Here is a 144,179-nt window from a genome sequence, read left to right on the forward strand (position 1 = left end):
AAATACAAAGAAAGTACGTCGGCCCTCGGCCTTACAAGTGTTCAAAACAAATAGAAAATTAAAACCTGGAAATTAACTTAAAAGTTACCTCTTGACTGCATCCGTAGTTGTCGAACATTGTGGCAAATACCTGATTAGCGATTACAATAACTGGTTAACTTGGTTGAAATTGAACTGAACTACTGAACAAATAGATTACGCGTCTATATTGAAACTTTGTACGCGACAAACATTGTGACAAGTCGTGCGATATATGAATTCGAACGACGCGCACCCACAACCTTAAACATCAACAGCGTGCGCGTTAAACATAACAATTATTTATAATAAACTGAATATTCGGCGAAAAGCACAATACATTCAGGGTATGGAAACGCGAATAAGAAACGATAATTGGAAAGAAAAAGACGAGGAACTTACGTTTCAAAACACTATAGCAATGCTACTTCTCGCAATCAATGATATTATGTAGACGCATTTGAATATTGATAATTTGCATTAGAAGTTTCAATGGCTCATCCCGAATCGTCTTCTTAATTAACTTGGGTGGCACGGGAGTACAGTGGGGACTAAAGAAGGGATTGCTGTCTATCTATTTATTATTCCTCTTTCTCCTGTGCCGCTCGTAATGTAAATACGTGGCCTGGTTTCGAAAAAAATGTATGACACTGATAACTTGCAATGGCAAAGTTTTTCGATCATCCTGTTATTTAGCTCGTTTCGTACTTTGCAAGGGTTGAAAACTAAAACCTTTAAATGTGATTCCTTCATTCATGGACCTGGGAAACATGAAGGTTCAATAAGTTAGACACAGTTTCCGGTACGCAAATACACCTGTCCAAAGGGGGTGTGAGATCGCAATCATTTTTTTTGGAATTCATCTCCTGCTTTGCTAAATATCCTTATCCTGTTGAAACTGAAATCTTACGCAAATGTATGAAATGTATGAAAGGTATGAAACTGAAAAGGTATGAAACTGAAATGTTAAGCTGGGAATACAATTGACCTTCAGTAGATACACCTTAAGAAGTTACCAATGTAACCGGTAATGCAGAAAGAAATGAATGGCTCACAATGATTGGACAACTAAGTGGCGTAAAAAAATGCTTTTTAACGAGAATGAACTCTATCAAATAGTAACTGGATATCACTAAGAGGTTGGCAGCGACGTCTTGGACACTTGTCGAGGATTGTAACTACGATGCAATACAATTAGAAGTATCGCGTTAGACTACAAGACTTAAGGGACCTGGGATCGAGAGGTGCGGGTTCCAGTCCTACTGCAGAGATTATTGAAGCTACTCTTTCAACTTAGGAGAATATAACTTAAACTTTGAGCTCTACCAAGTAAGGGATAGTTACGTCTGAGCTACAATTGTATACTTCAAACAAATTTTGTCCAACATCATGTGGTATATGAAGAATGTTTAACCATCCGTCAATATTGCGTTAGATTGGAATCCTAGTTCTGTTCAATATCAAAATATTCATTTAACACTTTGCTTCACGGGCAAATGTTTGATGGTTATTAAGCAAATGTCGAGGTGTGGATGCACGTGCACGTGGATGGTTTGGAGAGTAGGAGAGAAGCGTAAAGGTTGCTAAAGGGGCAGAGGCTTTCCCTTGGGCGGCTATTGCTCTGCTATCTTGACGGACAGTAATACCGATAAGGAAGACTCGGATGAGCGACAAACTGCGCGTAGTTTTTGAGTTGTAGGACTTGCGGCTAAACTTAATTTAAAGTTGCAGTTTATTACAACTCGTACATCATATAACTTACGTGTAGTTATGCGTATAGTTAACAGCTATCTATGTAGATATCTCGAGAGGGCATTAGATATGAGATGGTAAGTCGGAAGGACGCGCGAAGCGCCGACTAAACTACGACCGGTCACGCAACCAACAAGCGCAAATGAAAAAACTACGTTGGTCAAATTAACCTCTTGTAAATAGTGCCGTGCTAGCCCACTACTTTTTTTTTCCGTCTTAACATTTTTTAATTAAAACAACCGGAAGTTAATGCTTCTTCCGACTATCAAAACTGAAACTAGTCATATGAGAAACGTGTTGCTATACAACCGGAAATTAATCAAACTGCAACGCTAAGCAATTTACACATTCAAGAATACGAGATATGGTACAAAACTTCCTGAGAAGCACTCAAGTGTGTTTGAGTTTTAGCTCAGTCTTTAAACGATAAAGCTGTGCACAGAATTTCTGTTCAACCGTTTTTTTTGGTGGAACTGAGCGAAGGAAGTGAATGAGAACTTAAAAAATTTAGCTAACAACACTTGAGTGAATTGAGTAAACCAATCTCAAGAATAAAAGTGCAATATCCCAAAGCCATGAATCTGACATAGAGATCAAGACCGTAATGTCTTCAAAGGAAACTGAGATAAAACCAGTGCGTGCTATGTTATAAAAGAAGTTCCATCGAAATCCAAAATGTTGTCGTATCCGTATCTCTCGATGACTGCTAAGTTGCTTGGGCGGTTTGATCAATGTAAGAGTTTCTAGGGTTAAGAATTTGTGTAAGGCTGTATGCTCTTTAATGTTATTCTTTTTCTGAGGTTCAGTTATCTTGAGGAGGTCTGGGAATGTCTCGTATACACTTTTGCAATAGACAATATCGGAGAAGAAGCGCTCGGAAGAAGTTCAGTAACAGATTCCTATTTGATCGGAATGTTGAGCATTTTTCGACCAACCCCTCCCCCCTCCTCCACCTCAAGCTTTTAAACGTCTGTAACTCTTTCCAATTGAATTTTGTCTTCTGAAGCATGCACTTTTCTCACGTTACTGAGAAAGTAACCATTAACAGCATAGCAGTCAGCAATTTAGAAATAAATTAGTTTTTTTTCTGTTATAGTCACTAGCTTAAGACGGTTGATCCCATAGTTATTAGCTTAGCATATCAAAGTGTGCGTAACATTTTGATTATTTTCTGAGCAGCTATGATTGAAGGTACCGTTTTTTGGCCGAATCGTCAATATATCTCATTTTTAATAGTGGTCTTGCAATTGTTCATAAAGTGTTCAAAACAGAAAATGAAAACCTGCAGATTAACTTAAAAATTACCTCTTGACTGCCTCCAGAATTGTAGTGCATTGTCGCAAATACCCAATGAGCAATTACAATAGCTGGTTAGCGTGGTTGGAACTGAACTAAACGAATGAACTAATAGATTACGCACCTTTAATGAAATAGTTTACATGACAAACATCGCGATAACTAATGCGATATTTAACAAATGGTAAACACCACAGCGTACACTATTGAGTTATGGATGTACGCGGGAGGTTGCTAAGCACGAAAGAAGCGTAAGAGTCGCTCTCGGCTATCGCCTCGAGCGACTCTAGCTTCTTGAGTGCTTAGCAAACCTCCCAAGTGCATCCATAACTCAATAATGTACGCTGTGGTGTTTACCATTTGTTTTATAACATAACAATAATACATTGTAGCTAAAGAATTCCCTTTTATTTAACAAATCTTACGCGACCAGAAAAAAACAAGCTCGCGCGGAAAAATAGTCTTTGCATTTGCTCACGTCAGTAGCGTACACCCATGGGAAAATGGGGGATGCTAAATTGACCAATCAGAGCGCGCGCTTTACTTTGGTTATGTTATAAATAAATTTGAACGAGGCACGGGCAATCTTAAACATCAACAGCGTGCGCGTTAAACATAACAATTCATTATAAGAAGCTGAATGTTCAGCGAAGCACACAATGCATCCAGAGTATAGAAACGCGAATAAGAAACGATCATTGGAAAGAAAACGGTCAGGAACTTACATAATTAAATTGAAGAGTTGTGCGTTGGCTAAGCTATGTAAAACGTTCAATGCTGAGATTTTTAAAGCCCAGCTTAACCAAAGTAGCAACATGGAGATCGCAAATGTCTCGATTTAGATCTAGGTTACCACAATGAAGACCATGTATAAGTGTTGCGATAAGAACACATAACACCATCCCCACCTCCTATCCCTCCCCAACTATTTATCCAGGACTCTATGTGACTTATCTACTTGTGTTTGTTGAGAATTTCTGTTGCATTCTGCGCTGTTGGATGAAGCTTTTAGCAACAAGAGCCAAGTAAAAACTTATTTCACAGCACCTTGGGAATGCTACCTCTCGCAGTTAACAGTGTGGACACGAGTGTGAATATTGAAAATTCTCATTACAAGTCTCAATGGCTCATTCCACATTGTTTTCTTTATATATTAGAGCGGTACAGGAGCAAAGTGGGGACTAAAGGAGGGATTATTACTGTCTATCTATCTATCATTCTTCGTGCTTCTGTGTCGCTCGTAATGTAAAGATTACGGGGCCTGGTTTAGAAGTAGCTTGCGATGGTAAATCTGACTCCTTCAATCATGGATCTGAGAAACGTGAAGGTGCAATGAAGATGGGAGATCCAATTCATTTCCTTTAGCAATCTATTTCCTACTTTGGTAAATATTTCTATCTTGTTGAGAACGAAAGTAATCACCCTTCACTAGATACAGCCTCAAGCAGCAGAAAGATATAAAAGGCACACAGTGATTGGACAACTAAGTGGTGTAAAAAAAATGCTCTTAAACGAAAATGAATCCATATGAAATAGTAAAGTGATATCACTGAAAAGGAACCGGTATCAGCGCAAAGCCCTTAAGATTAACTGGGGATTCCTTTCTAACTTCCAAATGCTTCGCTTTTAAACCGCATTTGTTACAAGAGCGTAGCCAGGGGGGGTCTTGGGGTGCCCGTGACCCCCCCCCCCCCTTGTTAGGCCTTCTTTAGAGCAAACAACCTACAACATTTAGGTGGCGAAAACGCCATCACAATATCTTGGTCGAAAAAGCCATAGTTGAAAAGCCCACTTTTTAAAATTTTTTTTGTGAAGTATTTTCGTCAACGGCTCTTGTATTTAGTTAATATGGGCCTTCATACCGCGATAATACCACTGAGCCCGCTGATACACGCGGGAGAGCAGCGGTGTAAATGGTGAGTAGCCTCTGTGATCCCCCCTTTGGAAAATCCTGGCTACGCCCCTGTGTTATACTACTCGGTTGTTGAAGTTTCAAACTCTGATTGCATCAGGCAATCACAAATCTTTTCCTAATTACAAATGGAAGATCTTCTTAAGTTTCGTAACAGATGTAATTCATATACAACAACTTTTGATAATGATTTAGCTTGGCATTCGCTTATCTTGCATTGTTTCTGAGTGAAACTACAAGATTATTGTTAGCGTAGAAATAAATAATGGTAATTGAAATGAGTGGGGTGCAATTTGATATGATTTTAGAACAAAATTGAACGACGCGAAGTTCAATCACCACTTTATTACTTCTATTTTGAAATCGCAAAATTCAGTCGCTCAATGCATTTTTTGTTAGTCTGGACCAATAATATCTCATTGATCCAGCATATTGAGCAGGTCTGCAGAAATTTACAAAGGTTGTCTCTCATTTTCCTGATAATATTAAGTTCTTTAAGCAAGCCTTGAGTGTTAGAATTTCAGTAAAGCTGTCTCACTGGCGAGGAAAACATACCATTTGGAGCATAAAATGATGCGATTTGTGAATAAATCGCACTGTTGAGAGTCAGTCAGATCGCAAGAAACACAAGTGATTTCGAAATTGTGTTATCATGATATACAAAAAAATCCAAGTAGCTATGAGCTACTGAACTCAGGAGATCAATAGTGGAGAGATATAAGACCTCGAAGCCACTGAAGGGACTTCGTAATGAATGTTTGGTTATGGCAAGTCATATTTTATCTATATGGTCTACTACCGTAAAGCCCGTCTGGCGTCATCCAAAGTCGCATTCAGTCAGGAAGAAATTTATCAGCATTCGACTATAAGTAGTAATTCTAAAAACCCGGTTATGTAATCGCGAATCTCGAACCAAAGGAACGGAAAGAAGGACAGCAGCCATCAATTTTCCTTCGTTTGTACAAGAACAAATTTACAAGAACATCTACATCTACAAGAACAAATTTAGCCGCCTCCATTCAAGAATATTCAAAGCCTTAAGGCTTTCTAGTACTTATATTAGTATGCAGCTGGACGAGTTGATATTTTTTCGGCAGTGGAAAACTTAATTTAGCAGTAGAATTTTCGTCCTTTTAGTTTACCGACGAGGTATGTTGCAAGAACACCTCTTTTTCCTTTTTTCTTATTTCTTAGTTTTCTTTTCTTTTTTTTTTTATAATCACTAGCTAAAGACGGTTGTTCCTATGATTATCGGGTTAGCATATCAAAGTGTGCTAATATATTGATTAAGGCTTTCAATATACCTAAAAAATTAAGCTTTTGTTTATTTTGGTCAGCCACTATGTATATGAATCAGCACAACCTACTTCGTGTAAATCTGATTGGTTTCTAGTGTGATCTATTGTTGTTGAGCCTACCAGCGGTTTGCATTTGTACTTGAGTGGTTCCTTTTGCACTAGTGATACATGAAAATGACACCGAGCTGTTTTCAGCCAATCATGAGTGTAATTTTTCATGTATATCAGTATTGCGATAAATTAACCAAAACCAAACAAGTAATTGAAAAGGAGTTGTTTTCTGCGAAATAAAGACCTAATACACATGTATTGTTACTAAGTTTAAACATCAATGTTCATCTGAACCATTATAAAGAGAATTTAGAGGACTGCTAGCTTACAGGAAGTCAAGAAATGTTAAGTTCTGAATAATTCTAGGTATTACTTAGAAAACATAATAATAATAATCACAATAATAATGAGCATTAAACTACTTATAGGCCCCTATTAGCAATGAAATATAAGTATTGTAGAAAATCATTCGCGAAAACCAAAACATCACATCATTCCACATTTTGTGTTATCCAAAAACTTGTTTCAATACTGGCAAGTAAAATATTTTTAAATAGAACATCATAAGCATTAAATTCCAAAAATGATCCTTACAACGCGATAAGATATCCTTTGTTTTTACGAAATTGTATAAAAGCCAATCCTTGAACGATATTGTACAATCGAGATTCCCATACTTACTTTCGCCGTTTTGAAATATGCCTCCGTGAATTCTCAACAGTGCATTGAAGGAGAATGCAACTACAATACAATTTATTTCACTTTATGGCGCTTCCAGGAGGCTTCAAACAGTTTCAAACTCTTTCAAACTCTCTCAGAGAGTAAGTTGTGCATCCTTTAAATGTGATTCCCTTAACTGAATGTGATTCCTTCATTCATGGACCTGGGAAACATGAAGGTTCAATGACTTAGACACAGTTTCCAGTACGCAAATACACCTGTCCAAAGGAGGCGTGAGATCGCAATAAGTTTTTTTTGGAATTTATCTACTGCTTTACTAAATATTCTCATCCTGTTGAAATTGAAATGTTACGCAAAGGTGCCTACAGCTGGGAAAATAATTACCCTTCAGTAGATACATCTTTAGAAGTTACCAATGTAACCGAAAATGCAGGAAGATATGTCCACAATGATTGGACAACTAAGTGGCGTAAAAAAATGCTCTTTAACGAAAATGAAACTCTATCGAATAGTAACTTGATATCACTAAGAGGTTGGCAGAGACGTCTTGGACACTTATCGAGGATTGTAACTACGATGCAATACAATTAGAAGTATCGCGTTAGACTACAAGACGTAAAGGACCTGGGATCGAGAGGTGCGGGTTCCAGTCCTACTGCAGAGATTATTGAAGTTATTCTTTCAACTTAGGAGAATATAACTTAAACTTTGAGCTCTACCAAGTAAGGGATAGTTACGTCTGAGCTACAATTGTATACTTCAAACAAATTTTGTCTATCATGATGCGGTACATGGAGAATGTATAACCATCCGTCAACATTGCGTTAGATTGGAATCCTAGTTCTGTTCAATATCAAAATATTCATTTAACACTTTGCTGCACGGGCAAATGTTTGATGGTTATTAAGCAAATGTCGAAGTGTGGATGCACGTGCACGTGGATGGTTTGGAGAGTGGGAGAGAGGCGTAAGAGTTGCTAAAAAGGTAGAGGTTTTCCCTTGCGCGGCTATCGCTCCGCTTTCTTGACGGACATTAATACCGATAAGGAAGACTCGGATAAGCGACAAACTGCGCGTAGTTTTTGGGTTGCAGGACTTGCGGCTGAACTGAATTTAAAGTTGCAGTTTATTACAACTCGCACATCATATAACTTACGTGCAGTTATGCGTATAGTTAACAGCTATCTATGTAGATACCTCGCGCGTGCATTAGATATGAGACGGTAAATGGGAAAGACGCGCGTAGCGCCGACTAGACTACGATCGGTCACGTAACCAACAAGCGCAAATGGAATAACTACGTTGGTCAAATTAACCTCTTGTAAATAATTGTGCAGAAAGAATATGCATAATGCCTAGTGATCGGGCGACTTAGTCGTATAAAAAATGCGTTCTAACTAAAATAAATCTTTTCAAATAGTTGAATTGAAATTACTGAGGAGTCAACAATATCTGCGAGGAGTCGTAAGCGGTACTGGGGATTCTTTTCTAAGTTCCGAGTGTGCTGCTTATAGGCTGCATTTATCATGCCTCCAAGACGTTAAGTTTTAAACGCAGATTGCTAAAGGTTCCGGACACCAAAAATGGGAAGCAGGCTTTTTTTTTTTAACTGCTTCATAACAGATAACAAAGAGTGCAGTTTGCATTTGCGATCAAATCACAGGTACATCTACAACAACAAACTCAGCAGCCTTCAGCTGGGAATATTCAAGAACTGAAAGTCCTTGAAAATTTTGTGATTGGTCGTGTTTTTGTTTCTTTTTCTTTTTCTTTTTGTTCTGTAAGTTATAGATATCTACAGCTGAGATTTAAGGCACGGGCTCTTTTATACGCAAATATATACAATGAGCGATTCTATGTAAGTGCTCTATCAGAGTTGTTTCACTATAGACTTTAGTACCTAGTTGATTAGAAAATACTGGCTGATCAGATTGAGGGAACTGATATAACAGGTGGTGTGCCTTTCAGTTTAGGTGAAACGTTGCCCTGTTAGCAAATATACTTAGTGGAAAGTAGCGAGGAAAATAGTAAACAAATAGCAAGTAAATGTCAATTAGATCGATTTCATAAACCTCAATATTTTATGACTTTGTTATTACTGATCTGCACCTGAAATCATTTATCACAGGTGGTTAAAAAAGACCTATCACCAAACATATTTGATACAGAAATTACAAAGAGCACTCTCTGGTTCCCTCGATAAAAATTCAACGAGATTGGCTATAAAAAGGAACAGGGTCACTGAACTTATCGAAATCATAATGAACAAGTAGATTTCCACGTTTCCGTGCGACTGTACAGTGATATATCACAGATGACGCCGATAAAAATTTAAGAGGCCTTTTTCATCGAGAGGTGCTTTTCCTTACAGAAATTCTCCGGTTACATTTCTGAACGACAGCTCACAATGCAATATATGTACGACCAGTTGCCTCAGGCCAATTCCGTGTTTAAAAGGCGTTTTTCCTTAGAAAGATAACCGAGATTGTACGTGTTGTACATTTCTCGGGAAAGGATGCCTTTTGGGTAGATTCGTTTAAATCAGCTTCGGCGTTTTTCACCACGTGAATTTGTTTACAATTATATGCTCTTTTATGTTGTTCTTTGTTTGAGGTACATTAACTATGGAAAAAGTTCTAGTAAAAGTCTGAGAAGAAAATTTAAGATTCTTCTAACTCTCAAGCTGATTACGACTTTATGCGTTGTGCGCTTTTCTAAAACACTCTTACAGTGGGAAAGGCTAGCTCAGATCTAATGGAAAAAGTACGTTCCTTTGAGATATTGGCTCTTTGCAAAATGATTTTCTTCCTAAAATTTTCATAAATGTTCAATTAAGATCTAACAAAACAAAAACACGTTTGACAATATGGTCAGTGGTGAGCGAGCAAGATGGACGCATGGTTTACAGCTCCGTCCTAGCTTCAACTTTTTCAACATTTTCTTCGTGTATTGTATACTATTTTCTTCAGTAATTGTCAAATTTTCAATCATCAACATGCCGACTGACTCTTATTCATTGTTAAAGAAGAACAATCCAGAGCCTAAAGCTCAAATTGAAGATCTCGCTGAAGAGATCAAGAATCTCAAATCGCAGTTAGCTAACAAAGATGGTGACGAGTCAACATCAGCAGCAGCACAGGCTGAGAGAGACCAACGATCTCCCACAACTGAGCAAACAGATTTTCAGCCAGTCCAAACTAGAGCAGAAGCAGAGCTCAGGCGGTTAAGTGCTCGTCTTTCCCGAGTGAGTGCAAAAGTTGATGAGGTAGGGAAGGCGATTGATACCATCAAGGAGTACAGCTTCCAGTACAACATCAAGATTGTAAGAGTACCTGAACTCAACTGACCTCCTGCGTTGCCGAAAGCAGCGAGTGGAACTTGGTCAAAATTGTTTTTCAGAGTGGCGTGATGTACCGGTGGAGGTCCCCCAAAGTACAAAGGAGACTCTCGATCTCTGTCCTATTCTTATTAATGACAAGCAAATTGATATCGTTTCGTATGCTAAGATCCTTGGTGTAAATGTTTCGAGCGACTTAAAATGGAACCATCATATTTCCGAAGCTGTTAAGAAGGCTAGGAAACGCTTCTTCTGTCTCTCTCAGTTAAAGCGCTGAGGTCTAGGTTCTGAGGAATTAGTGCAGTTCTGTCGTAGCTGCATTTGCCCTATTACTGAATATGCCTGCCCAGTCTGTCATGATAGTCTACCCGTGTATCTTTCTCGTGAGTTAGAGGCAGTGCAAAGGAGGACGATGCGTATTATTTTTCCATGTTTTCCTTATGACGAAGCGCTGGTTAAGGCAGGACTTGTAACTCTGTCAGGCAGAAGACAAGCCCTGACGGACAAACTTTTTAAGAACATTTTGGAAAACAAAGACAGTAAGCTTCAGAATTTACTCCCCCCACAAAATACCAAGTGTTATAACCTCAAGAAGTCACGCATGTTGAACCCGTTTTTCAAGACTGAGATTTCGTAAAAGTTTCATCGTTTAAGATGCAAGATTTCTGATTCTATACTTTAATAGTTTGTAGATATAGTTTTAATCCCCTTAATTATGTAGGGATTTATACATATTTTTTTACCATGTAAATATGACGTAATTCAGCTTTTGGGTTGTAAAGTTATATAGACAAACTATCTATCTATCGAAATAGAGAGTGTGTTGTCTCGGAAAGATAAAGAAGAAAGTGGAAGTGGTTCAGCCCGTAGTTATGACCAAAATTTCCGATGATGTCCGCCTTTTCGTGGGCCGTGAAATTAAAGATAGAGAATGGAACTGCAGTCAGTGCTTACGGAAGAATGTTTCAGAGAATTTAAAGAAAGAGAACCCGTAACTCAGAGAATGTGGCACATGCAGCTACAATTACAGTTATTCTGACCAAAGAGCCTATGCGTATCAAGACCATAAAGTTGAGTGAAGCAATTGACCTCAAACAGTTCAGCAATGCGACGAAACTATTCAGAGTCACCGCTCTCATCCTAAAGTTTATCAGAAGTTTAAAGGCAGCGAGAAACCGGAGAAGAGAACCGCATAACAAAAAACCAACCCTGACGGTAGAAGAGATAAGTGAAGTAAAGAGCTTATGGATTCGCGAAATACATGAGGCTATGAAGCATGAAAAGAATTTTGAGAATCTAAAGCAACTACTCGGTTTGTTCAGCCAAGATGGTAACATTCTGAGGTGCAAAGGCAGTCTGGGGAACGCTCCACTGGACATTGCAGCGCGTTACCCTATTCTGTTAACAAGACGAAATCACGTGAGAAGACTGATCGTGTAACCCTGTCACAGATAGCTGAATCAGGGAGGAGTAAGAACTGTAACTCTCGTACAACTGAGAAGTGAAATCTGGGTTCCCAAGGGCAGACAACTTGTGAAGAAAACGCCTCATCAGTGTGTTACTGCATGAAACCAGGTTTGCCTTACAGGGCCCCCAAAGGAACTGATCTACCCGAAACAAGGGTCACCGATATTCCTGCGTTCACGCACGTGGGAGTTGATTTCGCCGACCTGTTATTTACGAAGACTACCAGAGGCATAGCCAGAACTTACATCTGCCTGTTTACATGTGCTACGTCCAGAGTGATGCACCTGGAACCTCTCCCAGACTTATCCTCAGAAGCGTTCATTGGAGGCCTTTAACGATTTGCTGGAAGACGAGGAATACCAGCCTCCATAACATCTGTCAACGCCAAAACGTTCAAGGGAGCTTACAAAGACCTTACCCAGCTATTCAGAGACATGAAAGCCCAAGATTTTACCACCACCAAAAACATCACTTGGAACTTCATACTAGTGAAAGCGCCACGGTGGGGAGGATATTATGAGTGTATGATCTAGCTAGTCAAGAGAAGCTTTTGCACGGTGCTTGGAAAGGCGCAGCTGTCTTACAAAGAACTTCTTACAGTCTTAATTGAAGTAGAGGGAGTGCTCAACTCACGACCCCTTATGTACATATACCCCGAAGTCACGGAAGAGTCATTAGCGCCATCGCACTTGGTGATTGGGAGACGCCTGAACACTCTTCCTAATAGGACAGAGCTTAGCGACCATGAAGATTGCGCCTCCAAACTACAACGAAAGGCGCGACACCTCAGCAAACTCATAGGACATTTTCGGAAACGATGGACCAAAGAATACTTTATCAGGCTGAGGGAGTTTTACCTTTGCGGTATCCTGTTATTAATCGTTTGAGTGATCCTGCTGCTCATATCCGACAAAGGAAAGTGGCGTGTCGGTTGTTATTTCTGATCCTAAAGTGAACTTGCACACGAAAAAATCGGCCGCTTGACTTGCTTACGAAATTTACGAAATTACAAAGCGCGCGCATAAGCTCAATATCTAAAGTTTCAGCATTTCAAAATTTGTGCAACCCTGGAGCAATAGATCTGTTTGGAAGCGGAAACGGAAATCTCTTAAGAACGGCATGTTTAATTGAGTGAAAAATAAAACTATAACATGATAAGATGATAAAAAATTGCGATTCAAGAAAAAATCACAACTCTTAGCTCCCTACAACTTACACACGCGAAAATCGTCCGCATGACTTGGCGACGAAATTTTTTAGAAATTACGAATTTTCAAAGGACGCACACAAGCTCAGTGACTGTTTCTGTAACATTCCCCACCCCCCACACTGGGAGGTAGTCTTGGTGGGTTTCTTAAGAAGTAATTGACAATTATTTCCAAGCTGAACCAGTTTGTTATTAGTCTCAAAAAAGTCTAGGCACCACACACAACTTTAGCTACACGGGTGTGGCCATCTCGTCCAGGATGCATTTCAACAATCCTTCCTTATAGCAAACGTCCTCTTGGAGTATTAGGCTGAATCAAAAGAACTGCATCCTCAACCTGTAGGTCTCGGCATTCTGAGGTCCAGTTTGGTCGGCTTTTAAGTAAGGGCTCGAACGAACTCCATGAGCCATCTCCTCCACACTCGCGAAATAATGCTGATGCAAATTAGTAGTTTCAACGGACTCAGCAACTCTTCCCCCATTTGTTCGTGCAAGAAATTAGATGTCAATGGAACATCGTCTCGTGGATAAGTAGACGGACGGGAAGCTAAAAAGGACTCCAGACCAGAGAACACAGTGATCAGCTTCTCATCGTTTACATCTCGTTTCCCTTCAAAGGCGTAAGTGGCTTTCGAAGCAGCTTTTCGCAACGAAAACACAGCTTTCTTTCTTTCTCGATCTTCCAGTGGTCATCCACTCCTCTGTTGTAAAACTCCTTGCAATCCCATACCCCGTGATCGAATCTGTAACAGATAGAACATGGACGCTTCGTACTACGCGCCACTTTCCCCATTGCAACAGCATGCAAATTTCGCATCGTGTTCTGTTCGTGGTATCTAGATACTCTCAGTAGTCCAACGTGCTCGACAGTGTGACTCAATCCCGTTTACCAGTTGCGCTTCTTATATTCTGAATCTGTGTTCGTCTTTCAACCATTCTATGAAAGCTATGACTGATCTTTGTCTGGCGCGTTCATTTAACAAGCGACTGAAGTTCTTTAGTTGATGCTTGGGCAGCTTTTTAACCCGCAAGCTGTGAAGAGTTCCATCTCCTAACTCGCTGTCTTTTTTTCAGCCTGTAACTTTATCACTGCGATTCCAACAGGGTCAGCGAACTTCTGTAGCGGGTGGACATCGTTGCTTCTTGTTAACGGCGCCTGTTCTAGTTGATCCAAGTATGCTCACAGACGCCGGCGCGTACCACCATACTTCGTTTTTAACATTTGTTTTCTCTTCTCGTATTCGGGTGCAGTGACTTCACAATGCATCCGGAGTATGGAAACGCGAATAAGAAACGATCATTGGAAAGAAAATGGTGAAGAACTTACATTATTAAATTGACGAGAGTACGTTGGCTAAGCTTAGTAAAATGTTCAATACTGAGATTTTTAAGCCCAACTTAATTTTATCAAAGTAGTAACATGGAGATCGCAAATGTCTCGATTTAGATCTAGGTTACTACAATGAATACCATGTATAACTGTTGCGATAAGAACACACAACGCCATCCCTACTCCCTCTCCCTCCCCAACTATTTATCCAGGACTTATCTGCTTGTGTTTGCTGAGAATTTCTGTTGCATACGACACTGATGGATGAGGCTTTTAGTAGCAACAGCCGAGTAAAAAGTTATTTCACAGCACCTTGGGAATGTTACCTCTCGCAATTAACAGTGTGCACACACGTTTGAATATTGACAATTTTCATTAGAGGTCTCAATGGCTTATTCCACATTGTCTTCTTAATATATGAGGGCAGCACAGGAGCAAAGTGGGGACTAAAAGAGTGATTACTGTCTATCTATCTATCTATCATTCCTCGTGCTCCTGTGCCGCTCGTAATGTAAAGATTACGGAGTCTGGTTTCGAAAAAACTTGCAATGCAAAATTTTTTGGTTGCCCTCTTATCTAGCACGTTTCGTGCCTTGTAAGGGCTAATAACTAAATTTTCAAATCTGACTCCTTCAACCATGGTTCCGGGAAACGTGAAGGCACAATGAAGGCGCGAGATCCCTTTCACTTTCTATAGAAATTTATTTCCTGCTTTGCTAAATATTTCTATCTTGTTGAGAACCAAATGTTACGCACATGTAACTCGCACCTACAGCTGGGAAAATAATCACTCTTCATCAAATACAGCTTTAGAAGTTACCACTGTAATCTAAGCAGCATAACGATACAAATGACCGACAGTGATTGAAAAACAAAGTAATGTAAACAATTTTGGCATAATTTCTTGATTTTTAATGTATTTTTGCATGGTGTTTTTTTTTTTAACAGTTTTTTTTCTATCTAAAATACCAAGCCCTAAAAGGGTTCAAAACAAACTGAAATTAAACTCTGGAAATTAACTTAAAAGTTACTTCTTGAATGCCTCCGTAACACTGTGGCAAATACATGATTAATAGTTACAATAACTGGTTAACTTGGTTGAAACTGAACTGAACGCCTGGAAAAAAAAGATTACGCGTCTTTAATGAAACGTTGAACGCGACAAACATCGCGATACGTAGTGCGATATATATTTCACCTTTCTGGGACAAAATTGCGGGCTGTTTCCACAATTAGGGAAGTTCCTTTTTTCAAAACCCTGATTGGTTGGGTAAAGTGTTTGTTTAAGACTTTTTGTTCTCTTTCTGCATCTTTTTCATTATTATTTTTAACAACAATAACATGAAACTTGATTAATTGGGAAACCGTCTAATGAAGTTATGCATGGTAAACCTTATGGCTTTATCTTGTTTGCACTTGGAACATTTTACGGTTCACTCAGCTGGTACAGAGGTTGGCAGAGACGTTCAAGAGCCGTAACTAATCGTGGGTTGCAACTAAAGGGCCAATACACTGAGATTATACAGTATAACGTATCACGTTCGACTAACGGAAAGAATAAAAACTGCCATATATCATGATATCTAATGTGCACTAATCGTACATGTAAGCGGGAGGGGATGGCGCTGCCCCTCCCTTTATTGAATGTGAAGGTTTGCTCGCGCTGAGTTTTTGAGTAATTGCCTGACAGCTCTTTATTGATAATAATTGTAAACAGTTGGTTTATTTATAATTATGCAATATAAAAGGGGAAAATCAACAAATATTTACACGATATGTTGTGGCCTTATCATTACTATAGCCGGTGTCTGGCGCGTTGGACATGCGATCGAGAGGTTGGGGTTCGAACCCTAACAGAGATCATTGTAGTTTCTCGAACACAACTCTTCTTTACTCTCCGAGTACTGGAAATCGTACACAGTTTGGACAGGTGTTTTGTCTTTTGAAACTTAGCGTGGGAAATGCTGAATTGAGATATTAAATTCAGCCAGCAACACCTGAGTGAGTTCAGCTAACCAGTATAAACACTAGAAGTGCAATATCTGAGGCGAGAAACTAATAAAGCGATTAAGATCATCATGGTTTCAAAATAATTCGATGAGACAAGCGTGTGCTCATAAAAAGATAAAAAGCCTCCATCTAACTCGAAAAGGTGGTCGTATCTTATCTCCTCTCTAAAGAAAACTCTGAATGAAGGATACTTAGTACTTGGTTAGGATATTCATATATTGCTGAACAGTTTATTGAAATAGAATAGGGATTCAATGAAATAATAAAGAAAAATCAGGAAAATATGAAGGCTGTATACCATTAGAGGAGGTCCTTCGTCTAAAATCTTTTTACTTTGGCCACATTAGATTCGCACGATTAGCAGAAAGGTGGCGGAGGCTTGACGTTGTAAACAGGGTATTCACTGCGCAATGCATCTTATTCTAATGGCTGATAAAAAGGAAACAAATACATTCTAGAATACAACAACTCTAAAAAGTCTCCGATGGCATGGTGGTTCTCGTAACAGATAAAAAAGGGTGATGACTTTACTTTACTTCTAAGTTGAAATGTGGTGCTTGTAAACTGCATTTGTCATGCTACTAGAGCGTTGAGTTTTCAAACTGAGCTTGCAATCGGTACACTAGACCACACAAAGAGAGCCAGGTTTTTTTGGCACTCCTTACTGCACTGCTTACTGCTTACTGCACTGCTGTTGTCACTGCTTACTGAACCTGCATACAGGCAGGTGTAATCATGGCGGTATGTCACGAAATATTGGCCTCCGTGTTTTTGCTATGGCTGGCTGACTGTGGATGAATACTCGTCTTGCAACACACCTAGCTTATTGGTAACTAAACCCATCAATCATTTAGTGCAAGCTGAGTTCTGGAAGGGAAAATGGTTTTAATAATTTTGAAGAACTTAGCTCTCTTCACTGCTAATGTATGAGATACGTTGTGATTGAAACCTGCATTTTGGTTGACGATGTGGATGAATGCTCGTCTGGCAACACACTTAACTTATCGGTGACTGAACCTACAATCTTTTTGTGCAAGCCGGACTCTGGAAAGGAAAGCGGCTTTAATAATTTAGATAAACTCAGCTCTGGTCACTGCTGGTGCTTGAGAAACGTTGTGATTGAAATTTGCATCTTGGTAGATGATATGGTAATGTGCCCTGCATCGTTTAAACCTAGGTTGTTTAAACCTGCTAATTCATTGTTCCATCATTTTGCCATCTTAAACAATAGCAAGTGCAAGCGTAAACTCTCTAATAGCCGAATTTCATATTACGCTAATACGTTGGCGACCAAACAGCTTTTACTTCTTTCGGGCGATGTTGAAACCAACCCCGGATGGCAAGGGAGATTATCTGCAGGACCTCGCAAGGTCTGTTCACCAGGGATTAAACCTGAGTGTAGCACACATTAATATCTGCAGCCTTAGGAATAAGGTCGACGAGATAAAAATACTGCTGCACACGGCTGCCGTTTTGACATTCTTGCGATTACTGAAACTCACTTGGATCAGAAAATTTCCAATCGACAACTCGAGATTGGTAACTACAAGATTATCCGAAGGGACAGAGACGCTAACACCATCGGCGGTGGATGTTTATTGTACATCGCCAATCATAAAAGCTCAACAAGGCTAAGCTCCTTGGAATCGAAGGACACTGAGGCTATGTGGCTTAAGATTCTGGTAAACTCGTCCGTTTTCATCGTAGAAACTGTTTATAGACCACCTACAGATTCTCTATTCTTTGATAGATTTCAGGTCATACTCGAGAAACTCTAGATTAAACGCCGCAATGTAGATATTTAACACTCTTCTTAAAGCAAAAAATCCAAAAATCAAGAACTGTGGGCTCAGTATCGCTCATTAAGAAATAGGGTTACGCGCGATGTTAGGGTTGCTAAATGCAAGTTCTACATCGATCTTTTTGACGAAGTAAAAGACTGCAAGTCATACTGGAAGTTGGTCTAAAAAGCTGCTTACAGTTCTGTGCCGCGCAGCCTATACTTGGAATTAGGTTATCAGACGGGGAAATCGAAACATCTGATTACAAGATAGCGAAGATCCTTAATGAGCACTTCTTTACTGTTGGTGAAAAGTTGGCAAACGACCTTCCTGTTTGTAGTCAGGAGAGTAGTAATATTTACTTTTACCGTGTTACTCTCTGCATAGCGAATATTTCCATATCGTATGATAATGTTGCTAATAACATTAAAAAGATGAAAACAAACAAGCCAGCGGACCGGATAATGTTTCCCCAAAACTGCTTAAACGCGCAGGAAAGGAGCTGATCCCACCATTATTATCTCTTTATAACCAAAGTGTTGCACGAAATTCAGTCCCTGCCTTGTGGAAAAACGATAACGTCTCTGCCCTCTTCAAGAAAGACGACCCAGGAAAGCTGATTTAACAGGCTGTTGCCACCACAATAACTGCTCATATTTCTGAGGATAATCTCAGCCACTCTCACCAGTGAGCCTACAAAAAAGGCCACTCAACGGAATTGTTTTTGGTAAAAATGTTCGAGGACTGGAGACGTGCACTGGATAAAAATCTAGTGGTTGGCATCGTCTTCGTTGACTTCCGCAAGGCCTTCGATTCCATCTCTCATCACGTCCTCTTGAAAAAGTTGCAAGCAGTTGGTGTTGCTGGCGATCGATGGTGCTGGATCAAAGATTACTTAGCTGGTCGCTCTCAAGCCACAGTCGTAAATGGTTTTCACTCCGAAATCCTACCTGTGAAGTTTGGCGTGCCACAGGGATCCGTTTTGGGTCCCACCCTGTATTTGTTATTTTGCAACGACTTGCCTGATATAGTTGGGGATTGCGATGGTGATATTCACATGTATGCCGATGACACTACGAATTATGCGACTGCGTCTTCTACTGAGTAGCTTCTTTTGGCGAAAAAACAAACTTATTAGATATGCATTTAAATTCTCGAAGCTTATTGAGCAATTTCGATAAATTTAATTCATTGCTGAGAATCTTAATATGCCGTTCTCTGTGGTTGCTTTGTCAGAAACTTGACTAACTGATTGCACTGCAGAGTTCGTAAAAATTACAGGATACAATTTTGTCTCCAACCATCGTAAATCGAAAACAGGCGGCGGAGTTGGAATTTATTTTACCAAACGGCCTTGAATACAAGCTTCTCGATGCGAAGAATGCAAATTCTCAGATCCAGATGTAATCGAATCACTTCTCTGGGAAATTATCGTTCCTTACGCAAGAAAAAAAGAAAAAACATTGTCGGTCGCGTGTACAGACCAGCAAATCAAAACACTGCCATATTTATTGACAAATTCAACAATATTCTCTCACTAATTTCTGAAGGCATTAAACATAGACCGTCTCCAATACAATCATCATGTTCCAACACAGGAATTTAGTGACAACTTATTTCACACGCCTTTCTTCCTCTCATCTCCAATCCAAAATGGTAGAGTGGTCCAAAATATCTTTGTGACGGACTGAGAGGTAAATACGGTATAGAAGACGAAGTTAAGGGTCAGATAAGGCACGTATACTTCTGTTGAAAACTTGTATATCGTGAGAAATCTCATTTAAAGTTTCGTTTAAAAGGACATGTAACTCACCTCACAAGTCCTTGAACACTGGTTAAGCATTGTGGCGCTCATTCCACAGGTAACAAACAGCAATACCAACAATAACAACAACACCCTAATGACACGTGCAAAATTACTGTAAAGTCTTAATTTACCGACATGATGTGCCGTTTAGAATAATGCATTGTTCACTCGAGTCTGGAAGGTCTCTGCTTGTGTTGATTCTCGTGGATGAAGTTCTACAGAAACTAATTTTGGAAAGTTGTTCTGGCCGACATCTATAGAGCTTTGCAGACTATGTTATGATAAGGGTTGATTGCGGGCTCATTTGATGTAAAGGTAATAAACACCGAATTACCGAAAAACCTTTCCTAACTGCAGCGATCAGTTTTCTGTTGAATTCGCAGACGTACTGTTTAAATACATATGTTATGTCGGAGAATACAAAAAGGCCAAATGTTTTGAGAACCTTGCAAAACATTTATAGTATCACCTGATTAAAATCACACTTACTTTACTGAAGCCATCTGCACTCTCCTATTGGTAAGGATGATAACTCAACCTCCCTAATTTTCTTAAGCCGGGAATCTGGTCGTCTCCGATGAAATTGAAAATTGAGGAAAGGTATGAATAACGCCCAGTGATCAGACAACTTAATCGCATTACAAAAAGTGGGTTTTAACGAGAGTTAATCTTTGAAAAAAGGTGAATTGGAATTATTGACAAGTCAACGATATCTGCGGGAAGTCCCTAGCAGTACTAGGGATTCTTTTCTAAGTTCTGAATGTGCTGTTTATAGGCTGCATTTTTCATTTTAGTGAGACGTTAAGTCTTGAACTCAGATTGCACAAGGTTAATGACACCAACTGAATAGGAAGCCAGCTTTCTTTAACACAACTTCATTACAGATATTAAAGAGCGCTGTTTGCATTTTGCCATCAAATTACAGGTACATCTACAACAACAAACTCAGCAGCCTTCATCCAGGAATATTCAATAACTTAAAGTCCCTGGAAATTTTGTGAGTGGTTGTGTTTTTTGTTTTTTGCTTATTGATTTTTTGTTCTGTAAATTATAGAAATCAACAACTGAAATTTAAGTCACGGGCTCCTTTCTACGGAAATACATTGAGTGATTTCTTTGGGCGCTCTATCAGAGTTGTTTCACCATAGACATTTACTGATATAATTACATAACATAACATAACATAACATGACATAAGATAACTTAGTATAATTTCAGAGCTGAGCAAAGAGTTTCCAGCAATCTGATTGGTCAAGCGGTTCCTTATATGACGCTATTATTAAAAACGTTCTTAAACCTTTCAGTGTGGATTCTAGGGACAGAGACTGACGCATTTCTAAGATTGTACCTCATGTTCTTTTCCATGGGTAAAAACTGGAAACACGGGCATTCGGGGTCATTCGATCTTTTTTTGTAGAGTGCCTTTTCCTCCTTCTCTAGCAAATCCCTGATATCTACATTCTTGGACATAAACTTCCTTTTCAAACACCGGTCCAAAAAATTCTGTATTAGAGAAAGGTCGGAGTCTGAGGCACCATAAACCGGCAGGGCATAAGAAAAATTTGGTAAAACTATAGCATTAAAAAGGTGATCTACTTCCTCCTGGGACATTCCTTCCTTACGTAAAGATCCTAACATGAATAATGACTTGTTCGCCTTAATTACCTTCGCGCGCACGTGACTACTATATTTAGAATTTTGTTGGAAAGTAATAACTAATATGGATAACTCTGCACACTGCGGTATATCCCTAACTGGCGCGATGTCCTAATTGAAACCATTCTTACGGAAAATAATCTCCTTGCATTTAGTTGGATTGCATGTTAGTTGGACGATAGTTGTAGAGTCGTCAGCATATTTAAACAAGGCTGGGCGACCTTCTAGATTGAACTCCAAATCATTAATAAACACGTTAAAAAGATATGGCCCACTGACACTACCTTGTATCGTACCCATATAAACCTCACGCCACTGCCCCTTAAAACCGCTAAAAACTACTTGCTGCTGGCGTTTCTCCAGAAAACTTAAATACCAGGCCACAATAAGGGGATTCAATGGCAACTGCCCAAGCTTAGATGACAGAGTTCGTGATTGACACAGTCAAACGCTTTGCTAAAATCCATTGCAAACACTCGGACGGCTTTGCAGTCTTGCTCGTCTAAATAGCTGTAGATGATATGCTGCATGCTCAAGAGCGCATCTGTGCAACTCACCCCTCTCTTATAAGCAAGCTGTGTTGAACTCAGATGCTTTTCGACCATGTCTCGTGCATGGGTGTTATACACAGATTTCTCGAACGCATGTGCAATTACAGGCGTGATCTTAATTCCTCTGAAATCCTGCTTGCCCTTAGGGATGTCAACCTTAGGGAGGGGGGTCACGTGGGCCCTTTTCCACGAGGAGGGCCACTTGCCAGTTTTCAAGGAAACATTCCAGATCTTATGAATGACACTTGCGAAGATCTCAGCGTGATCCCTCAAAATCCAAAAGGGAATGAGATCTGGTCCCATAGCAGTTTTCTTCAGATGTTGTAGGCAATTCCACACGTGTCTTTCTGATATCTGAGGGGCTTCTAAGCTCTTCTCCACAATAGCTGGTACAGGTTTCGTATATGCGTCATCAGTGCACAAATCGGCGAAGTAGCCGTTTAGCTCCTCCAGTGATTTAGTGTCCAATGAGGTCGACGAGATAAAATAATAAGGTCGACGAGATAAAAATATTGCTGCACACGGCTGCCGTTTTGACATTCTTGCCATTACTGAAACTCACTTGGATCGGAAAATTTCCAATCGACAACTCGAGATTGATAAGTACAAAATTATCCGAAGGGACAGAGACGCTAACACCATCGGCGGTGGATGTTTATTCTACATCGCCAATCATATATGCTCAACAAGGCTAAGCTCCTTGGAATCGAAGGACACTGAGGCTATATGGCTTAAAATTCTGGTAAACTCGTCCGTTTTCATCGCAGGAACTGTTTATAGACCACCTACAGATTCTCTATTCTTTGATAGATTTCAGGTCATACTCGAGAAACTCTGGATTAAACGCCGCAATGTAGATATTTAACACTCTTCTTAAAGCAAAACAATCCAAAAATCGAGAACTGTGGGCTAAGTATCGATCATTAAGAAATAGGGTTACGCGCGATGCTAGAGTTGCTAAATGCAAGTTCTACATCGATCTTTTTGACGTACTAAAAGATTGCAAGTCATACTGGAAGTTGGTATAAGAAGCTGCTTACAGCTCTGTGCCGCGCAGTCTATACTTGGAATGAGGTCATCAGATGAGGAAATCGAAACATCTGATTACAAGATAGCGAAGATCCTTAATGAGCACTTCTCTACTGTTGGTGAAAAGTTGGCAAACGACCTTCCTATTTGTCGTCAGGAGAGTAGTAATATTTACTTTTACCGTGTTACTCTCTGCATAAAGAATATTTCCATATCGTATGATAGAAAAGTAAAAATAAACGCCATTCTAGACGACGCATTGAACGAAACTTTCCTAAATGAAGGGTTGCTGGGGTACTAGGACTGCAAGAGCCTTTCGAAAAAGTTCAAGTTCATGTTCTCAACGACACCGTCGAAACGTTTCAGTCCATGCCATTAAAAATTGAAATCGAAAGTGTAGATGGCAGGTTGTCAAAGGAAATCGGGGAAAAAACATATCCTCAGAAAGTCACAGGTAGTTACAGAGCTGTGAACTGGAACAAACATCAGGAGAAATGGCCTCACCTGGCCCAGTGCAGATTTTCCAAGCCGGCAAATTACGGACTTGTCGATCTTTTGATTGGCATTGATAACGCTGAACTCCATTATTTACATTTTGATCTCCGAGGAAAACCTGGTGGACCTATCGCCCGCCTCAGACCACTTGGGTGGAGTTGTATAGGTGCGTCTGACGAAAGCGAAGCCGCGAGGAAATGATCCCACGTTATTCCTTCCTTGTTCACTAGAGAGCCAATTTGGAGCGAGAGAAAAGAGTCCTGTTGTGATGTTGACAACAGCTTAAAGAGATTCTGGGAAATTGAAAAGTCTGGCACAGACCGCGATGACCGACTCGTACTCACCGAAGAAGAAAGACTAGCTTTAAGCAAAGTGAAAGATTCCCTAAAGTACAAAAATGGAAGGTATTGTGTAGCCGTTCCTTGGAAAGAAAACAATCCGGATCTCCCTGACACTAAAACTATGGCACTGTCTCGACTACGAAACACCGAAAGAAATTTGAAGAAGAACAGCCGTGTCGCCGAAGAATATCAAGCAAACATCCAGGCCTATGTTGGCAAAGGATAATTACGAAAGGTTCCCTCAAACGAGCAGCTGCCAGCTAACGTAGGTATTTGCCGCATTTTCCGGTCGTGAGAATGGATAAATCGACAACAAAAGTAAGAATCGTATTTGACTGTGCCGCTAAATGTAATGGTGCTTCCTTAAATGACATGATTCATCCTGGGCCGAAATTACTGCAAGATCTTTTCAAAGTCCTCGTCCGTTTCCCTCGAAACCCCGTTGGCATCGCCTGCGACATCAAAGAAATGTACCTTTAGATAGAGATTGAGGAGCGGGACCGACCTCACTTCCGACTACTATGGAGAGATCTTGACCCTAACCGAGAGCCAGATGTATTCGAGTTTAACCGTGCGGTTTTTGGGAAGAATTCAGCCCCTATGGAGTCGCAGTTCGTCGCGCAGGAAAACGCTCGAAGAAACCAAGACCGTTATCCCCTTGCCGCTGAGACCGTCCTTAAGTCAACTTATATGAACGATTCTATTGACAGTGTTGAAAACGATGATGAAGGAGTGGAGCTATACCGTCAATGAAAGGCATTATGGGGAGTCGCTGGCATGCAAGCCAGGAAATGGATCTCTCATTCACTGAAAGTTATTGAGGCGATTCCATCACAAGAACGCGCCACAGAGATCGTGATTAACAATGGTCCAGACCCGAGAACGAAGACTGGGAATTTCCTGGAAAAGTACTGAAGACGTGTTTACCGTTACCGCTTCTCCAGTTTCCCCGGAATTGCGGACAACAAAACGAAACGTCCTGCGTAAAGTAGCAACGATTTTTGACCAACTGGGATTCGTATGCCCGTATGTTATTAGAGACCTTAAGATTGAGGTTTGGCCATCTAACCGCAAACGGCAAACCGCGGTTTGCCATTAGCGATTTCGCGTTAGCCGTCTGCCCATATTTGGGACTTAAGATTCGCGGGTGGTATGGCTCCTGCCCGAAGGTGATATGTGGATCATTGTGTTTGTTAGATTTTATCGATTACTGAATGAGAGAGCAGAACACTAAATCTTTGATCCTCTTTAAATTGAGCAAGACTACATAGATCTGCTAGACATTATGCAGCTGGACGAGAGTAGTTCTGAAGGTTCGTTGTCGAGCAATAAAGATCTCGATTTCTTATTTCTTGAAGCCGCTTTGTATGCTTGGCCATCTGAACAAAGCCACGGCTAAGGAAAGAAAATAAGCATTCATGTATTCACATATCATCGGAAATTGGCTTTTGTTTACCCTCAAGATAATAAGACCGGCAAAACAGTTTTGCTGCAAAAAACCTTGCGGTAAATCACTTACCTCTAGAGCGTGGTCCTGCCGTACAAACGTGAACCTGAAACTGCAAACCTGACGGCAAGGCATTGGTCACGTGACTTTTTGACGTTAGCGGTTCGCGGGAAATGCCTAAAAACCTCTATCTCAAGGTTCTACTTCAGGAATTGTGGATGCGAGGCTACGACTGGGACGACGAAGTTCAAGATGAAGTAGCCCAAACAACTCTGGACTTGGTTCGAGCAATTGAAAAGTCTGCACGAGGTGACGATTCCTCGGTGTCTGCGAAGTCCAGAGCCTGTTAAGTCGAAGCACATTGGGACTTTTGTCGATGCCTCTTAACAAGCTTATGGTGCAGCAGTTTATATCCCCTGTGGATACGATAACGATACTGTAACCAGTCGCCTGATAGCAGCAAAGAGCAAAGTGGCACCACTGAAACCGATGACAGTACCCAGACTGGAACTCGTGGGTGTGATTTTAGGCCTACCCTTAACACAGTCGCTGCTGACAGCCTTAGAAGTACTAATGCAAAGCGTGACGTTTTACTCTGACAGTACAGATGTTCTATGGTGGATTCGAGGACGCGGCAAGGACTTCCGACCGTTCGTAGTCAACCGAATTGGTGAAATACAGATGTTCACTGAGCCGTCACAGTGGCAGCATGTCTCTACAAAAGAGAATCCAGCCGATTTATGTACAAGAGGGGTCACGCCCTCAGAATTAGCCAAATGTTCCTTGTGGTGGAATGGTCCTGACTGGCTGACAGATGATTTCAGTAGGTAGTCAAAGATGAAAGTCCCGGACAGACCTAATGAAATGCCAGAGATGAGAAACTCGAAAAGGAAAGAAGACACGAATGCCTATGCAACCCTTATGACGTGTAATCTTCAGAAAGGAACCGCACCGAAACAGAGCAACACGTTAAGAGAGTGGAGACTAGATCTGAAACGGTTTTCCAGTTGGACACGTTTGGTTCGAGTACACGCGAGAGTGAGAAGAGTACTACAAAACATGCGCAACAGAGACAATTGGAATGAAAGTATGAAACTGTTGTCCGAAGAATTAAAGGATGCTGAAGGAGAAATGGTGCGCTTGGCGTGCACAACGGAACGCTTTTTGTGAGGAGTACACAGCTTTGAGCTCAGGGAAGCCGATACCAAAGAAAAGCCAGTTGATATAGCTTAACCCGTGCATCGACGACGATGAAGTTATCCGCAGTGATGGCCGATTAAAGTTCGTAAGTTTTCTTCCATATGATACCAGATTTCCAATCATTCTACCTCGTGGACACTGGGTGACGAAACTTATTGTGAAGCACTATCATGAGAGAGGAAATCATCCTGCTGGAGTAAACTTCACTCTTTTCCAGTTGAGTGAGAGATTTTGGATTATCGCCGCACGCGAGGAGATTCGCGAGTGGGATCATGAATGTAACGAGTGTATGAGATGACGAAACAGGCCAGCTTGTCAGATTATGGCCCTACTCCCGCAAATGAGGCTCCGTTTCAGCTTCAGACCCTTCGCCAAAACAGCCGTAGGTTTTGCAGGTCCTTTCTATACTGTTCAAGGACGCGGAAAACCACGACAGAAAAGGTGGTTGTGCCTTTTCACTTGCTTGGAAACACGAGCAGTGCATTTAGAGATGGCCTGGGGACTAGATACCGACACGTTCTTAAATACCTTCGCCCGTTTTACTAGTCGTCGTGGAGTTGATAAAGACGTGACAAGCGACAGAGGCACAAATTTGGTGGGCGCAGAGGGCGAGTTAAAGAAACTAGTCCGCCAGTTAGACCGAAAACATCTTCAGAACAAGACAGTCGAACTTGCAGTGACTGGAGATTCAATCCACCGGCTGCCCCACATTTTGGAGGAGCCCATGAAATAATGGTGAAAGCTACTAACAAATCCACGTACGCCGTTGTTGGAGAACGGGACGTGAACGACGAGGAGTTAATCACAGTGTTCGCAGGGGTGGAGTCACTTCTTAATTCCCGTCTGTTGACTTATCAGAGTTCAGATCCCCGAGACGATGTCCCATTGACACCTAACCATTTCTTGCACGGCCAAATAGGAGGACAGTTCGCTCTTGAGGCCGTTGAATCCACTACTTTGCATCCGCGTCAACGATAGCGAAAGGTTCAAGACATTATTTCACGAGTGTGGAGGAGATGGCTCAAGGAAGTTATTCCAGCCCTTAACAGTCGACCAGAGTGGACTTCAGAGTGCCGAGACCTAAAAGTTGAGGATGTGGTTCTTGTAATTCAGCCCGATACCCCAAGAGGACGTTGGCCATTAGAACGGATTGTTGAAGTTTATCCTGGACGAAATGGCCACACCCGTGTAGTTAAAGTTGCGTGCGGTGTCAAGACTGTCATGAGACCGATTAACAAACTGGTTCCACTTGGAATTAACTGTTAATTGCTTAGTTGGAAACGCACTAGGACTACCTCCCAGTGTGGGGAGGGGGAATGTTAAGAAGACGTTAATGAACTTGTGCGCGTGCGACTCGCGTGCGCGTGCTTTGGGACTACGTAGGCTGATAATATCGTAAGAAAATCAAGCGGACCTTTTAATTTTGACGTGTGCGATTATTTAGAGGGAGTTGAAAAGTTTTTAGTTTATCGAGTAGCAGTTTTGTTTAATGGTCATTGTCGTTTACCGTGAGTCTGACAGTTTACCGTGTTGGAATTAAAGGGTTTGTTTGGATTTCCCGTTTCGCTTCCGAACAGTGGTATCTGTTCTAAACCGGTTAAGAAAAATCAAGCCGGAATCCAGTGCGAACAATGTAATATGTGGATCCATGTAAATACGATCGAAGTGTTGTGAAATATCGGCTACTATTTTCAGCATCCTGGCAAACCGCCCACGTACGTGGATTTGCTCATAGTGCAATCTTCCGAACATGTCAATCTCATTCTTCCACAGTTCAGTGGGCTCATTTAACTCACCGAATTGCTTTGAACCGCTAAACAAATCGGGTTTACCAGAATTCCCCCCCCTCCCCCCGCCAAACCAACTCTATAGGAGCAAAGAGAAATCAACTAGGCGAGGGAATTCAACATACCTCGTTGTCAACTGCCGAAGCGTAAAGAACAAAATAACGGACATCGCTGTTGAGATAAACGATCAGCAAACTGATATTATCCTCGACTATGAATCCTGGTCGAAACCTGACATTAACAGCAGTGAAACCTTTCCTGAGAATCATAAGACCTACAGAAAACGCAGGGATAACAATAAGCGAGATGGTGGAGTTTTCCAGGCCGTAAAGAATCATCCCATAGTGACTAGTCAGTTCGTTAAAGAATCGACTGGGCTCAAGGTAACACACATAACACCCTGGAAATTTTGTCATCGAACAATAACGACATCATTAGCGGAGTCAAAGTTATTGATGGCATAACTGATCATGATATTGTGCCATCTACTGTAAAAATATCATGTCCACGAAACGAAATGTGAAACGCAAAGTTTACATCGATACTGAAAAAGGCTGACTGATCGTATAAAAGGTAAATTTGTAATATCAACTAAGTTGAAATTATAAATTGGCCACCGTAAAGAGTTAAAATCTGAGGTTTTGCTCTGACGAAGGGCTCACGCTCGAAACGTTAGCTTTTTAACTCATTACGGTGGCCAATTTACAATTTCAACTTAGTTGATTTTACCAAATGACCTTGTTACCCCCACCGACGCAGCACCACAGTTTCTTTAGAAACTTACTCCTTTTGATAGTATAAAACACGAGCAACAAGTTTTAACTGCAACTCAGGAATTTAATTCAAGCGACGTATCAGTTTGAAAGAAATGTTCGCCATATAATGGACACTTGTAGACCTCAAAAATATGACCAGCTCGAGGCATAATCTGCTTTGGCTTAACCGATCACTTAGAAGGTAGACAAGAGCTAAAAAACAGCTTTATCACAAAGCAAAGAAGTTAGGAAATCCCGCACACTGGAATGAATTCCATGCTGCCAGAAAACGCGTACAAAAGAATTTGAAGTCTGCAAGGAAAGCACATCTCATATCTAGATCTAGATTTCCTCGGAGATGCGATTAAGGAAAACCCAAAATACTTTTGGTCATACATTAATAAAGCAATTCAAGAATGACGATCGCGGCGTAGCTGACTTCGAAGTCGATGGAAGAATTATATGCGATTGAAATCTGAAATCGGAACGTTTTAGCGATCAGTTCTCTAGTGTGTTTACGAATGAAGATCCCACTAATATTCCTGCCGTCGGTACAAATCCGAAACCAAGCATTAGTGCAATCATTGTTACGAGCCAACGTGTTATTAAGCAGCTATGACCTTTGAAGCCAAACAAAGCTAGTGGCCCTGGTGAGATACCTCCGTGGTTCTTCCAGGCATATGCAGCGGAGATCGTTCCTATTGCAGCAGATATTTACGAAGCCTCCATCGCTACCGGGTGTGTACCATCTAAATGGAAACATGCTAATTTTTGTGTTGTGTACAAGAATGGGGGAAAGTCAGATCCCGCGAATTATAGACCCATCTCACTAACCTGCATCTCATCAAACGTCCTTGAACATATCATCTACATCCACGTGATGAAACACCCAGAACAACACGCAATTCTCATGGACATGCAGCACGGCTTGAGAGCAAAGCGATCTACAGTCAGACAACTGATTCTGACAATCCATGATTTGGCCGAGACTTCCGAAAAACAGTTCTGTCCATGCTACAGTTTTGGACTTTAGTAAAGCCTTTGATAAGGCTCCCCACAAACGCCTCATCACCAAGCTACAGTACTATGGCACTCGTGGACCCCTGTTTAGTAGGGTTGAGACATTCTTAACAAACCGCTCCCAGACAGTGGTGTTTGATGACAAGAGCTTCCACCCTACCCAAGTAACATCTGGGGCACCCGCTTTGAATAACGCCGGATTTGAAATGGTCCAAGCTGCCTCTTCTATTCCTGGTAAAGCAAGTAAGGTCTTGGGAATGATGAAAAGGAAACTCTAGAACAGTCCTAAGGAAGTTAAAGAAATTGCCTACACGACCACAGGGCGCCCAAAGCTGGAATACGCTTGTGAGGCTCGGGACCATCATCTACAAAGGACATATCTTCTCTTCAGAGGGTTCGAGGAAGGCTGCACGATTTTGTAACAACAACTATCAGCCTACATCCAGTGTTACTGAAATGCTTCAACAGCTAGGGTGGACCACCTTAGATTTGAAAACAACAATTTCTCGACTAATTTTTCGATATAAGATGAGTCGAGGGAAAATTGATATTGACACTAATGTTTGCCTGCGCCTTCTCGCCAAACTTAGGACATGTGCGAGCCACAATTTTAGATACATTCAAGAGAAAGCTACCAGAACATTTATTTTATTCTTTTTTCCCCTGAACAATAAGAAGTTGGAACACCCTTCAACATTTTAAAACTGATCTTTTAAATTATTAAGATAATAACAATAATTAGACCATATATTCTTCACTTTACTTTCATATAGACAGTGTATGTAGTTGTAGACATTTTTTTTACCTGTAAATAGTTGGTGCGATATCTATACGATTTTACCGACTGAACATAAATGTAGATGTAGAAAGTCAAGCTTAAAACACAGAGAAAAATTAAAAGTTTGGATCATTCACTGCGACTGCAACGTTGCTCCACTTTCCTGAAAAACGTTCTGCCGTACTCGTTTTTTATCTACAGACAATAAAAAACTTGATAATTCAGTGCTTATGAGTAGGAGCTTTTCAGGGTTTTTAATGTAACCCTGCAAAAGTATGTCATACTGTGATTATGCACCCATCAACTTGCAGCTTGGACATCCTCCTACCGGGCAACCCACGGGCATTTGATCTTCGCCCATGCCCAAGGCTTTGTTGCCATGTTGTAGCAGCTGCCTGGTTCATAGAAACAGTTTCATCAATTGTAGTCGTTACAAGGTGGAGAGACATCGAATTGCATTAATAATAAGCAGTTCCTTGGAGATAATTTAATCTTAGAGTTAACGTACCGAGTGTCTTGCTCATAATATGCTATAATTGCAATGCTACTGAACATTCCTATGTGAAAATTTTAATCAAGCTCTAACCCGGGCTGATAATACCTTTGCACATATATAGTATCAGACACCGATGTCCTTTGATTGAATCCTGTATCATATAGTTAACAATTATTCCACGAGCGCGCGTTGGATATGAGATGATAGGTAGCCAACGAGGCGCGTAGCGCCGAGTTGGCTATAATCATCACATATCCAACAAGCGCGAGTGGAATAATTGTTTTATTAAAAACGCCCCCAAGAAATTATTATTTTGTAAGGAGAAACCGGATTTTTTAGCTCCCTTTTGATCTCAAGTCTGACGCGTTCGCTTACCATATTTGTAGATTATGGTATATTGGCTCATATACGATAATGGCTAAGCCTTTAAAAAGTCTTGAATTGCATTATCCAATGATCCAGTTTTTAATAATTGCAGTTATACAATGTGGTTATGACTAATGATTAAAATAACGCATCCTATCGGATTAGCGATCTCCTCTAAACATGATTGAAATGATTTGCTCTGATATGTACCATACTTCGATTCGATTCAATTTCAATACTGTTGCAAGAATTTATGTAAAACCCCTGTTATATAAGTAATAGCTTGTGGTCTTACCGTTTAGGCCCTTATTACATTTAAAGTGCTACTCCGTCGTTGAGTTTTGAGCTCTGATTGAACTGACTGCATAAAGAAAGCCGGGTTTTTTCACACTGCTCCCTAATAGAAAATAGAGTGACTGATTTGCAATCTTCTTTGTGCGGGTTACTTTGGAGTCCTCTTTCATTGTAGGTCTCTACTTATATGATCACTTAGTTGATTGGGAACTACTGATTGAGCAGCATTGTCACTGTTATTACTAACCTGTCATCGACATCATTTATCGCAGGTGGTTAGATGGTAATCAGTTAAAAGAGCTACCACCGAACATTTTTGATGACCTGACTCGGCTGGAAAACTCTGACGTCTTTGATAAAATGTAGTTGCAAACAAGATAGGTTAAGTCAAGAGCAAGACCAAATCTAAATCCTCCCTTGATTGCAGAATTTAATTCATGTAAAATATTCACTCAAGTTTGTTATATAAAAAAGTATTTTTGATTATTATTTAGCTGGGATTTGGCTGAACTTATGTAACAAATCTTTTATTCACCAAGCTTGTACGGTCAACGTGGGTGGATACTACATTTTTATGGGCCTCTACTTCGTCTCGATCCTTAAAAACGCAAAAAAATAAACAAATAAATAAAGAAGTCCGCCAATATCCATCCATCTTGACCTCACAGTCTGTCAATAACGCATATCTATTGTTACTTGTTCTTCAGTCACTTTTCACTTGTCCAACCGTGGGAAAAAGGACTGAAATTAATTTTTCTTAAGGAAGGATTTCTGGGATCAATTTCAAATGATAGCGTTTTTCACCTTCTTTTGTAGCATGTTTTTTCTAAATTCACTGGAAAAGTAACCAGTGACAATAGACTTATCAGCATTTAAGAAAAAAAACCAATGACTGGGGCAACGCAAAGGTCTCGCCATGTCTTGTTTTGATAAATGGGAAAATATTTAATGAAGATTTTGATCTTTTCACAAAGTAGGTGGTTGAGAATTTGATTTAGCTGTAGACCATACATTCTGTCAGTTTACTGGCATCATAAAAGATCCGGACTACTGCAAGAAAACGGAGAAAACGTATCTCCTTCCTTTTTCTAAGGGGGGAGGGAGGGTTAGCGTGATAAACACATTTGATCCCCATAATGATCGAGTTGGTAGATCAGATCAGACTTTAAAGCCAATAGGTCTCCATATTTCGTTTAAAAACTGACAGATGATAATTTTGCATTCAAGCCTGTTAATAAAAAGCAGAAAAATCCTAGAAAGGAGTATTGGAATAGTGAGTACTAGCAAGGAAATCGATCGTACCTCTGCACCCGGCCGCGGGTAATGAATGGATAGACGTATGGGTTTTAGAGTCGATCACAAGTAAGAATAAAGTGGTCCAGTCAGGGAGGAAGAGAATATGAATTGGTCCAGCCCGAATATCTCAATGTTTGCTTTAAACTCAAATTTAGAGCTGTCGCGGACAACCAACTCCAAGTGTTGCCAAAGGGAATATTTAACAACCTGACCAGCTTAACTAGACTGTAAGTATATATCATCTGATTGATTGATTGATTGATGAACGAGATTGAACCCCTTTTCCAGTTATATGCGAGTTTATTGATAACAAAAGGTAAAGTAGTGATTAGACTCGCACAATTGCTATCTCAACGTGGAACCCGTGACTGTCATAGCAGTACATTGCCAAATCAACCATCGTGCAGCTCAGGCATGTTTTGAAGAGGATCCATTACGGGCTCATGTGATGAGAAGGAAAGAAATTCTGAGTCACCAGAAACTTTCCAGAACTTCAATCATCAACCCTGAGTTTTATTGCTCAGACGTAGTGCCTAAATACCTTTTAAATGCTATGACGGAGAATGCAAACAGGCCGTTATGTGTTGAAAACCTTGCATAAGATTTTTAATCCCCGAATATCATGTAACTATTGTTACATTATCTTAGCTGGAGAAATGAGCTCTTTCGGTTTGGTTGAAAATTCCTATTCTTTTATTTCAACGCTAATTTTGTTCAATCTGAGGCAAAGAATCTGCTTAAGATACGATCAACGATGTAATAGAAAGTTTCGAAGAGATGGGAATGACGCTTGGACGGGTCTGGACAATCTGTTCGCATAACGAACTGAATGGCTTTTAACGAAAATAACTGTTTCAGAAATTACTAAAACCAGAAGGCTACGCTGTTACACTCTCATTTCCTTTCTTAACCTTGGAAGTTGGCACCACACCTGTGCTCTATGCGAGATAGCGGCACAGGTGACTGTGTGATAAATAACTGAAGCACTGAATGCTTAAATTAGAGATGACCGGACTATCTAAATTATAAATTATAGAAATCAACAGCTAAAATTTCATACGGAAATACTTTGACTGATTCTCTGTAGGTGCTCCATCAGAGTTGTTTCACCAGAGACATTTACTGATGTAATTACGTAGTGGATTAGAAAATACTGAGTGAGCAGGTTGAAGGAAACGATATAGCAAGTGGTGTGCTTTTCAACTTAGGTAAAATGTTGCCGTCAAGGCAAACTTACTTGATGGAAAGCAGCGGAAAAAGTTAATAAACAAATCTCGAGTAAATGTCGATATGGTCGATTTGATAAATTTCAATAAACTTCAATATTCTATGACTTTGTTATTACTGATCTGCAACTGAAATTATTTATCACAGGTGGTTAAAAAAGAACTACCACCGAACATATTTGATGCAGAGATTACAAAGAGCACTCTCTGGTTCTTTCGATGAAAAATCAACGAGATTGGCTATAAAAAGGAACAGGGTCACTGAACTTATGGAAATTATAATTAACAAGTAGATTTCCACATTGTCGTGCGGCTGTACAGCCGGATAGATCACATATGACGCCAGTCAAAATGTGTCTAGAAAAAAAGACACAAAACGAACTTTGCTTCCAGGACTCAACATCTTCTTTATTTCATCCTCGCGTGTCTCACGAAATTTTTGAAGATGAAAAAACCAAAAAAACAACAAACTAATCGGAAGATTACGAGCGTTTCGATCGATCCTGAGTCGCCCAATCCAATTTAAGCCCGCATTCCGCGTAAACAGCTGAGGATTCTAAGTGAGTGTGCTGATCAATTTATGTAGAGATTCGATCGCATGGAAAACCCTCAAAAGAATCGTGTATCTCTCTACCTCGCCTTTTCACTGAAGTTGACCGAAATATACCGTTCTCCGGCAACAAAACCGTCTTGTAGCCTCGATATTTGGGCCTGCAGAATTTTCCTTCTTTTCGAAATCATGGTCACGAGTCTTACAAAAGTTAAGAGGCCTTTTTCATAGAGAGGTGCTTTGCCTTACTGAAATTCTCTGGGTTAGTTGTCTGAACGACAGCTCACAATGCAATATATGTACGACCATTTACCTCAGGCCAATTCCGGCGGTTTGAAAGGCGTTTTCCCTTAGAAAGATAACCGAGATTGTAAGTGTTGAAAGGATTGTACGTGTCCTTGAAAGGATTGTCTTGAATCAGTTCAGCGCCTATCTCACAAAGAACTATCACCTCACCACACACCAAAGCGGCAACAAAAATGCTGATTCTACAGAGACCTTAAACATCCTGCTTACGGATAACATACCCGAAGCAATGGATAAAAAGCTGATAACAGCACTAGTACTATTAGATCTATCCAAAGCCTTTGACAGTATAGACCATGCAAGACTGCTCCACAAACTTTTCACCATAGGAGCCTCACCGCACTCTACTGTGAAATGGTTGAAGAGCTATTTAACTGTTCGCAGGCAATACGTGAGAATTGGCTCAGCCTACTCCGACACTCTACCTATAACTCACGGAGTCCCTCAAGGCGCAATCCTATCACCATTGTTGTTCTGCATTTATCTCAATGATTTACCCTCGGCACCGACTTTCTGCAATTTGGAATCGTGGATGACTCAAAAATATTCATGTCATTTCTGCTCGTTGAGCTTGATGCTGCCATTGAGAAGCTCGAACAAGACCCTCACAGTGTAGCCCAATGGTGTTGTGAGAACTATCTACTTATCAACCCCGATAAAACCAAAGGCCTTTTCCTTAGCACTAGACAGATTTTAAGGAGGTTACCGGAAGATCCTAGTGTGGTATTCTTGGGTAAAACACTGAAGCCAGTAGACTCTGCTAAGGACTTGGGAATCTTCCTTGAACCCCCATCTGACCTACGATCACCACATTTCACGTGTAGCGTCATCTTGTTTCGGAAAGCTTTGTCAAATTAATAGAGTCAAAAGGAGCTTCGACAAAACAACATTAGAGTTGTTAATAACGTCGCTAGTTTTTAGTACGATGCTTTATTGCTCATATGTATGGTCAAATACCACACTCCAGAATATAAACAGATTACAATCTATTCAAAATTTTGCCAGTAAGATCGTAACAAACTCTAGGAAGTTCGACCATGTAACACCTTTGCTTCGTGAGCTAAATTGGCTTCCTGTTAAAGAACAATTATTTTATAGAGACTCCGTTCGGACCTTTAAATGTCAAAACGGTCTTGCACCTCCTTACTTAACGAGTAAGTTTACCAAGCGATCAAATATACATACTCGTAACATTCGTACGCGGAACTCTTTGCAGATTCCGCTATACAGAACGGCTACTGGCCAGCGCACTTTTTCCTATAGAGGGGCCAACATCTGGAATAACTTGCATAAAGAACTTAGGCAAAATGCCTCATTGGCATCTTTCAAGCGCGCTCTGCAAGACACACTATTGGGGCAGACATTTCCTTTATAAGCTCTAGAACTTGGTGGAATACTATCATAAATTCTGACCATGAGTTTTATCGTTATTTATGTTTTTATAAATTGCAAAAAGTTTGTAAATAGTTCCTGAAAAACCTCACGAGGATGTTACTATTAAAGATGATGAAGGATGCATCTTGGGTAGATTCGTTTAAAGCAGCTTCGGCGATTTTCACCACGTGAATTTGTTTACAATTGTATGCTCTTTTGTGTTGTTCTTTGTTTGAGGGACATTAACTTTGGAAAACGTTCTAGTAAAAGTGTGAGAAGAAAATTTAAGATTCTTCTAACTCTCAAGTTGATTACGACTTAATACCTAGTGCACTTTTCTAAAACACTGTTACAGTAGGAAAGGCTAGCTCAGATCTAATGGAAAAAGTACGTTCCTTTGAGATATTGGCTCTTTGCAAAATGATTTTCTTCCTGAAAATTTCATAAATGTTCAATTAAGATCTGGCAAAACAAACAACACGTTTGACAATATGGTCAGCGGTGAGCGACCAAGATGGACGCATGGTTTGCAGCTCCGTCCTAGCTTCAACTTTTTCAACATTTTCTTCGTGTATTGTATACTATTTTCTCCAATAATTGTCAAATTTTCAATCATCAAAATGCCGACTGACTCTAATTCATCGTTAAAGAAGAATAATCCGGAGCCTAAAGCTCAAATTGAAGATCTCGTTGAAGAGATCAGGAATCTCAAATCGCAGTTAGCTAACAAAGATGGCGACGAGTCAAAATGAGCAGGAGCACAGGCTGAGAGAGACCAACGATCTCCCACAACTGAGCAAACTGATTTTCAGCCAGTCCAAACTAGAGCAGAAGTAGAGCTCAGGCGGTTAAGTGTTCGTCTTGCCCGAGTGAGTGCAAAAGTTGATGAGGTAGGGAAGGCGATTGATACCATCAAGGAGTACAGCTTCCAGTACAACATCAAGATTGTAAGAGTACTTGAACTCAACTGACTTCCTGCGTTGCCGAAAGCAGCGAGTGGAACTTGGTCAAAATTGTTTTTCAGAGTGGCGTGATGTACCGGTGGAGGTCCCCCAAAGTACAAAGGAGACTCTCGATCTCGGTCCTATTCTTATTAATGACAAGCAAATTGATATTGTTTCGTATGCTAAGATCCTTGGTGTAAATGTTTCGAGCGACTTAAAATGGAACCATCATATTTCCGAAGCTGTTAAGAAGGCTAGGAAACGCTTGTTCTGTCCCTCTCAGTTAAAGCGCTGAGGTCTAGGTTCTGAGGAATTAGTGCAGTTCTGTCGTAGCTGCATTTGCCCTATTACTGAATATGCCTGCCCAGTCTGTCATGATAGTCTACCCGTGTATCTTTCTCGTGAGTTAGAGGCAGTGCAAAGGAGGACGATGCGTATTATTTTTCCATGTTTTCCTGATGACGAAGCGCTGGTTAAGGCAGGACTTGTAACTCTGTCAGGCAGAAGACAAGCCCTGACGGACAAACTTTTTAAGAACATTTTGGAAAACAAAGACAGTAAGCTCAAGAATTTACTCCCCCCACACAATACCAAGTGTTATAACCTCAAGAGGTCACGCATGTTGAACCCGGTTTTCAAGACTGAGATTTCGTAAAAGTTTCATCGTTTAAGATGCAAGACTTCTGATTCTATACTTTAATAGTTTGTAGATATAGTTTTAATCCCCTTAATTATGTAGGGATTTGTACATATTTTTTTACCATGTAAATATGACGTAATTCAGCTTTTGGGTTGTAAAGTTATATAGATAAACTATCTATCTATCGAAATAGAGAGTGTGTTGTCTCGGAAAGATAAAGAAGAAAGTGGAAGTGGTTCAGCCCGTAGTTATGACCAAAATTTCCGATGATGTCCGCCTTTTCGTGGGCCGTGAAATTAAAAATAGCGAATGGAACTGCAGTCAGTGGCGAAGAGCTTACGGAAGAATATTTCAGAGAATTTAAAGAAAGAGAACGTGTAACTCAGAGAATGTGGCACATGCAGCTACAATTACAGTTATTCTGACCAAAGAGCCTATGCGTATCAAGACCATAAAGTTGAGTGAAGCAATTGACTTCAAACAGTTCAGCAATGCGACGAAACTATTCAGAGTCACCGCTCTCATCCTAAAGTTTATCAGAAGTTTAAAGCCAGCGAGAAACCGGAGAAGAGAACCGCATAACAAAAAACCAACCCTGACGGTAGAAGAGATAAGTGAAGTAAAGAGCTTATGGATTCGCGAAATACATGAGCCTATGAAGCATGAAAAGAATTTTGAGAATCTAAAGCAACTACTCGGTTTGTTCAGCCAAGATGGTAACATTCTGAGGTGCAAAGGCAGTCTGGGGAACGCTCCACTGGACATCGCAGCGCGTTACCCTATTCTTTTAACAAGACGAAATCACGTGAGAAGACTGATCGTGTAACCCTGTCACAGAAAGCTGAATCAGGGAGGAGTAAGAACTGTAACTCTCGTACAACTGAGAAGTGAAATCTGGGCTCCCAAGGGCAGAAAACTTGTGAAGAAAACGCCTCATCAGTGTGTTATCTGCAAGAAACCAGGTTTTCCTTACAGGGCCCCCAAAGGAACTGATCTATCCGAAACAAGGGTCACCGATATCCCTTCGTTCACGTACGTGGGAGTTGATTTCGCCGACCTGTTATTTACGAAGACTACCAGAGGCACAGCCAGAACTTACATCTGCCTGTTTACATGTGCTACGTCCAGAGTGATGCACCTGGAACCTCTCCCAGACTTATCCTCAGAAGCGTTCATTGGAGGCCCTTAACGATTTGCTGGAAGACGAGGAATACCAGCCTGCATAACATCTGTCAACGCCAAAACGTTCAAGGGAGCCAACAAAGACCTTACCCAGCTATTCAGAGACATGAAAGCCCAAGATTTTACCACCACCAACTTCATACTAGTGAAAGCGCCACGGTGGGGAGGATATTATGAGTGTATGATCTAGCTAGTCAAGAGAAGCTTTTGCACGGTGCTTGGAAAGGCGCAGCTGTCTTACAAGTATTACAGTCTTAATTGAAGTAGAGGGAGTGCTCAACTCACGACCCCTTACGTACATCTACCCCGAAGTCACGGAAGAGTCATTAACGCCATCGCACTTGGTGATTGGGAGTCGCCTGAACACTCTTCCTGATAGGACAGAGCTTAGCGACCATGAAGATTGCGCCTCCAAACTACAACGAAAGGCGCGGCACCTCAGCAAACTCATAGGACATTTTCGGAAACGATGGACCAAAGAATACTTTATCAGGCTGAGGAAGTTTACCTTTACGGTATCCTGTTATTAATAGTTTAAGTGATCCTGCTGCTCATATTCGACAAAGGAAAGTGGCGTGTCGGTTGTTATTTCTGATCCTAAAGTGAACTTGCACACGAGAAAATCGGCCGCTTGACTTGCTTACGAAATTTACGAAATTACAAAGCGCGCGCATAAGCTCAATATCTAAAGTTTCAGCATTTCAAAATTTGTGCAACCCTGGAGCAATAGATCTGTTTGGGAGCGGAAACGGAAATCTCTTAAGAACGGCATGTTTAATTGAGTGAAAAATAAAACTATAACATGATAACATGATAAAAAATTGCGATTCAAGAAAAAATCACAACTCTTAGCTCCCTACAACTTACACACGCGAAAATCGTCCGCATGACTTGGCGACGAAATTTTTTAGAAATTACGAATTTTCAAAGGACGCACACAAGCTCAGTGACTGTTTCTGTAACATTTCCCACCCCCCACACTGGGAGGTAGTCATGGTGGGTTTCTTAAGAAGTAATTGACAATTATTTCCAAGCAGAACCAGTTTGTTATTAGTCTCAAAAAAGTCTAGGCACCACACGCAACTTTAGCTACACGGGTGTGGCCATCTCGTCCAGGATGCATTTCAGCAATCCTTCCTTATGGCAAACGTCCTCTTGGAGTATTGGGCTGAATCAAAAGAACTGCATCCTCAACTTGTAGGTCTCGGCATTCTGAGGTCCAGTTTGGTCGGCTTTTAAGTAAGGGCTCGAACGAACTCCATGAGCCATCTCCTCCACACTCGCGAAATAATGCTGATGCAAATTAGTAGTTTCAACGGACTCAGCAACTCTTCCCCCATTTGTTCGTGCAAGAAATTAGATGTCAATGGAACATCGTCTCGTGGATAAGTAGACGGACGGGAAGCTAAAAAGGACTCCAGACCAGAGAACACAGTGATCAGCTTCTCATCGTTTACATCTCGTTTCCCTTCAACGGCGTAAGTGGCTTTCGAAGCAGCTTTTACCAATACTTTATGGCTTGTCCCAGTATCCCAGCAACCTCTTCGTTTAGGAAAGTTTCGCTCGATGTGTCGTCTATAATGGCGTTTACTTGTATTTTTTCTACCATTGACCTTCATCCACACAGGGACAGTTCGTGAAGAATAAGATTCAGTCAGTGTTTTTACATTACAGCTGGTCAGGATCACAGCGGCCGCTCCCTCACATGGAAAATCTGGGCGTTTGCAATCGTCAACATAAGGCAACTTTGTCATCGGTCCGGTCTCTGACAAAAACTTCACCTCCGTGAAGAAGGTTGTGGTGATTTTTAGAGCAACCATGTATTCCACCCTTGCAGGCCTTTGGCAGTCTTTCCCCCTTATGATCAGAGGCTACGCAACGAAAACACAGCTTTCTTTCTTTCTCGATCTTCCAGTGGTCATCCACTCCTCTGTTGTAAAACTCCTTGCAATCACATACCCCGTGATCGAATCTGTAACAGATAGAACATGGACGCTTCGTACTACGCGCCACTTTCCCCATTGCAACAGCATGCAAATTTCGCATCGTGTTCTGTTCGTGGTATCTAGATACTCTCGGTAGTCCAACGTACTCGACAGTTTGACTCAATCCCGTTTACCAGTTGCGCTTCTTATATTCTGAATCTGTGTTCGTCTTTCAACCATTCTATGAAAGCTATGACTGATCTTTGTCTGGCGCGTTCATTTAACCAGCGACTGAAGTTTTTTAGTTGATGATCGGGCAGCTTTTTAACCCGCAAGCTGTGAAGAGTTCCATCTCCTAACTCGCCGTCCTTTTTTCAGCCTGTAACTTTATCACTGCGATTCCAACAGGGTCAGCGAACTTCTCTAGGGCGTGGACAGCGTTGCTTCTTGTTAACGGCGCCTGTTCTAGTAGATCCAAGTATGCTCAAAGACGCCGGCGCGTACCACCATACTTCGTTTTTAACATTTGTTTTCTCTCCTCGTATTCGGGTGCAGTGACTTCACAATGCATCCGGAGTATGGAAAAGCGAATAAGAAACGATCATTGGAAAGAAAATGTGCAGGCGTCTTATGAAGGCGAGTTAACGTTTAGAGGTGTGCGATCGTTTATTTGACTGGGGATGTTTAATTTGGCGTCGGAATCGACGGTAGGGGAGGAGAACGGGAAGGGGCTGTTAAAAGCAAAACACCCCCTGATCAGTCACGCGTCACTGCATTTCCGGAAATGAGCAGGTACCCGATCAAAATAAGTTTTAAGTTAAAATTTAAAAACCGTCTTCTCAACGGGAAAAGGGGAGGGGAACGGGAAGAGGCCGTTAAAAGCAAAACACCCCCTGATCAGTTACGCGTCACTGCATTTGCGGAAATGAGCAGGTACCCGATCAAAATAAGTTTTAAGTTAAAATTTAAAAACCGTCTTCTGAACGGGAAAAGGGGAGGGGAACGGGAAGAGGCCGTTAAAAGCAAAACACCCCCTGATCAGTTACGCGTCACTGCATTTGCGGAAATGAGCAGGTACCCAATCAAAATTAGTTTTAAATTAAATTTTAAAAACCGTCTTCTGACAAAGACAAACACACGTAGAGCCGATGAATAGAACAGGAAGGAACTGGTTTCTATCGAGCTCTACATGACCTTCCTCGTGGTCACAAGTATGAGCTGATGTTTGCTACACTCTGTTTCCAAACGACAATCCTTAAGTGTTCTTCTCTAGCTTAATTGTCTTAGAGATCTCAGCCCTACATGAAAAGTAGTAAAATATACGTCTAGTTTTAATAAGAAATTATTTTTAAAGGTATAAGTAACTTAAGAACGTTCTCGCTAATCCCTAAGAACACAGCTATCAAAACTCATTTCGTTTCACAGTTAAAGACGCACAATTTACATCCAAATTCAATCCTTTTAAAGAACTTTCTTTCCTGTAAATATTAGAAATAGCAAGAGCATATTATGAAAGTCGCAGCACTATTGCTAAAGAGTCATTCAAAGTCAATTCACATTTGCACGCACTGTCAAAATCTTTCTAGTCCAGTCTGCACGAGAAGAGGCTTTTTGTGACTTTGAAGTAGTCATTTAAGGAAATGTCATACTTTGAATACGACCTTGAGGTTGTGGGTACAAGATGGCATTAGTCTTGAACATCTTCTTAGATCTTAGCGATAATGTAAATCTTAGTCAATGAAATGCAATAGATGTTACGCTATTTAATTAATTGTCCTATGTGCATATCAGTGATATCAAACATCACTGATATGGCTGAAACTCTTGCAGCATGCCCCTTCCGGATTAGCCATCTACTCTAAAGCTATGCATATGATTAAAACTATTTGCTCTCTGATATGTACCCTGTGTCGATTCTATTGAATCTAAATTTCTGTTTCAAGAAATTATTATTGACAACTCCTGTTATGTTACCACAAGTAATAGCTGTTGGTCCTGTCTACCTGATTCAAAATTTTTTACTGAGCTTTAATATTACTAGGCCATATTTAAAGAAATCCGTTCAGCTATAAGAATAAGTTAAAACAATACACTTGATCATGAAAACTATTAGTGTTTGCTCTGAATTGCCTGGTATGAGTTGTGCCAAAGGAGTGTCCGCAATGCTTCACGGTAAGAAATTAATCTTAATAAAATACTGGGTGAGCACATCATAGGCAAAGATATGGCATGTGAAGTAGTTTTAATCAGCGAGACGTTACCCTGTTAACTAGAGCAAAATATCCGTCCTGCAAATCAGAAAGGAAAAAAGATAGGAATATTTATATATAACTATGTTTAAAAATGAATTGGCACTCGCTTAGATTAAATCATTTTCGAGCTAAACCGCGCTATTTTTTCTTTGCGTAGTAATAAAGATAAACATTAATGGGCCGGTAAGCTCTTATAACCCACCCGTTAATTTTCGCACGCTTTTGCTGGTTAATTTCCATCAGGTGCGCAATATATATAATCAATTGAAGTAAATTCAATTTGGACTTGAAAATAATGAAAAAACTGAAGATATGACCAGAGCAGGTTGGCAACGATTAAAGAAATATCATGAAAGAAGCCTTACAGAAAATCACGCAGCCACAGGAATCGAACCCTTGCCTTACGGATACTAATTAGGTGCAACGACTTATTGAGCGACAAAGCTCGAAGCTTAGTGTTTGGAACGAGACAAATTTTAGTGGGCTCTTCACCTGATCACAACCAATTGAAAATAGACTGTACTTGTTTGTGTAGGTACTTATTCTTCAATGGTTTTTTTTTCCCTGTGCAATGAATTGCAATGTATTTTTTTATGAGGGAGTTGATGGGCTCAATCACAAAGGGTGGCAATTTTAGAGTCAGTAATTAAGATTTCACGTAGTCTTAATTATTTTCTGAGCAGCTATATGTAACAAGGACGATGCAATGAAATAGATCTAAAATAGAGTTTATGTAAAAATGTTTCCCTTTAATTTGTATGCATTGAACATGAATGCTCTTACGTCTACTCTAAATGACCTTGCATGAGCTTTGCACAACTCAGTTAGAAACACGAACGAGAGATCAACATCATCAACGTGCTATACGGCAAGAAAGTGACCATCAGAAAATACTGACTCAGCAGACCTTATGAAAGGATGTACTTGAAGGGATATAACTAAGGAAAACGTTGTCCTGTCGTGGTAAAATAAACTTTATGCGAAGCAGCAAGGAAAAAAATTAATGACATAGCAAGAAATTATAAACGTGGATAATTTTATAAATTTCAATATTTTATATCATTGTTATTGCTAACCTGCTATCCACATACTTTACCACAGGTGGGTAAATAGCAATCAGTTAAAAGAGCTACCACCAAAAATTTTTGATGAACTGACTCGGCTACAGGAACTGTGAGTAGCACTCTTTGTCTCTTTAAATAATGTAGTTGTTAACATAGTTAGTTAAATCAGAAACCAGACAATAATAAATCTTTCCTTGATCACATATGAAGGATTTTCTCAAATTTCCTAACAGATGTAATTAATTTATGAAAATTATGATAATGATCTGGCTTTGCATTCGCTTACCTTGCATTGTTTCTGAGATAATGAGTAAATCGCACCGATAAGAGCCAATCACATTGCAAGGATATCAAGTGATTTCAAAAGTGAGGTAATAAAGAAAAAACTCAAAGTAGCCTTAAGCCACTTACCTCTGAAAATGAATTGTGGAGGGGTGAGACATCGAAGCTACCGAGTTGACTTCGCAATGAATGTTAGGTTATGGGAAGTCATATTTTATCCATATAGTCTAATGCTGTAAAAACTGTCTGGTGTAATTTTAATTTAATTAAGTCAATTTAATTTAATCGCTTCGCCAACCAGCAGGGACACCGCGACAGCTTGTGCTATTTACTGCGGACCCAATAAACCCACCCATCTCACCCCAGGGGAGGACATCCATCACACAGTAATCTCGTGTGCGGTAAATTAACGTCTCCTACCCCAACCCTGCAGGAGACGAGACCTCCATTTATTCGTCCCTATCCGAGAAGACTAGAATATCTAACCATTTCTTGATGTTATAGAAAGGCAGCAGAATCTTCTCAATTATTTTAAGACCCTGAGTGTTAGTCCGGCCGGGGCTCGAACCCTCGACCTCCCGCACAACAGTCCAGCGCTCTATCCATTGAGCTAAACGGGAGGCGGTTGCACTATCCTTTATCATCGAGAGAGTGCGAAGTCCTACAGTGGAAGGATTTCATCATATTCGCTTATAGGAAGCAATTAGATAAACCCGGTTATGTGAATGCAAATCTCGAGCCATAGGAACGGAAAGAAGGACAACGGCTGCTAATTTTCCCTCTTTTGTTGTTCTTTCCCTCGAAATGACGGCTTGCAATGTCAGCGCTCGGTGCCGCTAGATATTATACTTCATCCTTTGTATAGTAGGGCTTATTGATAGACAGACAGAGCTTCTCGTATAAGCTAAACCAAAAAAATTATTGTTACTAATCAAAGTGTTGGGCCAGGTTATTCAGTCATTCATCATTCTAATAAACGTGTGAAAGCAAAGATTAAATAATTCGGCTGGCAAGTTCGGACTCATGAAGTCGCTAAGCATACTCACTCAAAGGATGTATGCATTTTATTTCCCTTGGAAAATGGTTATCGAACCTATATTTGTGTATTTGTGTAAAGTACATTTGATCGAGAACTTGTTTAACGTGATTAGTCTTATGTGAAGTTTCCTTTCAAGGGACTCTTAGTCACCTAATAATTTCTTGAGAAATAGCCAAGTGTCGTGCTCTTCCTTCTCGCAACAAGAACGAAAAAGATTAAAAAGAAAAACAGTAATGAGATTTGTGGGTCATCTTCAAAAGCATCATGAGTTTTCCGACATGATGCGCTGTTTAAGAATAGGCCATTTATCAATCGAATCTGAAAGGTCTGTGTATTTCATGATCAAAATGCATGGAAATCTGTATATTCCTCTTCTAAAACGTTTTTGTGGCCTCCATGTTTAATTAGAAATTCATTCTGGCCATGATGGAATTCAGATGAGCAAAATCATGTCTTTTAGAACAGAAAGAGTCTCTATATCTTATGAGGAAATTGACCGATATCAGTTTTGTATTTAAGCCTGACGATAAACAGTAGAAAAGTCCTCCAAATAAGTATTGAGATGGTAATAGGGAGCTTAAAAAGATACGCTGTACCTCTGCACTCGGGTAAAGAATGGATATAGGCAACATTTAGAGTTCATCACAGCTAAAATTTAACTAAAATCTAAATGTTTGCTTGACGAAAATTCAGAAACGTCGGGGCCAACGAACTCCAGACTTTACCAGAGGGATTATTTGACAACCTGGCCAGCTTAACTAAACTGTAAGTATACATCAACTGATTGATTGCCGACAAAATTGAGCCTCTTAACTAAATGTCTGCGTGTTTACTTATAATTGAAAATAGACTATATACTATAAATAATCGTAAACTCAAAGTTATTTTTCAACGTGAAACCCGTTATCACGATGGAGGTGGGAGGCCTATTCTGCTTGCAAAATTTTACTTTATTTGGACAAAATTCCTAGTTGAAACCAGGACGAGCAAAACCTGTACTCAACTGATGCGTTTTCTGTAGTTCCAAGAGACTCAATTCAGACTTTTTGGAATCAATTCTTTGCATTGGACTTTAATGCGGTTGTTTTTGACATGTTACATATTGAAATACACGGCTCGTGTTGCAAGTCAGCCTGCTAATAACTACTTATATTCGACAAAATAATCAAAGCAATCATCTTCCAATGAAAACAGCGTTAGAAGTTCCAAGCAAAAATGACGAAATATGCAGATAACGCTTAAGTGACGGGAAAACTTGGACGTGCAAGTTTGATCCGTCTACTAAAAGACGGATCAGACGCCCTGGCCTATCCACTATCGCTCATTTTTAATTTAACTATCCAACAAAACGTTATCGCGGCAGAATGGAAAAAAGCGAAGGTGACCCCTTTACATAAATCAGGTTCAAAAGATGACCCAAGAAACTACCGCCCCATATCGGTATTACCAGTGGTATCTAAAGTCCTAGAGCGTTTAATCCACAAGCAGCTTGCAAGTTTTTTTGATGATCATAACTTGCTCTGTAAATTACAGTCCGGTTTTAGAAGAATGCACTCAACTGAGACGGCTGTAACTTATTTCGCCGACGAGATTCTCCTGAATATGGATAAGGGCCTTGTTACTGGTTCTGTGTTTATTGACCTGGCAAAGGCTTTCGACACAGTTGACCATGACATTTTGCTCAGAAAATTAGAGTACTATGGTATATGCGAGGAAAGCCTTCTATGGTTTAAGGACTACTTTACAGGAAGAAAGCAGTTCGTGTAAATTGATTTTCATTCATCTGAAGAGCTTGCTCTAACTTCTGGAGTGCCACAAGGGTCCATCCTCGGACCCCTGTTATTCATTGTCTACATTAATGATTTACCACGTTGTGTCAAACACTGTTCTGTAAATATGTACGCTGACGACACAGTTTTATATCTTGCTGGCCCAACAGTAGACAATTTAACTTTTTATTTTAATCAAGATCTTCAATGTCTATCTGAATGGCTAGAAGACAACAATCTTGTTCTCAATGTTTCAAAAACTAAGTGTGTACTATTTACATCTCGAAGGCATAAAGAGCGCGATTGTATTTTAAATCTTAATCTTATCGGAAAGCTCATTTCTTGCGAAACTACTTTTAAATACCTAGGCGTGGTGTTCGACAATTTTATGACTTGGAAGGCTCACGCAGACTATATGTGTAAAAAGGTGGCGTCAAGAGTTAGCATTCTGGGCCGCATTAGAAGTTTCGTCACAAAAGAGGCAGCAATACTTGTTCATAATACCTTAATTCTTCCCTTATTTGATTACTGTGACATTGCCTGGAGTAACCTTTTACAACAAGATATAGATCGACTACAGCGCTTACAAAATAGATCTGCACGGATTATTACACGTTGCTCTCGGTCATCTGAAGCAATAGATCAGCTGCAATGGCCGACTCTTTCCAGTAGACGCTATTACCACAAGGCTAAACTCGTTTTTCTCTGTCTCCACTCATTAGTTCCTAGTTAGTTTTCCTCATATTTTACCAGATTTTCGAATATTCACAATTATTCCACGAGGCAAAGTCTGAGGCTATCCCTACCAAAAGTAAAACAGAATTTTGGGAGAAGGACCTTTCTTTTTACTGGCGCAGAAATTTTTAATAAACTTCCTTTAAACATTGTGAAGAGTGAAAACATTCAAACGTTCTGTCGCCGAGCAAAACATTTCCTTTTACCGTAATTTGATAATTTTGATATTTTATTTACTATGTTATGTTTTAATTGTGTTTTAGCTTTGTAGTTTTAGGCTGTTAATGTAGTTGTAAAATCTTAGTCATTATATATACATATATATCTGTTCTAGAAATTTGATGTAAATTATTTTCAATACAGGGCCCCTATGGATACCAGCCTTAGAGCTGAATGGGCTACCCTGTGTAAATAAAGTTTGCTTTACTTTACTTTACTTTACTTTACTTTAAATAAAGTTTGCTTTACTTTAATAAAGTTTGCTTGCAAAATATAAAAATATCTTTTTAAAGAAAATAAATCTTTGAGAATCAGTAAATGTCGTATCAATATCACCGACAAATAAACGATATTGCAGCAAACACTTAGCGTTAACTTGAGTATTCTTTATTGAGTTCTGAATGTGTAGCTTATAAGCTGCATTTGCAAGGCTACTCAGTGGTCGAGTTTTAATTTGAAAACTCTGATTACGATGGGTACTTAAGACCGAGTTAAGAAAACTACGTTTTGTATACGACATTTTATACTCAATTGACTTATTTAATAAGGCACTTTATAATATCAGATTTGTAGTTTTCATTTCAACTTTCACGTTGTGAATCTAAGACTTCAATTTTGTACACAGGAGATTGAACACGGTATCAATTATCGTTAATTTATGTCAAAAATTCCACGTGTTTCGGAAGCACGTGAAGCGTATTAGTGGTTCCCTATTTTCTTGATGTGGTTTTTAATTCATTTGCAGTTTAATTTTAGATATCACGGTGTTTATTAAGTTCTAGCGACGTGTTTGATGTCGCTTATTTACTTATTACAGATTTGAACGATTTTACCTCTTCACCTTTAACATTGCTGTATGGAACTCTATATCTCTTTCCTATAAGGGAACGCAAACATTATTCTTTTGATAGTTGTTTGTAAGACTCTCTACTTGTTGTGTCCTCCTAATGCTTAAATTGGAGGGTTACTTGTCTTGAAGTCCGCAAGAACGAAGTTAACACACTAGTCGACCATGTGCTCCTTTATTCTCCATACTTGATGTAAACCTACACGAAACTTACCTGCGCTCACTACATTATGTAATACATGACATGCCTCCTTTTCTCGAAGAAGACAGAGAACAATAGACCTTAAAACTTAATCCGAAACAAAACATGCAAAGCTGAAAACTGAATGGAAAACTGGTAATAACTAGTTCACTTAATTTCAACACGAGGTTCACCAGTTCGAAACAATCCCAGTATAAAACAAAGTTTAACATTTCAAATTAAAGTTCACTGTTTCAAACAAGGTTCAACATTTCAGAACAAAGTCTTTATATCTCTCAGGGGGTCTTCTCTGTCTCTGAGGTCTTCCACCTTTTGGTGTTGTTGGCATGCTAGGTACTGTTGCTTGATCAACTGCCGCATTCTTGCTGGCAGGGGTCGACTCATATTCGTTTCCTGCACTTGCTTCTGCTGAAGGTGTGATACGATTCAGGGGTCCACTCGGAAGTGTTGAAGGCGCTGCTGGTGTAGATCCACTTATCGCTTGATTTGGGACCGCGGTAGTTTCAGGTACTGTAATTACAACCGTTACTGGCAGGTGGTTCTATAGGATCGTCAAGGCTCACAAAGTTCTTAACATGGGATGTATTCCTTGAATACTGCGTTCCACTTGGAGTTTCCAGAACAACACTGTTACCGGTCTTGCTAACCACTTGGAATGGTACTGGATTAAATGGTGTGGAAAATTTGTCCCTTTTCTCTTGCCTCACCAGGACTTGATCATCAACTTGAACATCTGATGGTTTTGCATTCATGAATTTATCAGCATACGCTCTGGTCTTTGCTTTCACTTCTGCATCTCTGTCGCGAATTTCCAGGTCCAAGTGATAGTCAGCATGTAGCTCTGGTAGCTTTCCTCTCATCTTCCTGTTAAACAATAATTTGGCAGGGCTCTTACCGGTTGTCGCATGAGCAATACCTCTGTATTTAGTCACTTATCTTCTTAACTCCTTCATCAGGTCTAGCCCTTCAGCTTGGGCAATGCGAATCCTTCTTCATCAGGGATGCATTTTGTCTCTCCACCTCCCCGTTGGCTTCAGGCCATTTTGGTGTGGTCTTGATTTGAACAATTCCATTCTACTTACAATATTCCCGAAATTCTTCTGAGCGGAATGGTGGACCATTGTCTGACTTGATGGTCAGAGGAAGGCCATCGCGGCTAAAGATTTCCTCCAGGTTGTCGATTACTTTCTCTGTGACGGTTGACGTCATGATTGTATACTCATAATAACGGCTGTAGTAGTCCACAACAACGAGAATTGTGTGCCCAGATGGAAGTGGTCCAAGAAGATCTACGGCTAGGTCTTGCCAAGGCCCTTCCGGTAGTGTAGTGGATCTCAATGGTTCGGGTGCGTCTGGGCGAGATACCAGTTGACATCCATGACAGGACTTGCAGAATTTTTCTGCCGCCTTATCCATACGAGGCCACCACACTTTACTTCTTAAATTTTGCTTTGTACCAACGATTCCCAGGTGCCCCTCGTGGGCTAAGCTGATTGCTTGAGATCTGAATTTGTTTGGTAATACAATACGGGTACCTCTTAAGACCAGCTGTCCAATCACACACAGTTCTCCTGCGGCTGGTGCATACTCTTTGCATTTCTCAAATCGGCCTGTTTTAATCGCTTCTCTCAAGACTTTTAGTTCTTCATCTGCTGCAGATGCTTCTTCGACCTCTCTTTTGGTTAATTCCCGGGGAGTGGCACTGATGGCTTCGAATCGGATGTATTCTTCTGCTCCATGAGGATGACTCTCTACTTTATCTTGCTTGAGCAAGTGGAAAAGAGGGTCAGCCATATTATTCCGCCCTGGAGTATACACGATTCGGAAGTCATTTGGTTGTAGGCGTATTACCCAGCGTTCAATGCGGGCACAGGGCTTGGAACGCGGCCCATAGATGATCCAATGGTCTGTGGTCAGTCACTAGATCAAATGTCCTGCCATAAATGTATGCATGATACCTCTCACATGCCCAAACGAGAGCAAGGGCTTCCTTTTCGGTCTGGGAGTCTTTGCGCTTGCACTCTGTCAAGCTGTGGCTGGCATAGCAAATCGGCACCCATGCTTCATTCTGATTCTGTACTACATGATAGGACGGAAAATGCGTGCACTGTAAGTACCCTCTTGTTTTCCCATACAAAGCCTTAGAAAACTTTTCTATGGCTTTGTTCGGGACAACGGGAAGGTACTTACAGTGCACGCATTTTCCGTCCTGTCATGACAGCTCCAAGGCCGACTGGATTGGCATCAGCTATGACTTTAGCTACTGCACCTTTGTCAAAATAAGCTAGTGTTCCTGCGTCAGCCATGCTCTGTTTCAGGGTCTTAAAAGTAGTTTTCTGCTCGGGTCCAAAGTGAAATGGGACATTTTTTCTGGTTACGACTCCTTAATGGTTCAGTGATGGTGGCAAAATGAGGAATGAATCTGCTGCTATAATTAGCCAATCCCAGGAAACTTCTTACTTCGCTGACAGTGGCAGGCTCACTTGTTTCTTGCAAGGCTCTAACTCTTTCTTCTGTTGCGCCGATTCCTTCTGCCGAGAGAAGAATAACCATGAAAATCACTCTGTCCACATTGAGTAGAGATTTGTTAGCATTGAGGGTTAAGCCCTGCTGCTTGAGACGTTCCATTGTCTTATCCAATCGTTGGTCGTGAGTTGCCTTATCCGTACCGTGTACTATGATGTCGTCAGAGATATTGTCGACTCCTTCTATTCCGGCTAAAGCTGTGGATATTTTATGTTGGTATTCCTCACTCGCCGAACTCACGCCAAACAATAGACGTTTGTACCTGTATAATCCTTTGTGCGTCACAAAGTTGGTGATCTGTCGCGACTCTGGACTTAGGTCCAATTGGTAATATCCCCACTTTAGGTCTAACTTGCCGAGGAATTTTGAACCATTTTTGTTGTGTAGCAGTTCATCTACCGTTGGTATTGGATATCTACCACGTATTATAGCCTTGTTCCCTTGTCTCATATCAATGCAGAGTCGTAGGTCACCATCTGCCTTTGGTACGATCACCACTTGGTTTAGCCATGGTGTAGACCCGTCTACTTCCTCTATAATATCACATTTCAACAACTCCCGGACCTTTTTTTCTACCTTATCTTGCAAATTCAAGGGGATTCGCCTCTGGGGTTGGGCTACTGGCTTCACTGCCTGATCTATATGCAATGTTACTTGCTTGGACTTCAACTTTTCGATCCCACTAAACACTTCAGGGAATTTTTGTTGCAGTGTCTGTTTGCTTTCAGTGATTGTGGCGATATCAACACCTATCTTCAGCACCCCTAGCCTCATTGCGGTGTCTTTGCTCAGGAGAGGTATTCCCTTTCCTCTGATAAGTAGGAATTCGGTCCGGACTCTTTCTTTACCCACTAGTACTTCACACGTGAAGCGACCTTTTACTGGGAGGGGTTTGCTGGATGCATAGGCATACAATTTTTTATCGACAGGAGCGGCTTGAGATTTACACTTGATCTTCTTAGCTTTCAGATCTTCCCATGTACAGTCATCAACAATGTTACTGGTGGCCCAAGAATCCACCAACATTTCTAATTATACTCTTCCCACAGACAACTTGAGCATATTTGACTGAGCTTCATTGGTGATCCTGAATGCATAATCAACTTGCTCCCCGTTGGATTGTTGTTCTTCTTGCACCTGGTTGACTCCTGGCTTCTTTGGTTTGGTTTTGCAGACACTAACAAAGTGACCTTTCTTTTTGCATTTTTGACATGTTCCACCGCTGGCAGGGCATTTTGGATCTCCAACCATGTGACCACTCCATCCGCAATGAGAACATTGACTATCTCTATTCATGTTCTCTGAATTTTTGTTTGTTGACCTTTTGATCTCCTTGGTTTTTCATAGACTCTGTATGCTTCTTTAGTCTGTTCACTCGTGCTGAGCTGAGACATTTGGTGCTCTACACTTTCACACTATTCTGCAAGTTCTAATGTGCGTGCGAGAGTAATTTCTTCTCTTTCTTCAAGTAATTTACGTTTAACATGATCTGACCTACATTTGCACAAGATCGCATCTCTTATCTGGTTATCAAAGTCTGCCCCAAAATTACAGTCTTTCCCTTTTTTTCTCAGTCGGGCTGCAAACTGCAAGACAGTCTCACCTGGCTGCTTTTGGAGTCGGTGAAATTCTTGTCGAGCAAAAGCGGAGTTTACTTTGGGACGAAAATAGCCATTCAGTGCTGTTACAGGTGCGGCGTAGTCCGTTGCGTCTCCGGTGTCCGCGAGAGTAGAGAAGATTTCTGGCACATGTTGTCCCGCTAAATGGAGAAGCATAGCTCTTCTTCGTTGCCTCGTTGTTGCATTTGTACCTTCAGTGATGATTAGGCCCTTGCCATCCGCAAACAATTCAAAAGATGTTAACCATCGCGTCCAGCGTGGTCCCAACGTAGCAGGTTCCGAGTGACAATCGAACTTAGGAATCGCTTTGGAAGCGCCACTTTCACTCGAAGACATCGTGTGACTCACAGAATTAACCTCGTCGCCAATGTTGTGTCCTCCTAATGCCTAAATTGGAGGGTCACTTGTCTTGAGGTCTGCAAGTTAGTTAAGTTAGTTAAGTTAATTACGTTAAATCTTATTAACTTATAGTATTATTAATATATATTTATCATTAATAAGTATTTTAAGCAGTGTCCCCGATTAGTAGGCCTGAGGGCAAGCTAGAAGATTAGTATAGGTACTCGCATGGGGCCGAGTAAAATTAAGGATTCATATCAGGCGTGTTTTCAGCAACTTCTGAAGACACAAGTGATATTAATCCTTAATTTTACGAGGACCCATTGCGATTACTTGTTAATGAGATTGAAGGGAAAATTACTGAATTTCTGAATGCAACCTTTCAGCAATCAGTCATAGGAAGCCATTTAAAGTTGACAGAGAATCAATGGCCACAAACGCACGAATGAGCTGAATGAAATTTTAGTTTTGCACAAAGATTCCAGGACCTTGGATATGCTTTTGATTTTAGATATCTCCCCAGCGATGCCTGCATTACTTTCAGGAAGTCGGGCTCATATTCATCCCCGTTTTCTCTTCGTAACTCGGCATAAAACTGCACCAGTGTTCAGTCGAGGATATCGCTCTCGTACTCTTCTAAATTTGCTTAGAAGTTTCTTTCATTCGCCCACTTTTTAAAAACGCTCTTCCAGTACTCCGTGCTTTTCCTCGTGTTTTCGTTTTCACTCTTATCTTTTAATTCTTCGATATATTCCTCGTCAGCTATCTCGAAACGAGACTCCATTGTTACAGAAAATCTTCAGCAACAACTTTTCAATAGCATAACCTGTTGCTAGGCAACCTTTGTACCAATCATGAGCTTGTAATTTTGCCCTCTTCTCAAGCAAACTTAAGAAAAGTTACCCACAGTTTTTTTTCCCGTAACCCTCGACATAATCTTGAGATAAGTGTCCGAAAGCGACGAGTTTATGACTTCGGCAAGCTCTTCCGAGAGAAGAGAAACATCTCACTCAGATAGTCTAGGAGAAACGGAAATAAATCAATAAATAGAATCCCGATAAGAAAAACAAACAAATTTGAAGAAATTGGAGAAAACTACGTAACTTCCGAGGTGTAACAAGTAAAATCAACTTACTAGACTGCTTACATTCGAGGTCCCGTTTGTATTTCGAAGGGCATAATGGGTTAAAGACGGTTTCCAGAACTTGAATGAAAGTAAACATCCTTGAGTGAAAAAGGCTGCCGATGGTAGATTACGAAGTTTACCGGTTCAATCGAAAATGTACAAAGATGTGAATAACACCCTTTGATTTGACAACCTAGTCATCCAAAGAAGAATTCTCATATCATTATAAAGGAGAATAATCATTTGAGATAAATTTATTCAATATCATAGACAAGTAAACAATATTTGCTTTTATAAATCCAAATGTGCTACTAATAAGCTGCCTTTGTAATGCTACATGGTATTTAATTTTTCACAGAGCTCAGAGACTATTGTGAGCAAGGTCCATTAGCAATATCATATACATGTATGACACGCGTCCTGCCAATCTAACAGTATGCGGGACCCGTGGCATACACGAACTTTGTAATGGGCCTCATCTACCACACTGTCCCTGTGGCTCAGTGGTAGACCATCAGAACTCGGAATCCGAGGGTCTGAGGTTCGTTTCGTAATGAAAACTCAGATTTGTTTTATTGTCCGTAACAAGAGGAGAAAATATCCTTTTCTATTTTGGTACTATTACACCATAACAACAAAAACCTAACAGAGTATGCAAGCAAGTTGAATTGAAACTTTGCATCACCAGAAATCGGGGACATTTCGAGCCCGTTAACAAATTTCAGCGGTATATCATATTACAGACAAATTCAATATAGCTGCGGTGGAAGTGAAGTGAACACGTAACTTTCTATTTTTGTAAAACCCTGCCAGAGAAAGGCTTGGCACCTTACTATCCCAGAAAGTCAAAGGAGACGTCAAAACAAGGAAAATGGTGGCCAAATTGTGTAGTTACAGGGACTTGTATCCTTCGTGTTCTCCTTCCTAAAGTTGGGGTATTTAAAAATGGCGTACTGAGCTCTCTGAAAATACGAAGAGTCTTCCGGCTCAAGGAAAATTTGTCGACCAACATATTCGACCGTTTACGAGTGATTTAGTTGAGCAAACTTCTGCAGAATGCATATCGAACTACGCAGTTGCGAATCTTCACAAGGTTGTTCCCACGACATAAGAATTGTAAGACCTTGTCGAAGCAGATTTTAAGAGTTTGTATGGGAAAATTGAGTCAGAATTATGAGTTTACTCGTATACCTTGGGAAAAGGTAGGTTTGAATTTGAGTATTTCTTTTTCGTTGCGATGGACGCTTTAACCAAAGCAGGCTGCATTTTCAATTACGCAGCGAAAGAATATCCCATTTTTAGACAGCTATTTTGAAAAAACAACCTTTTCCTATACATTTTCTTATACTGTTTCGGCGCCATTTTGCTTGTAACACGAGAACCGCCTCCGCCATATTGTCCCAGATTTCTGGCAATGATCATGCAAGTCAGCATGAGTAGGCACTCTAGAAAGTTCTAGACACTTATTTGTAGTTACTTTACTTAGCACAATGGATGAATAGGATCGCACAAAGAAAGCTAGGTTTTTTGACACTGTTCCCTAACAGATTACAAAGAGCGCTGTTTGCGTTTTTGACAATCGTTCCAATCAAATCATAGGTATATCGGCATCAACAAACTTAGCAGCCTTCATCCAGGAGTATTCAAGAACTTAAAGTCCTTGCAAAATCTGTGAGTGGTTGTGTTTTTTTATTCTATTTTATAAACAGCAAAAACTATTATAAAGGAAAGGTTTTCGCAGACACACCTTTAACCAAGAATCAAATGACTTATTTGCAATTTTCTATATTGGGGCTCCCTAGCGGATCTCTTCCGGTGTTAATAATTATTGTTATGATTCCGAACTTAAATTGGACAGTTTGGTCCAAGTAAGAGTTACTGAGGTTAGATATTTGTTCATAGCTATATGCCTTTTTGTTATTTGTCTGAGAAACAATTATCCTGTGGTGGTCTGGAATATATCCGTATAAAATACCTTTTAGTTTACAAAGCTACCGCAAAGATCGGTAGATACGTCTGATAGCTTTTGTTGTTTGTCTTTCATAGACTTAATATATTAGTCTTTTGAATTTCAAGCCTGTTAAAAATTATTAAGCACGTATACTAAAGTTATTGTTCATCCTTTGAGGGAATCTGCTGCTCAGTGTCAACGCAAAACAGTGGCGTGTCGGTTTTTATTTTTTATCCTAGAGTGAATTAACTCAGCAGTCTATCACTGTCAATTAAATAAAACGAAGTTAATCTTGACCAAACGATAATAAATAAATAAACGAAAAAAGAAGAAAGAGGCTTTAAAAAAGTATCCATGCCGCAACAAGAGTCGACGTCGTGCTTCTGTAAGTGTCCAGAATGAATCCATATGAAATAGTAAAGTGATATCACTGAAAAGGAACCGATATCAGCGCAAAGCCCTTAACATTAACTGGGGATTCCTTTGTAACTTCCCAATGCTTCGCCTATAAACCGCATTTGTTACAAGGGCGTAGCCAGGGGGGGTCCTGGGGTGCCCATGACCCCCCTTGGTTGGCCTTCTTTAAAGCAAACAACCTACAATATTCAGGTGGCGAGAACGCCATGACAATATCTTGGCCGAAAAAGCCATTATTGAAAAGCCCACTTTTTTGAAATTTGTTTTTTGTGAAGTATTTTCGTCAACGGCTCTTGTATTTAGTTAATATGGGCCTTCATGCCGCGATAATACGACTGAGCCCGCTGATACACGCGGGAGAGCAGCGTTGTAAATGGTCAGTAGCCTCTGTGACCCCCTCTTTGGAAAATCCTGGCTACGCCCCAGTGTTATGCTACACGGTGGTTGAAGTTTCAAACTCTGATTGCACCAGGCAATCACAAATCTTTCCTCTTTTACGAATTGAAGATCTTCTTAAGTTTCGTCACAGAGGTAATTCATATACAACAACTTTTGATGATGATTTAGCTTGGCATTCGCTTATCTTGCATTGTTTCTGAGTGAAACTACAAGATTATTGCTAGCGTAGAAATAAATCATGGTAATTGAAATGAGTGGGGTGCAATTTGGTATGATTTTAGAACATTATTGAACGACGCGAAGTTCAATCACCACTTTATTACACCTATTTTAAAATCGCAAAATTCAGTCGCTCAATGCATTTTTTGTTAGTCCGGACAAGTAATATTTCATTGATCCAGCATATTGAGCAGGTATGCAAAAAGTTGCAAGGGTTTTCTCTCATTTTCCTGATAATATTGAGTTCTTTAAACAAGCCTTGAGGGTTAGAAGTTTAGTAAAGCTGTCTCACTGGCCAGGGAAAGATGCCATTTGGAGGATAAAATGTTGCGATTTGTGAATAGATCGCATTGTTGAGAGTCAGTCAGATCGCAAGAAACACAAGTGATTTCGAAATTGTGCTATCATGATCTACAAAAAAATCCAGGTAGCTATGAGCTACTAAACTCAGGAGATCAATAGTGGAGAGATATAAGACCATGAAGCCACTGAAGGGACTTCGTAATGAATGTTTGGTTGTGGCAAGATATATTTTATCTATATGGTCTAGTACCGTAAAGCCCGTCTGGTGTCATCCAAAGGCGCATTCAGTCAGGAAGAATTGTACACAGACTGCTATCCAAATATGGTCAACGAAACCAAATACGTAACTTACGTAACATCTCCATTTCTTTCAAAAAAGAAAACAACTGTAACATAACTTAGCTAGAAATAAAAAAAACTGGCTACCTTATGTAACTAAAAAACTTGCGGAATCCAAGACTAAACTTAGGCCTTAAACGAACTTATTGCCGTGAATCAAAATCCGTATCAAAGTCTTTGAATCATCATGCCTTTCCTAATGTTTCATATCAAAGTCTGAATCTGGACGGCAAACGAACGCTCCGGGTTCTTGTCTTCTGAGAGACTGTTGACACACTGCTGTTGCTGGAGAACAGCTTCGCAGGACTCGTGGATGCTGATTTTGTAGGCTTAGGACTCTAATGTGTGGCAGGCCTTGTCGGTGCGGTAGGTACTTCCTTGTGATTGCCATTAGCTTCGGCTGTGCCATCCTTGTTGCATTGCTTGTCTTGAGCTATAGGCTCTGCTGCAGGTCTCAAGAACTGCCTATTCTTTCTGAGGGTCTGATCACCTAATTTGACCAGGTAGGACCTATCGGAGAGTTTCTCTACGCAAGTAGCTTGCTTCCACTTTTGATTCTTCTGTAAGGGTGCAATTCGGACTTCCTGTCCAATCTCCAATTCAGGCAACTGTTTTGCGTTACGGTCAAGGTAAAACTTGGCTTTTCGACTTTTCCATTCTCACTGCTCGGTATGGTCTGGAATTATTTCGGGGCGAAGAAGACTTGATGCTGTGTCCTTCTAGACATAAGCCTTTGAGAAAGGCTGGTCACGAGGCCTTCTGCAGGGGTGTTCCTATAATCTAGCAAAGCTAACAAGGGATCTTTTCCATCACGTCCAGCTTTCTTGAATAGCTGTTTGACCGTTTTGACTGAAGATTCAGCTTTACCGTTAGTCTTCGCATAATGTGGTGATGATGTCACATGGTTGAAGTCCCAGCTGATAGAAAACTCGTGAAATTCTTGACTGATAAACTGTGATCCATTGTGGTTTGCTTTGGTTTTTCATTGCGTAATATCTTCGTGAGCCCATATAGTGTCCTCATGTGTTGGTTTCCTGCAGCCTCTTCTGCCTCACAGGTGATGTTCTCCATCCATTTCTTTTTGTGTACCTCTATACTTCTCTTCACTTCCCTGTTTTTTTCTACATACTTTGCCCTGAGCTGCTTCTTGACCCTTTCTGACCTTGGTCCCAGGATCTTCTTATCCTGGAACCGTGGTCCCAGGATCTTTTTCTCTTCGGTCTAGGAGGCTCCATGACTCTTCACTTATCCACGGCTTCTTCTTCTTCTTCTGCCAAGGTCTACCTAAGACTAATTTTGCAACCTCTGTATATGCCTTCTTAATCACCTGAAAGTTCTTTTCCACTTCTTCATTTTCTTCAACTGTTGTTTCCTCATTCTCCAAGACTAGGTACTTTATTTTGCAAGGCAATGTTAAACCTCTTTAACACTTCTTCATTCCTAAACTCTGCTGTATCGTACTTGTGTCGTTTGCTTGCTCAGTCTCAACTTGACTACTGTACATACAAGATGGTGGTCGCTCCCGATATCTGCCGACCTGTATACTCTCGTATCCTTCACTGAATTCCTGAATTACCTGCTAATTAGTACATGGTCTATCTGGCTTATGGTATTCCCGCTTGGGGGACCCACGTTACTTTGTGAATGGTCTTATGTGGAAACAATGTTCTTGTTAGAACTAGTTCGTTGGTATCACACATATCGCAAAGCTTTTCTCCATTATCATTTCTTTGCCCCAGCCCGTGTTTTCCCATCACACTTTCGTAGGCCCAGTTATCGTTTCCAACCTTACGTACGTATGGTCATCCACCTCAACCTGCAATATTCATAACTTGTAATACGTTCAAAACTTTGTCGCGTGAATCATCCGTAACTTAAAGAAGTATGACCATATTTCTCCTGTATTAAGAAACTTACGTTGGCTCCTTGTAAAAACACAACTATATTACCGAGATGCTACTTTAACATTTAAATGTATGACGGATCATGTGCCTGAATACTTAACATTTATGTATATAACAAGAGGTAGCGTTTCTAGACGTATAACCAGAAACTTTCAACGACGAAACATTCCTCTTCTTAAAACTGCAACAGGAAAGAATTCAAGTTAGATCCAAGCCATAAATTATGCAAGAATCCCGCTTCCTTTGAGTATAGTATATTGCATGTATTTTAATTTCGTAGTCCAATTGGTTCACTGAGACTAGGTTTACACTGGAGGAAATTGTTCCGGATTCGTGATGAATCCGAAACGTTTTAGTACCGGATTAATTCTGCCGTTTACACGAAAGTGGGCGAATCCGAAATAAAAACTTCACGGTTTGGTCGTGTCTCCGGAGATTTTGAATCCGGAATTTAAAGTGGGAACTTTGAATCCGATAACTTTTGAATCCGGAAAGTTTTGTCGTGTAACCGCTTTTTTTTCTCGAATCCGGACATTATTTCCACCTGCAATCTTTTGAGTTTGCGGTGAAACCAAAATGGATATGGTGCTGACATTGCTGGCGGTCTCCGGTTGCCTAATCTTGTTGCAGGTTCAGGCGATAAATTTTATCATGTGCACCGCAGCATTTCTGAAGAAACGCAAATTATTATTGCAAGGAAGTTTAACGTCAGCCACACTTAATCGCCGACGACGTAGACTGCTTGGCATCTGTCCAACTCAAATTTGCCTCTGTGGCATCTGGATCTACTCTAGCCTTTTTTGGAGGAGGCATTTTCACTTTGTCGATCGAACGACGAAACAACACTGGGCTTGGTAACCATTCCATTTCGAATATTCCCGGAGTTGTCGTTGTGTGTAAACGGTCAGGAATCCGAATATCCTTTCAGCGTAAACGCCTACGAATCCGAATACTCCAAAATTGATGAATCCGGAAACATTTACGAATCCGGAAAACTCTCCTCTAGTGTAAACCTAGTCTGAAAAGCCTCAGATGGGGATGTGTTCAATAAAATGTATGTATGTACGTACGTATGTATGTATGTATGTATGTATGCATGTAAATAGAGTGTAAATGCACTATGCAGTCACTGTGCAATGCATTTCGGTCGGATGGATAACGAAAAAGATTTTAAAAAATACAGTCGTCTTCCTATAGTTCAAATATGTAGCAGAAATTCAAAAGTAACTCTAGTTATTGATACCTCGATATTTTGAAGCTCTGTGGACGAAAGATCAGAACTGAGGAAAAAACGCTCTATGTCGTTTTGTGTTCATACAGTCAAGATATTACCTTTGACCCTGTACATTTTGATCAGATTCAGTGACTGCATAATGAAGAGTCAAGGGAAAAGAAAGCATTCCTATTTTCAAATTTTTGACATGTTTAAATGTTAAGCGGGTAATCTTTTAGAGGACAGGCAGCTTGCGGACCAGGCTGAACTCAGAGTTGTCGGAACAGCAACAAGAAGATTTATTCCAAAAATGAACGTAGTTTCCAAGAACGGTAAAACTCTACAACAGCACGTAATTTGATAGACTTACACGGCCTCCGCCAACTGCACTTAACTTGATCAATTCACACGGCCTCCGCCAACTACAATAAACACTGCCTTGTCACGCTTGATCAAATAAGACTAATGTCAAACTCTCTTCGCTTGTGAAAACTAGTTAAAAACTTCGCTTGGACTCGCCTACCTATATACTTACGCTGTAAAATTCTAGAACTTTCTAAATAGTCTCATTATAGAAAGATTACAAAACATACCGCTTCAAGAAACGCTTACGCAAGACACTAAACTAAACAAACTATGGCCTCACGCGAAGCTTCTAGAAGGTCATGCTGTCACGCAATACAATTTTTCGTAAAAAAAAAAAAGAAAAACACGTCATAGTCGCCGTGGTCGTCACATAGTTTTACAAAGACCAATATAAGGGTATGGATAGCTATATTATGATATCATAGTCACTGTAACAATTCAATGCATTTGTTCAAAAGCTACAGGTACTGCGCTGTCTCTTTTCTTTAACACCGGCTGTCTGTTTTCCTTAAACAGTTTCTTTTGCTTCGAGGTGGTTTAAGGGTCCCTAAAGGGCCCCGCCCACGAATGTGCTTTGCACGGCATTGTTGTTGCTATTATCCGGGAGCGCAGTACTTTTTCTCAGAAACCCACGGAAAGGCAATGGCCGTAGCCAATATTTTCATGGCAAAAAGGGAAATGGTATAAACAACCAGAGTACAACTAAGCCGCTGGTTTGGAATAGGTATATTGATGACCTTTCCTGTATGTGGAGCACAACCAGGCACAAGAAATTTGCAATCAAACTCACGGAGGAATTATGAGACTCGAAAATTATACTCTTGGACACAAAAGTGTGCAAAGGCGAGAGATTTAACAGGGAGTCGACCCTGGACATGTAAATGCATTATATAACAAAGAAACAATGACCTTGCAATACATTTTTAATCGTGTCATTCACCAGGCGTAAAGAAAGAATTCATAGGAACAGAAGTGCCACGCCCCCTGAAATATACCTGACATATCCATGACCCTTGGTTGGCTTTTCTTGATTAATCACAAGTCCTTGAGAACTAATCAAGTATCCTGATGCCCGTCCCTTACGCAACAAAAACCAAAGACAAACTCAAAGTAAAACCTTTTTTGATAAAGTATCTACTCACGGTGCACAAAAACAAACTCTTCCCATTTGCAGTGAGACTCTTTTCTCACATGCGATAAGCAAAGGATTAAATTTTGAAATGGTGGGCGTGACTTTGCAATCGTTGTAGATAAGCGCTAAGGGAAAATCCCGCTGAGTGGATTTTCTCAATGGTCTTGGGTAATTTTCGATATATCTTTTTTAAACTTTAGGAGGGCGAAGGGATAACGCCTTGCTACTTCTCAGTGTCAACGAAGGAAAGAGGCCTCTCGGTTATTTTTTTTTATCCTAAAGTAGGACTAAATTATTCCAGCAGTATATTCCTCGCAATTAAATGATATGAATTTCATTTTGGCCAAAAGATAATGAGTTACTTAAAATATGATCTTTGTGGGTCGGGTGTTTTTAAAAGAATTCCAAAAAACTCAGAAGCCTTAAAAATAATGTTCATGCCGCAACGGGAATCGAAGTCATGCTTTCCGCGCCGAGGTGCTTGGCCGCTATTACCAACTGACCGACGAATCCTAGTGTCGAGAGCGAGGCAAATTTTAGTGTTCTCCATTATCATAAAGAAGTATGATCCAATTTGATTGAAATAAATTGTACATGTTTTTACTTACGCGTCCCCCATTTTCTTGTGCAACCTAGAGCAATGGATTGCCATGATTTCTCCATTTTCCGTTTGGGAATCGAGCAATGATAATTTCGTATTTAAATCTGACAATGAACAACAGAATAATCCTAGAAACAAGTATTAGAAAAATGAGTTCTGGCAAGAAGATTAGTAGTACCTTTGCATGCGGGTAATGAATCGATAGATGCAGCTTTCAGAGTCGATCGCAACAAAAAGGATAGCTGGTCTGCCCGGTGAAGAAGAGAATATGAATTGCTTTGAACTGAACGCCTGACGGTTTGCTTTTGACCAAATGTTTGCTAGAATTAAAAGATTAAGTATGTACAGGAGTCATGAAAGCAAATTCCTACTTTAGCTTGAAAATCGTGATCGTGATAGGAGTATGATGCTCAATCAACCATCATTCAGCTTTGCAGATTATGTCATGATAAGTATACATCGTGGGCTCATGTGACGTAAAGGCAATAAACAATGAATTACCGAAAACTTTCCATATCTGCAACGATCAATTTTTCGCTAGAACTCGCAGCCGTATTGCTTAAATATTGCACACGTTATATCGGAGAATACAAACAGGCGTAATGTATGGAAAACCTTGTAAAGTCATGATTTATAGTATCATGTAATTACAGTTACACTTACTTTCCTGAAGCCATGTGCGCTCTCTCATTGGTAGGGATGATAACTCATCTTCTCCAATTTGAACAATAAATTTGCACTATCTTAAGCCGGGAATCTGATTAAGAGGTCAACTCTGATGTATTTGAAAATGCAGAAAAGATATGAATAACGTCCAGTGATCGGACAACCTAGTCGAATTAAAAAAAGTGGGTTTTAACGAAAGTAAATCTTTGATAAAAGGTGAATTGAAATTATTGACAAGTCAAAGTTATCTGTGGGAAGTCCTTAGCGGTACTAGGGACTCTTTTCTAAGTTCTGAATGTGCTACTTATAGGCTGCATTTGTCATGCTACTTATACTTTAAGTCTTAAACTCAGATTGCACAAGGTTCCTGACACCAACTGAGTAAAAACAAGCTTTCTTTTACACAGCTTCATAACAGATATTAAAGAGCGCTGCTTGCATTTTGCCATCAAATTACAGGTACATCTACAATAACAAACTCAGCAGCCTTCATCCGGGAATATTCAAGAACTTAAATTCCTTGGAAATTTTGTGAGTAGTTGTGTTTATTGATTTTTGTTTGTTTGTTCTGTAAATTATAGAGATCAACAGCTAAAATTTAAGTCACGGCCTGTTTCATACGGAAATACATAGAGTGATTCTCTGTAGGTGCTCCATCAGAGTTGTTTCACTATAGACATTTACTGATATAATTACGTAGTGGACTAGAAAATACAGAGTGGGCAGGTTGAAAGAAAGGATATAGCAAGTGGTGTGCCTTTCAATTGAGGTGAAACGTTGCCGTGTTAGCAAATATACTTGATGGAGAGCAGCAGAAGAAATTAATAAACAAATAGCAAGTAAATGTCGTTATGGTCAACTTCATAAATTTCAATATATTATGACATTGTTATTACTTATCTGCCACTGACATCTTTTATCACTGGTGGTTAACAAAGAGTTACCACCCCGAGACATTTTAATGAATTGACTCCTGATGATTATAAACAGGAAGGGGGATACTTAACTTATCGAAATCATAATTTACAAATAGCTATTCACGTTGCCGTGCGACTGAACAGATATAAAGCACATGCGACATCAAAATGCGTTGAGGAAAAAAAAAAAGAGTTATTCGGACAACTTCGTTTCCAGGACCCAGAATCTTCTCTCTTACCCCCTCGAGAAAGTACCTGGTTCCGGCTGGTCACCTATCTCCCAAAATTTCTTGAGATGGAAAAAGAAAACAGCAACAACAGCAACATACCGGAAGTTTACGAGCGTTTCGGTCGTGCGCCACCTGATCCAGTATAAGCCCGCGGTCCGCGTAAACAGCGGAAGATTATAAGTGAGTGTGCTGATCAATTTATGTAGAGATTCCATCACATGGAGAACCTTCAAAAGAATCGTGTGTCTACCTACCTCGTCTTTTCACTTAAATCAACCAAAATATGGCGTTCTCTGGCGAAAAAACTGTCTTGTAACCTCGACATTTGAGCATGCAGGGTTTTCCTTCTTTTCGAAATCGTAGTCACGAGTCTTACAACATTTAAACGGCCCTTTTTCACCCAGAGCTGCTTTGCCTTCCCATCCAGAAGTTCTTCGGGTTGGCTGTCTTAACGACAGTTCAGAATGTAATATAACGGGTTGTGGCCATAGGCCAATTCCGTGTTTGAAAGGGGTCTTTCCTTAAAAAGACAAAATTTTAGAACCGAGATTGTACGTGTTGTCCTATCTTCGGCAAAAGGATGCCTCTTGTGTAGATTCATTCGAAGACAGCCTCGGTGATTTTCACTACGTGAATTTCTTTACGAATATATGCTCTTTTATGTTGTTTTTAGTTTGAGGTACATTTACCGTTCTAGTTCTAGAAAAAGTATTAGAAGAAAATTCAACATTCCTCTTCTCAAGTTGCTCACACCTTAACACCTTGTGCACTTTTTAAAACACCGTTGCAGTACGAAAGGCTAGCTCAGATCTAATGGAAAAAGTACGTTCCTTCATTATGTTGATTCTTTGCAAAATTAATTTTTACCTAAAATTTCATAGATTTTCAGTTAAGATCTAGCAAAACAAAAACACGTGTTACAATATGAAAATTTATATGAGCACGATCCTTCGCAGTAAAGCACTATTTGAGCAATAGTGAAAATCAGACCTGAAAAAAATTTCAGGCCTGTACGGGATTCGAACCACTGACCTCTGCGATACTAGTGCAGCGCTCTACCAATTGAGCTAACAAGCCAACTGGGAGCAGGCCATCAAATTAATTCGATATAAACCCGTAGATGATAAATCAAACAACCACAAACATATGAAACATATGTGTGAACTGCGGTTATGAGACGTATATGAGCACGATCCTTCGCAGTAAAGCACTATTTGAGCAATAGTGAAAATCAGACCTGAAAAAAAAAATTCAGGCCTGTACGGGATTCGAACCACTGACCTCTGCGATACTAGTGCAGCGCTCTACCAATTGAGCTAACAAGCCAACTGGGAGCAGGCCATCAAATTAATTCGATATAAACCCGTAGATGATAAATCAAACAACAACAAACATATGAAACATATGTGTGAACTGCGGTTATACAATGTGTGAACTGCGGTTATGTGTGTTATGCGTGGTTATGGTTATGCGTGTTATGTGTGAACTGCGGTTATGCAAATAGTGCTTTACTGCGAAGGATCGTGCTCATATACGTCTCATAACCGCAGTTCACACATATGTTTCATATGTTTGTTGTTGTTTGATTTATCATCTACGGGTTTATATCGAATTAATTTGATGGCCTGCTCCCAGTTGGCTTGTTAGCTCAATTGGTAGAGCGCTGCACTAGTATCGCAGAGGTCAGTGGTTCGAATCCCGTACAGGCCTGAATTTTTTTTTTTCAGGTCTGATTTTCACTATTGCTCAAATAGTGCTTTACTGCGAAGGATCGTGCTCATATACGTCTCATAACCGCAGTTCACACATATGTTTCATATGTTTGTTGTTGTTTAATATGAAAATTATAGAGAACCTCCTGACAAAATTAGAATTACACTTAAAAAGGAAGTGTACAGAGAAAAAAAAGCTTTTAAAGACTGTCAGTTAATAAGTAAAGTAAAGATAGAGTTTGGAGAAGAAAGAGCCTACAGTAGGTACCGCACCTTAAAGACTGTTACTTAATAAATAATGAAAAGAGAGAGTTTGGAGAAGAAAGGGCGTACAGTAGGTACCGCTTCTTGAAGACTGTTACTTAATAAATAAAGTAAAGAGAGAGTTTGGAGAACAAAGGGCCTACAGTGGGCACCGCTCCTTAACCCTTTAACTGCTGTCACCTGAATAATAATATAGAATAGAGCTTTAATAATATGGAATATAACTTACCTCCAGGTCCTATCACCGCACGTAGAAACTGAGCATTTGTTTTCTTGTCGACTCCACGATAGGAGAGTGTGGAACTCAATCAAAATTAATAGCAGCTTGATACAAATATTTTACACGTTTAAATCGGACCATATTTTCAAAGACAGAAAAGACAACAACTGTTTTAAGTGGAAAGTAAGGTCGCCAACGAACTAGAAACAATTTTTTTTTCAGTTTTAGAAACCAGGGCAAATCTCTCTAAAAATTTGATATCTTTCAGCAGAGCAACACTTGTAACTTTGCAGGACTACTTTGACTTTCTTTCTTTGCCCATAACATTATGTTGTAGGGGATTCTTTTATAAGTTTTAAATGTGCTGCTTATAAAATGCGTTACGGTGGCCAATTTACCATTTCAACTTTGTTGATATATCCAGCTTATAAAATGCGTTTGTTATGCTACTCGATGGTTGAAGTTTCAAACTCTGATTGCACTGGGTACATAAGACCACTCAGAGGAAGCCAGGTTGTCTTTAACCTGCTTCATACTGGATCAGAAATTGCGCTGTTTTCGATTTTGAAAATAAGTCTGACAATTGTTCCAATCAAATCACAGGTATATCTTCAACAAGAAACTCAGCAGCCTTTATCCGAGAATATTCAAGAACTTAAGAGGACCTAAGAGCGAATGTTACCAATGGTCAAACATTGGGTGACAACAGCCAAAAAATCGATTCGGCTCATATTCTCAAGTTAGGAAGGCCTTCTGGTTAAACAAAGCACTGTATACTTCGTTTAGCTGAATATCAATTTATTTTCGAGAAATTCGATAATATATAGATTTAGCAAAGCCTAAAAGCGGAGCTCCCAATAAGTGAAAATTTTGCAATAAAATTTCATTACATATATTAAAAATGTTTAGCCAAAAAATTCATTCAGTATAGATTAAACTCACTGACACTTACGTGTAACACGTGCCTGTGTAAAGTCAAACTTTTGGAGAAACCAAGAAAGCAAACACAATGCGCGGTAAATTTTTAAAAATCATCTTTTCCAAAATACAAGGTCCAGTGAAAGAAAACTTATTAAAAAGCTTATTTCCGACGAAAAAAGCGATAGGTGCATATTACGTCTTAACTCAAAAATCAAGATGAAAGATGAAAATCGCTAAATTAATATTTTCGCATGTGTGCAAATGGGCATGTGGATCATATTTCATAATGGAATGTGCAAAATTGTCCGTGAGTGTAGAGATCTCAAGTTCTATGAAATCTATCAATAGGAAGCAAGACTAAAATGGCCAAGAAATATTTCGGGACGACAGATTTATTCAAAACAGTTTTTGATTTGCTGTTATAAGCGAAAAACGTACGAATTTCTTACGTGTACAAAGACTGCGCGATAAAATTCATCATGCTTAGATCGTTGTTTACCTGCTTTCAAGGCCAGAAATTGCGCATAGTTATGTTGAAAATTCTGGAAAAAACTTCGATTTCACGCAAAATCTTCTATCAAACAATCATTTTTGAAAACATTGTTACTCGAACATAATATTTACCGAGCCATCGAATCGTCAAACTGTCGCTAGGCCTGCTTGAACGGTCCGAAAGTTCGGTTTCACTTTACGTCCATAATTCGCATAGCCTTAGAGAATCGTAGTGTCGTTGACTCGAGAACTTATTCTGTGACCTTTAAGACCTTGATATCCATTCTTTTCCAAGCAGAGTATTCTATAGCATTGTTACTTTACATTCTGAGTTCCACAAGGTCTAACTCGATCGCAAATGAACGGAAAATCCGACCTGAAGATCTTGAGGGTCGGCTGCGCGGACGCCATATTTTCAAATTTGATCATTTAGCATATAGTACCTTCGTGATAGCATACATGACAGAGGGCACGTAGGTACGCACGTACGCTCTGTCAGTCACGTGACATCCAAACGAAAAGGAGTTGACCATATTCCATGGGTATGGGGCTCTGCAAAGCGCGCGTGGGAGCCCCGCTAATAACTGAATTCCGCCAAAATGTCGCTTTCGAAATTTTAGACGAATCTCGGGCGTCGCGCCGCGAACTGAAAACACTTGGACCGATAAAAAGTACCAAATCTTGAAAAAAAGCATCATTAATATGTTGACAGCAATTTGAGCAATTCTTGATCGCTTATTTTCACAATCTAATTGAATTTATCCGACCCTCTTCTAACAAGATTGAAAATAGCTCAAAAGTAACCAGTTATTTAACTATGTGCTATATAAAACAATCGGCTGAAAATCTGGTTTTTTAAAGGCGAAATGTAGTTCTTTTTGATCTCCAAAGGGTTTTACGCGGAAATGATTCGGTGCGGTTTAATCAAATTTTAAAGGTGGATAAAAATGTGCTGATTTGACGGTGCCGTCAGTTAGTCGAAAATGTTCACATCCACTCGCAAACTCAATTGTTTCGCATTTTACGTCCAATCTACAGCTTATTTAACATAATATCATCTTACCGTCCATACTGCTATATCAATAAAGGGGACTGCAGTCCCAAAATTGTTGCATCGCTCCCACAAATGAAAACGAGGCTAAGTGATATTGTTTCCCATCTACGTAAGCATAGCAATTTAAAGTAATGCTGTTTCCTTTTTTTACTCATTTTTATTTAGTTATGCGATTCAAGGAAAATCCATTACCTCACTCGTGAATTCCGCATTTTATTACATCCATTTTATAATCACTGGTGGTCCCTGTGATCTGATTGGCTCTAATTGGTGCGATTTATTCCCACATCGCACCATTTTTTGCCCTAAATCGCATCTTTTTCCCAACTAATGAGGAATTTACTCTTAAAACAAACAACCAATCAGATTTCAATGCTTGTTTAAAGTGAATAATCAAATTGCAGGCAAATGAACAACAAAGAGTATCATCTGGCAAATTTTGCAACTTTTGTTTCCAAAACTCTTTTTTTTTCCCCAAAAAATGGATGAGTTTAATTTCTTCCAGTTTTTGAATGAAAACAATGAGATTCTTCAGGCTGAAGACCAACATGCCAGGGACTTTGCCACTTTTTGTCTACATTTTGGTGAATATTTTGCCGATTTTGTACCTTCTCAAGCTCAAAATCCGCGCGATCCCGAGTCCACCAAGTCAACAACAAACGAAGAAAATCAAAAGCCACTACAAGAGTTGGGTGTTGAAAGATTTCCCATCATTTCAAGCGATGAAATACATGAGCTTAAGTCTGTCACTTCCAATAAAAATACGTCCCGCTTCACAAAACAATATATGAATGTTTTCAGAAGCTGGTGTCAATACCGCCATCTTGAATATGTCTCCATCGAAACAATGGCGCCTGAAGAACTTGACAAAGTCCTGAGTAAGTTTTACGCCGAAGTAAGAAAAAAGGACGGAGATGATTACGAACCAGAATCCCTTAAAATCATACAGAGTGCCATAGAACGATATCTAAAGGAGAAGAACTATCCATTGAACATCGTGCAATCGAGGGAGTTTCACTCCTCACGAGAAATCCTCAATGCGAAAGCAATTTCCCTGTGTCAAAAAGGAAAGGGAAAGAGAACCAACAAAGCTCAGCCAATCACATCTGAAGAAGAGTCAGCCCTGTGGGAAAAAGGTCAGTTGGGAGATTTTAATGGAAATATCTTGACCAATGTCAACTTTAAAAATTTGACGGAACAACTGGGATTTCGTGGTCGCCAATAACACTACGATGCGTACGTGGAAGACGTAATTATAAGACAGCGAGAAGATGGAACTGAAGTTGTTGAGTTCAGAGAAGGTCCCACTAAAACACGGAGCGGTGGTCTCACCATCAGGCGAAGAACAACACACAAGCAATGTTCAGCACCGATGGCGGAAAAAGCGATCCAGCGCGGCTATTCAAGCTTTGGTTGTCCAAGCGACCCGAAGGAATGAAGAACACAGGGCCACTCTATCTAAGCATCATAAATCGTCCTAAATCAGCAGATGTTTGGTATACCAAAGTTCGAATGGGACAAAACACCATCGGCAATTTAATGAAATCCATGACCTCCTGTCTCAGGACGAATAAGAAGCTGACGAACCACAGCACGAGGAAAACATTGGTATCGAAACTGAAGAAATCAGATCAACCGCGCAATATCATCTGTGAAATAACAGGCTACGCACGTGAATCTTCGTTAGACGACTACGATGAAATAGACGAGAATCACAGGAAAGAACTGTCTCACATCATCAGTGGATATAAAGACGTGTGAAACGAAAATCAAGCAAACGAAGTCTCCCGCCAAAACACTGCAAATCAAGCCTCAAATCAAGAGATTTCAGTCCAACATAAACGAACACCTCTGGTTCCTATTTATCACGTCCAACAACAAGGCCAAAAGTATCAGGCCATGGGTTCCAATCCTGGTTTTCAGCCAGCTGAATTTTCAGGATTTCAACCACGTGTTCCATTGCAGTCTCCGCAGTACCGCATGGAAGCCTTCAGTTGTTCTGCTCCCGTTCCATCGCAGAATTACACAGACTGCACCTTCAATTGCTTCTCCAGAGACAGCCAGAATTCTCCACCCCAACCACAGAAGAAACGAAGGGCTTACATCATTGAGACGGACGACGAGGATTGAACTTTAACGCTTCACTATTTTTCTGAGTTATTGAGGACGTCTGGAATTTCTTGAGTGAAACTTGTCTTTCTTTTGATGCGCTTGACTGAGTTTTTGACACATCATTTCAAAGTCTTTCTGTTTTGCATACAAAATAAGATGTAAATGCGTTTCCGGTTCCGCTTTTTGTTTAAAAACCGGCTCAGTACTGCATCAATAAAATATTTGAATTGACCAAGTTCTGTATTTGAGCGATTTCAAAATGGATGTAATAAAGTGGTAATTGAACCTCGTGTCGTGCAATTTTGGTCTGAAATCATACTTATGATTTCAAATCCAACTCGCGCTGCGCGCTCGTTCGATTTTGAAATCACGCGTATGATTTCAGCCCAAATTGCACTCCACTCAGTTCAATTACCATTATACATTGCACTTGACAACCGTTATCGCACTCGTCCCTTCGCGATTCGTGCGATATCGGTTTTCGCGTGCAATTTAATGTAGAATTCCCTTGTCAAGAAATGAATTTTCCCATAGGAGAGGATAGAAGTTAAGGGTCAGATAAGGCATGTTGAAAACTTGTATATCGTGTGAAGTCTCATTTAAAATTTCGTTTAAAAGGACTCACCTCACAAGTCCTTGAATACTGGTTAAGCATCGTGGTGCTCATCCCGCAGGCATCAAACAACGATAACAACAACAGCAACAACAAAAACAACAACAACACGCTAATCACACATGCAAAATTATTTAAAGCCTTAATTTACCTTCATGATGTACCGTTTAGAATAGGGCGTCGATCACTCGAGTCTAGAAGGTCTCTGCTTGCGCTGATTATCGTGGATGAAGTTCTATAGAAACTAATTTTGGAAAGTTCTTCCGGCCGACATCATCTGGCTTTGCAGATTATGTTATCATAATATTTCATTGGGGGCTCATGTGACGTAAAGGCAATAAACACTGAATTACCGAAAACCTAGCCTAACTGCATCGATCAATTTTTTGTTGAATCGCATCATTGATTAAAATCTGGCATTCTGATTGGTTAACGAAGTGAGGTATTTAGCGTGGAATTGCGAGTTCAAAACGAGGCTAAGTGATATTGTTTCGCATCTACGCAAACATAACAATTTTAAGTAATGCTGTTTCCTTTTTTTCTGATTTTCATTCAGTTATGCGATTCAAGGAAAATCCATTACTTCATTCGTAAATTGCGCACTTAATTGCACTTGATGATTGGGAGACACCTGAACACTCTTACTGATAGGACAGAGCTTAGCGACGATGAAGATTGCGCCTCTAAACTACAACGAAAGGTGCGACACCTCAGCAAACTCACAGAACATTTTCGGAAACGATGGACCAAAGAATACTTTATCGGGCTGAGGGAGTTTTACCTTTGCGGTATCCTGTTATTAATCGTTTGAGTGATTCTGCTGCTCATATTCGACAAAGGAAAGTGACGTGTCGGTTGTTATTTCTGATCCTAAAGTGAACTTTCACACGCGAAAATCGTCCGCATGACTTGCTAACGAAATTTACAAAAATTACAAAGCGCGCGCGTAAGCTCAACATCTAAAGTTTCAGTATTTCAAAATTTGTGCAATCCTGGAGCAATGGATCTGTTTGGAAGCGGAAACGGATATCTCTTAAGAACGGCACGTCTAATAGAGTGAAAAATAAAACTGTAACATGCTAACACGATAAAAAAAAAACACTAACAACCCCGAAAAATTGCGATTTAAGGAAAAAATCACAACGCTTAGTTCCCTAAAACTTGCACACGCGAAAATCGTGCGCATGACTTGTCGACGAAATTTTTCAGAACCTACGAAATTTCAAAGCACGCGCATAAGCTCAGTAACTGTTTCTGTAACATTTCCCACCCCCCACACTGGGAGGTAGTCTTGGTGGGTTTCTTGATAAGTAATTGACGATTATTTCCAAGCTGAACCAGTTTGTTATTGGTCTAAAAAAAGTCTGGGCACCACACGCAACTTTAGCTACAAGGGTGTGGCCATCTCTTCCAGGATGCACTTCAACAATCCTTCCTTATGGCCAACGTCCTTTTGGAGTATTGGGCTGAATCAAAAGAACTGCATCCTCAATTTGTAGTTCTCGGCATTCTGAAGTCCACTTTGGTCGGCTGTTAATTAAGGGCTGGAACAAACTCCATGAGCCATCTCCTCCACACTCGCGAAATAATGCTGAAGCAACTTAGTAGCTTCAACGGACTCAGCAACTCTTCCCCCATTTGACCGTGCAAGAAATAATTAGATGTCAATGGAAGATCGTCTATTGGATAAGTCGCCGGGCGGGAAACTAAAAAGGACTCCATACCAGAGAACACAGTGATTAGCTCCTCATCGTTTACATCACCTTTCCCTTCAACGGCGTAAGTGGCTCTCGAAGAAGCTTCTACCAATACTTTATGGCTTCTACTAGTAACCCAGCAACCTCTTTGTTTAAGAAGTTTCGCTCGATGTGTCGTCTATAATGGCGTTTACTTGTATCTTTTCTACCACTGACCTTCATCCACACAGAGACAGTTCGTGAAGAATAAGATTCAGTCAGTGTTTGTACATTACAGCTAGTCAGGATCACAGCGGGCGCTCCCTCCCATGGAAAATCTGGGCGTCTCCAATCGTCAACATAAGGCAACTTTGTCATCGGTCCGGTCTCTGACAAAAACTTCACCTCCAGAAAGAAGGCCGTGGTGATTTTTGTAGCAACCATGTATTCCACATTTGCAGGCCTTTGGGCAATCTTTCCCCTGACCATCAGAGGCTACGCAATCAAAACACAGGTTTCTTTCCCCCTCGATCTTATAGCGTTCATCCACCCCTCTATTGAAAAACTCCTTGCAATCCCACACCCCGTGATCGAAACTGTGACAGAGAACATGGACGCTTCGTACTACGCAGCATTTTCCCCATTGCAACAGTAGGCAAATTTCCCATTGTGCTCTGATCGTTGTATCTCCATACTCTCGATAGTCCAACGTGCTCGACAGGTTGACTCAATCCTGTTCACCATTTCCGCTTCTTCTATTCGGAATCTGAGTTCGTCTTTCAATTTTCTTTTAAAGCTATGACTGATCTTTGCCTGGGGCGTTCGTTTAACTAGCGATTGTAGTTCTCTAGTTGATGATCGGGCACCTTTTTCACCCGGAAGCTGTGAAGAGTTCCATCTCTTAACTCGCCGCCTCTTCCTTCAGGCTGTAACTTTATGACTGCGATTCTGCGGGTCTGTGAACTTCTCTAACACGTGGACATCGTTGCTTCTTATTTACGGGGCCTATTCTAATTGATCCAAGTAGGCTCGCAGAAGCGGGCGCGTACCTACGTACTTCGTTTTTAACATTTCTTTTCTCTCCTCGTATTCGGGGGCGGTGACGCCACGACCACGGGTGACATCCAAAGTGTTCCTTGTAAGGCATCGTCGAAGCCCTGCCATTTTCAAATGTACTGGCTCCCTTGACTACTCTACAACAATTGTAAAGAGGGCCCAAAAATCTTCAAACTTTCTTTTGTCAGGATTGAACGTCGGAACTCTTAAAAGCTTAAATATCGGTTTCGGTTGTCGTGGCTGCTGTGACTTTCGTCCAGCTGATCTTTTTCTGGCCTGACCCGTTGTGTTCTCGCTTAACGGACTTTGTTCGCATCTTGTTCCACTTAAATTGTTCTTTGTACGTCTTTTTCGATCGTTTCAGACTCTGTCAAATTAAATTAAATTGAATTGACTGTTTATTAAGACTCCTTGCAGCAATATACAGGTCTGAATTACAGAGCTATTTACAAAACATATAATACTAAAATATAATACAATAAAATGCAATAAATACTAGAAAGGATAATTGTACAAGCCACTAGGTATACTTATGCGATATACACTTGCGTGCGCTTGGTCCTACAAGCAGGACGCGTGGAACGGCTAATGCCAGATCTAAGATTGTAATTATGCACAACCTCCTCCTGTGTGGGGAGCATAAAATGCAAGGGGTGAATCTCATTCTGGAGTCTATCATTATAAACCTGGAATAGATGGACGCGTCTGTCACTTAGAGTTGCTAGATTAAGGATATTTAATGCCTCCTTTTAATTCGTTAAAGGAAAAATGATACACATAGCCCTTTTCTGAATGCTCTAGATCTTATAACATAGAAAATCTGGTATATTTTGCCTGACCTGCTTAAGGATCCTTAAGGAGTAAAGACCTCTGTTTCCCTTTTGCACTATGACTTCTACATGATGGTTCCATTTCAGATCATTACCTACATAAACGCCCGGTAAGTTATATATCGTGACTCTCTCAACTGTGTTACTGCCAATAACAATAGGTTTTTTCTCAGCTTCTTCTTCGACCTCGACATAGAACGCGGACAGTTCCTCTAGAGTTTCTTGTGCATTTTCTAAGGCTGCCTAGAGCTGCTCAATCACACTTGCTATGTCGTTATTTCGGAATCCCTTACGCATGGTATTTCTAACTCATGTCTGAGTTTTGTCACCTTTTTCTTTACAGTACATTTCCTTCTTTCAATCTGCATTAACCGAATGTCCTATTGAGGAGATCCCCCGTCTGGCCTCTTCACCCAGCCTTGTTGTTTTATCCTGAATCTGCTGCTTGGTAGATGAGAGCAGGACTATATCGTCCGCAAAGTCCAAGTCGTCCAGTTTTTGTTTGAAGTAAACTTCCATCTAATACCATTTTCACCACTGCCAACTGCTCTTCGCATTACCCAATCCATGACAATCAAGAACAAAAATCCCGACATATTACATCCTTGTTTTACACCAGTTTTAATGTCAAACCACACGCATGTTTCCCCCTAATCATCTACAGCACATTTGAAATCGTCATAATATACTCTTACCATTTTCATGATGTTCTCCGGGACTCCGTACTTGTCCATTATTACCCACAGACTTTCTCTGGGGATAGAGTCAAAAGATTTTTCAAAGTCTACAAAGTTTAAGTACAGGGTTGCCTGTCAGTCGTTGACCTGTTCAATTATGTTCCGCAGGATGAAGATCTGATCTGTTATTGCCCTCTCTTTCCTTCCTCAGCCTTTTGTCCACTCCATTTCTTACTCGATCTTTGATGATTCTACCTAGTACCTTCGCCACAGTGGACATTAAGGTTATTTCTCTAGAATTTTTGCATTCTCTAAGATTTCCTTTTTTCGGTAACTTGATAATTAACCCTTGCTTCCAGGGTTGGGGAATCTCCTCAAACGTCCATACTCTTCCCAACAATTGATGGATTTTTGTTGCTCAGAACTCTATGTTTGCTTTCAATAGTTTAGCTGTGATAGAGTCAACTCCTGGCGCTTTCCCATTCTTCAATCTTTTTATAGCTTGTTTGACTTCACCTAAAGTTGGTTCACTTACTGAGATCTCTTCAATAATGTCAATAACTTCCGGTTCATATAGCTCATCACTTAAGACTGGGTTTTCTGGCTCACCCTATTGAGTATTGCTTTAAAGTTCTCTGTCCATTGTGCCTGCACCTCTTCTCTTTTATTGAGGAAGCTTCCATTTTTATCTAACACTGCTGTCGTTTGCTTTGGTTTTTCATTGCATAATATCTTCGTGAGCCCATATAGTGTCCTCATGTGTTGGTTTCCTACAGCCTCTTCCCCCTCACAGGTGATGTTCTCCATCCATTTATTTTTTTCTGCCTCTATACTTCTCTTCACTTCCCTGTTCTTTTCTACATACTTTGCCCTGAACTGCTTCTTGACCCTTTCTGACCGTGGTCCCAGGATCTTCTCATTAATTTTCTCTCTTCGGTCTATGAGGCTCCTTGACTCTTCACTTATCCCCGGCTTCTTCTTCTTCCGAGGTCTACCTAAGACTAATTCTGCAACCTCTGTATATGCCTTCTTCATCACCTGAGAGTCTTGTTCCACTTCTTCATTTTCTTCAACTGTTGTTTCCTCATTCTCCAAGACTTGGTAGTTTATTTTGCAAGGCAATGTTAAACCTCTTTAACACTTCTTCATTCCTAAACTTTGCTGTATCGTACTTGTATCGTTTGCTTGCTCAGTCTCAACTTGACTACTGTACATACAAGATGGTGGTCGCTTCCGATATCTGCTGACCTGTATACTCTCGTATCCTTCACTGAATTCCTGAATCACCCGCTAATTAGTACATGATCTATCTGGTTTATGGTATTCCCACTTGGGGAGACCCACGTTGCTTTGTGAATGGTCTTATGTGGAAACAATGTTCCTGTTACAACTAGTTTGTTGGTATCAAACATATCGCAAAGCCTTTCTCCATTATCATTTCTTTGCCCCAGCCCGTGTTTGCCCATCACACTTTCGTAGGCCTAGTTATCGGTTCCAACCCTAGCATTCATATCCCCCGTTGCTTCTAACATGTCATGCTCATTGAAACTGTCTATCACATCCTGTAGCCGCCCATATAACTCATCTTTTGTCTGTTCATCTGCATCTTCAGTGGGTGCATATATATGGGAGGATCATAAGTTTAATGTATCTGGAATAGAATCTGGCTTGAATAACCCTTTCGCTGGTTAGAGTCCAGTCCATTAGATCTAGAGATCTTATTGCATGTTTTGACATCAGTATGCAAACTCCCTCCCTATGGTTGTCGTCAACTCTTCCAGAGTAAATGATAGTTTCGCCCTCTGTAAGTTGCATTTTTCCTTGTCCTGTCCAGTGCGTGTCACTCATGCCCATTACATCTATACCTCTTCTTTTCATTTCCCTCGCCGCCTGTACAATGTTGCCACTTCTGTAAAGTGTCCTTACATTCCTGTTGCCTATCTCCATGGTGTATTTCGCGTGTAACAGTGGCTTGATCAGACAAACTTCGCGTAGTTTTTTGGTTGTAGGACTTGCGGCTAAACTGAATTTAAAGTTGCAGTTTATTACAACTCGCACGTCATATAGGTTACGTGCAGTTACGCGTATAGTTAACAGCTATCTATGTAGATACCTCGAGCGGGCATTAGATATGAGATGGTAAATCGGAAGGACGCGCGAAGCGCCGACTAGACTACGACCGGTCACGTAACCAACAAGCGCAAATGGAATAAATACATTGGTCAAATTAACCTCTTGTAAATAATGCTGTGCTAGCCCACTCCTCTTTTTTCACTCTTAAAATTTTTTAATTAAAACAACCGGAAGTTAATGATTCGTCCGACTGTTAAATCTGAAAATAATCACATGAGATACGTGTTGCTATACAACCGAGAATTAATCAAAATGCAACGCTAAGCAATTTACACAGCCGGCTCTTCATATTTATTCGAAGTACAGCAATTTTATCAAAATCTAAGAAATTTTCAAGAATACGAGATATGGCACAAAATTTCCTGAGAAGCACTCAAGTGTGTTTGCGTTTTAGCTCAGTCTTCAAACGATAAAGCTGTGCACAGAATTTTTCTTCTACCGTTTTGTTTGGTGGAACTGAGCGAAGGAAGTGAAGAGAACTGAAAAAAATTAGCTAGCAACACTTGAGTGAATTGAATGAACCAATCTTAACAATAAAAGTGCAATATCCCGAAGCCATGAATCTGAGATAGATCGTTGACAATGTAACTGAAAGTGCAGAAAGAATATGAATAACGCCAAGTGATCGGGCGACTTAGTCGTATAAAAAATTGGTTTTAACTAAAATAAATCCTTTAAAATAGTTGAATTGAAATTACTGAGGAGTCAACAATATCTGCGAGGAGTCGTTAGCGGTACTGGGGATTCTTTTGTAAGTTCCGAGGATGCTGCTTATAGGCTGCATTTGTCATGCTACCAAGACGTTAAGTTTTAAACGCAGATTGCTAATTATAAAGGTTCAGGACACCAAAAATGTCCTGAACTGTATGAATCTTTTAACTGCTTACCCTCTCACATCTATAAGAAGGCAACGGCCTTAAGGACGTAAGCCCTGTAAAGTCGTCAATCGTGTCGTATGGAGGATATTGCTACTCGTCTACACGGCGCTAAAATAAATTTGACGGAGTTCGGGTTCTTAGCGGTATCTGGGGATTCTTTCCCAAGTTACAAATCTGTTGCTTATAAGCTAAGATATCTAATTAGCCAAAGTTGTCTAAAATAATTTCTCACAATAGAAACGATTGAATAGGAAATAAGTTGCGAAGGACAAAAAAAGCTAAGGAGGACACAAGGCTCTTCTGTCAAAAACTTGTATATCATGAGAAGTCTCATGTAAAGTCTCCTTTCAAGGGACTCGCTAGACACCTCACAAGTCCTTAAATACTGGTCAAGTATCGTGATGCTCATCATCCCGTTTGCAACAAAAGACAGTTACTTGTAGCACTAAAACAAAGAAAACAAAAGAAAACTAAAGACGTATGTGAAATGTTCCTCAGGCTTTAATTTTTCCACGTGATGTGCTAGTTAAGAAAATGCCATTCATAACTCGAATGTGAAATACTTCTGCTTTTTTTGATAATCATTAATGAGACTCTACAGATACTAAGATTTTAAATATTCTTTCTGGCTGGCATGTTAAATTTACAAAACGACGATCTTTTGGTAAGACTAAGATGGGAAAATTCATATCTTTTAAAACCAAACAAGTCTCCATATTCCTTTTGGAAAATATAATAATTTCGCATTCAAGGCTGACAATAGATAAAGGAATAATCCTAGAAACGATAACTGGAAAATGAGTACTGGCAAGAAAAATAGCTGCGTGCGGGTAATGAATGGAAAGAGGCAGCTTTCAAAGTCGATTACAACTAGAAAATAACTGATTTCATCACTGAAGAAAACAAAAAAATTAATCTTTTCAATCTGAACATCTAGATGTCTGATTGTTTGTTTATAACCCAACTTTAGAGACGTTCGGAACAACGAGCTCCAGACTTTGCCAAAGGGAGTATTTGACAACCTGACCAGCTTAACTGATCTGTAAGTATACATCAACCGATGAAATGATGAACGACACCAAAGAGATCCATAGTACCTCTGCATTCAGTTAATGAACGGATAGAATCAACTGGTCTTCCCGTAAAGAAGGGAATATGAGTTATATTCAAGCGGACCATCTGATTGTTTACTTTGGATCCAAATATGGAAATTGACCAATGATGATTTTGTATTCAAGCCTGTCGATAAAACGCCGAGCGAGTAATCTTAGAAACAAGCATTGGAATGAAGAGTTATGACAAAAGGATCCTTCATATCTCTGCATTCTGATAATGAATAGATAGACGCAGTGGAGTAGTGAATATGAATCGTTTTTAACTGGATAATCTGATTGTTTACTTTTGACCCAAATTTAGTGACATCGGTAAGAACGATCTCCAAACGTTAGCAAATGGAATATTTGACAACTTGGCTAGCTTAACTAAACTGTAAGTATATATTAGCTGATCAATAGATGAACTAAATCAAATGATTCAGCCGAGATCTAGTGATTAAGCCTTTTTATTACCTATATATATGTTTACCCATTATAAAGAGGTACGTATTTTCTAGAGTAATTTAAGCAAGTTTCTACTTTGATGTGGAACCTGCACAACTCACATCGTGTAGTGACTAGCGGGGTACATTGCGGGCTCATGAAGAACCAGAAGAATCTTAGAGACAAATTGTTTGAATGATCAGTTTAGGTGAAAAGATCAGTCGCACCTCTGCATTCGGGTACCGGTAATGAATAGATAGATGCTGCTTTTAGAGTCGACGACAACCAAAACTTAATTAGTCGTCCTAATGAAGAAGAGAATATGAATTGCTTCAAGCTGAAACTCTGAATGTTTGTTATTGAACCAAAATTTAGGGGCGTCGAGGACAACAAGCTTCAAGAGCTACCAAAAGGAATGTTTGAAAACCTGATCAGCTTAAAAAAACTGTAAGTATTAAACAACTGATTGACTGATGATAGGGAATAAGCCTCTCCACTAGATATATGCGTGTTTACTCATGAAAATAAGTAATTCCTTTTCTAGAAACATGAACGCAAAATCTATGATAACGACCAACTCGTGATTACGATCATATTTTGTGGAGGGTACATTGCAGGATCACTTGACGTGAAGGCAACTGGAGGTTACAGAAAACTTCTCTATAACTTTAACGATCAAGTTTTTACTTCAATTCGTAAATGCGCTGCTTAAATACATTTTCTCCGAGTATCATGCAATTATAGTCACACTAACTTAGCTGAAAAAAAAAGCACGTTGGTGAAGCGATCTTAAATTCGTTTCATTACAATATGACTCCTAGGACAAAAGATCAGAACTGAGGAAAAAACGCTCTAGGTTAATTTGTGTTCATACAGTGTAAAGACATTTCCCTTGACCCTGTAAATTTTGATCAAATTTAATGATCGCATAATGAAGAGTCAAGAGAAAACAATGTATTTTGTAAAAGGATTTACGCAGAGGATCTTTGATGAGAGGAAACAATACACTGTAGTTGATAAAGGCAGTATAAGCGAAAGCTATACTGGACTGCTGCATTTTCTGCAGTGCCTGGAGACACAACTCGGAAAACTGAAATGACTGTTTCGAATCAACTCTCTGCAATGCACTTTAGTAAGGTTTCTTTATGACTTGTCAGATATTGTAATACGCGGTTCGTGTTACAAATCAGCTTGCAAACAACCATTCAAGTTCGGAAAAATTGTTAATGTTTTGATCCGAGCTCTAGTGCCTCATGTCTCTATTTGGACGGTTTAGTTAGACTTCTAACCCGGGACTTGGAGACCACACATACTTAGCTTCACACTTGTACATCGCAACTTAGTACGGATGCCGGATGCCTATTATCGAGAAATCAGCCTGCAGGGTCAATTTAATAAAGAAAATACACTTATAGCTTTTACACGTGTAATTTAGACAGGTAAAGTCCGACTTGTAAATACAAGGATTTAATTTAATTTTAATTTAATTTAATTTAGTTTAATTTAGTCCATTTTCACTGCATTAAGTTTTGCAGTGGGGAAGGACTAGAAAGGAACATAGGAACCATTCGTGCTAGTCCACCCTCCCACCCATCCCACCCCAGGGGAGGACATCCATCACACAGTAATCTCGTGTGTGGAAAATTAACGTCTCCTTCCCCAACCCTGCAGGAGACGGGACCTCCATTTATTCGTCCCTATCCGAGAAGACTAGAATATCTAACCATTTCTTGATGTTATAGAAAGGCAGCAAATTCTTCTCAATTATTTTAAGACCCTGAGTGTTGGTCCGGCCGGGGCTAGAACCCTCGACCTCCCGCACAACAGTCCAGCGCTTTATCCATTGAGCTAACCGGGAGCCGGTTTTAATAAAACAAAACGAGCTTGGGAGAACAAAAGATTAAAGATTAAGAAAAAGATCAAATTCTACGAAGCATGTGTTCTTAGCTTACTCCTCTACGAATTTGAAACATGGACCTTGTAGAGCAGACAAGAAAAGCGACTCAACACTTTCCATCTCAGATGCCTTCGTAAGATCTTAGGAATTACTTGGAGTGACAAAATTAGAAATGTTGAGGTGCTGGACCAGACAAAACTCCAAAGCATGACATCGATCCTGTGCATGAGAAGGCTAAGATGGTTGGGACATGTAAAGAGAATGGATGACAGCCGGATTCCAAAGCAACTGCTCTATGGTGAGCTGTCACAAGGAAAAAGACAGAGAGGAAGACCAAAACTGAGATACAAGGACGCATGCAAGACCATTTTGTCCAAATGTGAGATCGATGTCAAAACCTGGGATGAAATTGCAGTCGGCAGAACGAAGTGGAGGACTACAGTGAAGGAAGGAACTATTATGCTCGAAAATAACCTCAGGAACAGCCAGATTGAGAAACGTCAGCGAAAGGAAAGCAACAGCAATGCATAACACGGTGGCATCTCCCTGGTATTCAAATACTGTAGCAGAAGCTGTGGTTCTAACATCAGAAGAGTCAGCCATGAAAGAAGCTGCAAGTAAAGGACTTTCTAGAGCTTATCATGAAATGACCCTTTTAAGCTTAACAGACCATCTGCATAGACGAAAAGAGCCCTACATACATTCCACACAGGAATTTACACGTGTATCTCGAGTCAGCGCACAATTGTAAATTACAATTGTAGAATTATAGGATGGCTAACACACTGAGACCTTCTTTCATCCGCTAGAATGTAATAAGTGACTGTTTTACATGTGCAATTAAAAGTCGCTGCTGTCCCTTCAATACATGCGGCTTTGCTTCCTTTTCTTTCAGTTTTATTCGTAAACAGTCGTTGAGCATGTTATCTATCTATCATTCCTCGTGCTCCTATGCCGTTAGTAATGTAAAGATTACGGGGTCTGGTTTAGAAATAACTTGCAATGGAAGCTTTTTGGGTTGCCCTCTTATCTAGCACGTTTCGTACCTTGTAAAGGCTAATAACTAAATTTTCAAATCTGACTCCTTCAACCATGGACCTGGAAAACGTGAAGGCACAATGAAGGCGCGAGATCCCATTCATTTTCTATAGAAATTTATTTCCTGCTTCGCTAAATATATCTATCTTGTTGAGAACCAAATGTTACGCACATTTAACTCGTACCTACAGCTGGGAAAATAATCACCCTTCATTAAGTACAGTTTTAGAAGTTACCATTGTAATCCAAGCAGCATGGGATACAAATGAACCACAGTGATTGGACAACTAAGTGGTGTAAGAGACTTTTGGCATAATTTATTTATTTCTAATGTATTTTTGCATAGTGCTTTTTTAACAGTTTTTTGTTTTGTTTTTGTTTTTATTTTTAATTTGTTTTTCTGTGAAATAACACAATTTGATCTAAAATACGAAGAGAGTATGTCTGCCTTCGGCCCTAAAAGTTTTCTAAAGAAGCTAAAAAATTAAACTCGGGAATTGAACTTAGAAGTTACCTCTTGAATGCCTCCGTAATTGTCGTACATTGTGGCACATACCTGATTAGTAGTTACAATAACTGGTTAACTTGGTTGAAACTGAACCGAACGACTGGAAAAAAAGATTACGCGTCTTTAATGAAACGTTGAACGCGACAAACATCGCGATAAGTAGTGCGATATATATTTTACCTTTTTGGGACAAAATTGCGGGCTGTTTCCACAATTAGGGAAGTTCATATTTTCAAAACCCTGATTGGTCGGGTAAAGTGTTTGTTTAAGATTTTTTGTTCTCTTTCTGCATCTTTTTCTTTATTTTTTTTCTTAACAACAATAACATGAAACTTGATTAATTGGGAAACCGTCTAATGAGGTTATGCATGGTAAACCTTATGGCTTTATCTTGTTTGTACCTGGGACAGTTTACGGTTCACTCAGCTAGTACAGAGGTTGGCAGAGACGTCTAAGAGCCATGACTGATCGTGGGTTGCAACTACGGGGCCAATACAGAAGATTATACAGTATAACGGATCACGTTCGACTAACGGAAAGAATAAAAACTGCCGTGTATCATGATATCTAATGTGGACTAATCGTACATGTAAGCGAGAGGGGATGGCGCTGCCCCTCCCTTTATTGAATGTGAAGGTTTGCTCGCGCTGAGTTTTTGAGTAATTGTCTGACAGCTCTTTATTAATAATAATTGTAAACAGTTGGTAAGCATTTTTATAATTATGCAATATAAAAGGAGAAAATCAACAAATATTTACACGATATATTGTGGCCTTATCATTACTATAGCCGGTGTCTGGCGCGTTGGACCTGCGATCGAGAGGTTGAGGTTCGAAACCTGACAGAGATCATTGTAGTTTCTCCAACAAAACTCTTCTTTCCTCTCCGAGTACTGGAAATCGTAGACAGTTTGCACAAGTGTTTTGTCTTTTGAAACTTTGCGAGGGAAATGCCGGATTGAGAAATTAAATTCACCCAGCAACACTCGAGTGAGTTCAGCTAATCAGTCTAAACACTAGAAGTGCAATATCCGAGGCCGAGAAACTAATAAAGCGATTAAGATCATCATGGCTTCAAAATAATTCGATGAGACAAGCGTGTGCTCATAAAATCATAAAAAGCCTCCATCTAATTCAAAAAAGGTGGTCGTATCTTATCTCCTCTCTAAAGAAAACTCCGAATGAAGGATACTTAGTACTTGTTTAGGATATTCATATATTGCTGAACAGTTTATTGAAATAGAATAGGGATTCAATAAAATAATAAAGAAAAATCAAGAAAATATGAAGGCCTTCGTCTAAAATCCTTTTACTTGGGCCACACTAGATTCGCACGATTAGCAGAAAGGTGGCGGAGACTTGACGTTGTAAACAGGGTGCAAATACACAGAATATTCACCTTATTCTAATGGGTGATAAAAAGGAAACAAATACATCCTAGAATACAACAACTCTAAAAAATCCCCAATGGCATGGTGGTTCTCGTAACAGATAAAAAAGGGTGATGACTTTACTTTACTTCTAAGTTGAAATGTGGTGCTTGTAAACTGCATTTGTCATGCTACTAGAGCGTTGAGTTTTCAAACTCAGCTTGCAATCGGTACACTAGACCACACAAAGAGAGCCAGGTTTTTTTGGAACTCCTTACTGCACTGCTTACTGCTTACTGCACTGCTGTTGTCACTGCTTACTGAACCTGCATACAGGCAGGTGTAATCATGGCGGTCTGCCACGCAATATTGGCCTCCGTGTTTTTGCTATGGCTGGCTGACTGTGGATGAATGCTCGTCTTGCAACACACCTAGCTTATTGGTAACTAAACCCACAATCATTTAGTGCAAGCTGAGTTCTGGAAGGGAAAATGGTTTTAATAATTTTTAAGAACTTAGCTCTCTTCACTGCCGGTGTATGAGATACGTTGTGATTGGAACCTGCATTTTGGTAGACGATGTGATGAATGCTCGTCTGGCAACACACTTAACTTATCGGTGACTGAACCTACAATCAAAAGGAAAGGAAAGGAAAGCGATTTTAAAAATTTAGAAGAACTCTGCTCCCGTGACTGCTGGTGCTTGAGAAACGTTGAGATTGAAACTTGCATCTTGGTAGATGATATGGTAATGTGCCCTGCATTGTTTAAATCCACATTGTTTAAACCTGCTTATTCATTGTTCCATCATTTTGCCATCTTAAACAATAGCAAGTGCAAGCTAAATTCTCTTATAGCCGAATTTCATATTCAGCTAATACGATGGCGACCAAACAGCTTTTCCTTCTTTCGGGCGATGTTGAAACCAACCCCGGATGGCAAGGCGTGATCGACCAAACGGTAGATTATCTGCAGGACCTCGCAAGGTCTGTTCACCAGGGATTAAACATGAGTGTAGCACACATCTATATCCGCAGCCTTAGGAATAAGGTGGACGAGATAAAAATATTGCTGCACACGGCTGCCGTTTTGACATTCTTGCGATTACTGAAACTCACTTGGATCGAAAAATTTCCAATCGACAACTCGAGATTGATAACTACAAGATTATCCGAAGGGACAGAGACACTAACACCATCGGCGGTGGATGTTTATTCTACATCGCCAGTCATATATGCTCAACAAGGCTAAGCTCCTTGGAATCGAAGGACACATCGTAGGAACTGTTTATAAACTACCTTCAGATTCTCTATTCTTTGATAGATTTCAGGTCATACTCGGGAAACTCTGGATTAAACGCCGCAATGTAGATATTTAACACTCTTCTTAAAGCAAAACAATCCAAAAATCAAGAACTGTGGGCTAAGTATCGCTCATTAAGAAATAGGGTTACGCGCGATGTTAGAGTTGCTAAATGCAAGTTCTACATCGATCTTTTTGACGAAGTAAAAGATTGCAAGTCATACTGGAAGTTGGTCTAAAAAGCTGCTTACAGTTCTGTGCCGCGCAGCCTATACTTGGAATTAGGTCATCAGATGGGGAAATCGAAACATCTGATTACAAGAAAGCGAAGATCCTTAATGAGCACCTCTCTACCAGGCGATCTGTGACGTCTTTGCGGGGGCCTGGGGAAAGAAATTTTAATGCCGTATCCCATCAGCCAACGCGCGCACCAATTCGATCTGTTTTCATGGGGGCCGGTCGGTGTGATGCGAGGTCGATGTAGCTAACTACTTTCGCACTTTGACAAGTGAGAAGACTTGTCATGGGCAGTTTTAACAATGCAGCTACTGCCGTGAGAAACTCTGTGTCTGCGTGATTAAATACTTTGACAGTTTTTCGCGATGAACATTGCAGACAATCCAAACGTAAGCTCGATGTACTCATGCATTGTACGAAGTTTGCTTTTTCATTTCTTACTTCTGCTTACGTATGTACTGGATCGGGTATTCGCTTTACCAACAGTAAATGTTATTCGTATTAAAGCTGTCTTGTTCCTGGGAATGGTGTGTTTGTGTTGATTTTATTTTTTATATGTGCTAATTTTAAAAAAGTTTTGATCGAGCCTTCGTTGCTCTCTCGAAGTCAGTTCCATTATCGCGGGCTTTTCGACGCGGCGATATTCAGCATTTAAAGTACTTTTAAATATGTATTGTATCTTTTGCCGGCTAATTGTTTTTATTGTGATTTTTATTGTTTGTTTGGATGTCTTATCGAGCAAAGGAAAATGTACTTCATGCCAAGTCCGTAATGCGACTTCATTGCCCATTTTAAAACTGTGCAAAATTTATGAAAAACAAAAAGAATTTAAACAAACATCTTCGTCTTTATCCGGAACACAAACTGGATGGCTTGTCAACCTCTCGGAAACGGGTTTCATTGAGACAATGCGCAGAGAAATTTCTAGACGACGAGAGTAATCCTTAATCCAGGAAGCAAAGGGTCAGTGAACTGCTGAACTGTCTGAACGATGAAGAACTTGTGGATTTAGTTTTGCCAAAGATTGCAAAAATTGTGTCACCTGTGGACTTTTTACTGCAAGTAACTGATGGAAATCACGATTTTCACAGCAAACTGTGCAAGTTCAGAGATTAACTTTTCCTGCACTACCCAGAACTTTAAGCACTGTTATGTCCAGAGCCCTCACCAAGCACTGGTATCTATAACCAGAGGCAAGTGTTCACTGAAATAGTTCAAAAGAACAAACGTAATTCTTGCAACTGGCTCCTTGAAATTGACAATAGACCACTTTCATAAATGGCTGCCGGATTAATATTCTTTTGTTTAAATTTAAATAAGCCCTTCTGGCCTCGCTTGAGATAATGTATTCTTTTGAATTTTGTACTGGAGAACGAGGTCAGAAGGGCAAATTTAAATTCAAACAAAAGAATATTAATCCGGCAGCCATTTATGAAAGTGGTCTATGGTCCTTTTTTTCAAGGATGTTGTTATGCCTTGTGTTTTTAAAAAACAACACTCGCCATTTTTGGAATTTTCTTGTGGAATTGTCGGGTCCCTTGCGATTGGACAAAGGAAGCACAAGATGCACTAAGAAACAAGTGGGGAAAAATTGGAAGTGGCCATTGGCATCAATCCAATTTTAAGTAAAGATGAGATTTTTGGTAATCTGAATGACACCCGCCAAGAATTACTAAAACAAATTAGTCTAGAATTTAATGAATTTGGAGAAGTGGTTGTAGGCCATGTTGCTATTGAAAAGTATATTTCATTGTTTCTTGCCCAACCTGGAACTCAGAGTGTAATAAATACACCCAACAATTATCTGATTCTAATGGATTACAAAGATGGTTCTCCGTGGGTTAAATGGTCTCATCATTTTACCGCAGAAACCAGTGCAAGAGTGAAACTAGTTGAACCTTACAATTTACTTAGCACAGTTTTGATTGTTGCCCTTTGGTTGGGGGATGATGACTATGAGACAACAAAAAAATTGTGGTCATGCTGTTTACAAACAGCTTCAAGAGCTAAAAACAATTAAACATCCACTGACTGGGCAAGAAATAAAAATTATTAGTCTAACACACACTTGTGGCGATGGTGAGGAAAGGAGGTTATCTACTGGCAGTTCATCTGCCAAATCTACTTATCCAATCCCAGAAGCCCCAGCGCCAAGTGGGTGACATGAAGATCATCTGTCCAGAACCAGTTTGGACACTTTTAGCTGCAGAGAGTTGCCAAAATAAAATTTGAGAATGAACTATGTGGAAAAGCCCCAACTAAAGAAAAGCGCACAGAGTTTGCAAAACAAAATCTTGGGAACACTGGGCATAAAAGTTTGAATGGTACAGGCTTTTCGGAGTATTATCCTGCTACTGCTCACCTTGGGTTTCGGTCACCTGAAACACTATGTTTGCGAATTGCAAAAATTGCAGTAAGTAAAATGCGCCTTTTTCAACCTAGTTCACATCAACAGTGATTGTATTGTGCCAGAAAATGTCTATATCTCATCCACAGAAAGTTTTTTGGTTTAACACACTTAGGCACCAGGAAGTTGTCTTTAGCTTTACTTTCCTTGCAACAATAGAGGTAGGGCTCTGTAGGCTGATTATGGATATTTCTACAAAATGTGTAGCTCCGTAAAATTTGATATCTCCCCCATGGAAGGGATTTTTTATAAGCACCCCCACCCTTCAGAAATTCTGAACAATCTCCAAATATTTTTTTATAGGTTTTGGTATTTGAGAATGAGACCCTCAGGAATTTTCATTTGCCTTCTGTGGAGGGGGGGGGGGGGAGGGATAATGGCTGGTTACTGGAACTACACAGTAAGAATAACAAAAACAAAATATGTAAAGCGACATGTTCAAAAATTATCAGTCCTTTTAAAATTAGGAAATAACATGTATGCCTATCACAAGTTTGCACCCTTTTACTAAAATTACTGTAAAATTATAATCTATATTTTACATAAATTGGGTATAGTATATAACCCAACTGATACTGTATACCAGAATGATATCTGGAATTTTTACAGTTTAAAAAAGTAGTTGTGTGCTACACAACTCTGTAAGTCTGTTCATTTCATTTCTGTTCATCTTCATCACTGAAGATTAATCGAGTCTAGATGTCATGTCATTACCGAAGTTGGAGAAGAAGGTTGGAAGGCAGAGTTGTATTATTGAAGCAGAAGTCAACCAGAAATCGAGTGGCAAATGGACGGAGGAATGTATCCTGGCAAGTGAAAAACCACCATACCGGATTACGGTGGGACTGATGCGTCAAAATGAGCCTAAATTGAGCCAGTTGAAAGAGCTCCTACAAAATATTCCATCCTTGAAGCGAGCAGCCGATGGAGGCCTTCAGGCAACTTACCAACCAAGCTCGAACGTCCATGGAAATCCCGAGGAAAGGTATCCGGTCTTGAAAGATCCGACTCTCGTCAGAGCCGGGTAGTTCGCTTCCGTACGTCTCTTAAGCACATTACCATTACAGTAGGTACTGTTGGTGAAAAGTTGGCAAACGACCTTCCTGTTTGTAGTCAGGAGAGTAGTAATATTTACTTTTACCGTGTTACTCTCTGCATAAAGAATATTTCCATATGGTATGATAATATTGCTAATAACATTAAAAAGATGAAAACAAACAAGCCAGCGGACCGGATAATGTTTCCCCAAAACTGCTTAAATACGCAGGAAAGGAGCTGATCCCACCATTATTATCTCTTTATAACCAAAGTGTTGCACGAAATTCAGTCCCTGCCTCGTGGAAAAACGCTAACGTCTTTGCCCTCTTCAAGAAAGACGATGAAACTGACAAACAAAACTATCGACCAATTTCCCTACTATGCGTCCCAGGAAAGCTGATTGAACACGCTGTTGCCACCACAATAACTGCTCATATTTCTGAGCATAATCTCAGCCACTCTCACCAGTGGGCCTACAAAAAGGGGCACTCAACGGAATTGTTTTTGGTAAAAATGTTCGAGGACTGGAGACGTGCACTGGATAAAGATCTTGTGGTTGGCATCGTCTTCGTTGACTTCCTAAAGACCTTCTATTCCATCTCTCATCATGTCCTCTTGAAAAAGTTGCAAGCAGTTGGTGTTGCTGGTGATCTATGGTGCTGGATCAAAGATTACTTAGCTGGCCGTTCTCAAGCCACAGTCGTAAATGGTTTTCACTCCGAAATCCTACCTGTGAAGTTTGGCGTGCCACAGGGATCCGTTTTGGGTCTCACCTTGTTTTTGTTGTTTTGCAACGATTTGCCTGATATAGTTGGGGATTGGGATGGTGATATTCACATGTATGCCAATGACACTACGACTTATGCGATTGCGCCTTCTACTTTTGGCGACAAAACAAACTTATTCGATATACATTTAAATTCTCGAAGCATATTGAGCAATTTCAATAAATTTAATTCATTGCTGAGAATCTTAATATGCCGTTCTCTGTGGTTGCTTTGTCAGAAACTTGACTAACTGATTGCACTGCAGAGTTCGTAAACATTACAGGATACAATTTTGTCTCCAACTATCGTAAATAGAAAACAGGGGGCGGAGTTGGAATTTCTTTTACCAAACGGCCTTGAATACAAGCTTCTCGATGCGAAGAATGCAAATTCTCAGATGCAGATGTAATCGAGTCACTTTTATGGGAGATTATCGTTCCTTGAGGAAAAAAAGAAAAAACATTGTCGGTCGCGTGTACAGACCACCAAGTCAAAACACTGCCAAATTTATTGACAAATTCAACAGTATTCTCTCACTATTTTCTGAAGGCAATAAACAGACCTTCTCCAATACAATCATCATGTTCCAACAAAGGAATTTAGTGACAGCTTATTTCACACGCCTTTCTTCCTCTCATCTCCACTCCAAAATGGTAGAGTGGTCCAAAATATCTTTGTGACGGATTGAGAGGTAAATACGGTATAGAAGACGATAAAAGTTAAGGGTCAGATAGGGCACGTGTACTTCTGTTGAAAACTTGTATATCGTGAGAAATCTCATTTAAAGTTTCCTTTAAAAGGACATGTAACTCACCTCACAAGTCCTTGAACACTGGTTAAGCATTGTGGCGCTCATTCCACAGGTAACAAACAACAATACCAACAATAACAACAACACCCTAATGACACGTTCAAAATTACTGTAAAGCCTTAATTTACCAACATAATCTGCCATTTAGAATAAGGCATTGTTCACTCGAGTCTGGAAGGTCTCTGCTTGTGTTGACTCTCGTGGATGAAGTTTTACAGAAACTAATTTTGGAAAGTTCTTCCGGCCGACATCTATTCAGCTTTGCAGACTATGTTATGATAAGGGCTAACGCTCGAAACGTCAGCTTTTGTAATCATTACGGTGGCCAATTTACCATTTCAACTTTGTTGATATATCCAAATTATTTCGTTACTCCCACCGACGCAGCCCCAAACAGTTTCTTTCGAAACTATCAGCCTTTATTCATATGTTATGATAAGGGTTGATTGCGGGCTCATTTGACGTAAAGGTAATAAACACCAAATTACCGAAAAACCTTTCCTAACTGCAGCGATCAGTTTTTTGTTGAATTCGCAGACGTACTGTTTAAATACATTTGTTATGTCGGAGAATACAAAAAGGCCAAATGTTTTGAGAACCTTGCAAAACATTTATAGTATTACGTGATTAAAATCACACTTACTTTACTGAAGCCATCTGCACTCTCCTATTGGTAAGGATGATAACTCAACCTCTCTAATTTGAACAATAAATTTACATTTTCTTAAGCCGGGAATCTGGTCGTCTCCGATTAAATTGAGAATTGAGAAAAGGTATGAATAACGCCCAGTGATAGGACAACTTAATCGCATTACAAAAAGTGGGTTTTAACGAGAGTTAATCTTTGAAAAAAGGTGAATTGGAATTATTGACAAGTCAACAATAATTGCGGGAAGTCCTTAGCAGTACTAGGGATTCTTTTCTAAGTTCTGAATGTGCTGTTTATAGGCTGCAATTGTCATTTTAGTGAGACGTTAAGTCTTAAACTCAGATTGCACATGGTTAATGACACCAACTGAATAGGAAGCCAGCTTTCTTTTACACAACTTCATTACAGATATTAAAGAGCGCTGTTTGCATTTTCCCATCAAATTACAGATACATCTACAAGAACAAACTCAGCAGCCTTCATCCGGGAATATTCAATAACTTAAAGTCCCTGGAAATTTTGTGAGTGGTTGTGTTTTTTGTTTTTTGCTTATTGATTTTTTGTTCTGTAAATTATAGAAATCAACTACTGAAATTTACGTCACGGGCTCCTTTCTACGGAAATACATTGAGTGATTTCTTTGGGTGCTCTATCAGAGTTGTTTCACCATAGAAATTTACTGATATAATTACATAACATAACATAACATAACTTAGTATAATTTCAGAGCTGAGCAAAGAGTTTCCAGCAATCTGATTGGTCGAGCGGTTCCATATATGACGCTATGAATTATATGAAAATGTTATGATTTTAGAAATTTCTCTGTTGTTCAGCTCTGAAATTATACTAAAACAATTATTCGCCTCAGGTTCGATGAATATTGTCGAATAATCCGATATTCACGATATTCACCTCGCCTTCGGCGAATAATTATTAAATAATTTTTATTTCTTAAGATAAAATCACATATCCTAAGTTACAACATAAACTCACAAGGAAAACTATTACATGTCATATTTAAAAATTATCCTATTACTAAAAACGTTCAAAAACCTTTCAGTGTGGATTCTAGGGACAGAGACTGACGTATTTCTAAGATTGTACCTTATGTTCTTTTCCTTGGGTAAAAGCTGGAAAAACGGGCATTCGGGGTCATTCGATCTTTTTTTGTAGAGTGCCTTTTCCGCCTTCTCCAGCAAATCCCTGATATCTACATTCTTGGACATAAACTGCCTTTTCAAACACCGGTGCAAAAAATTCTGTATTATAGAAAGGACGGAGTCTGAGGCACCATAAACCGGCAGGGCATAGGAAAAATTTGGTAAAACCATAGCATGAAAAAGGTGATCTACTTCCTCCTGGGACATTCCTTCCTTACGTAAAGATCCTAATATGAATGATGACTTGTTGGCCATAAGTACCTTCGCCCACGTGACTACTACATTTACAAATTTGTTGGAAATTAATACCTAATATGGATAACTCTGCACACTGCGGTATATCCCTAACTGGCGCGATGTCCTTATTGAAACCTTTCTTACGGAAAATAATCTCCTTGCATTTAGTTGGATTGCATGTTAGTTGGACGATAATTGTAGAGTCATCAGCATATTTAAACAAGGCTGGGCGACCTTCTAGATTGAACTCCAAATTATTAATAAACACGTTAAAAAGATATGGCCCACTGACACCACCTTGTGTCGTACCCATATTAACTTCACGCCACTGTCCCTTAAAACCGTTATAAACTACTCGCTGCTGGCGTTTCTCGAGAAAACTTAAATACCAGCTCACAATAAGGAGATTCAAAGCCAACTGCCCAAGCTTAGTTGACAGAGTTCATGATTGACACAGTCAAATGCTTTGCTAAAATCCATTGCAAACACCCGGACGGCTTTGCAGTCTTGCTCGTCTAAATAGCTGTAGATGATATGCTGCATGCTCAAGAGCGCATCAGTGCAAGTCACCCCTGTCTTATAAGCAAGCTGTGTTGAACTCAGAGGCTGTTCGACAATGTCTCGTGCATGGGTGTTATACACAGATTTCTCGAACGCACGTGCAATTACAGGCGTGATCTTAATTCCTCTGAAATCCTGCTTGCCCTTAGGGATGTCAACCTTAGGGAGGGGGGTCACTTGGGCCCTTTTCCACAAGGAGGGCCACTTGCCAGTATTGAAGGAAACATTCCAGATCTTATGAATGACACTTGTGAAGATCTCAGCGTGATCCCTCCAAATCCAAAAGGGAATGAGATCTGGTCCTATAGCGGTTTTCTTCAGATGTTGAAAAGAATTCCACACGTGTCTTTCTGATATCTGAGGGGCTTCTAAGTTTTTATCCACAATAGCTGTTACAGGCTTCGTATATGCGTCACCAGTGCACAAATCGGCGAAGTAGCCGTTTAGCTCCTCTAGTGATTTAGTGTCCAATGTAACATTAGCAGAAATGCTGCGTCGTTGGGACAAATTATGTACGTGCTTCCACCATTCTCTGGATCCGACAGGTGCCTTTGCGAGTGTTCTTCTGTTCTTACTAATCAATTCGCTTATTTTCTTGTTAACCTCAGCCAACCGATCTTTAGTGCTTTGAGCTATTCTTGACCTTACCATCATTAACGATTTTACTAAGGGTGTCTTCCACACTGGATCTCGTATTGACATGCGCACCGATCGTAACGGCATACATTCATCTATGTGATGTTTAATTTTTGCTTCTAAATTATTCACTGCCTCCTCGACATCATTGAAGTTTAAGACACTGTCCCAATTCTCACTTGCTAGTTTTAAGTACAATCCCTCCTTACGGTGTCTTCTACAATCCCTAATGCGAACGTTTTGTCTGATTGGCTTTAATTTCGTTCCTGCTGGTAAAAATGACCGCTGTGTGATCTGTTTTTATAGACACAAAGTATGGAGTGCTCTTTGCAAATAAAACCGGCCGGTTTGTAAAGACCTTGTCCAAATACGCATCACCCCTTGTTATTACGTAGTTAGTTAAAAAGACACTGAGTGAGCAGGTTGAAGGAAAGGATATAGCAAGTGGTGTGCCTTTCAATTAAGGTATACTTGATGGAAAGCAGTGGAAAAAATTAATAAACGAACAGCAAGTAAATGTCGATATGGTAGATTTCATAAATTTCAATACATTATGAAATTGTTATTAATTATCTGCCACTGACATCATTTATCACTGGTGGTTAACAAAGAACTACCACCAAACATTTTTAGTGAATTGACTCTGATGGTTATTAACAGGAAGGGGGAGGCTGAACTTATCGAAATCATAATTAACCAATAGATATTCACGTTGCCGTGCGACTGTACAGATATAAATCACAGGTGACATTAAAATGCATATGCGTTGAGGAAAAAAAAAAAAAAAAAAAAAAAGAGGTATTCTGACAAATTTCGTTTCCAGGACCCAGAATCGTCTCTATTCCCCCCTCGAGAAAGTACCTGGTTCCGGCTGGTCACGTATCTCCCAAAATTTCTGGAGATGGAAATAAAACAGCAACAAACCGGAAGGTTACGAGCGTTTCGGTTTTTAGCCACCTGATCTAGTATAAGCCCGCGTTCCGCGTAAACAGCGGAAGATTATAAGTCATTGTGCTGATCAATTTATGTAGAGATTCCATCACATAAAGAACCTTCAAAAGAATCCTGTGTCTGCCTATCTCGTCTTTTCCCTTAAATCAACCAAAATATGGTGTTCTCTGGCGACAAACTGTCTTGTAACCTAGACATTTGAGCATGCAGGGTTTTCCTTCTTTTCGAAATCGTAGTCACGAGTCTTACAACATTTAAACGGCCCTTTTTCACCTAGAGCTGCTTTACCTTCCAGAAGTTCTCCGGGTTACCTGTCTCAACGACAGGTCACAATGTAATATATATTTTGCTGATTATTGTGGATGGAGTTCTATAGAAACTAATTTTGGGATGTTCTTCCGGCCGACATGTTAAATTCCCAAAAGAGGCATGATTTTGGTCAAATGAAGTCGGGAAAGTCCTATTTTGTAAAACTAGAGTCTCAATATTACTTTTGGAAATGATGCTATTTTTATTCAGGCTTGACAATAGATAAAAGAATAATACAAGAAAGAAATGCATTCGGGTAATGACCAGATGGATATAGCAAAAGCTATATCCATCTGGTCATTACGCAGTGAAGAAGAGATTACAAATTGCTTCAGTTTGAGGAAGTAAATGTTTTCTTCCCAAATTTAGTGACATCAAGAACAACGAGCTTCGAACGTTGCCGGAGGGAATATTTGAATACCTGACCAGCTTAACTGAACTGTAAGTATATATCAGCCAATTGAACGATTGAACGAGATTAAGCCTCTTTACCAGTAACATGTGTGTTTACTGATTATGAATGGTAAAGTATTTTCTAGAAACATTTTAACAAATTTTCATCTTGCTGTGGAATATATTATCACCGTTGTAGTTCTGTGCCAAATCAAGCATCATGCAGCTTAGATTCTGTTGAGGAGGGACATACCTAGAACGATGTCACATGAAGACCGTGAGAGATATTAAGTTACCGAAAACTTTCCATAACTGCAACGAACAAATTTTTTTTTTCAATTTGTAGACGAGCTGCTTAAATACATTTGCCATGTCGGAGAACCATAATATGCATGGAATACCTTGCATAATATTTATAGTCCCACTTTGTACAGGTAACCGAATGGGGCTAAGTGAAATCAAGCATTAATATCACGCGTGTTTTCAAAAGTTACAAAAACTGCCCAAGTCGCTGACAATGACTTATGAAATGTTTCTAAAGCTCTAATTTGGCGACGGCTAATTTGGCGACGGCTAATTTGGCAACGGCTAATTTGGCGACGGCTTGCTGCAGAAACTTTAGTGAAGAGGAATTCTGGAATCTTTCAGCTCCAAGGTATAGTCCTTTATCTCTTTTCGTATTTACTCCAGTGCTGAACGCTCCTCTGTGGACTTCAGAATCGTTTGCACTGAGTGCTAATGTTTCATTGAATGGAAGACTTATTTCCGGTTTATAAAGAAGCTCTGGGCCTACGAGGCAGTTCGTCTTCATATTAGCTTGCTTGCGGGAACTCCGCGGATGGCTGGGTCCGCTGGGTTCAAATCAGTCTCTACGTATCTCCATTGTTCAGGGATAGATATACTCTTAATCAGCTGAACTCGGTTGGCTACGTATACATAGAATCGATGACTTTCATTTGTAATGTAGGCCAATACTACCTTTGAGTCGGTGTAGTATGTCACTTTGGAAATCTCCAGATCGATTTCTGAAATAACTTTCTGGGCTGCTTGAGCTGTTAGCGCCGTTCCGCACAGTTCCAGTCGCGGCATGTCTGTTGGATTCACTGGAGCAACTCTGGCTTGGCCGTAAACGAGAGCCGTGGACACACCGATTGCTTCGTTGAACTGAGGGAAGTAGAACTGCGGCTCCTATAAAGGCGTGTAGTTCAGCTCTAGTCACGCTACCGGAGTCTTTTGGGTGGTAGCAGTGGGGCACAGACAGACTCTGTGACTATGCAAGAGAGTCTCTTCAATGCAGCCACCGGTTCATCATTGTAGTGGGGAGAGGATCGTCCGAGGCAAGGGGTTATTGTTCTCCTTTGTCCACTCTCCCATAAGTACAAGTTGCTACAGTATTTTTCTCCCTTCGAGCATATCAGGCACTGCAAAACCAAGCGAGTCGTACGCAAATTTGACAATGGACAAGACTCCTCTCCTCATGAACCGCTTCTCTGGTAGAGATACTTTAAATGTAAAGACGTCAGTCTCCAGGTGCCAGAAAACTCCAAGCGAACGTCGAGCTGGTAAACGGTCGTGACGTAAGTCAAGGTCACGCACATCTTTTGCTTGGTCTTCCGTGGGGAGGGCCTGTAGTATACTAGGACAGCGGTTGCGTATGTAAAAGTATACACTCGGGGAAGTGTGAGCGCGGGAAGATTATTAAAGAAACGTGTACTGTGTGTACTGTAGTTGTTCGCCTCCCAGGTCGCGATGGCGACACTGGAAACGATCGTATCAGTATTACACCGATGGCAAGGGAATCACGAATCCTTCTCGGAAAACAGTTCAGTTAATTCATTTAGCAGGTATGGAAGTGCAAGATATTTACGTAGATATCCCAGATCCTGGAGCACTGAATGCTGACGAGGATAATGAGTATGTGCTATTTGTGCGAAAGTTGGATGCTCATTTTCGAGCCGAGGACAATGTACCGTACGAGAGTCATGTATTTCGTCAGCTTACGCCGACAAAGGGAGAGACCACCGATATGTTCATGGTTCGTTTACGTAAACAAGCTCGTCATTGTAATTTTGGTCCAACTTTGGAGGAAAATTTGTGGGATCAATTAATTGAAAAGTTGCCTTATGTTGAGCTAAAGAAGAAGCTATTAGAAGTCGTTAATATTACTCTGGAGGCAGCAATGGATAAAGTTCCAAAGTGGGAAGCCTCACGCGAGCAGGCAAGTCAAATGGTGACGCCAAGCCAAGAACCTGGAGCAGGTACTCATGCAGTTAAAGAACGTTATGGGCGTGGAGACAAAGGGAAAAGCAGTTGTTTAAACTGTGGTAAAGAAGGTCATTTTGCCCAAAGTAAAAATTGTCCAGCCCGAGGTCGCAAGTGTAGCAAGTGGTAAATATAGTCATTATGGGAGCTGTTGCAAAGGGGGAAGGAACTTGAGGCCTGGGTAAAAACAAGGTAACACCCAACAACGGGGAAGCAGGCAGCAGCGTCATGGTAAGGGGAAACAGGCCAATCATGTCGAGGGTCATTGTAAGGAGTCAGGTGAGGATGACAGTTTGGCTTTTAATATAGAAGAACAGTCATGCGCTATGTCAAATTCCGCTGAGCCCGTTATCTCAGTGAAAATTGGTGGAATCAGCAGAGATGTGCTGATTGACTCAGGTTCTGCAAGTAACCTCATCAGTAAAGATACACTGCAGGAACTTAAGTATCAGGGGCTTAAGATTGTATGAAGAGATTGTATGCGTATGGGGGTCGAGAGCTTAAAATTAAGGGCCAGTTTCAGACAGAAGTTTCCGTACCCAAAGCAAAGGTCGTGGCAGATTTCAATGTTGTTGAATCTGGGCGTTGTTTGCTGGGATATTCTTCCGCGACAGATCTTGGAATCTTTCGTGTGGATCTCTCGGGAACCCTCGGGACAGTAGACTGTAACACTGTTGATGATACCTTTGTGGGAGAACTCAAAGAAAAATATCACAGGGTGTTCCAGGGAATTGAAAGCTTAAAGATTATCAGTTGAAGCTACACGTTGACCCCAGTGTAACTCCAGTCGTTCAAAAAATACGACGAGTCTCTTTTTCTGTAAAGGACAAAGTAACTTTCAGAGTTAACGAACTCCTTGAAAAGGACATAATTGTGAAAGTTGAGGGGCCTACGGTGGGGGTAGGCCCAGTCGTTGTTGCTCTTAAACCGTCCGGGGAAATAAGGTTATGTGTCGATATGCGAAGAGCCAACGAGGCCATTCTTCGGGAAAGATTGCCCATACCAACCATAGATGAACTCCTTGAAAGTCTTGATGAGAGTAGTGTTTTCACGAAGTTAGATTACGGTGGGATTTTCACCAAATTGTGCTGGAACCTGAATCAAGGGATATCACTGTTTTTGCCACCCATGATGGTATATTCCGTTAGAAGCGTTTGAGTTATGTTGTAAATTCCGTACCAGAAAAGTACCAGCATATCATCACCCAGTCAATGGCAGGCATATACGGGTGTCAAACATAGCAGATGATCTTATCGTTCATGGTCGAGACACTGATCCTGAGGAACATGATAAGAACTTACACAGTGTGTTGCAACGTCTTAGTGAGAAGCGGCTGACTTTGAATGCTAAAAATTACTCCTTCCGAATGACCAAAGTGGTATTCATGGGTCTTTTGCTTAGCAAGCATGGTAGCGGCCCAACGAAGGAAAAGGTCAGAGCCGTTGCAGAGCGAAGTCAGCCTCAGACACCTTCAGAAGTCCGTAGCTTCTTAGGGCTCATTGGATACAGTGTCAGGTTTATACCTGATTTGGCTTCCACTTGCAAGAAAAGGAGAACCTTCCGTGTGGGGCAAGGAGTAGGAGGAGTCATTTCAGAGATTAAAGAGTCAAGTTGCAAGTGCACCAGTCCTAGCTTACTTAGATAAGGACACACCCACCCGTGTTATTGCTGATGCAGGTCCTGTTGTGTCTGGGGCCGTGCTGGTGCAAGAAAAAGATGGGAAAAGCCGTGCCCTCTGTTATGTTAGTCTTAGTTTGAGTCAAGTGGAGCGTCGTTATAGTCAGACAGAAAAGAAAGCACTAGCCTAGTCTGGGCGTGTGAACGCTTTCACCTCTACTTTTACGGGCTTCCACAGTTTGATCTAGTGACAGACCATGAAGCACTTAAAGTCATCTACTCAAGGAATTCTAAACCTTCAGCCAGAATAGAGCGCTGGGTTCTGCGTTTACAACTGTACAACTATTAAGTTTGCTATATGCCTTCAAGAAAAAGCATCGCAGATGCCCTTTCCCGACTGAAGAAGATACCTGCTTCAGACAAGTCCGTGGAAGATGATGGATATGCACGCATGATAGCTCTACATGTTGTCCCTGCTGCAATGAGAATCAAAGAGATTGAACAAGTCTCAGCACAAAACTCTGAGCTGCAAGCACTCAGGAATTGCCTCATCGAAGGGAAATGGGACAATGCCGCAGAGCAGTACTTGCCAGTGCGCAATGAGTTGACTGTTATTGGGCAGATAATTCTCCGGGGGACAAGAATTGTTATACCCCAAGCACTTCGCAAGAGAGTCGTCCGTTTGGCAAACGAGGGTCACCAAGGAGTCATAAAGACAAAGGAGAGACCTAGAACAAAGGTCTGGTGGGCTGCTATGGATCGTGATGCCGAGAAAAGATGTGAATGTTACGGGTGCCAGATGGTTACCAAGAACGTTCCACCCTCACCATTAAAGTCAACAGCATTAGTCAACCAACAATGGGAAGAAGTAGCTGTGGATCTAATGGGTCCGTTACCTCCGGGAGAACATTTGTTAGTTCTCATTGATTATTGCCGCCGGTGGATAGAAGTTGATTTTATTCGAACAACTTTCAGCAAAACCATCAGTCATTTCTTGGATGCCCAATTTGCAAGACATGGGTTGCCTATAGGTCCGCGTACTGACAATGGCTCAAATCTTGTCTCTAAAGAAGTAGAAGATACCTGAATGAAATGGGGATCGAACACCGTTAAACAAAACCTCTATGGCGAAGAGCTAATGGTGAGGTAGAGAGGCAGAACAGGTCGCTTCTGAAGTCCATGAGAGCAGCCCATGCAGAAGGAAGGAATTGGAGAGTAGAGCTAAACAGGTTCCTTTTGGCGTACATGTCCACGCCACATTCAACCACAGGAAAGAGTCCTGCCGAGTTACTGTTTAGGAGAAAGCTAACAACTAAAATGCCTGAGTCAGTCAAAGTTGAAGAGGAGAAGGCAAAAGTGAGCGACCAAGCCGTCCGTGATTGGGACAACCAGAGAAAGCAGTTTCACAAGGACTATGTGGACAAGAAGTTCCATGCCAAAGATCGAAATGTGAGAGGAGACAGTGTTCTGCTTGAGAAGATGAAAGAACATAAGCTGTCACCTTGCTATGAGAAGGAACCATATCAGGTGATATCTCGTTATTGGGACCAGGTGGTGTTGCGATCGCCTTAAGGTGTCCGGAACAAACGCAACCTTCAGCGTATTAAGCCTTTCGGAAAAACCAGATGTAGAAGAACAGGAAACGCCGCTACAGGGTGCTGAACCACAGTCTGAACCTAAGCCATTCGAGACGCCACCTATGGCAGAGGATCAAGTACCAATGGCTGAATCACTAACAGAAGATGTACCTTCTACTGTACATACAGCTGAGCAGCATGTGAGAAGATCCGGTAGAATTACGAGCCGTCCGATGGCTCTGAGTGACTACGTTCTGTACTAAAACTAGTCACATTGGCATTTTCATATTACTGTTCGTTGTTATTACATGAGTGACATTGAAACGTTGTTTTATGAGCCGAACGGCAAAGGCTATGTTTATGTTTAGCGTGACTTTCGTATTGAACATTTGAATTTCAACTGAACTTTTGCGGTGTCTAAACAAACTGGAAGTTTGTAATGTTTGTCTTTCGAGGTCAACTATCTAAGCGAAGAAAGAGAGGGAATGTGGTGTACCAGAGCAGCGGTTGCATATGTAAAAGTATACATCCGGGGAAGTGTGAGCGCGGAAAGATTATTAAAGAAACGTGTGCTGTGTGTGCTGTAGTTGTTCGCCTTCGTGGCTGCCTTTTGTGGCGTGCTTTTCATTTTTAGACACTACAGGACCCCCATGATTTCCACTGAGTCAGAAACCACTTTGTGTGAAAGTGTAGTGTGATCGTTCGGGTGAGTGTAGTCCTGAGAAGGTCTGTTGTCGATGATGGTGATTGAGGTCTCGATAACCCGTGCGGGAGTCATCATCAGAGTCAAGTGAATAGTTGTTGTCAGTAGAATGTTATTAGTCCAGTTCGCGTGAAATGATTGCGCAATGACTAATAACCTACAGCACTAAGTACTTTCAACGACTGACTCTGGAAAGCTGCTTTACTAACTTAGAACAGACTCCGCTGAATAGGCGTCAAATACTACCAGCTACATACAAATGACTCAGTCATGACATTAACATTACAAACAAACCGAACAGAATTACCTAACTTTACCGACTGATCGAAAAAGACCAATCACGACCGACCTACCCCACTTGAGTCGTACAGCCAATAACAGCAAAACTGACCAATCTTTTTACACGGACGATCACACTACACTTTTACATGTCACCCCCGGGTTCAAACCATTTACTGCAAACCACTTTGTGCAATCGAAGGTTAGCAGTGGCAAGGGTGGCTTGTGCACTCTTGAGTAGATCTATCGCTCCTTGGTTATGTGAAAGCGAGGCCAAACCATCATCATTCATCTCTTAGCTTCCTCGCTGTACTCCTCCTCGCCGTCGAGAGCTGTCCTGCGTAGCCCATAGGTAGCGACCGCGGGACTGGGCCCATTGCCAAAGAGATGGACATTCATCAGATATTCTCTAATACGCTTTGACGGGTCGTTACCTTCGAAATATAAAAAACGAAGGGCGTCTCTATGTGGCGGGTAGACATAGAACGAATGGAACATTTGCTCCACGTCGCACATTACAGCTACAATATCCTTTCGAAAGCGCATGAGGACTCCAGTGAGGTTGTTCATCAGGTCAGAACCAGGTAGGAGTACTTTGTTCAAGGGGACTCCGTCGGACTCGCAACTGAAATCGAATACGACGCAAATGGTGTGCTTTGTGCTGTAATAAACTACAAAATGCGTTAAGTACCAGGAAGGGCCGGGGAGTGGCCATTCTTCTCTACTTGGGACAGCTGAGGCGCGGCCGTTATCAATTATTCTACCCATGGACTCCAGATAGTCTGCTTTCATTTTAAGTTTCCTGGCGAAGGTCATCAGGAGCCCTTGTAACGGCTGCGTAGCTTGAATGTGGTTATTCGGCATGGTTTGACGTTCATTGCGAAACGATAAGGGCTCCCAATTTCCGCTCAGGTTCTTGTATATACCCTTATTCATTATTGCTAAGAACTTAGGGTCCTCGCAGGAGAGACCAGACTCTTTGTCGCCTCGTGTCGTCCTAAAGATGCCTTTTGCAACGCGCTTCAAAAGGGGTTGTGTAACCTTGAATTATTTAGGGCAAGGTGTTAGTTCATAACTTCTGTCTCCAGAGGTCTCCAGTTTTTCCTCCATAGCAGTGGACAGGCTAGTGAGGCAAGTGTGGACGTGTGCTGGACCACTTGCGAAGTCACGGCACATCTTACCGCTGATGGTCCAGCCGAAGTTGCTGCTCTCAGTGGGTTCCTCTCGGGCCATTCTTGAATTCCCTGATATTTAACAGCTCTGGCGCGTCTCGGCCCGGTAGTATGTGGATCTTGGCTATCTCATCTAAGGGAGGTATCTCGTGCGCAATGGCTTTCAGGTGCGGGAGACTCCTCGCAATGTCTGGAGTTGGGATTTTGCACTTGTCTTGTGGGATGGTATTGCACTCGGTGAGGGTCGGCAAGGTGAACACCACCCCTTCGAGTAACCGAACCGTGATTCTCGCCACCCGTCGGCCCTAGTTCTCTTCTCTTTCGCCACTACACGTAGACGAGACGTATTTCTCCAACGGTTCTTCTGCTACGAGTTCGTTGGCTAGCTTGCTGGTGACGAGAGAGCTGTTGCGCTGTTCATCAATGATGGCGTAGACGCGCTTGATGAGGTGCGGGTTACGCTCGTTATAGACGTCCACCGACAAAGTTTTGTTGTATGACATACTTCCTGTGGGTCCACAGAGTATGGTACATTTTGGGTTGACGGTTGCATCCTCCGGTTTAGGCGATGGCTGCTTCTCCCTATGAAGTATGGCACTGTGACGCTTGCTCCCACGGATAGTGCACTGTAGGGGCGTGCTACACCGGCTTGCGATGTGGTGGGGGCTGAAACAGCGAATGCATAGGCGTACTTGTTTAATCCACTCGATACGGAAATGCTCCGCCATTGCTGTAGGAATAATAAGTAATTTCCTTCTCCCATTTGGCGCGGATAAATCGCGGTAACTTCTCGGTTATAGGTTGGATACCGTTCGGGTAATTGAGGCACATAAGTCCGGAGAGGTAAGACAGTTGGCTCTCAATATCTACGCAAAAGTCTGCCAACGGCTACAGGTTGTCGTACTCTTGCTCACCAAACGTCGCTGTGTTACTTAAGTGCTCTAACAATGCGTTATTGATTGCGGCGACGCTTCCAAAACGCCTTTCAAGTTCCTCCCACAGTTTCCTTAGTAACGCAACTGGGTCACGTATGTGCCGCTTCCGGTAAATACCAACTAAGCGTTGAGGCGCTCCGATAGTGAAACTCCTTAAATAGTTTATTTTCTGAGTTGGGGAGACATCAGTGTTCGTTAGCATTGTTTTGAAGGCAGTTTTCCAAGGACGGAAGAGAGTAGGGTCCCCCAAAAATACGTCAAGTTGACACATAGGAAGATTTTATCTAGCTAGCTAGGCCTGCGACCATCTGTTGATTGACGACGGTAAGAGAGTCAATCAGCTGGTTTCCTGTAATATCTTTCAAAGGGGTTGAAGATATAAGTGGTTGCCGATCGAGGACAGTGTTTGTTGCGCTATATGGTCCTCATTTGTGAATTGCTGTTGTGGTAGATCCGGACTCTGAATGTGAGATTTAGGAAGAGGGTCTGTTTTCTTCGACGTACTCGGTTTGGGAGTATTGCGCAACTGGGGCTTTGTTTGTCCACAGGCGGCCCAAGCCTACTATGTGTGATTTTGGGGTCCAAAGCTCAGAAACGGCAATACCTAACATAATAAGATCGAATTTTAAGCGTAAGCGTGGGCCATTAAAGAAAAGAAAAATTATAAAAGAATTAAGCAAAAATTAAAAAGGATAATAAAAACGAGGAATAAAGCATGAGAATTCTCCTTACTTTTTTTCTGTAGCCGCTTTGTTGCCAACGGTCGTTTTAATGCTGTTTTGGCGACTTTCTTTGTAACGCATGCAGCGTCACCAGTCAACTGTATAAAAAGAAAAATTATAAAAAAAAAATTAAGAAAAAACAAAAAATGATAATGAAAGCGAGGAATATATCATATGAAGTCTCCTTACCTTTGTCATGTAGCTACTTTGTCGTTTGCGGTCCTTTTCACGCTATTTTGGCCACTTTCTTTGTAACGCGTTTGATGTTACCAGTGAACTTTATATGGAACAATTCGGGGCTGGAAACTTCAACCGCGGTAGCCAACACCAACCGTCGCCACTCGAAAGCCGATAAACTCCACAAGAGTCGACCGATCTCCGTCAAATTTCCACCTGCGAGAGCGCTTAGCTATTGGCTACCCGTTACAGCGGCAAAAGTTTCCAAATTCCGCTGCATCAATCCGAGAAACGCTCCGTTTTACCAACCATTCTGGCTTAATCGCTTTGTAGGTACGTGTAATCCCTTTGTCCTTACTACGGAATTCAAATATCGAAGTGCACCCGGTCGAATTTATACGTACGACTCACCAGACGGTGTTGTTTGACGCTAGGGTAAAAGTAACAACCTTCCTATAGATTCCCTGGAGAGTCTTTATTTGTTCAGATGATTTTATTTTGGGGATTTCTAAGTCTGGTAATTCTAAAACTTTGCCTAGCTGTTCTTCCCGGAGGGCCTTTTCGAAAACTTTAAGCTTGGCGTCCGCCACCGCGACCTTTTTGTCTGCTCCTAAGATCGCTATTTCCCTTTCAAACTGCGCCATTTCCTATTGCCGAATTCTCTGCTCTTCTGCTTCGCACTTCTTGTGCTCACGTTCGTTTTTCTGCCGATTAGCCGCGTGTACTGAGCCATTTTTTCGTTAGCCCTTCGCATATCAACTTATAACCTTATGTCTCCTGACGCTTTCGGGACATTAACAACGGGACTAACCCATGTTGTAGGCCCATCAACCGTTTATCAGTCTTGGTAGTCTCTCGGTCTGTTAGTAAAAGAATACTCGTCGCATCTACTGAACCACTGGGGTTACAATGGAACCATTACGTAGTTTCAGCTGATAATTCTTTAGTGTCCCGATTCCTTGAAAAACACTGGGACATTTTGCTTTGAATTCTCCGACAAGTGTCACTGACAGTTTTACCGTTTCCTGTATTGAAAGTATCTGCTGGACCCACATGGGAGGATTCCAAGGTCTGTGGCGGTTGGGTATCCTAACAAAAAACGTCCTGTTTTGACTGCAAGAAAATCTGCCACAACCCATGATTTATTTTGATAACAGAAACTTCTCACTTAAACTTCAACTTCGGTTCCCATAAGCATAGAACTTCTTTGTGCATGGTGGTAACGCAGTCTTTAGCCCCTAATATTTTGGTTCTTTTAAACTACCCATGCTAACTAGGTTGCTTGCAAACCTGAATCAATCAACTCTGCTAATGCTCACAGAGATCACCGGCTCAGCTCTCGTCGACAGAGCACATGCCTGAAATTCTACAGGAAAAGCAAATCTGTCATCCTCACCTGAGTTCTCGAAAGGCTTCCCACTTTCGAACTTTATCCAGTGCAGCTTTGAAAGAAATATTCTTGACTTCCAGCAGCTTTTTCCTTAACTGGAAATCAGGCAGCTTCTCAATCAGTTGGTCTCGCAGGTTTTCGTTCAAGGCTTCGCCGAAATTGCAACTATGGGCTTGTTTACGAAGGCGAACCATGAATTTGTGAGCAGTTTCCCCCTGTGTCGGCACAAGTTGACGAAAAACATGTCGCTCAAATGGGACGCTGCGTCCTCGGCTCAAAAATGAGAAACCAGCTTTCGAAGGCACACTTTAAATACATCATCCTCCTCGGCATTGACCGGCCCGGAGCTTGCAATACTGATAGGATCGTTTTCACTGTCGGCAACGTTCTGCGACCTAAGATGGAGAGCCTGTTAAATCTAACGGCGGCAAAGCTCTTTCCACGGAAGTCGAAATCCTGGTCAAAATTAACCACTCGTAAATAATGCTGTGCTAGCTTATCTACTTTGTTTACGCTCTCAGTGTTTGCTTAATTAAGACAATCGGGAGTAAATACTTCTTCCGGCCGACTGTGTAAACTGGTTATAAACAAATGACATAGGTATTGCTATACGACTGGAACAATTTAAAAGTCCAATAATTTCTCAGAGGACGAGACGAGGTACAATATTTCCTGGACAAGCATTCAAGTGTGTTTGAGTTCAATCGTCATTCGATGTGGAACCCAGCGAAGGAAATGATAGAGAAAAGAAATTCAGCTTGCATCACATGAGTGAATTGAGCTAGCCAATCTGAATACTGGAAGTGCAATATCTAAAGCCGAGAATCTGATAGAGCGATTATGACCATCATGGCTTAAACGGAATTCGATGGGATGAGCGCATGCTATGCTATGAACAGGAAATAGCTTCCATTGAACTTGTAAAGGTGGTCTATCTAATCTCTCGAGAACTGAGCACTCTTACGAGAATGAAATTTAAAGAAAACTTTGAGCGTCGCGTCAGCTATTGTAAATGACGGACACATCGTACTTGAACAAGTTATTCATATACAACTGAACAGTTTATTGAAATAGAATAGTTATTCAACGAAATACTAATAAAAAATTCAGGAACTATAGGAGGGGTGCATACCATTAAAGGAAGTCCTACATCTGAAATTTTTTTACTCTGACCATTGGAAACTTCTCGGAGATTTGACGTTGTAAACGGGGTGCAAATACACTGAGTGGTCAGCTCACGCCTGTGACAGAAATTGAAAAAGAGCTCGAGTTATCGATGTATGGATATTTTGAGTCTGTAAGGACAAAAGACCACAATTAAGGAAAATAGGAATTTCATGAATTTCTGTTTATACAGTGTCTAGACATTTCTCTTGACCCTGTACATTCTGATCAAATCTAATGATGGCATAGTGATTAGTCGAGTGAAAATAAAGCATTCTGAGCAAGGATCTTTAGGAACTAGGGAATTTTATGAATATCATTTACCGACAAATAAATGATATTGTGACAAACCGTTATCATTACTTGAGTATTCTTTTATGAGTTATCAATATGCTGCTTATAGGCTGCATTTGTAATGCTACTCAGTCGTTCAAAAGTAATTTCAAACTCTGATTACGATGGCTTTTGTTAGTTCTGTGAAAGATTTTCTACTCAGTTCTCAAAGATGTGCCCATGAAAAGAGCTCCTACAGTAAGAGCAGGAAAAAGAACTTCTTGTTAATTCTGCTTATTTATTGCGATTTTTTCCGCCGTAACCCTCGACATAATCTTGAGAAAGATGTCCGGAACGACAGGTTTATGACTTCACCAAGCTTCACTTAGAAAAGTAAAAAATCTTACTCAGATGGTCTAAAAGAAGCGGGCGTAAATCAGTAAATAGATAAACCCTAAGAATCTAAGAAAAAATGTAAACAAATACAAAGAATTCCGAGTAAACTACGTAACTTCGGGGGCTAAGAAGTAAAATAAACTTCAGACTAGACTGTTTTAAATTGGAGGTCCTTTGTATCGTGGAGGGCTAACCAGGATAGAGACGGTTTCTAATACTTGAATGTAGCTGTCTAGGGTGGTGCGAGATCGCAATCATCTTTTCAAAAGTGTATTTCCTGCTTTGCTGGCAATAACCTGTTAAACCAAAAACGCTTACAAAGGTAACTCATGATTAAAGCTACGAAGGTAAACATCCTTCAGCGAAAAAGAGCTTTAGAGGTCACCGATGTAAAGACAAATGTAGACAAGATGTAGATAACACTCTTTGACTTTGTCATGTTACTAACAATTCTCAAAGGGAAGCAAATATTTGAGAAAGAGCTTTTTAATATTATAGACCGCCTCCTGGTTGGCTCAATTGGTAGAGCGTCGGACTGCTGTGTGGGAGGTTGAGGGTTCAAACCCCGGCCGGACTAACACTCAGGGTATTAAAATAACTGAAGAGAATGTGCTACCTTTCCATAATATCAAGAAATGGATAGATACTAGTCTTCTCGGATAAGGACGAATAAACCGTAGGTCCCGTCTCCTGCTGGGTTAGGGGTCGAAGACGTAAATTTCCCACGCACGAGATTACCGTGTGGTGGATGTCCTCCCCCTGAGATGGGATGGGTGGGTGTGTAGAAATTGCAGATGGATAGGTACTCTGTAGATAAACTGTACCGGTGGTACAAGCCGTGTTGGAGTCGCTTGATGTCACCAAGGCGACCGGCCCAGATGAGATCCCTGCGCGCTTGCTTAAAAAGACGGCCTCCGCAACTGCGCCGTCACTGTGTCAACTCTTTAACAAGTCTCTAAGCACCTGGTCACTTCCACAGGAGTGGAAAACGGTGAACGTCGTACCGGTCTTCAAGAAGGGCGAGGCGAAGTATGTATAGAACTATCGTCCGATATCATTGTTATCACTGCTATCCAAGGTCTTAGAGAAGTGCGCGCTTAACAGTTTTAAGGATCGACTAGCTGAGGTTGAAAACTTGTGCCATCATGGATTTCTGAGTGCAAGTCCTGTACCAAAAATCTCCTGGAAGCTCTTCATTATATTGGGTCAGTGCTTGACTGTGGTGGTCAGGTGGACACGGTATATATGGATATGTCAAAAGCCTTCGATACGATGTGCCACCAACGCTACTGTACAAACTGCGTGTCTTAGGATTCGGAGGTAACTTACTTCGGTGGTTTAACTCTTATCTAACCAACCGACGTCAAAGAGTGACTGTGCTCGGAGCGATGTCCTAACTTCTCCCATCACTTCCCGAGTTCCTCAGGATCCATCTTGGGAACGGCTCTGTTTCTGCTGTATGTTAACAACTTGCCAGACGCAGTAGATAACAGCCGCATCGCTATGTTTGCCGACGATGCGAAAGTATTCAAGCCGATCAAATCCGTTGGAGATGTTGCTGTACCTTGTGGTGGAACAGACCTCCGTCTCTCCTTCAATGAGACCAAATGCAAGTCCCAGATGATCACGAGAAAGATTCACCCTGCTGTTTCGTCATATATCATCAAGGAAAGCCCTCTGGAGTGCGTGACGATCGAATGCGATCTTGGGGTTTACGTATCAGATGATTTGACATGGAACCATCATGTAAATGAACAGACGGGCAGAGCTAATAAATTGTTGGGATACATTAGGCAATTAATTAATAAAATCTTCCTTCTATCACTATATTGCTATTTTCATGTCTCTAACTATGCAAGCTGTTAACTTGTTAAGAATAGGGATTTAGAGGGGCAGGATAGTTTTCATAAGCCTTCCAAAGCTCAGTTTGGGATTAGAACACAAAGTGCAGGTAACAGTTTTTAAATTATCAAGTTAGTGCAAAATGTTTAGGGCTCAACAAGACCAGTGCCATCTGGCCACTTGCCCCAGGGTGCTGGAGGGCAATGAAAATGCTTGTCACTTGACTTGTTTAAACCCTAACCCTAAACCCTGACCTAACGGTAACCCTAACCCAACTGGAACCTTAACTCAACTGGAACCCTAACCCAAGTGTAACCCTAACATCAAAATACTGGAAAAAGGTCAATCGATTTCTGCAACCCCAACCCTAACCATTGGGTTAAGTCGAGACTCGCCATAGCTGTCTCCTGAGGGTATCAAATACCTTAGTCAGTTGATTTTAAACTTTTTCTTCATCTAATTTTAAGATAAATACTCGAACTACACAAGATACAACCCTAAGACGCTTAATGCACTTAACATTGGTTTGGCAGCTGTTCGGTTATGCCTCGCAAATTTGGGCACCCCAATCCGTGAATCTCATCTCTTGTATTGAGAGAAAGCAAGAGAGTGCAACTAAATACATTCTGAAATTGCCTTTTTTTTAAGCCCTGTTTCTTATCGTTGAAGTTGCTTCCCATAACATATTGGCACGAATACCTTGATATGGTATTTTTCTTTAAACTGACCCATGGTCTTGTTAAAGTAGATAGCAACATTGTTCTCCGTATTCGATCTACCGGTAGAAACACAAGATCGAACACTAATGTCATCAAATATACAGACAATAAATATAGAACTTCAACATTTCAGAAATCTTTTCTTATGAGATCTACGCGAATTTGGAACACACTTGCCGATGAACTTGAGTTTAATATGGACAGTATCTATTCTTTTATGGCCACTATTCTATGATCCCGCCCTCAGTGCCACCTACGATGTTAATAACCCCCTTCGTTCAAAACTGTATGTCTCAAGTGTAATCGCTGTAGAAGCTTTGCTATGCCCATTACATGCTGCATGTAATTGCACCTAGTTTTAGATTCTTTTAGTTGTTTTTGAAATTGTATCTATTTTATTATTATTTTTATTTTAGTCATTTTCTTTCTTAAGGCCCGCAGTAACTTGCTACCCGATGTTGCGGTTCCCCTGCCATACTTTGTAGTGGAGAAGTTAATAAATAAATAGATAAATAAATAAAATAAAATAAATAAACTGAAATAAAACCATTGTTATTATTATTATTACTATTATTATTATTATTAGACAAGTAAACAATATTTGCCTTATAAAATTCAAATATGCCACTAATAAGCTGCATTCTAATGCCACACGGTCAGTAATTTTCCAGCTCTTATTGTACTGAGTGCATAAGACCACTCAAAGAAAGCCAGGCTTTTTTTTACACTGTTTCACAACAGATAACAAAGAGTGCTGTTTGCGTTTTTGACAATTGTTCCAATCAAATCATAGTGATATCAAGAGCAACAAACTTAGCAGCCTTCATATAGGAATATTCAGGACTGTAAAGTCCTTGGAACGTCTGTGGGAGGTTGTGTGTGTGTTTTTTTTTTTTTTTTCAATTCGTTGTTTTTTTGGAAAATGTAGAAATCACAAGGAAACCTTTTGGTCAAGCAGACTTTTATTCGAAAATTACATGACTTATTATTTGCAATTTTTTATATAAGAGCTCCTCGGGAGATCTCTTCAGATGTTAAGATTTGTTGGTATGATTGCTTGGGTTAAGTATTTGTTTTAGCTCTATGCTCTTTTGCTCTTCGTCTGGGGAATAATTATGTTAAGGTGGTATGGAAAATATCTGTATAAAATACCTTTAAGCTCTCCACGCATCCACAACGATCGGCAGATACGTCACCTAAAGCGTTTTTGTTGTTTCTCTTTCGAATCAAATCATAGGTATATCAACAACAACAAACTCAGCAGCCTTCATCCAGGAATGTTCAAGACCTTAAAGTCCTTGGAATATCTGTGAGTGGTTGTGTTTTTTGTTTGTTTGTCTGTTTTTTGTAAACAGCAGAGATCAGGCACACTTTTATTCGAAAATTAAATTACTTCTCTGTAATTTTCTTAATAGGGGCTCCTTAGGAGATCTCTTACGATGTTAATATTTATTGATATGATTGCTAAGTTGACTAGTACAATTTAGTTTAGGAAAAACTAGAGCTGCTGGGGTTAAGTATTTGCTTATCAACTATATGCTCTTTCGTTCTTTCTCTGAGGAACAATTATCCTGAGATGGCCCGGAAAATATCTGTATAAAGTAGCTTTTAGTTCCCCAAGCTGCCACAATGACCGGCAGATACGTCTCGTTTAGCGTTTTTCTTTTGTTTTTGTTTCTCTCTCATAGACGTAGTACAAGTATTTTAAATTTTAAGCCTGTCAAAATTTAATTAGCAGTGTTTACTTAACTTATTGTTCATCCTTTGAGTGTTTCTGCTGCTCAGTGTCAACGAAAGAAAGTGGCGTGTCGTTCGTTTTTTTGATCCCAAAGTGGGATTAAATTAAGTCAGCAGTCTATTACTCTCAATTAAAATGACTCGAGGTATGATCTAGTGGGTTAGCTGTATTTAAAGAAATTCCATAAATGAAGCTTACAAAAATATTCGCGCTGTGACGGGAGCCGACCGACAAACGAAGCTAAGTGACGCGAGCGAGGCAAATTTTAGTGCCCTTCTTTATCGTAAAGAAACATTATAACAATTGATTGAGACAAATTGTACCTGTTTATACTTACTTGTCCTTCATTTTATTAAAATCGGTGCAAACTTGGAGCAATGGATTACCCTGTTTTATCAATATTTCGTTTGGAAATTCACCGATCAAGTCTAACAATGAAAAAACACGATCCTCGAAGCAAGTATTGGAAAAATGAGTACAGCTCCAGAGGTTGCCAGAGCGACTATTTGACGACCTAAGCAGCTTAACTAAACTGTAGCTATACATATATATCAGCTGAATGATTGATCAATTAGATTAAGCCTCTTTAACTGTTATATGCGTGTGTGACGATAGGTTATGAAACATCGCAATGAAAGAAGCTCTCATGAATTGAGAACGCCAAAATGCCGAAAACAACGCATAAATATGCCTGAACAACCACACGGAAAAATCACTAAATTTTCCCAAAACATTCCTCCCACCTTAAACCGAAACCTCCTGGTCGAGAGAAACTTCGAGAAACTGTAGGGATCATAATGACGAATGAACTTGGCTTTCGTAAAGACAATAAATTATCCTTAAGGTTAAACTATATTTTCTTCTTTATGCGCTTATGTCGAGTTACCCACTTCGCCATTAACACATTTCCACTGTCCTCGAAAACTACTGTAAATCACGCGATGTTGACATTTCTCAAGAAAGCTGAAGTACCAATTGATTATAAGTGGATTTAATGGTACCTGCCTAAGCTTAATAGACCAAAGCTCGTGATTAACGCTGTCAAACGCTTTACTGAAATCCATAGCAAATAACCGCACAGCTTTGCACTTTGGATCGTCGAGATAGCTGCACGCGATTTGTTGCATACTTATAAGTGAGTCTATACAGCTCTCCCCTGTTCTGTAAGCGAACTGAGTCGAGCTCAAGTGTTTCTCAACAGTGTCCCGCGCGTGGATGTTATACACGCACTTCTCAAAAGCTCGAGTAATTACTGGAGTATTATTGATTCCTCTGTAGTCTGTCTTTCCCTTGGGAACGTCAACCTTAGAGAGGGGTGTTACGTTAGCACTTTTCTACGATGAGGGCCAGGTACTAAACTTCAGAGACAAGTTCCAGTTCTTACAGATTATAGGCGTAAAAATTTCTGCTTGGTCTTTCCTTACCCAAAAGGGTATGTCGTCTGGTCCAGTGGCTGTTTTTTTAAGAGCCGCAAACAGTTCCACACCTGTCTTTCTGCCGATCTCAGGAACTTGGACTCCATTCTCCACTTGGGCAGGTTTAGGTTGCTTATACTCAGTGTCCCAACGTAAATCAGAAAAATAATCATTCAGTTCAACCAGCGATTGTATGTCCAATGTAATCTTAGCTGAGTGACAGCGACGCTGTGACAGGTCATCCACATGTTTCCACCACTCCCTAGTACCTATGAGTACTTGCAGAAGATTTCTTCTGTTCTTGCTGATCAGTTCACTTATTCTTCTGTTTATCTCACGTAGCCGAACTACATTGTTTGAATCAATTCTCGATTTAGCCCTCATCAAGGACTTAGCTAAGGGGGTCATCCACGCCGGATCACGCGATGACATGCGCACTCTCCGATAAGGCATGCACCTGTCCATGTAATTGTGAATAAGAGTCTCTAAAATATTCACCGCCTCATTCACACGATAGTTCCAGATATAACGCTTTCTTCCTGTGTTTCCTACAATCCCGAATTCGAACTTTTTCGCGCACGGGCTTGAGTTTTGTTCCCGCCGGTAGAATGACCGCCGTATGATCCGTTATAATCGATATGCAATACGGAGTACATTTTCCAAACAAGTCCAGTCGAATCATCTCCTCCAATTTGAATAACACAATGGCATCATCTTTAGCCGGGAATCTGATAAAGAGGTCGTCTCTGATGTAATTGAAAATGCAGAAAAGATATGAATAACGCCCAGTGATCGTGCAACTAAGTGGCATAAAAAAAATGGTTGTTAACAAAAATAAAAGCGAATTGAAATTCTTGACAAGTCAACAATATCTGCGGGGAGTGCTTTGCGGTTCTGGGGATTCTTTCCTAAGTTCCGAACGTGCCGCTCATAGGCTGCATTTGTTATGCTACTACGACTTTAAGTTTAAACTCAGACTGCACAAGGTTCATGACACCAGAAATAGGAAGCCGGCTTTCTTTTACGCAGCTTCATAACATATGGTAATGAGCGCTGTTTGCGTTTTGCCATCAAATTACAGGTACATCTACAAAAACAAACTAAGTAGCCTTCATCTGGGAATATTCAAGAACTTAAAGCCCTTGGAAATTGATTAGTTGTGTTTTGTTTGTTTTTTTTTGTTTTTTTTTTTTTGTTCTGTAAATTATAGAAATCTGTGACGATGTGATTTTAGAAGTACGCAGTTAATGTCAGATCAGTAGTAGTATTTATTATATAGTGTTAGAAGCATGCAGTTAGTGTTAGATCATTGGTAGCATTAATTATTATACATGTGCATATGATTGGGGCTTACGTATATATGCATTCGCAAGTCCTAGTTTAACGGTTTTTTCAACTTGTAATCGGCCAGCAAGTTAAAGAATGAACTGGCGTTTTTTTTTTAAACATAATCTCGTCGTTATATGGTGTCGGGTGGTTTGACCACCAATGGCTTATCTTCAATCGTTGTCTGCGACTCATTCTCTCGATATAAATGACTCAACGTCGCAGAGAAATGGAACGAGTGGAAAGAAATGTGGCCACACTACAGCGTCGCGGCTAAAGCCAACAAAGAAGCAGGCGAGCTTCAAGTGGCCACCTTTCTCGCGGCTATTGGTCCTGAAGTGAGGAAAGTCTTTAAAACTTGGAATCTCACCGTCGATGAAAAGAAAGACATCAAAACTGTCATCGAGCGATTCGAAAATTACTGCAACCCAAGGAAGAATATTCTTTTTAAGCGGTATCATTTTAATTTACGACAACAAGAGCCCGGCGAATCCTTTGATCGGTGCGTAACTACCCTTCGCCATATGACTGTTAAGTGTGGTTTTGATACTATTACGCCGGATGATATTCTTACAGACAGGATTATCTTTGGCGACAACAAAGTCAGGGAGAAGCTTTTTCGGGAACCCGAACTCGATCTCGACAAGACGCTTGATATTTGCCGCGCCGCAGAAATGTCTCAGGCTCAGATTAAAGCGGTGGATGACCTCACCTCGGCTAGCATAAAAGTTCACCAATTGAACGTTTAAACTCTTAACAGCTTCAAATATCGGTTTCGGTCGTCGTGGCTTCCGTGACTTTCGTTCAGCTGATCTTCTCTGACCTGACTTTGAAGTGGGACTTTGATCGCATCTTGTCCCACTTCAATTGTTCTTTGCACGTCTTTTTCTATCATTTCAGACTCTTTGTTTTTCTCAGCTTCTTCTTCGACATCGACAAAGAACGCAGACAGTACCTGTAAAATTTCTTGTGCGTTTTCTAGGGTTGCCCACAGGTACCGGTGTTCAATCACAATTGCTATGTCGTTATTTCGGAATCCCTTACGCACAGTCTTTCTAATTCATGTCTGAATTTTGTCACCTTTTTTTTTTTTGCAGTACGTTTCCTTCTTTCAATCTGTATTAACCGAACGTCCTATCGCTTCTTTTTGTGGACTTCGCTCGGTCCAGTTTCGTCGTTTTTCTCGGTAAATTCGGTAACATCGCTATCCTCGGATTCGGAGGCCATAGCGCTCAACTCAGAAACTCAACTCGCAAACGAAACCTCGAACAAACAACAGCTCTTACCTTTCTCCCATCGTTAAGAGTGGCACGCTTAATTGAGTGAAAAATAAAACGATGAAAACGGTAACACAATAACGCGGTAAAAAACACCAACAACCTCGAAAAAAATGCGATTCTAGAAAAAGGTCAAAACTACCAACTCCTTAATTGTCCGCAGGACTTGCTAACAAAATGTTTTAAAACTTACAGAAGAGCGTGCGATTTGTGAATAAATCGAAACGGTGAGAGCCATTCAGATTGCATGGATCACGAGTGATTTCAGATGGATGTAAGAGAGAAAAAAATCAAAGTGGCTACGAACCACTAAACTCAGAAAGTGGATCGTGGAGGGATGAGAAATCGAAGCCACTGAACGGACTTCGTAATAAATGTTTGGTTATGGCAGGTCATATTTTATCTATTTATGTGGATATCGTTGCTTTTTATAAACGGCGCCTGTTCTAGTTGATCCAAGTAGGCTCGTAGAAACCGGTGCGTACCCCGATACTTCGTTTTTAATATTTCTTTTTTTCTCCTCGTATTCGGGGGTGGTTACTCCAAGATCACAGATGGTTTCCAAAGCGTTCCTTGTAAGGCATTGTAGTAGCCTTGCCTTTTTCGAATGTACTAGCTCTCTTGACTCGTCTACGACAATTGTAAACAGGGCTCAGAAATCTTCAAACTTTCTTTTGTCACCATTGAACGTCGGAACTCTTAAAAGCTTAAATATCGGTTTCGATCGTCATGGTTGCCGTGACTTTCGTTCAGCTGATCTTCTCTGGCCTATTGCTCGTAGCGACTCGCTACGAGCAACGTCTGATGTGTTCTTGCTTAACGGACTTTGATCGCATTTTGTCCCGCTTCAATCCTTCTTTCTACGTCTTTTTCGATGGTTTCGGACTCTTCGTTACTTCCCAGCTTCCTCTTCGAATTCGACATAGAACGCCGACAGTTCCTCTAAAAGTTTCTTGTGCGTTTTCTAGGGCTGCTCACAGCTGCTTAATCACACTCTCTGTGTCCGTTTTTTGGGAATTCTTTACCCATAGTCTTTTAACTAATGTCTGAGTTTTGTCACCTTTTTCTTTGCTGTACGTTTCCTTCTTTCAATCTGTATTAACAGAACGTCCTTTTGCTTCCGTTTGTCGACTCCACTCGGTCCAGTTTTGTCGTTTTTTCGCGGTAAATTCGGTAACATGGCCATCCTCGGATTCGGAAGCCATAGCGCTCAACTCAAAAACTCAACTCGCAAAAGAAACCTCAAACAAACAACAGCTCATGCCTTTCTCCCATTGTTAAGAATGGCACGTTTAATTGAGTGAAAAAATAGGACGATGAAAACGGTAAAACAATAATACGGAACAACTTCGAAAAAATTGGGATTCAAGAAAAAAACTCAAAACTCTCAACTCTCTAAAACTTGCACACGCAAAAATCGTCCGCAAGACTTTCTTAAATTTTTTTTTAAAACCAACGAAATTTCAAGTTCGGTAACTGTCTTCTTAAAAAATTGTCATGATTTTTCTGTATTCCGTTTGGAAATTGACCAATTATAATTTAGTATTTAAATCGAACGATGAACAACAGAATGATCCCAGAAATAAGTAATGGAAAAATGAGTACAAGCAAGATCAGTCGTATCTTTGCATGCAGGTAATAAATCGACAGATGCAACCCTCAGAGTCGATCACAACTAAAATACAATCTTTTGTATCCAGTGAAAAAGAGAATATGAATTGCATTAAACTGGACACCTGACGGTTTTGCTTTTGAACCAAATTTAGAAGTGTCAATGATAACGAGCTCCAGATGTTGCCAGAGGAAACATTTGAAAACCTTATCAGCTTAACTAAACTGTAAGTATATATCAGCTAATTGGTTGATGAACGTTATATGCGTGTTTGCTAGTATTCAAAGATTATGTATTTACAGTAATCATGATAGCAAATTTCTACTTTAACTTGAAAATCATGAACATGATAGTAGTACGATGCTTAGTCAACCATCATCCAGCTTTGCAGATTATGTTATGATAAGGATACATTGCGGGCTCGTGTGACGTAAGGGCAATGAACACTGAATTACCGAAAACTTTCCCTAACTGCTGCGATCAATTTTTTGCTTCGATTCACAGACGTACTGTTTGAACAGATTTGTTATGTCGGAGAATACAAACAAGCCAAAACATTGGTAGTCCCCGAGTATCATATGATGACAATCAATAATTACACAACTTTACTGAAGCGATGTTCTCTCTCCTGTTACTCATCTTCTCCGATTCGAACAATATATCTCCATTATCTTAAGCCTGGAATCTGATTAAGAGGTCGTCTCTGATGTAATTGGAATTGAAGAAAAGATATGAATAATGCTCACTGATTGGACGACTTAATCGCAATAAAAAAGTGGGTTTTAACGAAAATAAATGTTTGAAAAAAAGAATTAACAGAAATCTCTAACAAGTCAGCAATATCTGCAGGGAGTTTTTAGCGGTACCGAGGGGTTTTCCTGGTTGTTTGAAAAATGTCTGTATAAATTACCTTTTACTTCACACAGTTGGCACAATGATCAGCAGATACGTCTGGAAGTTCCGAAGCTACATTTGTCATGCTACTAAGGCAAAAATGGAAGCCATTTGGGTGATCGGAGATACCGTTGAGAAAAAGAACAGAAATTGAGTGATTATGAGGATTGTTAGGAAAGATATCGTCAATAGCTGAAGCCTTGTGTCAAGTCATTCGGGTGGGACACGTAATTAAGAGAAAGAACTTTCTAGAATACAACAACTATAAAAATTCCTTAGTGGCATGGTGGTTCTCATAAGAGATAAAAAAAGGCCATGACTTTACTTTACTTCTAAGTTCCGCATGTGGTGCTGATAAGCTGCATTTGTTATGCATGCTACTAGGGCGCTGAGTTTTCAAACTCAGACCACACAAAGAGAGCCAGGTTTTTTGTCGCTGCTTCATAGCAAATGACAAGGAGCGCTCTATGCATTCTTAGCAATTTTACTATTAAATGACAGGTATATCTACGAGAACAAACTTAGCAGCCTTCATCCAGGAATATTCAAGAACTTAAAGTCCTTGGAACTTTTGTGAGTGGTTGTGGTTAGAATGATAAAATGATAGAAATCATTTTGATAAAGTTTTGTTGATGCTCACTTTTATTCCAAAATAGAATGACTTATTTGCAATAATGATATACGATGTAAAGGCTCCTTAAGAGATTTCATCCGGTGTAAATACTTACTGATGTGATTTCGAAGTTGTTAAGGACAGTTTGGTTCACGTAAGAGTTACTGCGGTTAAGACTCTTTTTACAGCTACATGCTCTTTTGTTCTTTGTCTGAGGTACAATTATCTTGAGGAGGTTTGGAAAATATCTGTATGAAATACTTTAATTCACCAGGCTAGTAAAAACATAGACAGATACTTCTCATATAGCGTTTACGCTGTTTCTTTTATGTCTTTTTCCCGTAGTTACCATAATTATTTTAAAATTAACACTGATGAAGAAATTAGTAAACACTTTATGAATAACCACGTACAGTGCTGTAAAGAACAACTATAGAGAGGACACGAATAGCTACGTTATTATATTTTAGGCAGTGGTATAACACTTTTGTTGAAAAGCTAATGGCAATGCGCGGCCACTTATCGTCACTCCCCCTGTCACTTTTCTTCAGAATACTGACAGATGATGAAAAATTCCTCTATTTCATTTCTACGGTAGTCTTAGTGCTAAAAGGCGTTGTTTGTAGAAGAAGGAAACCTTTAGATGATACAGTACCTTATGAATGCAGAGAAACACTAAAGTGGTCAGAATAAACCAGGATGGTAAAGATTAACAAGTACCAGATGACAAACTGGAAAATTTAGACTAAATCTTCTTTTTTACAAACCAGGAAAAAGTTGTCTAATTAATAAAACCGCGAAAAATTTCGTGATTTATTTCAGTAGAGTAAGGCAGAAAGGATTAGTAGAATAATAACCAAAACTTTGCTAGGCTAAAACTTGCAGCTTTTATCATCTTTGCAGATCAGTGTTTGGAAATGAATTGAAGATGTTACCACAGGGAATATTCAATAACTTGAAAGATTTAAAGTATTTGTAAGTATAAAGTAATTCAAGTTGTTTTATCAACTAACGAATTGATCCTTTTGGAAACTGGCAACCTAAACTGAAAATTCAAGTAAGAGAAAACCATGGCTTTACTTGCGTGTGTTAGGAAGTTTTTCCTCTTGCTAGCTTCCGTGATAATGGGGTCAACGGTCTCGATATCATATGCCGCTGCGGTTTCCGGCAGTTTCGTGCGTTCAAGTTTTTATTAGAGACCGTTTTTAAGGTGGATCTCTAACTTGATATCTATTGCCTCTTTCAGAATATCGGTTGAAGGAATGTAAATGTTTAAGAGATACTATCATGACTGACTTCCTTCTAGTAGTTTTACTCTGGAAAAAGAAAGGGGGACTGTATCGTACAATTCCTGAATGTGCAAAATTCATCCTTCAAATTTAATACACCGCACATACGCACATAACACCGTATGCTCGTTATGACGTCTAAAGGTGTGATAAAGAACACTTAAAAGGCCTGCGTATGGATACGAACAACTAGCGCTGCATTATGAAGAGGTTTATCTCAGCAACTGAAGAAACAATGAGGATATAACAAGCTAGAACCATAAACGCATACACTCCACGTGTAATTGTAGCGTAGACGGCACCACTGTGGACAATATTGTCGATGACTAACACTCAGGGTATTAAAATAACTGAAGAGAATGTGCTACCTTTCCATAATATCAAGAAATGGATAGATACTAGTCTTCTCGGATAAGGACGAATAAACCGTAGGTCCCGTCTCCTGCTGGGTTAGGGGTCGAAGACGTAAATTTCCCACGCACGAGATTACCGTGTGGTGGATGTCCTCCCCCTGAGATGGGATGGGTGGGTGTGTAGAAATTGCAGATGGATAGGTACTCTGTAGATAAACTGTACCGGTGGTACAAGCCGTGTTGGAGTCGCTTGATGTCACCAAGGCGACCGGCCCAGATGAGATCCCTTCGCGCTTGCTTAAAAAGACGGCCTCCGCAACTGCGCCGTCACTGTGTCAACTCTTTAACAAGTCTCTAAGCACCTGGTCACTTCCACAGGAGTGGAAAACGGTGAACGTCGTACCGGTCTTCAAGAAGGGCGAGGCGAAGTATGTATAGAACTATCGTCCGATATCATTGTTATCACTGCTATCCAAGGTCTTAGAGAAGTGCGCGCTTAACAGTTTTAAGGATCGACTAGCTGAGGTTGAAAACTTGTGCCATCATGGATTTCTGAGTGCAAGTCCTGTACCAAAAATCTCCTGGAAGCTCTTCATTATATTGGGTCAGTGCTTGACTGTGGTGGTCAGGTGGACACGGTATATATGGATATGTCAAAAGCCTTCGATACGATGTGCCACCAACGCTACTGTACAAACTGCGTGTCTTAGGATTCGGAGGTAACTTACTTCGGTGGTTTAACTCTTATCTAACCAACCGACGTCAAAGAGTGACTGTGCTCGGAGCGATGTCCTAACTTTTCCCATCACTTCCCGAGTTCCTCAGGATCCATCTTGGGAACGGCTCTGTTTCTGCTGTATGTTAACAACTTGCCAGACGCAGTAGATAACAGCCGCATCGCTATGTTTGCCGACGATGCGAAAGTATTCAAGCCGATCAAATCCGTTGGAGATGTTGCTGTACCTTGTGGTGGAACAGACCTCCGTCTCTCCTTCAATGAGACCAAATGCAAGTCCCAGATGATCACGAGAAAGATTCACCCTGCTGTTTCGTCATATATCATCAAGGAAAGCCCTCTGGAGTGCGTGACGATCGAATGCGATCTTGGGGTTTACGTATCAGATGATTTGACATGGAGCCATCATGTAAATGAACAGACGGGCAGAGCTAATAAATTGTTGGGATACATTAGGCAATTAATTAATAAAATCTTCCTTCTATCACTATATTGCTATTTTCATGTCTCTAACTATGCAAGCTGTTAACTTGTTAAGAATAGGGATTTAGAGGGGCAGGATAGTTTTCATAAGCCTTCCAAAGCTCAGTTTGGGATTAGAACACAAAGTGCAGGTAACAGTTTTTAAATTATCAAGTTAGTGCAAAATGTTTAGGGCTCAACAAGACCAGTGCCATCTGGCCACTTGCCCCAGGGTGCTGGAGGGCAATGAAAATGCTTGTCACTTGACTTGTTTAAACCCTAACCCTAAACCCTGACCTAACGGTAACCCTAACCCAACTGGAACCCTAACTCAACTGGAACCCTAACCCAAGTGTAACCCTAACATCAAAATACTGGAAAAAGGTCAATCGATTTCTGCAACCCCAACCCTAACCATTGGGTTAAGTCGAGACTCGCCATAGCTGTCTCCTGAGGGTATCAAATACCTTAGTCAGTTGATTTTAAACTTTTTCTTTATCTAATTTTAAGATAAATACTCGAACTACACAAGATACAACCCTAAGACGCTTAATGCACTTAACATTGGTTTGGCAGCTGTTCGGTTATGCCTCGCAAATTTGGGCACCCCAATCCGTGAATCTCATCTCTTGTATTGAGAGAAAGCAAGAGAGTGCAACTAAATACATTCTGAAATTGCCTTTTTTTTAAGCCCTGTTTCTTATCGTTGAAGTTGCTTCCCATAACATATTGGCACGAATACCTTGATATGGTATTTTTCTTTAAACTGACCCACGGTCTTGTTAAAGTAGATAGCAACATTGTTCTCCGTATTCGATCTACCGGTAGAAACACAAGATCGAACACTAATGTCATCAAATATACAGACAATAAATATAGAACTTCAACATTTCAGAAATCTTTTCTTATGAGATCTACGCGAATTTGGAACACACTTGCCGATGAACTTGAGTTTAATATGGACAGTATCTATTCTTTTATGGCCACTATTCTATGATCCCGCCCTCAGTGCCACCTACGATGTTAATAACCCCCTTCGTTCAAAACTGTATGTCTCAAGTGTAATCGCTGTAGAAACTTTGCTATGCCCATTACATGCTGCATGTAATTGCACCTAGTTTTAGATTCTTTTAGTTGTTTTTGTAATTGTATCTATTTTATTATTATTTTTATTTTAGTCATTTTCTTTCTTAAGGCCCGCAGTAACTTGCTACCCGATGTTGCGGTTCCCCTGCCATACTTTGTAGTGGAGAAGTTAATAAATAAATAGATAAATAAATAAAATAAAATAAATAAACTGAAATAAAACCATTGTTATTATTATTATTACTATTATTATTATTATTAGACAAGTAAACAATATTTGCCTTATAAAATTCAAATATGCCACTAATAAGCTGCATTCTAATGCCACACGGTCAGTAATTTTCCAGCTCTTATTGTACTGAGTGCATAAGACCACTCAAAGAAAGCCAGGCTTTTTTTTACACTGTTTCACAACAGATAACAAAGAGTGCTGTTTGCGTTTTTGACAATTGTTCCAATCAAATCATAGTGATATCAAGAGCAACAAACTTAGCAGCCTTCATATAGGAATATTCAGGACTGTAAAGTCCTTGGAACGTCTGTGGGAGGTTGTGTGTGTTTTTTTTTTTTGTTTTTCAATTCGTTGTTTTTTTGGAAAATGTAGAAATCACAAGGAAACCTTTTGGTCAAGCAGACTTTTATTCGAAAATTACATGACTTATTATTTGCAATTTTTTATATAAGAGCTCCTCGGGAGATCTCTTCAGATGTTAAGATTTGTTGGTATGATTGCTTGGGTTAAGTATTTGTTTTAGCTCTATGCTCTTTTGCTCTTCGTCTGGGGAATAATTATGTTAAGGTGGTATGGAAAATATCTGTATAAAATACCTTTAAGCTCTCCACGCATCCACAACGATCGGCAGATACGTCACCTAAAGCGTTTTTGTTGTTTCTCTTTCGAATCAAATCATAGGTATATCAACAACAACAAACTCAGCAGCCTTCATCCAGGAATGTTCAAGACCTTAAAGTCCTTGGAATATCTGTGAGTGGTTGTGTTTTTTGTTTGTTTGTCTGTTTTTTGTAAACAGCAGAGATCAGGCACACTTTTATTCGAAAATTAAATTACTTCTCTGTAATTTTCTTAATAGGGGCTCCTTAGGAGATCTCTTACGATGTTAATATTTATTGATATGATTGCTAAGTTGACTAGTACAATTTAGTTTAGGAAAAACTAGAGCTGCTGGGGTTAAGTATTTGCTTATCAACTATATGCTCTTTCGTTCTTTCTCTGAGGAACAATTATCCTGAGATGGCCCGGAAAATATCTGTATAAAGTAGCTTTTAGTTCCCCAAGCTGCCACAATGACCGGCAGATACGTCTCGTTTAGCGTTTTTCTTTTGTTTTTGTTTCTCTCTCATAGACGTAGTACAAGTATTTTAAATTTTAAGCCTGTCAAAATTTAATTAGCAGTGTTTACTTAACTTATTGTTCATCCTTTGAGTGTTTCTGCTGCTCAGTGTCAACGAAAGAAAGTGGCGTGTCGTTCGTTTTTTTGATCCCAAAGTGGGATTAAATTAAGTCAGCAGTCTATTACTCTCAATTAAAATGACTCGAGGTATGATCTAGTGGGTTAGCTGTATTTAAAGAAATTCCATAAATGAAGCTTACAAAAATATTCGCGCTGTGACGGGAGCCGACCGACAAACGAAGCTAAGTGTCGCGAGCGAGGCAAATTTTAGTGCCCTTCTTTATCGTAAAGAAACATTATAACAATTGATTGAGACAAATTGCACCTGTTTATACTTACTTGTCCTTCATTTTATTAAAATCGGTGCAAACTTGGAGCAATGGATTACCCTGTTTTATCAATATTTCGTTTGGAAATTCACCGATCAAGTCTAACAATGAAAAAACACGATCCTCGAAGCAAGTATTGGAAAAATGAGTACAGCTCCAGAGGTTGCCAGAGCGACTATTTGACGACCTAAGCAGCTTAACTAAACTGTAGCTATACATATATATCAGCTGAATGATTGATCAATTAGATTAAGCCTCTTTAACTGTTATATGCGTGTGTGACGATAGGTTATGAAACATCGCAATGAAAGAAGCTCTCATGAATTGAGAACGCCAAAATGCCGAAAACAACGCATAAATATGCCTGAACAACCACACGGAAAAATCACTAAATTTTCCCAAAACATTCCTCCCACCTTAAACCGAAACCTCCTGGTCGAGAGAAACTTCGAGAAACTGTAGGGATCATAATGACGAATGAACTTGGCTTTCGTAAAGACAATAAATTATCCTTAAGGTTAAACTAAATTTTCTTCAGCATCTCCTCCAATTTGAATAACACAATGGCATCATCTTTAGCCGGAAATCTGATAAAGAGGTCGTCTCTGATGTAATTGAAAATGCAGAAAAGATATGAATAACGCCCAGTGATCGTGCAACTAAGTGGCATAAAAAAAATGGTTGTTAACAAAAATAAAAGCGAATTGAAATTCTTGACAAGTCAACAATATCTGCGGGGAGTGCTTTGCGGTTCTGGGGATTCTTTCCTAAGTTCCGAACGTGCCGCTCATAGGCTGCATTTGTTATGCTACTACGACTTTAAGTTTAAACTCAGACTGCACAAGGTTCATGACACCAGAAATAGGAAGCCGGCTTTCTTTTACGCAGCTTCATAACATATGGTAATGAGCGCTGTTTGCGTTTTGCCATCAAATTACAGGTACATCTACAAAAACAAACTAAGTAGCCTTCATCCGGGAATATTCAAGAACTTAAAGCCCTTGGAAATTGATTAGTTGTGTTTTGTTTTTTTTTTTTTGTTTTTTTTTTTTGTTCTGTAAATTATAGAAATCTGTGACGATGTGATTTTAGAAGTACGCAGTTAATGTCAGATCAGTAGTAGTATTTATTATATAGTGTTAGAAGCATGCAGTTAGTGTTAGATCATTGGTAGCATTAATTATTATACATGTGCATATGATTGGGGCTTACGTATATATGCATTCGCAAGTCCTAGTTTAACGGTTTTTTCAACTTGTAATCGGCCAGCAAGTTAAAGAATGAACTGGCGTTTTTTTTTTAAACATAATCTCGTCGTTATATGGTGTCGGGTGGTTTGACCACCAATGGCTTATCTTCAATCGTTGTCTGCGACTCATTCTCTCGATATAAATGACTCAACGTCGCAGAGAAATGGAACGAGTGGAAAGAAATGTGGCCACACTACAGCGTCGCGGCTAAAGCCAACAAAGAAGCAGGCGAGCTTCAAGTGGCCACCTTTCTCGCGGCTATTGGTCCTGAAGTGAGGAAAGTCTTTAAAACTTGGAATCTCACCGTCGATGAAAAGAAAGACATCAAAACTGTCATCGAGCGATTCGAAAATTACTGCAACCCAAGGAAGAATATTCTTTTTAAGCGGTATCATTTTAATTTACGACAACAAGAGCCCGGCGAATCCTTTGATCGGTGCGTAACTACCCTTCGCCATATGACTGTTAAGTGTGGTTTTGATACTATTACGCCGGATGATATTCTTACAGACAGGATTATCTTTGGCGACAACAAAGTCAGGGAGAAGCTTTTTCGGGAACCCGAACTCGATCTCGACAAGACGCTTGATATTTGCCGCGCCGCAGAAATGTATCAGGCTCAGATTAAAGCGGTGGATGACCTCACCTCGGCTAGCATAAAAGTTCACCAATTGAACGTTTAAACTCTTAACAGCTTCAAATATCGGTTTCGGTCGTCGTGGCTTCCGTGACTTTCGTTCAGCTGATCTTCTCTGACCTGACTTTGAAGTGGGACTTTGATCGCATCTTGTCCCACTTCAATTGTTCTTTGCACGTCTTTTTCTATCATTTCAGACTCTTTGTTTTTCTCAGCTTCTTCTTCGACATCGACAAAGAACGCAGACAGTACCTGTAAAATTTCTTGTGCGTTTTCTAGGGTTGCCCACAGGTACCGGTGTTCAATCACAATTGCTATGTCGTTATTTCGGAATCCCTTACGCACAGTCTTTCTAATTCATGTCTGAATTTTGTCACCTTTTTTTTTTTGCAGTACGTTTCCTTCTTTCAATCTGTATTAACCGAACGTCCTATCGCTTCTTTTTGTGGACTTCGCTCGGTCCAGTTTCGTCGTTTTTCTCGGTAAATTCGGTAACATCGCTATCCTCGGATTCGGAGGCCATAGCGCTCAACTCAGAAACTCAACTCGCAAACGAAACCTCGAACAAACAACAGCTCTTACCTTTCTCCCATCGTTAAGAGTGGCACGCTTAATTGAGTGAAAAATAAAACGATGAAAACGGTAACACAATAACGCGGTAAAAAACACCAACAACCTCGAAAAAAATGCGATTCTAGAAAAAGGTCAACACTACCAACTCCTTAATTGTCCGCAGGACTTGCTAACAAAATGTTTTAAAACTTACAGAAGAGCGTGCGATTTGTGAATAAATCGAAACGGTGAGAGCCATTCAGATTGCATGGATCACGAGTGATTTCAGATGGATGTAAGAGAGAAAAAAATCAAAGTGGCTACGAACCACTAAACTCAGAAAGTGGATCGTGGAGGGATGAGAAATCGAAGCCACTGAACGGACTTCGTAATAAATGTTTGGTTATGGCAGGTCATATTTTATCTATTTATGTGGATATCGTTGCTTTTTATAAACGGCGCCTGTTCTAGTTGATCCAAGTAGGCTCGTAGAAACCGGTGCGTACCCCGATACTTCGTTTTTAATATTTCTTTTTTTCTCCTCGTATTCGGGGGTGGTTACTCCAAGATCACAGATGGTTTCCAAAGCGTTCCTTGTAAGGCATTGTAGTAGCCTTGCCTTTTTCGAATGTACTAGCTCTCTTGACTCGTCTACGACAATTGTAAACAGGGCTCAGAAATCTTCAAACTTTCTTTTGTCACCATTGAACGTCGGAACTCTTAAAAGCTTAAATATCGGTTTCGATCGTCATGGTTGCCGTGACTTTCGTTCAGCTGATCTTCTCTGGCCTATTGCTCGTAGCGACTCGCTACGAGCAACGTCTGATGTGTTCTTGCTTAACGGACTTTGATCGCATTTTGTCCCGCTTCAATCCTTCTTTCTACGTCTTTTTCGATGGTTTCGGACTCTTCGTTACTTCCCAGCTTCCTCTTCGAATTCGACATAGAACGCCGACAGTTCCTCTAAAAGTTTCTTGTGCGTTTTCTAGGGCTGCTCACAGCTGCTTAATCACACTCTCTGTGTCCGTTTTTTGGGAATTCTTTACCCATAGTCTTTTAACTAATGTCTGAGTTTTGTCACCTTTTTCTTTGCTGTACGTTTCCTTCTTTCAATCTGTATTAATAGAACGTCCTTTTGCTTCCGTTTGTCGACTCCACTCGGTCCAGTTTTGTCGTTTTTTCGCGGTAAATTCGGTAACATGGCCATCCTCGGATTCGGAAGCCATAGCGCTCAACTCAAAAACTCAACTCGCAAAAGAAACCTCAAACAAACAACAGCTCATGCCTTTCTCCCATTGTTAAGAATGGCACGTTTAATTGAGTGAAAAAATAGGACGATGAAAACGGTAAAACAATAATACGGAACAACTTCGAAAAAATTGGGATTCAAGAAAAAAACTCAAAACTCTCAACTCTCTAAAACTTGCACACGCAAAAATCGTCCGCAAGACTTTCTTAAATTTTTTTTTAAAACCAACGAAATTTCAAGTTCGGTAACTGTCTTCTTAAAAAATTGTCATGATTTTTCTGTATTCCGTTTGGAAATTGACCAATTATAATTTAGTATTTAAATCGAACGATGAACAACAGAATGATCCCAGAAATAAGTAATGGAAAAATGAGTACAAGCAAGATCAGTCGTATCTTTGCATGCAGGTAATAAATCGACAGATGCAACCCTCAGAGTCGATCACAACTAAAATATAATCTTTTGTATCCAGTGAAAAAGAGAATATGAATTGCATTAAACTGGACACCTGACGGTTTTGCTTTTGAACCAAATTTAGAAGTGTCAATGATAACGAGCTCCAGATGTTGCCAGAGGAAACATTTGAAAACCTTATCAGCTTAACTAAACTGTAAGTATATATCAGCTAATTGGTTGATGAACGTTATATGCGTGTTTGCTAGTATTCAAAGATTATGTATTTACAGTAATCATGATAGCAAATTTCTACTTTAACTTGAAAATCATGAACATGATAGTAGTACGATGCTTAGTCAACCATCATCCAGCTTTGCAGATTATGTTATGATAAGGATACATTGCGGGCTCGTGTGACGTAAGGGCAATGAACACTGAATTACCGAAAACTTTCCCTAACTGCTGCGATCAATTTTTTGCTTCGATTCACAGACGTACTGTTTGAACAGATTTGTTATGTCGGAGAATACAAACAAGCCAAAACATTGGTAGTCCCCGAGTATCATATGATGACAATCAATAATTACACAACTTTACTGAAGCGATGTTCTCTCTCCTGTTACTCATCTTCTCCGATTCGAACAATATATCTCCATTATCTTAAGCCTGGAATCTGATTAAGAGGTCGTCTCTGATGTAATTGGAATTGAAGAAAAGATATGAATAATGCTCACTGATTGGACGACTTAATCGCAATAAAAAAGTGGGTTTTAACAAAAATAAATGTTTGAAAAAAAGAATTAACAGAAATCTCTAACAAGTCAGCAATATCTGCAGGGAGTTTTTAGCGGTACCGAGGGGTTTTCCTGGTTGTTTGAAAAATGTCTGTATAAATTACCTTTTACTTCACACAGTTGGCACAATGATCAGCAGATACGTCTGGAAGTTCCGAAGCTACATTTGTCATGCTACTAAGGCAAAAATGGAAGCCATTTGGGTGATCGGAGATACCGTTGAGAAAAAGAACAGAAATTGAGTGATTATGAGGATTGTTAGGAAAGATATCGTCAATAGCTGAAGCCTTGTGTCAAGTCATTCGGGTGGGACACGTAATTAAGAGAAAGAACTTTCTAGAATACAACAACTGTAAAAATTCCTTAGTGGCATGGTGGTTCTCATAAGAGATAAAAAAAGGCCATGACTTTACTTTACTTCTAAGTTCCGCATGTGGTGCTGATAAGCTGCATTTGTTATGCATGCTACTAGGGCGCTGAGTTTTCAAACTCAGACCACACAAAGAGAGCCAGGTTTTTTGTCGCTGCTTCATAGCAAATGACAAGGAGCGCTCTATGCATTCTTAGCAATTTTACTATTAAATGACAGGTATATCTACGAGAACAAACTTAGCAGCCTTCATCCAGGAATATTCAAGAACTTAAAGTCCTTGGAACTTTTGTGAGTGGTTGTGGTTAGAATGATAAAATGATAGAAATCATTTTGATAAAGTTTTGTTGATGCTCACTTTTATTCCAAAATAGAATGACTTATTTGCAATAATGATATACGATGTAAAGGCTCCTTAAGAGATTTCATCTGGTGTAAATACTTACTGATGTGATTTCGAAGTTGTTAAGGACAGTTTGGTTCACGTAAGAGTTACTGCGGTTAAGACTCTTTTTACAGCTACATGCTCTTTTGTTCTTTGTCTGAGGTACAATTATCTTGAGGAGGTTTGGAAAATATCTGTATGAAATACTTTAATTCACCAGGCTAGTAAAAACATAGACAGATACTTCTCATATAGCGTTTACGCTGTTTCTTTTGTGTCTTTTTCCCGTAGTTACCATAATTATTTTAAAATTAACACTGATGAAGAAATTAGTAAACACTTTATGAATAACCACGTACAGTGCTGTAAAGAACAACTATAGAGAGGACACGAATAGCTACGTTATTATATTTTAGGCAGTGGTATAACACTTTTGTTGAAAAGCTAATGGCAATGCGCGGCCACTTATCGTCACTCCCCCTGTCACTTTTCTTCAGAATACTGACAGATGATGAAAAATTCCTCTATTTCATTTCTACGGTAGTCTTAGTGCTAAAAGGCGTTGTTTGTAGAAGAAGGAAACCTTTAGATGATACAGTACCTTATGAATGCAGAGAAACACTAAAGTGGTCAGAATAAACCAGGATGGTAAAGATTAACAAGTACCAGATGACAAACTGGAAAATTTAGACTAAATCTTCTTTTTTACAAACCAGGAAAAAGTTGTCTAATTAATAAAACCGCGAAAAATTTCGTGATTTATTTCAGTAGAGTAAGGCAGAAAGGATTAGTAGAATAATAACCAAAACTTTGCTAGGCTAAAACTTGCAGCTTTTATCATCTTTGCAGATCAGTGTTTGGAAATGAATTGAAGATGTTACCACAGGGAATATTCAATAACTTGAAAGATTTAAAGTATTTGTAAGTATAAAGTAATTCAAGTTGTTTTATCAACTAACGAATTGATCCTTTTGGAAACTGGCAACCTAAACTGAAAATTCAAGTAAGAGAAAACCATGGCTTTACTTGCGTGTGTTAGGAAGTTTTTCCTCTTGCTAGCTTCCGTGATAATGGGGTCAACGGTCTCGATATCATATGCCGCTGCGGTTTCCGGCAGTTTCGTGCGTTCAAGTTTTTATTAGAGACCGCTTTTAAGGTGGATCTCTAACTTGATATCTATTGCCTCTTTCAGAATATCGGTTGAAGGAATGTAAATGTTTAAGAGATACTATCATGACTGACTTCCTTCTAGTAGTTTTACTCTGGAAAAAGAAAGGGGGACTGTATCGTACAATTCCTGAATGTGCAAAATTCATCCTTCAAATTTAATACACCGCACATACGCACATAACACCGTATGCTCGTTATGACGTCTAAAGGTGTGATAAAGAACACTTAAAAGGCCTGCGTATGGATACGAACAACTAGCGCTGCATTATGAAGAGGTTTATCTCAGCAACTGAAGAAACAATGAGGATATAACAAGCTAGAACCATAAACGCATACACTCCACGTGTAATTGTAGCGTAGACGGCACCACTGTGGACAATATTGTCGATGAATAACCGGCCATAAGGCCAACAAACAAGTCTACCAAAAAAATGAAGAAAAAATAGATCCATCATGGACTACCGAACATGAGACCACAAAGCATATTTCGTTAGCTTTGTAGCGTTGAAGATATTCTTACACGCATCATACAAGTCTAAGTTATTATCGCCTAAGTTTTTATCGCATTCTTTGCCATCTTCCTCTGTCAATGATATAAGGATAACTAAACAAGAAACTACCATGCAAGTTTTCTCTTCAGCATTTCCTGTCAGCAGTCACCTCCTAAGCGTTTTTCTTTTTAATCTTGGAATGCATATTTGGAAGACGTTCTACAAAGTAAGGAAAGATAACGGCGATGACAGTGAGGACGAACGTAGCTTTTTATCTGTATATAAGTTAATCAATTTAAATTAACTGCAGGTTGCTATTCGACAACAAACTGCAAAACCTTTCCTCGACGATATTTGGTGACCTCACCTCCCTGACGATACTGTAAGTAACTTTGGCTCACAATCCTAAGTTGAAAAGGTTTCATTAATAATAACGTTGTTATGCAAACTTGGAATCCTACATCGGAGAGAACTGTGTGATCTGTGCTCACCAAGAATATGATATCACGTTCTTTCCCCTCAAATGTATTCTAAAGGTTAGAGAACTGGTATATCCGAACCAATTCTTCAGTTCTTTATTGTGCGCCCTATAGCTTAGCTATTTTAGGTATAAAGGATTTTTTCAATGTTTTGCAGGTCCTTGTCCGTTAACCAGCTCAGTCACCTACCACCGAATATTTTCAAAGAAAACAAAAACCTAGAGTGGTTGTAAGTAGAAAACGACTCAGTCTGTAAAGTTAAAGGACCTTTGTGATAGAAATACAAAACCGAAGGTGGAAGATGTTTGATTCAGAAAATAATTTCAAATCAGTATTCTTCATCTTTTCCTTTCTGGTGGGTCAGTCGGTGATAATAACACCATGGCAACACTGATCAACCAGTTTTCACGAAACGGACCTAAGGAAAACTCTACTTACAACATCTCTTCACTAGACTCTGATAATGACTTCCATTTAGGTTTTCAAAGAGTCAGTCACCACAACCGGCCCCGACGATCAGAATACATGATCAAATGCTACTCCAGGGTTCAAAACATTTATTGTATCATTTTTGTTTTCGTTTATTTTAGAGAGTTGAACGACAACAATCTCGACGAATTAGCTAATAACCTGTTTCGAGGCATGAGGAATTTAACAGGGCTGTGAGTGAGATCCTTTAGATCCATATAACTTACTGATTAAAGGAGTATTCTGACATGGGATTTAAACTTGTAACAGCAAATCCTGAGCCGGGTTGTTTAAAAAACAGAAAAACTAACCCGAGATTAGTGCAAATTTTTTATTTAGTTTTTATAGCTCTGCGAAGGGATTTATCTTTTTTATATTTTTTGGACTCGCTAGTTGCGAGTCATATTGGGAGAAGACCCAACAAAACCTTAGGTCTTATACACGCTCTTTTACAGAAAAATTAAAGACAAGGTTAATTTTAATCCTGCATAAACGTTGACCCCCTTTCGAACACCGCGGCCCTGAAGAAAGACGTTAACGATTTTTCGGACAGGCTAATCGGGCGATTGCGGTTTAAAGGTAAGCCAGCTCGCAGAGGCTGGCATTTGATCAGACTTTTAAACTTCTCAGTGATCATCCCAAATGATGTTCAAGATTGCAAATCAGCTCGTTCACTCATCTGTCAGTTTGTCGTTCTGCGTCTTTCTTGCCTATCTAGCTTGTTTTTCTGTCTTTATTAGACTGTTCCTGTTTTTCTTATAACCAATTAATTTTCTTGGAGTCTTTTTGATGTAATCCTTTGTCTGTTGGTCCATTCATGACTATTATCTAGTTTGTTTTTCTTACTCCTATATTGTCTGTCCGTCTATCTCTCCGTCCATTTTTTCACGTCCTGTCTGGATATCCATTGATTCTCTTGCCACTCTTATAGGTGGTTGCGCAACAACAAAGTGAAGTTGCTGACCCCAGATCTGTTCTCAGATTTAATCAATTTGGATGACCTGTAAGTGAATGCGTCGAAGATTAATTCTTTAGAAGCCGTTTGATCTACATTTCGTTACCGCCTGAAAAGTTACAATTAGCTAAACTTAGAATAAATGAGCCCGCTTGTAGCTGAAACCCTCTCCCTCTACCCTGAGGACAAACGGAAACTTTCCTCTTACTCTAGTCGTCGATCGTTATTGCCCGTAAGATCAGCCATGAAAGCCACCTGTTTACTATCTTCGATAGCGTGAAGGAAAGTATCGGACGATACGATTAACCAATAAAAAATCATTATATGTTTTCTTGCAAAAAAATTAACGTCACGGAAAACGATTTGTCTCAGGTTTTCGTAGACTTTCCCTCCCTTCTGTTTTTCCACGGGTGAGAGGGGAGGGTACGGCTACAATTAGGCTAAGAATAACTGTAAAAGGAACTTCAATCGCGGCTGACGGGAGGTGGTGGACGTCAGAATTAAACTGTTATTCTTAAATAACACCATTAACAAATATGTACTCTGGAAATATTGTAGCATTTCTACTCGACCTAAGAAAAAGGCTTAGCTGTTAGATTTTATTTCCTAAGAATTTGAAAGAAATATATATGATATAAGCGTCAAAGAAAATCAATCTGTAGCCAGATGTTAGCATACACTAATAATACACATGAAAAAATTACGCGCGTCTGATTGGCTGAAAACTGAAAACTAATGTATTGTTCATGTAACACGAGTACAAAATTGTAACGCGAGTGCATTTTGTTTGATGCTCTTTTTCATGTAAATCATTAACCAGTAAAAACATGATTTCTCGTGCAATTTGGTGTAATTAAGCACCTGTAAATATTTCTTACACCTCAAATTTCACTCGCCCTACGGGATTGTACAATTTTGTTGTCTATGAAAAGTTTACTCGTTCTTATTAACGTCAAATTGCGATCGAAATCATGTACCTATACTTGGATATATGATTGGATCAACAGGTCAAATGCAGTGAGACGGATGGAGCGTAAGCCTCTGAACCTCCTCCCCCACCCCACCCCACCTCTCTAGACCCGGTTGCAACGAAAAACAGCCCAGTTAAAAAATACTTTATGTCTATTTCCTGGGCTAAGTAGGATTTGTTTCTGTTGCGATTGATAAAATATACAACTGCTTTCAGGGATTTGTCAAATAACGAAATAAAAAATCTGCCGCAAGGAAGTTTTGAAGGTCTAACGAAGCTTAAAAAGCTGTAAGTGATTAATTGCATCTTTGCATTTCTTAATTTTGGAGAATGATGAAAACATCATTTTTTTTTTTATAAAATATAAGATCCAGTAGTACAAAAAACTTGAATAATGAATTTGACTTCACTCACTTTTCCAACCACTTTTTTCTTAATAAGCTATAGGGCTAGTGCTGTCATTGCGGGGTCTCCAAGATTGGAAAAAAAAAGATAATTAAAGCAGATGTTCAAAATATTAAAATGTAAATAAAGTACATGCAAGAAGAACAAAGATTTGCTGATGTTTTTAGATAATACTTAAGTTATGAGAAATGTATATAAAGACCCTCGAGGACTTCAAGATTTAGAATTACAAAAAAAAAAAAATTAATGGAGAAAACTGCTATAAAAAATAAAACAAATTCGAAAGGGCTTTTAATGCACAAGATGTTGATACCAACATTATAAATTAACCTTTCAGTTTAGTTATTTCTTTCAGAGGCGGCGGAGTGTTTTGAAACGTGGGGAGCTTATCTTTCACCCAGCCACGCTCGCACTCCAAATGTCCTTTGTGTTGTTTGCAATCTTTACAGTTTCGTATGTGTCCGTGAGCGATTTGTGACGTACTTTTATTTTGAGGCTCAGTCTTAAATCTTTCACCTGGGTATACAAAGTAAATCATGTCTATTAATTAATTACCTACACACGCTGGTTAGGTTCAAGTAAGCTTCTCGAACACAAGCGGAGCTGTTCAACAAAAGTTTCATTTCATTTTATTTCTCCAAGCGCGATGCTGATAGAAGGATTTTTGAAAAGATCCCGAGATTGAAGATTATGCTTTAATTCATGTTGCTCTAGCGATGTTTTCGACACCAAAACTTGCCCCCTTCCCTTCACTTCTCCGCTGCCTATGCTTTGTTTATCTATTTCGTTAGCTCCTTTCACTTAGTTAGTTCAAGTACAGTCTGTTGAACCTTTCTAATATAAATACCGTTGGTGACTACCTCGTTGTTAAGGAGGTCTTTGTTTTCAATTAAGAAAATATTTACAGCAAATTTAGATAAACACACTTGTTTTGGAAGAAGCAAGGGACTGCAGTAACACTAGTGTAATTAATAAGCAAAAAGTTAACCCTAGTTCCCCCTGAAACCGTTTGATAGCGAAACAAGACTTACGGTCAATTTGATAATTTCTTTTCCACCATCCTTGTTTTCTCAAGGGATTTATCAGGTAATCAACTCGACGAACTACCCGGAAACATTTTCGTCAACCTCACCAAGCTATTGAATGTGTAAGTCATCAACCGCTACATCAAATGTCTTTTGTAAAGTGTTTTTCGCCGAGCTTCATACATTACTTGACGATATAACGTCCCAGAATGTAGTTTTGAAGGGTTTTTACTTTGTTCTTTACAGTAATCCAAAGCTTTCTTTGTTGATTTTTTATTGAATCATTTTATACCGCAGAAAACTGGACAAAAACAAGCTCAAGAGCCTCCCCAGGAATTTGCTCCATACTCTGGACAACTTGACGGGGCTGTAAGTTGTGCAATTGGGTTAAAATATATCACTCATTTTATGAATAACATACTGTAATCTGGGTAAGCATTGTTCTCGTCATCCAGTTCAACTTAATCTAATAGTTCTTGATTATAGGAATACGAATATGAAGACATATACCGAGAGCGTGGCAAATCTAAATTACTTTTATTTGCACTAACAATAGCGATGATTTAGGCTAGCTTTAAAAACAGCCTGAGGGATAAGGCAGACGAAAAACTAATCGATATGACGGGGAGTTGTCCGTTCTACTACTATCAGCTGACTCTAAATCCACGATATCTTGTTTGCCTCGACAGCTTGGTATATAAAGATCTTTTTAAATAATAGATGTGATCCGCGGGTTTCACAACAGTTTTTGTTCTGTAAATATCATTCTGTAGCTACCATTCAGTTTCCCTGTTAATATATGTGTTTACATCTCCTACCCGCAGTGCAAAGAACATGCCTCTAACAAATAAACATTTCTTTGTTTGCTTAGAAAAGCATAGGCCAGCAGTCTCATAAACAATTTTTGGGAAATTTCTAACACATCATTTACCTTAAGGTATCTCGCCGAAAATAATCTCGAGTCTTTGCCTAAAGGGATTTTCAGTAACGTGAGAAAGCTTCAGGTTCTGTAAGTACGGAATTTGCAACAATCACCTGTGTATTTTTTGTATTTTTTTTGTTTTGTTTTAATATCAAGAGACACTCCATATCACAACATGCCACACTATGCCATATCATCCTATGACACTAGACCACACCAAATGTTCGTTACTAAGGACCACATTACCCATTTCAGTTCGTGTCCACACTTTTCCCCATCAAATCACAGCATACCATACCATTCTCCACCACGGCCGAAACTTACAACAATGCTCAAAACCTTCCATTTCTGAATCCCCAAACAAAAGACACACCTACCATCTTCTATATAAACTACAACAAAACTCGCTGCAGTATAGTCTATACCGTACCATAACATACCGCACCACACCACATCTTAACATCCCCATCATACACCCCAAACCACACTCTACTGTTTCACATCCTAACAAATGAGCCCCAACACACCATGCAAGACTTTAATTGCAATTGCAACTGCCCTAACCCCATATTATAAAGTTATGATTATTTTCTTACTTCCTGACGCAGATCTGTTTTTTTTTTCTCCGCAGTACTCTTTCCGATAATAGGATTCCCGCTGTCACCAACGAAAACTTTAATGACCTTCCAAATTTGGTGATTTTGTGAGTACATAGCCACTGATGAAATTTATCATTTGACCACTACATCAAGTCTTAAAAATAAAGCCTACTGGATCCTACTGGGCTGACTGAAAATAGCAATTGGTTTACATCGTGAAAACCTGTAGAAAAATACATTTTTTCTCGCAAACCATAAAATAGGAACATGGTGTTCTTTCTGTATTTTTTTTTTGTTGTTGTTGTTGTTGTTTTTTTTGCGGCAAAAACACAAAGAAACCGCACTAAACTTAAATGCCCAATTCAATTTTTGAAGCGACAATTCCCTTAATTTGGAAGCGTTATTGAATAAGGCAGAGTTATTATGATTTACCCCAGTGAATGTGTTTGTTTGTTTGTTGCTTTTCCTTTTCTTTTTTCCTCTTATTTGCTCCTTTATGAATCTGTTTTTAGTTGTTGTTGTTGTTGTCGTTGTTTCCCCAACAAGAAAATCTTGAAAAGACTCTTTTCACCCTCTAGTTCCCATAAGTGACCGAAACAGAATTTCTCCTAACAGTATCTGATTCAATAAAATATCAAATAGAAAAGTTAAGAGAATAAAAAATAAATCAATAAGCTAAGGGGATTATCGGTTGATCCACTACAAAAATTCTCCAAAATAATATCACAAGATCTGAATGGCAGGCAGAATTATTAATTCGTTCTTGGGAGTTAAATAGTAAACGACTGAGCCGATTGAATTTCAGGGAATATTATCCTCCTAGCAGTTGATAAGTCATTGGTACAAAAATACAATAAAAAAAATCAAGACATAGCTGGTTTAACGTTTGTGAATATATGAAAATCATATATGTGAACTGTGGTTAAAGAAATTAGTATGAGAGCGGACTTCGCTAACAAGCCAACTGGTATGATTTTCATACATTCATAAACGTTGATCATGACTCGTCACTTCAAGGGATAATGACCTGCTTCCAGTTGGCTTGTTAGCTCAGTTGGTAGAGCACTGCACCGGTATCGCAGAGGTCATGGGTTCGAATCCCGCACAGGCCTGAATTTTTTCAGGCCTATTTTTCACTACTGTAATGTTCATAATTGCGAAGATCGCTCTCATGCTAACATAGCTGGTTTGTTAGGGAGAAAAGACTCCAGATTTTTCCAAGCAACATCGAGGCACGGTAATTGGAGCTTTATCAACTAAGTTTATAAGGCAAATTGACCAACCGTAAAGAGTTTTAGAAGCTGACGTTTCGACTGTTAGCCTTTCGTCAGAGTAAATGGAGAACATGAGGCGCGTTTTGACTGCATGGCACAGTTTTCATTTTTTATCCAGAGCTATTTATTAATAGTAGTCTTCTTTTTTTTTAGGTACATGCAAAAAAACCAAATGTCTGAGCTTCCTAACGGGTTTTTCGATGGAATGAAGAAAATCACGAAAGTGTAAGTTTTTTTCGGTGCTCAGTGAACTGTTCAATATTATATTGATATTTCAATTTTCCTCCAATACTGACTGTTGACTCGATAAAAACTTTTAATAAAACTTTAAAAACGGGCTAAAATTTACTAGAGTTTTTTATTCACGATACACGATCTGATCACAAGATTACTGTATTGCGCTTGTCATTCAGAATCACGAATTCAGGCGGGCTCGCTATTTGGCAATCAGTAAGTTTAGTGGGAAATTGCAGGATTTCGTAATCAAAACCTGACAGTGTGCATTTTGCAAAATATTCAGCCGATTTAAGGTCGATTTAGCCTCCTGACAATTTTTAGTTATAAAGAGGTTGTGTTGAACTTACAATCTCTTGCATGTATGTGGTTTAGTTTTCCTTTTTTGGGACCCCTTATAACTACAGCCCACCTCACTTAGCTTCAAAATTAGCGACAATTTTGAAAATATTTTGATTATGAACTACCAGTGTGAGTGACAACACATCTTTTGCGTTTCTTTCCCTGCTGAATTTTCCTTCTACTCTGTGGATTACAGGATAGTGGACACCAATCTTATGTGCTGTCATCTGACGAAAGAAGACGCCCAATGCACCGCTTTATACGACGACAGCTTCGCCAGTTGCGAGAGCATGTTCCGCGACTCAGCCCCACGTAAAAGTATCTGGGCAATCGGAATCCTTTCTCTGCTTGGTGCCGTGTTCGTGATTGTGTGGCGCCTGATCTTTAAAGAGAGAAACGTAGTCCAGCTTATCATGTTAATGCACTTAGCGGTTGGGGATGGCTTGATGGGCCTTTACCTGGTCACCTTGGGTACCAAAGACCTGTTATGGTCGGGAAGTTACTATCTGCATGACTTTCAGTGGCGATCCGGTTTATCGTGTCAGGTCACAGGTGCAATCTCAGTGCTGTCCAGTGAGGTGTCTGTAATGTTACTGGCGCTCATCTCTGCCGATAGGCTGAAGAATATCGTTTTCCCCTACCGTAGCAGAGGGCTGACTCCCAGGAAAGCTCACATTCTGTGCGCAATCATTTGGGTCTTTGGTTTTGTCATCGCAT

At 40.1% G+C, this 144,179-nt stretch overlaps 3 protein-coding genes, 1 long non-coding RNA gene, 1 other non-coding gene and 4 pseudogenes across 5 annotated transcripts in view; 6 read left to right on the forward strand and 3 right to left on the reverse strand.

Annotated features, from left to right (window-relative positions):
• Positions 1-21,342: 21,342 nt before the first annotated feature.
• On the reverse strand, positions 21,343-22,702 carry LOC111336457 (uncharacterized; annotated as a pseudogene).
• Positions 22,703-24,264: 1,562 nt separating this feature from the next.
• LOC148741289 (uncharacterized) lies at positions 24,265-24,933 on the forward strand (annotated as a pseudogene).
• Positions 24,934-25,638: 705 nt separating this feature from the next.
• Positions 25,639-26,296, forward strand: LOC148741290 (uncharacterized). Its single transcript, XM_088729291.1, has 2 exons — positions 25,639-25,774; positions 25,857-26,296. The coding sequence occupies exons 1-2, from the start codon at positions 25,639-25,641 to the stop codon at positions 26,294-26,296; spliced, it is 576 nt and encodes a 191-aa protein (XP_088585417.1).
• Positions 26,297-51,087: 24,791 nt separating this feature from the next.
• Positions 51,088-51,807, reverse strand: LOC111345761 (uncharacterized protein K02A2.6). The gene has a single exon (XM_022953043.1). The coding sequence runs from the start codon at positions 51,805-51,807 to the stop codon at positions 51,088-51,090; it is 720 nt and encodes a 239-aa protein (XP_022808778.1).
• Positions 51,808-71,699: 19,892 nt separating this feature from the next.
• LOC148741291 (uncharacterized protein KIAA1958-like) lies at positions 71,700-73,073 on the forward strand (annotated as a pseudogene).
• Positions 73,074-106,640: 33,567 nt separating this feature from the next.
• Positions 106,641-117,571, reverse strand: LOC148741292 (uncharacterized; annotated as a pseudogene).
• Positions 117,572-122,447: 4,876 nt separating this feature from the next.
• On the forward strand, positions 122,448-127,914 carry LOC148741293 (uncharacterized). The gene is made up of 3 exons (XR_015998827.1): positions 122,448-122,788; positions 123,732-123,803; positions 127,668-127,914. It is a non-coding gene; the product is annotated as an uncharacterized LOC148741293 (long non-coding RNA).
• Positions 127,915-132,059: 4,145 nt separating this feature from the next.
• Positions 132,060-144,179, forward strand: part of LOC111346895 (uncharacterized) — a 22,888-nt gene continuing 10,768 nt past the window's right edge. The window contains exons 1-14 of the mRNA XM_088738687.1: positions 132,060-132,793; positions 133,963-134,034; positions 134,978-135,049; positions 136,100-136,171; positions 136,426-136,497; positions 136,859-136,930; positions 137,668-137,739; positions 138,878-138,949; positions 140,142-140,213; positions 140,389-140,460; positions 141,029-141,100; positions 141,645-141,716; positions 143,040-143,111; positions 143,659-144,179. The exon at positions 143,659-144,179 is cut by the window's right edge and continues 485 nt beyond it. Of these exons, the coding sequence (XP_088594813.1) occupies positions 132,747-132,793; positions 133,963-134,034; positions 134,978-135,049; positions 136,100-136,171; positions 136,426-136,497; positions 136,859-136,930; positions 137,668-137,739; positions 138,878-138,949; positions 140,142-140,213; positions 140,389-140,460; positions 141,029-141,100; positions 141,645-141,716; positions 143,040-143,111; positions 143,659-144,179 (1,432 nt within the window). The 5' untranslated portion in view covers positions 132,060-132,746. The remainder of the gene's footprint in view (positions 132,794-133,962; positions 134,035-134,977; positions 135,050-136,099; positions 136,172-136,425; positions 136,498-136,858; positions 136,931-137,667; positions 137,740-138,877; positions 138,950-140,141; positions 140,214-140,388; positions 140,461-141,028; positions 141,101-141,644; positions 141,717-143,039; positions 143,112-143,658) is intronic.
• Trnat-ggu (transfer RNA threonine (anticodon GGU)) lies at positions 142,652-142,724 on the forward strand. The gene has a single exon. It is a non-coding gene; the product is annotated as a tRNA-Thr (tRNA).

The sequence above is a fragment of the Stylophora pistillata genome, chromosome 1, assembly GCF_964205215.1.
Source record: "Stylophora pistillata chromosome 1, jaStyPist1.2, whole genome shotgun sequence".
NCBI classification, from domain to species: domain Eukaryota; kingdom Metazoa; phylum Cnidaria; class Anthozoa; order Scleractinia; family Pocilloporidae; genus Stylophora; species Stylophora pistillata.

Coding starts and splice junctions, on each gene's coding strand:
- LOC148741290 (XM_088729291.1), top strand. CDS start 25,639: ATGCCTAAAAACCTCTATCTCAAGGTTCTACTTCAGGAATTGTGGATG. Junction 25,775..25,856: donor AATTGAAAAGTCTGCACGAG/GTGACGATTCCT, acceptor CCTCTTAACAAG/CTTATGGTGCAGCAGTTTAT.
- LOC111345761 (XM_022953043.1), bottom strand. CDS start 51,807: ATGGCTGACCCTCTTTTCCACTTGCTCAAGCAAGATAAAGTAGAGAGT.